The sequence below is a fragment of the Aplidium turbinatum genome, chromosome 4, assembly GCF_918807975.1.
Source record: "Aplidium turbinatum chromosome 4, kaAplTurb1.1, whole genome shotgun sequence".
Taxonomy (NCBI): domain Eukaryota; kingdom Metazoa; phylum Chordata; class Ascidiacea; order Aplousobranchia; family Polyclinidae; genus Aplidium; species Aplidium turbinatum.
Genome location: NC_137475.1, coordinates 3,501,824 through 3,646,002, shown reverse-complemented (window position 1 = coordinate 3,646,002; position 144,179 = coordinate 3,501,824). Strand labels below are relative to the sequence as shown.

At 37.6% G+C, this 144,179-nt stretch overlaps 5 protein-coding genes and 1 long non-coding RNA gene across 10 annotated transcripts; 3 read left to right on the top strand and 3 right to left on the bottom strand.

The window, feature by feature from the left end:
* The first annotated feature begins 3,388 nt into the window (after positions 1-3,388).
* On the top strand, positions 3,389-15,560 carry LOC145768713 (calnexin-like). Of its 3 annotated transcripts, XM_082580289.1 has the most exons (18): positions 3,389-3,550; positions 3,949-4,031; positions 4,768-4,902; positions 5,251-5,398; positions 6,074-6,142; positions 6,369-6,571; positions 6,771-6,881; positions 7,483-7,633; positions 8,858-9,052; positions 9,697-9,837; positions 10,215-10,280; positions 10,633-10,698; positions 10,929-10,979; positions 11,741-11,853; positions 12,406-12,472; positions 12,852-12,936; positions 13,695-13,797; positions 13,944-15,560. In XM_082580289.1, the coding sequence occupies exons 1-18, from the start codon at positions 3,476-3,478 to the stop codon at positions 13,981-13,983; spliced, it is 1,902 nt and encodes a 633-aa protein (XP_082436415.1). In that variant the 5' UTR covers positions 3,389-3,475; the 3' UTR covers positions 13,984-15,560. The 3 variants fall into 3 exon arrangements, with proteins under 3 accessions (XP_082436415.1, XP_082436416.1, XP_082436417.1); XM_082580290.1 differs by lacking the exon at positions 10,215-10,280; XM_082580291.1 differs by lacking the exons at positions 10,215-10,280; positions 10,633-10,698; positions 10,929-10,979.
* Positions 15,561-20,310: 4,750 nt separating this feature from the next.
* Positions 20,311-69,512, bottom strand: LOC145768385 (integrin alpha-1-like). Its single transcript, XM_082579868.1, has 30 exons — positions 69,313-69,512; positions 67,654-67,823; positions 67,376-67,507; positions 67,112-67,250; positions 65,691-65,847; positions 64,614-64,755; positions 63,729-63,862; positions 62,976-63,113; positions 61,329-61,458; positions 60,390-60,527; positions 56,758-56,919; positions 55,572-56,193; positions 54,909-55,002; positions 53,923-54,121; positions 52,661-52,828; positions 52,048-52,197; positions 51,516-51,743; positions 50,718-50,857; positions 50,483-50,608; positions 45,567-45,803; positions 45,016-45,189; positions 36,973-37,115; positions 36,401-36,542; positions 36,183-36,266; positions 35,931-36,105; positions 24,796-24,905; positions 24,336-24,443; positions 23,888-24,028; positions 23,179-23,372; positions 20,311-21,656 (listed from the first exon to the last, which is right to left on the bottom strand). The coding sequence occupies exons 1-29, from the start codon at positions 69,510-69,512 to the stop codon at positions 23,184-23,186; spliced, it is 4,872 nt and encodes a 1,623-aa protein (XP_082435994.1). The 3' UTR covers positions 20,311-21,656; positions 23,179-23,183.
* A 21,671-nt stretch (positions 69,513-91,183) lies between these two features.
* LOC145768489 (solute carrier family 67 member A2-like) lies at positions 91,184-96,848 on the top strand. Of its 3 annotated transcripts, none has more exons than XM_082579995.1 (7): positions 91,184-91,290; positions 92,493-92,624; positions 93,007-93,170; positions 93,960-94,290; positions 94,555-94,776; positions 95,642-95,800; positions 96,580-96,848. In XM_082579995.1, the coding sequence occupies exons 2-7, from the start codon at positions 92,523-92,525 to the stop codon at positions 96,778-96,780; spliced, it is 1,179 nt and encodes a 392-aa protein (XP_082436121.1). In that variant the 5' UTR covers positions 91,184-91,290; positions 92,493-92,522; the 3' UTR covers positions 96,781-96,848. The 3 variants fall into 3 exon arrangements, with proteins under 3 accessions (XP_082436121.1, XP_082436119.1, XP_082436120.1); XM_082579993.1 differs by lacking the exon at positions 91,184-91,290 and adding an exon at positions 91,625-91,853; XM_082579994.1 differs by lacking the exon at positions 91,184-91,290 and adding an exon at positions 91,638-91,853 and having other exon boundaries at positions 93,960-94,266.
* Positions 96,849-98,004: 1,156 nt separating this feature from the next.
* On the bottom strand, positions 98,005-103,820 carry LOC145768490 (uncharacterized). The gene is made up of 2 exons (XR_014288944.1): positions 98,766-103,820; positions 98,005-98,575 (listed from the first exon to the last, which is right to left on the bottom strand). It is a non-coding gene; the product is annotated as an uncharacterized LOC145768490 (long non-coding RNA).
* A 695-nt stretch (positions 103,821-104,515) lies between these two features.
* On the bottom strand, positions 104,516-120,037 carry LOC145768426 (beta-1,4-galactosyltransferase 4-like). The gene is made up of 8 exons (XM_082579915.1): positions 119,855-120,037; positions 112,887-113,291; positions 112,016-112,135; positions 110,720-110,836; positions 109,153-109,363; positions 106,741-106,891; positions 105,109-105,229; positions 104,516-104,798 (listed from the first exon to the last, which is right to left on the bottom strand). The coding sequence occupies exons 1-8, from the start codon at positions 120,014-120,016 to the stop codon at positions 104,733-104,735; spliced, it is 1,353 nt and encodes a 450-aa protein (XP_082436041.1). The 5' UTR covers positions 120,017-120,037; the 3' UTR covers positions 104,516-104,732.
* LOC145768427 (uncharacterized) lies at positions 117,439-124,021 on the top strand. Its single transcript, XM_082579916.1, has 2 exons — positions 117,439-117,450; positions 121,583-124,021. The coding sequence occupies exon 2, from the start codon at positions 122,200-122,202 to the stop codon at positions 123,073-123,075; it is 876 nt and encodes a 291-aa protein (XP_082436042.1). The 5' UTR covers positions 117,439-117,450; positions 121,583-122,199; the 3' UTR covers positions 123,076-124,021.
* The last annotated feature ends 20,158 nt before the right edge of the window (positions 124,022-144,179 follow it).

Here is a 144,179-nt window from a genome sequence, read left to right as displayed (position 1 = left end):
TTTTTGCAAACAATTTATTGAGCAGTCATTTTCTTTTCGAGAAACTTTGCGAGACGTGAAGTCATTGATGCAATCAATGAAGCAAAATTCAGTGACACTGTTGTAAGATTGCAGAAATTCTTTGAACTGCTTAATTTGATCAGAGGCAGATGCTTGGGCCATTACTGTGAATATTCCTGATAAATAGCAATCTAAAAATATCCATAAGTAAGTTTTAGGTGTGTAACTACGCCTAATTAAATAAAGACTACCGTATACGGCATTCAGTCAATGGTCAACATTACAGAAATTACTAAAGGTAAGCTTTAGCCTAATTATTGTCAGTCAACAACTGCTATAGTTTTGGCATTTTCTGCATGTTTTTAAGTTGTACTGGTACCACCATATATTATATATCTACCGTATAGGCTCAAATACAATTGGGGAAGGAGCAACCTGCCATAAAATATAGACTTAACAATACTACAGCTCAAGACAGAAACCACTCTGTTAGTGTCACTGAGTTGGTTCCACAGAAACACTTGTGACACAGTAAAACATCAAACGAGAAACGGCCATTTTGAATTCCATGATTGTTTTCCGATCCTTAATTTTTCAGTTTAGTCTCAGGGATATCTGGTATTAACATATGGAGTTAGCCGCTTCTACCTGTTTCTTAACTTTAGTTATGTTTGGCATGTATATATATATATCTTTTTTTACTGTGATGATAATAAAATAATAAAACTAAATTAATGACTAAGAGTGAGCTACTGCTACACTTTGTTTTTCATATATTTATCCTGCATTGCGGGAAAGCGGACTTGAGCGCTAAAGTCAGACAAACAATGAATGCCTGCCACGGTTTTCAACGGCGCTTACAAAACAATTAATGTTTCTACGAGGTGGACTCTTCAACACAGCACAAACTCAGACATTCCTTTGCGGAAGGCGGTGGAACCACGCAGAATCACTTCGCGACATGATATCACAAACACAACACCACATTATTATCATAAACACTAAACATACCTATTTCACACTATGTCTGTTACAATTGTGTTAACGTTTTAACTCCTTAAATTTGAGCTAAACTTGGTACCCATAGTTCCAATTTAGCCTAAATTTGGGCGGGCCTCTGTAGCGATCCATTATTTCAACATATAAGTTTTCCTGCCTTTTACTAAAGTTTCTGTAATTTTCCATGCAACTGCTCCCAAAGAAAATAGAAAAATGAGCGCACACAAAAAAATGGTTTGTTCATCCTTTGGCGAGAGCTCTATCAAATCGGACCAGCTCACATCAAACCAGCTCAGTTAGACCAGTTCAGCTCTCAGAAAAACATTAAATTGATTGTTTAATTAAAATATAATAACTCGTGATAATGTTTCATGATCCTGTAATTTCATTATTCTGTAATGTTTAAATTCAATTTGTGTTATAGACCTACAATATTATACGAACACCTTCTGATAACTTAAAATTATAATTCGAATAACAATAATTGTGTGGAAATTATTTCATGGAGTCAGATAGCCAAACTAGATAAATTAGATAGATAGAAATTTCATCAGGCAGTTAGACAGCCTTCATCTTAATTCAACTTATAAACAAACTATTCTCATACTTAAATAAACTAAATAAAATATAACCACACTATGCATCGGTGTACGCCTTCCGACGTACACCTGACCCACGCTGCAGCCGACGGCAATGTCTGTTTCCGGTTGTCTACTCATGACTTAAATTTGGTACTACCCATTACTCGAAATCGATCACTGGGTAGGGGCAATTATTGTAAAATTTCTTGCCCAGAGAAACAACAGCAAGTGCGGGTGGATGGAGTCAACTACTAACTAGTACTGTTTTATCAACGTATATTTTAAATTTTTGAGTTTTGCCATCTTTCCGTTTTGTTGGTGTCAAATTCGTAAGATTACTTTGTCGTTCTGTACATGTTTGCGCCAACAGCAGCCAGCAAAAAATAAAATCGATTGAAGATGCAGGCTCTCGACTGTGAGCGCCACTACCAACAGCTGCTTCAGAGCTGTCAATAAAAATTTCCTATTGGCAATTTAAATTTTTTTATCGCAACACCGCTTCAAAAGCGTTTTTTAATCGCTAAGGGTCGCTACAAAACTTTATTTACTCTGTGGTGAAAGTTTTGCCAAGTTTCAGGTGATCTTTGAAAGAAAGAAGAAGTTTCAATCTGGCAACTCTTCTGTTTGATTTAAGCAGTGTTGCCACGCAAAAGCCCTCAATGTTTCTGCAATAAATCATTCATTGCGGTAAGGTAAATGTACGATCTGCACAGCAGAATGCAGCTCATTCTAGTCCATTTATACATTTCACTTATGGTGTAATAAAGCTGCGATTGAAGTAGTACATTTCTAGTACATTTGACAACAGTTAATTTTTATTTTTCTGAAAAGGCATAGACCAGTCACTTTACAGAGCGTTTGTGTATATTTTCTTTTTACTTTTTAGATGGTGTGATGATTAATCCTTCCTTCTGTAGTTCTGTTTACACTGTTACAGTATCTTGACCACTACTTTTTTATTTTGGTTTAATTGTTGGGTTACTTATATCATGCTTATATTCTACGTAGGCCTAAACATAAAAAATAATTTGTCAGAGACTTTGAGAGAGGTTACCTTGATAAAAAAACGTTCATGAATTGCGAAGATATGGATGATTTCCTAAAACGCAGGTCTTGCAGTTCCACTTGCAGTTCCAGTCAGTCAGGTCACCATAGGCACAAAGTTTCGTGTGAACTATTGATCGAAGCAGAGAATTTTTTTATCCTTGCATTGACAATGACAACATATTTATAGAACAGACGCTGACAGATTCTTAATTTTCAAGTACTATTACATATGCGTTTGTAAATTTTGATTCGAAGTTTGGGTTGAGTAAGCGAAATTTTCTGCCTTTGCCATTTGTGTTCAAATATTTAAATTAAATATGTGCTGTAAAATTCTAGTGGAAGCAGCAAAAAAGAACAATTATTGCACTATCTCGTTCAACATTTGAAACAGCTTTGAATAAAAGCGCTTCCAAGCTGCGTTGAACTATAGAATTTTGGGAGCTGGTATACAAGTCCCCCCCCCCCCCCCTTGGTACGGTAACTCATGACAAAGAGGAATTTACCAAAGTATGTGGATTGAAGTGTGTGAACAGTAAAGCAAAGGTAAAGTAGTTTCACCCTATATGTTTGATCAAGTCAGACTGTCTTTGTCATGAGTTACCAGGGGGGGACTTGTATACCAGCTCCAAATTATGCGTGCAAACATTACCAATGCTCCGGCTCTGAGACTGCTTTCCAAAAAACAAGAAAAGCTAAAGTACCTATGCTTGCATAGCTAGGTATTCAATTTAGTGGTTTATGTTTGATCTTAACAGCTGATTTCTATTTCATAAAGTGGTGTATTTTTGTATACGGTACATGTAAATAAATTGCAGTCTATAAAAGTTAAGAGATTAATTTTTTATACGATGAAGACCGTAGTTTTTATCGTAGTTCTACTGTCTTCATGTTTCTATGCGTATGCCAATGACGAGGATGTCTCTGTGAGTACCGGTACCTGACTTAACCCTTTAACTTACTTTTACTAGACTATTTTCTGATAAAAGTAAATGCTAAAATTGATGACAAATGTCAAGTTATCAAACTATGTTTAAAATGCAGAGTAGAAGTTTTTTTTTAATAGCTTTGCTTTTATTGGTCTTGGTTTGTGTAGGCCTACCCGGTTTTGTACCGGTTCTGGTAGCCTATAAAAGTTATGGTTACTAAAGTGGTGGGACTTAGCTTCTGCAAACATTAAGTGTGTTTGCTGAGACACACTGCATGATCTGGAGCAGTGTGGAACTCTTTTGAACGTCCTTTTGAATGTTGCACAGACGTTTTCACAGCTCAACTATTCAGGCGACAAAACTATTTAAGAGCAAATCTTCTATTTTTCTTTTAGACTCCTCCGAGTTATTCAACTCCATTACCAAGTGGGGATGTATATATTGCTGAACCATTCGACTCCAATGATGCCCTTGATCGGTAAAACTACAGTTTTTCTATTCACTGATGAGTGATGATACATATAGTATTGTACAGTTATACAAAACACTGTTGTGAAGTTAAAATTTTAAAATGATTTTGAGATATTTTGAGAATTTGATAATAAACTTTCAACCTCACTTGTTTGAAACTTTGCAATATCAAAGTTACTTAAAGTGTTATTAATTTTTAAAACTCTGCTAATTAAAATTTTAATGCATTTTTTCTATGTTCTATTTCTATTAGTGTTATAAATTTAGTGCTTGTGATTCATCCAGCTTGTGTATTTTATCCAGATTTTATTATCAAACTATCATAGTGGAGGCTGAAGAGCATTAATGTTTTTTTGCAAAGTTTATAAATCCAAAACATTTAAAAATTTATTGGATTGATTTGGTGTATTTTTTTATCTGGTTAACAAAATTGTGATATGATTCTGATTAATTCAATGTCAGTTACATTTCTCACACTGCTATGCGCTTGACATGAAGATAAATCTTTAATTTACGAAGGAAATAATGAAATAATTTTAAGACATTTATAAAGACTATTAAAATGCACCATTATTTCTTGTTATATATATATATTTCTGTTAATGATGCTTTCCACCCAGTATGAAAAACTGTTGGAAAATAATACTTTTATGAGAAATACGTTTTCTGCAGAAGCTTATGCCCTCAATAACTTGTGCACGTACTGTGCAATTTATACACCAGCACTTTACTTTTCCTTTCAGATGGACACATTCCAAAGCGACCAAAGATGGAGTAGATTCTGATATTGCGAAATATAATGGCAAGTGGTCAATACAGTCATCTATAGAAGATGCATTGCTAGGAGATACTGGGCTGCTGCTCAAAGAAAAAGCAAAGTATGTTTGAAAGTATTTACTTTTTATTTTCCTATGACATAGCATCCTAGTTACTATTTTTCATGTGGTATATTGTGTAACCTGCTGTTGATGAGATCAATATGTTGAAAAATCGTTTTTAAATTGTTGTTCATTTAAAGCTTCATTTTTACTTCTTACATGCAAAATCCATTAGGCTAATATATTACATTTCAAGAAGTGAAAAAAAGTTGTGTATGTTCAATTTTTATGCTAGATGGATTAATTCAATTTATTTTAAAGCTATATGTTGCAGTATGTGGTGTCCTCTATGCCAATGTGGCAGGTGTGTCACAGCCACCGTATAACTGCTCGCATTTGATTGTTTAGACATCATGCCATCGCAGTTTCATTAGATCGTCCTTTTGTATTTGATGGTGCACCGTTTGTAATGCAATATGAGGTCAACTTTCAGTCAGGCTTAGAATGTGGGGGAGCCTATGTGAAGCTTCTCACTCAAATAGAGGATATGGATCTGGTACGTATGCAAAGTAGGGAGACTTTTTATCATTTCAAATATCAGCTTTAACAAAAATTTCTGTTGATTGATTAATTATAATAATTGATATATTAAGGTAATTAATCAAAACTTCAGAAATGTGTTTTCAACATTATAGAAGATAATAGGTTGCAATATTTGTTTTGCATGCGTTAGGGTCCTTTCACATATTTTACAATCTGAATCATGACCCTATGTTGTTGTTTTAATTGACCCCTTCATTATAGCCTAGGCCTATTGTACTTAATTTGTATGACACATCATATGACGGGATGCCATGAATACCATGATATATAATATTTGAATTAATACATAGCTCCATAGTTTGCAAATTTGTTGTTTTGAAAACATCAAAAAATATGTTAAGGTTTAAATTAGATGTAAAAAAAATTCTTTTGCAACCAATGTTTAAAATGTTAAGTTTATCGCATTACGTTGCTAAATTTTATAGTTTTGGTAACACATGAATGTACGGTAAGTGTGTTGCAAAGTAGTATTTTAATATATTCTTTGCTTTTGTCCTTGGTGATGTAATTTGCAATGCTATCATTTTTGTTTTGCTATTACATTGACTTATTAGACATACCCGGTCATGCTTTGGGCATTTTTTTTCTACATTTTAAATATATCATTGTTTGAAGTTTCTGTTTGCAGGAGACATTCCATGACAAGACACCTTACACCATCATGTTTGGGCCGGATAAATGTGGAGAGGATTACAAGGTAATCAACTACCATATAGGGAAGCATCAAAAGCATCTTTTGATTCGAAACTGTTTTTTGTACAAATCACTGTTCATATGGCTGCGTAGCCTGCGTTGCTTGCTAAATTTGAGCACAGTCTACCAAATGAAACTAGAAAGAATATATTTTATGTGTACAAACTCATAAGTTAAATATTCGTTCGGATACTTTTCTTCAGTAGTTTTTCCTAATCTTTTATTCTCAGCTTCATTTTATTTTTCGTCACAAAAATCCCAAAACCGGAGAATTCGAGGAAAAGCATGCCAAAAAACCGACCACCGACTTCAAGAGCTACTTCAGCGACAAGTCCTCTCACTTGTACACACTCGTGGTGTTGCCAGACAACTCCTTCACGATCTACATTGATCAAACTGTCATCAATTCAGGAAATCTTCTTCAAGATTTTAGGTTTATGTTCATTGGAAATTAGTTTTTGTTACACAATGATGTTAATCGGTTTGTTTCATGTCTTTTGGTGGAAAGATAAAAACCTGTGTATTATAGCGGACATCACTTCACTGTGTTGTGGCCTATATATTTTTAAAATAATTGCTATTGTTAGAAATGTGTATTTGAGGTTATCTTCCAAATATGGTCGTTTTTTCAGCCCTCCTGTCAATCCTCCTAAGGAAATAGTGGATAAGGAAGACAAGAAACCCGAGGATTGGGATGAAAGAGAGAAAATCCCGGATCCAACTGCATCCAAGCCTGAAGATTGGTGAGCTTGATTCATGACAATGTTTCTGTTGTCGTTTGCGGAGCCATCTTTTAGGTGCAGACGGTTAGGTGCCTGCCTAATAGGTGGGCACACCGAGGCGTCAGGATATTTAGGTGCGGTCCCCGGTCATGCAAAATGTACGATATTGGAAGAAGTGTGATTGACGTTTTTACTTTTAATATTTTCCAATTGCATAAAACTTTTCTTGAACATGAGAAGTTTACTCCGGGAAATTACTCGCACGATACTAACTGAACGATTAAATTACCTTCAGTGTTCTGCTTTGTTACAGTTTCTAATGTTAAGTCAATGAGTTAGTTCTAATATTAAGGCAATGAGGTTTACTCGAGACGTAAACTTTATCTTGGCAGGTTCCTGGTTGTGTTGTCACCATTAATACAAGTGGTCGATATGGACGGTTTGCGATTCTCCCCGCTGTTTTACACTGAATATGCAGAGCTTCATGCCCATTGTTTCTTCGTCACTTATGCAACGCTACTGCTGCATCGGTGTCATATTGAAGTTATTTGGGGTCATCCTCATAAAGATGATGAGAATGATGGTCTTTTAAGTCATCTTATTCCTATGTTTCCTGTGACAGGGATGAAAGTGCTCCGAAGAAAATTACCGATCCTGCTGCTGAGATACCTGATGACTGGTTGGAGGAGGAGCCACTCTACATCGACGATCCGGAGTCTTTTCGTCCAGAAGATTGGGATGATGAAATGGATGGAGAATGGGAAGCTCCTAAGGTTGGCATCTTCCAGCGTCGAAAATACATGCATATCCTTAATCGTCGATCATTTTCAGTCTGGCGGTCCAGTGTGGTGGGATGGCGCACCGGATAAGGCATTGGCTTTCCAATTATGCAAACCTGGTTTAACTCCCGGCTAAGTTGGTTGTTGACTGCTCAGTGCTCACCTCTAGTTAAAGTGTAATAAATTAGGTGGGCACAATTGCTGCAGGAAAGGCGGCCGAGAGAAAGGAACTGGCCACCCTACTCTCCTTAGTGCCGAAGGCTTAGTACAATGAGAAACTTATCTTCTCATACCCGACACTTGAATCAAGTATGGGACCCCCCTTTACCTTAATGCAGAGGGAAATTCTTCCTCTTTTCTTGTCTAGCCAGTCGATCGTGTGTTTTTGTATACCAATTGGTTGTTGCATATTTTTTATCAATCTAGCTGGCCAGTCATCTGCAGTGGAGTTTAAAGGTAAAAGTGGTCCCATACTTAATTCAAGTGTCGAGTATGAGAAGATAAGGCTCTCATTGTACTAAGCCATCGCCACTAAGAAGGGTAGGGCGGCCAGTTCCTTTCTCTCTGCCGCCTTTCCTTCAGCAATTGCGCCCACCCAATTTATTACACCCTGGGTAGAGGTGAGCGGTGTTTTCAACAACCAGCTTAGCCAGGAGTCGAACCAAGTTTGCATTATTGCAAAGCTAACGCCATATCCGCTGCGCTATCCCACCGGAGTGGCGCCTGCCTGCGAGTGTAGAAATGTCTCGCAAATCTGCACGTTAGAACACAGAAACCGATGATGATGAATCTCGGTTGTGTTTGTTTTCCCGGGGTACATAATCTAACTTGTTAATTTGTTAGTCCATCTGCTGTCCTGATATATTCTCTTGACGCATCTTTATTGCGAAAAACAATAGTGTAGTTTGCATTCGTTTACTAAAAACAATTTTTCAACAGCGTCCTTGATTACGTAACTCTGACGCTTAGGGTTTTACAAAAAGCGAAACCTTTTGTCGACATGTTTTGTACGACAGTAGCTTTATTTGGCTATACGAGAATTGTTGCTCCATCCCTCAAGATGTTGGGACACCGTCCGAGGTCAAGTTTACAGCAACTCCAGTGTCAAAGCATCTCGCAATTTAATCATTTCTCATGGAAGCAGGACTAGAATGATTTTCTAGAAAAGTTTATTCATTGCATTGTCTTTGTATTCCAACTAAGTCGTTATTGTCACAGGTTGACAACCCGAAATGCAAAGAAGTGTCCGGATGTGGGGCATGGGAGCCCCCTATGATTGACAACCCCGCGTTTAAGGGGAAATGGGTCACCCCACAAATTACTAACCCCAACTACAAGGGGATATGGAAGCCTCGTGTGGTTCCCAATCCAGACTACTTTGAGGACACAGAGCCATACAAGATGACGTCAATTGTGAGTGCGCAATGAACCGTGACATCATTTAAATTTTTTTAAAGTTTGTGTTTCGTATACGACTACGAGTAATTATCTTAGAAATTGTAATCTCAGATCTAGAGTCACGGTTTACTTTCTGTTAAAATTTAAAAAAAGTTTTGCTTCGACGTAATAAACACATTTTAATCCCGTTATGATAGCAAGGTAAGGTATTGGAAAACTGTGATATTATCGCACGTGAATACACGACACGGTGTAGTTTCAAACGACATGTACTCCAACCGAGTTGTAGTGATGACACTCATATAGTTTTACCTGCATGTTTTTATTTCTAGTTTTATTAACTATGTAAGTTTTATATTCACTGAACTTATCGTTTGAGTGCAAACAAATCAGTTTTCGTACCAAGTACTGACTGCGTCGGCAACACTTTGTGAAATAGTTGAAGATAAATACTTGGCTCTCCAATCTCCATCCAACATTTTAAAGCGTTTTCACCATAAATCTGGACAAGTAAAAAAAAATCATTTCTAACTAACAATAATATTTATAACTAAAATTGAAAACTATTATTTCTAATTTGTTATATAATCTTTGTTTTTGGATATTTTTGAGTGGTTTAATACACATCAGTTGTCATTCATACGATGTCATGTTGTCAGGGCGGTGTCGGTTTCGAGCTTTGGTCCATGAGCGAGAATATCCTCTTCGACAACGTCATCATAACCAGTGAGAAGAGTGTTGCTGACGACTATGCCGAGAAGACTTGGAAGATTAAGAAAACCTACCACGGCCGAAACGAGGTTTGGTGATAGCAGTTGTTCATGTTGACAAGGCTTGCTTGAGCCACCCAGACAACAAAATCCGTCATTTTTACATTGATTCAACGTCTGCAGGCGTGTTATGGCTTTGTTGTTTGGACAGTTCACTTTATGGCTTTGTCCTGTTCAAAGTTACTACTACTCCTGTTCAAAGTTGTCATCTATTGAGCAACAGTTGCTCCATTTTCAACGTTTCAATGTGTCTAGAAACGATCACTTTTGTTCCCTTTAACAGACTTTGCTGCAGTTGTTAGCATCATCATCAGTTTACATCGATGCAATATCGTATGTATGTAAGATTGTTTCGGTTATGTCAAAAATTGATTGATGACTATACTGATCAGTTTTGAAATCTTTAGAAAGCACGAAAATTGTCGAAAAAGCAAAAGACGAAAAGAAGTTTAGATGAGAAAAAAACAAAAAAGGTCACGCTTGAACGCGTTTAGTTTTGCAACGGAGTAGTTGGTGAAGGGTGTTTTGTTCATTGGTTTGAAAGGCTTTAATTAAGGACAGAGAAGTTGGAATGAACGGTGCTAATTATGTCCGAGTGCGCCTGAATGAGTGACGATATGATAATGCTTCGCCTTCCACAGAAAGAAGATGCTAACTTTTGACGATCGTATTCAATTTGGCTATATTCCCTTCATTGTTTGGTTCTGCCACCTGTAGTGTGCCGCTTGTCTGACATTCTATGTATTGTTTAGTGTTTACCTTTGTTCTCTGTGCTTCGTTTAAGGTTTCGATTGTTGTAACTTATCGGACTTGACATAATTTTAGAAGAGAAATGCAGCGAAAACTGAGAAGAAACAGAACAAGAAGAAAAAGAATCCAAAGAAGAACAAGGTTATTTTGAATTATCCTCTTCCGTTCTCATGACAATCCGTTTCGTAATAAAAAAATTAAAGTTATTTTAACTCAAACTAAACAGATCAAATCTTTCTTTGATGACAAGCTTCTCTTTATCACCGTTAGGTCTGTTACAGTGGTCTACTCATCTGTGTTGTATTGTCTTCTCCTTGAGGAGCTCACCTATCCACATTGACAAACTTGTTTATGCCAAAATATTCTTGTAGGCCAAAAACAAAGCGAGGAAAGGAAAAGGCAGCTCAAGACGAAAAACAAAGGTTGCCATCAGATCTGGTCTTTGTTTGAACTTAAATTCTTCAGGAGGCTTGTTATTAGTGGATTAGTATGAACGTGTTCTTGCACTCGGCTATGTGTGGTGTAGAGTTAGAGGCACACGAAGAGTAGATGGAGTTGGTTTTAGTTGTGACATGTTTGTAACCAATTCAATCACCAACATGACACAGTTCATCAGAAATGACTTTTGATTTAAGGTTTATTAAGAGTCAGCAATTGTAATTGCAACAGGAATAAGTTCGCCTAAGTAGTTTTATTTGCAGAGTTTACACGAAATGCTGTTTCAGTTGACGTTATTTTTCGACAAATTGACGTTGTATCAATAACAACAAAACCCTTCCCACATTCTAAACCAATTCAATCGTTGTTTTCTTACACAAAGTCTACGCTGCCCGCAAAACATTTGATGCATGCTGTGTAATGTGTAGCCTTGGTGTTGAAGCCAGTGCGACCGGCTGTCCAAACGTAGCTTGCAACTCTATCTAGTCAGAAGAGTGGGGTTTCGAGGTTGCTTGTTCAAGTTTTGAAACTTTTATGCTCTTCCAATATTCTTGTGAGGCAATGGTGGGTGGTAGATTTGTTTTCATTTCAAAGGGTGTTCTAAGTGTGACTGCTTATAAAGCTTTCAATGCACAATCACAGAAAGTTCTTAATAGTATTTGGATGCCATCTAGAATCTAGATGGTTTGATTTAAAATTTCAAGAAAGTTTTTTTTTTAAGAAACTAAACTTGTTTCCTTCCCAGCCCGGCCTCTTAACTGAGCTGTTCAAGACGATGGAGGAGAAGCCCTGGTTGTGGGTGGTTGTTGTTCTGGTGGTTGGACTTCCACTGGTGCTCATCTATTCTTTCTGTTGCGGGTAAGTTACTTCATTGCATCAGGGAACAACTATTCTACGTTGGCTCGTTAATAAATTACGTACAGCCCTCATTAATAAATTTAGGTCTTCTCGGCTCAGCGAGGTTCCCCAATTACAGTAGGATCGGGAAAGAAGGAAGTGTATTTGAAATATCATTTTAGTGGATTTGTTTGGAATAGCTTGAAATTCCTATCAGCAACATCCTGACCAACAGGATCTTGCTGTATATGAAAACAAACTATCACAGTCTATTTGGCTAGCAATCTGCACCAACCAATCTGCTATGCGTCTAACCGGATGCTTGGATAAAGTGCTCATATTAATTCTCTAATATTATATATCCTTCCCACTTGGAGGAAATAGATGCAGTAACAATGTACTCTGCTGCGTCTCTGCACGCTGCTCCTACAATCCCTGCTTTGTGAAGTGTTAGCATTTTGTGCATGTGTCCACAGCAACTCTTATTTGCTGTGGATACAGAGCAAAATGAAAGAACACATTATCACCAAATTGTAATTAAGTAATGGATTAGTATTGTTATTACTTTTCCAGAGGAACAAAGGAAGAGGACAGTAAGAAAACGGACGAGCCAACTCCGGAAGATGATCATGACTCTGAGGTATGTGTCCACCGACAACGTGTGGGGGTTTGTTGCCTTTTCACATCTAGGAAAAGGTATCAGCCACAAGTTATACCTTATGACGGTCCCGTACAACTTTCCTGCAAACGAGCATCTTTCAATTTCAGTTGATTTTGGTTAATGGCTCAAGTTTCCTTTCGCGTAAAGCCGAATCTTCTGCGTGTTTAGAGCATAAGTGATTGTCAGTGGCACGTCGATTGTCGACGGGGTGTGTGGAGAGGCGGAAGCTTGTGACGCACAAAACGTACGGAACAACGTGTGACGTTGTTCATACACTTGCAAGAAGAGGTTGCCATTGGCCCTTAGGACTAAGAGAATAACAAGTACATAAGGAGTTTCGTAAACTTGTTAATTTTAGGAGGAAAGCAAGGATGATGTAAAGGAAGATGACAATGAGGAACCTGATGGAGAAGAAGAGCCACAGGACGAGGAAGAAGAAACAGGTTTGTCCAATGAGAGTTTGATTGGTGAAGTATGGAAGTTTTTCCAATCACTAACATCAGCTTCTACTGTTTTGTTTTAAAATAGATTGAGTTTCGTTTTTAGCAACATGATCGTTAATTATTTCACAATGTAGATTAAACACTGTTTTTTTCAGCCTGATTCTGCGGGTTTGCTGTGGTAGTAGCGGCTTTTCTCGAGCTTTCGGAACACAGTTCCCCAGTCATCCGCAAGTGATGAAAATCTTTTCACGATCTAAACAATATGTAAATGATCAAAAATCATTGGCACATACCCATTGCCCAGGGAACTGTGTTCCGAAAGCTCGAGAAAAACCGCTACTACCACAGCGAACCCGCAGCATTGTGAAATAGATGTTGTGTTCAAAGTTACAAACCTGCTTGAAAAGCCAGCAAGAGAGGCGTGAGTTGACGGCCATAGATTAGGTTTATCAAGTTGTCACAGCTCTACATTATCATTGAATTTGAGGGTGTCCGACAAATTGTTCGTAAGCAATTGTTCGTAAGCAATTGTTCGTAAAGCAATTGTTCGTAAGCAATTGTTCGTAAAACAATTGTTCGTAAAATTAATTCTTCGTAAAACAATTCTTCCTAAAGCATTTTTTCGTGGATGCAGTTAAAATTTGATGTATACGAAGAAATGCTTTTAACGAAAAATTGCTTACGAACAATTTGCCTATCACCGAATTTGAGGCATGTGTTATTGTACTTGCTCAACCTACCATCACTTGTGCCACCAGATGGAGCTGCTGGAGACGGTAAGCCTTCGGTCACCAAGGCTGATCTGGAAGTGGATGACGATGATGTCATAGATGCTCTTGATGACGACAACAAAGTTGTCAAGTAAGTGGGTTGTGGCGTTTACAGGATGATACTTCAAAATAACCTTTTGTTGGCTTCTTGCAAGTGAACTGGTCTTGTGATCAGGACTGTGAAAGATTCAGTCTAGATTGTAGGTGACAGGATCAAATTCGTGCTTTATTTTTCAGGCAATCTCCACGAAAGCGCCGCGTTCGAAAACAGGAATAAAGCAGTTACCCTAGTGTCAAGATTAACAAGCTCTCCCGGTATCGGCTTAGTGTACTTGTCTTTTCAGCACCACTGTGTCACTTTGACTGACAATGACTTCTTCAGAAGTTATCACCATTGGTCGTACTTAATTTCGTGTGTTCACAGTGTTTGTTGTTTTGTTTGTTCATCTATTATGCAATGGCATAACATTTGCCGGAGGCAAACTGTTCAAACGATCTCACCGCTCTCCCCTATGTCTTCATGTAATGCCGCATGCTATTAGCAAAGAGGTTCTTATATTCAGCTTGTCAGGGAGCAACCCTCTCACCAAACTTGGGTATTGTACTCTGATAGTCAGTTACAGAAATTGCTTGTTCCAAAGCAAATGCTTCTTGACGGTGATAACTAAAGTTTGAGGACCCCAAGTTGAATATTAACAGGAGGCCACAGTGTTCTTGTTCTTGAAATCTTTTCCCGACAGGACACCTGTAGGTTTGATGTTTCGATCAAGCTCTTCCTGAGATTATTGGTCTGAAATGTGAACCACACATTGGCTGGTTAGTCATACCCAGACAGCAAATCAATCGTTTTAACGTTCGCAGACGTTGAATTAATGTAAAAGCCATTAATTTGCTTTCTCGGTGGTTGTTTAAATTTTGTTGGTCTCAAATGTGAACCACACATTTGTTGGTTACTTGTTCAAATTTTTTTATGCTATTTCATCGCAATTCGAAAACTGTTTTGTCGGGGTTCTGCCAATTATACTGCAATATGGTGCCGAGTGTGCTGCGAATATAAGTATCAAACGCTTTAGATTTAGTTGAAAATTGCTGCTTATAGTTAATTGTTGTACTGCGGAAGTAAAAAGACTCTGAACCACTGAGCATTGACCTACTGGTGACCTGGCTATGGAGTTCTTCAAGTTCTCTGATGCTTGCTTGCAACGTAGGCTACAGTATTTTGGTTGATGGGTAAAAATACTTTATGAACTTAATTGCACATTAAAAAGTACGAGGTGAATGCATCAACATGATTACTACGCTTAGCAAGGAGCTGATTTCAGGGAAATATTGATTTTACTCCACCTGGGAATGCTGGTTTTGTGGCTAAAACTCATCCTAACCCTAAATACGATTTTCATTGCTCGTTTGTTGAAGTTACATCGTTTGCTATTTAAGAATACCGTAGCGATTCTACCAGAAATGTTTGGCACGTGCAAAGTGAAGTGAAATTCAGCAATGTTTGATCAACCGTACTGAACGTTGACGCTTTATGATTTAAAGGGTGCTATTTTTGATCGCAGCATCTAAAAATTGATTATGGTCAAGAATGTTCTGGGTGTAGTTGAAGTAGGCCACTTTGGCACGTTCTCCAAAGAACACCAGAAAGTGCGTTCGACGTCAAATTATGGTTCTATGGTTTGTTACAAATCATCCTAAGACGCTTTTGTCTGTTCGAGCTTTGGTGGTGCAAATTTATTTGAAAAAGTTGCTAAACTTTGTCGTTCTCTTCAAAACAAAAACTTTGTTGCAAAATAAACTTGTGTTCATTTCGTTTCAAAAATAAAGGTTCTGGAAGATTAATTTCATTTTGAAGTCTCGTCTGAAGAATCAGGTTTCGGAATCAAAAGTAAGTAGCCTAAGCTGATTCCTGAAGTAGCCCACACAATTTAAAGTTTGCAGAATCAAACGATTCTCACTTCTTTTTTATTTCTGACCAGTGACCGTCATCATCAAGTTTCTTCCTCTCGTTGAGGGTTGGAAGCAGTGATGCCCCAAGTTATTTCTGACTATCGCAACAAAAAACAATGTATTTTTTTCAGCAGGCCAGAGCCCTAAAGCAGCGTAGCCAACAGTTCATTATTATGAGAGAAATCAAGGGCTAGAGTCGAAGGGTGCCATTCTGCAATCGAGGGCATGCTTCTCGCTTTCTGCAATCGAGGGCAAGTGTCTCGCCAACAGCACAGCCACATGCTCTTGAGCGGTGTTGAACCTGGCGTCCTATCGAACTAGGGCTCTCACTAATCGGCTATGCAGTCAAACATAAACGTTTATGAAAAAATAGAAGTGACAAAACGCGAACTGCTTGACGTGCGTGAGACCTAAGCGGGATAATCTGTTTTAATTTGACACGGTTGCATCACCTTGGCGCTTTCAGCTTCAAAGCAAGTCAAGCTGTAGGTCCAGCTGACCACTTTACACAGGTTGTCTGTGTATTGCCAACAGCAAGTATAAATTTAAAAAATAATAGGCCTTTCGTGCCGAAATTGTCTAAAGTTTGTCCGCTCCCGAGCTGTTCAGTTCACCAAACTTACATTTGGTTTGCACTCAAAGAAGTTTGGAAATCGCTGAATTACATGATTCATGAAGAGATTCTAAATATGACAAGGAAGGTAGGCTAATTTTTCTAGAATCAAGCCATTAGAAGAGCGAAACGTAGACCTATTTTAAAACAGTTTCTAGCTTATCAAAAAATAAAAAGCCCAAAATGTAGATACCAAACTCATGTTCAGCAAACAAACTTTTCGAAAACTATACTGTCTTCGTCTTCAGTGTTATTAGATTAACCAGGCGTTCCAACCATTTTGCTCCTAAGTTTCTAGCTTCCTACTAGTCTTTTTTAAATACCGCTGGAATATGTTTTGGCTATATATTTTTAAATGAGTGGCAAGTTTTTAAGGGCAATTTGGTTCTTCAAAATAGATCGAATGCTTCCATTGCAGGCTACAACAATCTATTTCTTCGAAATATTGGTTGGTGTTTGAATATTTACATTAAAGACAATAATGAACCTTTGCGTGAATCGTTCGTTCCAGTCGTTCGTATGGACAAATATCGCAGACGACGATCAGAAGATTAGCTTAATGTTAATAGTCAGCACCTGTTACAAAGACAATGAGACTGCTTACGAGCGCGATCGTGAAAGTGCGCGTCAATTTTCCGAGGTCAATTAATGTTGCACCCTTTGAATGGGAAAGCACTGCATGCAAGTGTCTTCAATTTGTAATGTTAAGAATGGTCGTCTATAGACTAATTCTTATCGCTCATTTTCGATCGATGGCGAACTGACATTCTCTAGTAGCCTACTTGCAGCTTATCCAACCACTATCAGCTTCATCGGTTAGGCATTTGTTTGTTGATAACTATTTGACTAACCCTGACATAGCGCATTGCATATTATGGACTTGTGTGTTTTGGTAGATGCCTCCCCAGTATCCATTTAATAAAAATTTATCTAATCTAGAAACAGTTAGATTAATCTTAACCCCAACATCTAGGCTACAGGTTCTTATTTTGAATTTCCAGGTGGTGTTGATTTTGCATCAAGCGCTTATAATTCTTTTATTACAAGTCGTACCATTGTCACCTTTTGACAAGATAGAAAATTTATCTAGGATTATAAAATTGTTATTTAAATTGCTTAAAAAACGTATGCTTTAAAACAGGGCTTCCCAAAGTGGGGGTCGCGACCCCTGAAGGGGTCGCGTAACGAACTTCGGGGGTCGCAGAAAGTATAAAAATTTTACACAAAGCACTGCATCTTAACACTTATGTGCAAGATGCTGTGAAAGTTATTAACTTTATTAAGAGTCGTGCACTAAATAGGCTACCCGTATTTTTTAAATTTATATAGTGAAATATGGAATAGGAGTAACCCTCTTTGCTGCATTGTAAACGTGGATTTCAAAACCAAAGCTTTAAAAAGTTATTAGTGTTAGGCTAAAAAATTCAGTCGTGATTTTTTCAACGAAAAAAAGTTTAGACTTTTTCCGCCGTTTTTTTAAAGACGTTTTCGGAAAGGATTTTTAAATCATGCTATTTGCCAGGTTTGCTTGAAAAAGGGGAACGAACTTAATTTGTCCTTTTAAAGAGAAAGCATCTATGTTTTTGCATTGATATTTAAAGTTGGAGTGTTCATCAAAAAATTAAACATCTACAGTAGAAACAAAAGATTAAAAATAATTTATCTGAATTATTCTCATTTACAGCAAAGTTTTTGGCTAACAATGGCGTGGAATCAAACGTTATTAAGCCTCTGGTTATTTATCGACACTTGTAAAGACTGTTGAAAGAGTTTAAATAGTATTTTATTCTAGAATCGGACAATACCAATTTAGATTGGATCCAAAACCATTTACAATGCAAACACAAAGTACCGAGCACATCTCTTTAAAATCTCAGGAAAAACTTCCAGATTTATCTTTTGACTCTTGAATTTTTACGGCTTGAATTTTCCATGTATATTGTGCATGTCAGTGTTTTCAACGTTGATGAAATACCGTTCCACCGCCTTGAGACCAGCGTTGACAAACATCGAGCGACTTGCTTTGTAGCAGAGAGCAGTCGCACCCATCACATTGAATAAATGTGTTTACTTTTTTTTTTTTTTGTCCAGCAGGCTACAAGTAGTAAAGTAGTAGGCTTCGAGTAGGCCTACGGATAGCTTGTTTTTAGTTTTCGTTTAAATTAAGCCTTTTCATAAATATTACAAATGTATATTTCGCATTGTTGATCCTTTTAAATGTAAAGGGGGTCGCGGAAAATTTTAGGAGATTAAAAGGGGTCGCAAGCAAAAAAGTTTGGGAAGCCCTGCTTTAAAACTGTGCGTGGCATATAAACTTCGGTAGCCACTTTAACAAGTCGAAATTCTGCCACTGAAATTGATTAGAATGCAACCGCCAACCAATCAGAACATGTTATAAGAGGCTACCGCAGGCCCGTAATTATACATTTTAGCTTGGGGGGGCTCAAAAGCTGTTTGCGAAGTAAAAGGCTATGCACACAACATTTGTAGTTGCAATGAGTCTAATTTGCGGTTTTTCGGTCAAAGGCACGGCACAGTAGCGTAGCCAGGAATTTTGAAAGGGGGGGTTTTGACGACCCAGCGGCGGGGGGTCTGGGGGACCTCCCCCAGACAATTTTGAAAAATACTTTGAATTTGGTGCATTCTGAGAGCATTTTCAACAAAAATGTGAGTATGAAAATTCCTGTAAAATGGTGCTGTCCGGTGGCATAGCAAAAGGATAAGATCATGTTTTCTTCGGCATTTTTCGGAAATAAAGCTAAGTCTCTATGTTTTCTTGTTGCTAATTCCTGGCTGAGATGTTTGAATGTTTGGTATTGGCAAAACTCGCTCTTTTAATGCAGTTTTGTATAAAATTAGGCAATTTTTTTTAGACTGAAAGCATCATTCTCAATATCGTGACGTCACACGCGTGCCAAAGGGGGGTTGTAACCCCCAAACCCCCCCTGGCTACGCCACTGGCACGGCATATGTTATAAAGTCACAAGGTGCTAGATAGCAGTAATTTCGAATGATTGGGATAATTCCAGCTAAAACATGGGTAATTCCAGCCAAAATGATTGCAGAATAGAATAGATGCAATATTTTTAACACACAACTTTGTCAGGAATGACCCTCGTGACTTTGTCTGGTACAGGTCTCCACCAAACAAATTAAATATAGAAAGTCTTGGGTCTGGGATTAGCCTACTTATTTGGAAAACCAAATGTAGCTTGCCTGGCAGAGTTTGCATTGATGAAGTCCCTTGATATATTGTTTACATTCAAGCTAGAGACTTTCTCTTTGTGTACATGCAACAGCAATAAATTGTACAATCTGTCATGAGACATAGATGTTCTTAAACAAGTTTTTAAACGCTTCATTGCTGAAAATGAACGCTCGCTGCAAGCATTAGTTGATGGTGCTAACAGAATCATTTTCACCAGTTTTTTTACTTCCCCCAACAGATTTGAAGAGCTTGAAGTTTTGCTAGTTTTTAGAAATGCCAATATGCCCGACAGTTTAGTATGCTCAATATCTCCTCCATTCTGCTCTTTAAACAAAGTGTGGAGCACCTTCAGTTGAGCCTCTAAATCATGTTTGTTTAACTCATCATAATAATCGTCACATCTTTTATTCCACCAATTTCCATGTTTTTGACAACACTCAATAAAAGTTCTTGACAGTTGGCTGAATAGGCCAAGTCTTTTTGCATGTACCTGCCCCTTAGTTCATTTACCATCTTGTCATAGGCCTCAAAATATAGTCTTTTAAAAAGCCTCAAAATATAGTCTATATAGGCCTCAAAATATAGTCTACAATATGTATCTCTTACTTTGAGCTTGGGGGGGCAATGCCCCCCCAAGCCCCCCCGGCAATTACGGGCCTGGGCTACCGTCCAATTGTGATCCTTCTCGCACTCATCCAGAGAGTTAATGCTTGTTTTGAACTTTATTTGGTAATTACAGAAGAAAAAGAGCAATAGCAGTAGTGAGAATCGAACCCGCGTCAATGAAATGACTACTTTCTATCCCTAACCCTAACCCCTAAGCCAACCAGCTGACAAAAAATCCATCACTTAATTTGCTTTCTATGATCTTCTTTTCGCCATTTTTTACGTCACTTGAGCCGTAGCTCATGATTGGTTGGTGGCTGCATTCTAGTCAATTTCAGTGGCAGAATTTCGACTTGTTAAAGTGGCTACCATAAACTTCGACAGTTAGTTTCTTGTGCTTCGGACAATGTCTCCAGTGCCCATCTGATGATAACGTGCATTCAAAACTAACAGCAGAAAAACGAGCAGAAGTCCTTTGCTACTTTTAACAACCAAGTAGCCTATTATAAATTTTTCGAATCGGCTTTGTCTCGATTATTGTGACAGCGTTCTGCAGCCACAGTAGGCTATGCCTTGTGTGAATTGTATTTCAATTTTGACACATTTTCAGGTTTGTGACCACAGCGGCAGTAGAAGGTAATTTACCAAACAAGGCGAAAAGCATGAGGCTGACTATAAATTATTAGAAAGTTCTGAATGATGACAACAACCTTTGCGAAATCTTAAAAAGTTTTTTTTTTTTTTTACCGTATTATATAAACACATTTAGGCAGCTGTAACCAAAATATTTTGTTAAATTGAGTGAAGTACAAACCGATTTCAGGCAAAGCAACCTCAACAACCGCAATCAAGAAATTGAAATATCTTCTGACAGGTGTCAAACCCACAACAATGCATGATATGAACGACTCGGTTACATGTCTTCTAATACAAACGAATGTATTTTGAAACCAGTCAGTTCAATCATAAACAGCTAAAAATCGATTTCGATCAGCTAGTAGCTAGATCACTTTTAGTTAAGCTTATTCAAATAGAATATTTGAATTAGCCTATTCTATGCTGCACAAATGAGACATTGCACAAATAGTTTGGCTGCGCAAATGAGAAAAACAACAGCTGGAGTTCTTCTACACCCACGTTGCTGAGCATTGCTGTAATTGCATGAAGAAGTACAAAGTATTGGCCAACGATCAAACGAGACTTGTGAAAGATAAATATCTTTGATCCTTCCACAAATCAAAAATAATTCACACGAGCACAAGAACGCTTCACCGGATGCAATAAAGCTTGTGCCATGTGGTGTGATTCTCTTTCAAAGCAATAACTTTGAATAAATCATCTCACTTTGAGTATTATTCAACGCTATACGAATTCAAGAGTTTATAGATTAACCTTCCCCTTGTGTTACCAGACACTGTATGAGGATTAGAATAACTAGCATTTTTCTTTGTTGCATTAGAACAACGGGGTTTGCTCGGACGAATGCTGGATGGATGGCGACAAGGTGAGATGTCAACGCCCCTCTGGGAGGGCTCTTCGAAAAAACGGGAAGACTTGCTACGGTATGTCGACTCTGTTGATGTAAAAATTAGGTTATTTGTATGTTATTAGCTTCGTGGAAATTGAATGACTAGACGTAGGCTACTTCAGCAATCGTATGAGTGGTAAGAGTCGCGACTTATGAAAGGAAAACGTAGCGAACCTAATTAGGGTAATCCTTAAAAGCCAAATCTTCGGGTAGCAATGTTTTCATTTTGACGTAATCTGACGGTTTGTACGTTTTTTCGAAGCTATTTTTGTTATATAAAATTCATTTAAAAATTATGTAGCCTATAGTAGTCTAATGATCATTACTACACGGACACGGAGAGTTGCAATAACACATCTGTGCTTGCTCCAACTAAAAGAGTTTTGGAACAAGCGGTGATTAGGTTGTTTCTGTCAGGTGGTTTTTGAAAGTGCAATATACTGTATAATACAAAGTTATCTGTAGTTTGCTGCACTTTCACAATGTTTTAATATGCAACGTTTTCGTCAGTTCTATGTTTGTTTCAGGTTATTTGTGATGCTTTTTTTGGTGATAGTTTAATTTCTGTTTTTTGGCAGTCGAGTGTAATGAGAATTGACAGCGATAGACACGTGTTTTGCCCATGAGGCTGTGCTCATTAGTATTCTTGCTACACTCGACTACCAAGAAACACATGTTGTTGCAATAGTCTTAGGCTAGTGGCTATCGTGGAGGTTACACCGGTATGGTTAGCGAAAGTGGTTTTATAGTGAATATTCAGGAATATCGTTCCTTCTGACTGAGCACTTCAGCTTTTGTTACATGTGTTTTAAAATGCTCTTTCATTTCCCATGTTGGTCGTGCATTGCATTTGTCAACCGAAGTAATTTACATTTCTTTTTTGATAGACTCGGGCCACTCCAACAACAATGCTGTTGAAGAAGTTGTTCATTCTCAACCACTCATGCTTATTGCTCTGATGACAATCGTGCTTTAATCACTTGTTTCGTCATACACAAACGAAACAATAGGCTAAGTGAAAGTTTTCAATAGTTTATTTATTTAGAATAAAAATACCACTTCGTCAACTTCACTTTATGAGCTACATTTGGGCCTTGATGATCGTAGCTCTTCTCTCTAAAACTTGAAAAAACTCATCTTTGACTCAAAAGCGATCCTAAGTTTAGTTGTGTATAGGCTACAGAACGAACGCATGGTGTGATTGCAGTTAAATCCTCACAAAAGAGCTTATAACAACTGAAGCAGGTCTATTTTAACCAACCTGTTGGTAAAATTTACAGTGTTTATAACTCATATCTAGAGATGTTCATAAACCACAGCTTTTGTGATAAAGCAAGATAGGCTACTCGCGTAACATCTGGAAGTCTTCGCGTATCACTAGTAGTAATAAGCTGACCACAGGTTGAGAACCACTGCCCTACTTTTACAGTTCCTATTTCTAGCCTGATATTTGCAAGGTGGCCCAAAAGGCCAAATTAAATGCCACTAAGCATAATGAGATGTAAAATAAGCCAATCTATGACTAGGTGTTTCGGGAGATAATCTGTGAGAAAGAAACCTTACTAACCGTTGTCATAAGACTGGTGGGGTAGTCTGATTACGTTGAAAAGTTGACAAATGAGGTTTTGGGGCATCAGCTTTCATTTCCTCATGGTTCAATGCGTCCGCTTTTTGTTGCTTTACAATGGTATATTTGTAGTTATTCGTCCACTGCAGTTCTTCTTGCATGTGTTCTTTATATTTACTTCTGAAGAATCCGAGCTGTGAAAATAAACGTAAGTATAGGCCTAAACCTGACTTTGAGAACATGAGCATAAAGTCAACTAAATGAACTTCAAATTACAAGTGAAATTAGGTCGCCACTTCAAAATTTTGAAAATTCTAATGTAAAAAAAAGTTCACATGTTGTAAATATTATTGTTATTGATAGGCTACGATTTGCATTCAACAATAATTAAATATAATATAACGATAATATAATATATGAATAATACTAATATACTATCATGTATGATATTAATGATTGATTAATTGTGGAACTCTAGGAGCCAAGAAAGCTTGAGATCACAACCCTGGAACTTTAGCATAAGGCTACTTATTGGATCATTGACCCAGTGCGGGTTATCGTGTTTGGCAGAGTATAATAAAATTTTCTTTTGTTAAAGTATTGTGGTCTTTAAAAAATATCCCATCCACTAAGTTTTTACTGAATGACTCGTAACGAGTTCATGCTGAGAATTACAACGTGCTTCAGTCTTTGTTTCTATTCAACTTACTTGAGCTAGTAGCAAAATGAGAAGCAGAAGAAAGATCACCCCACAAACGACTGATATTAATATCACCCACCAAGTTCCTTTCCGGTTTGTTTCGTCATCAATCGGAAATTGAAAGTTTCCATTGATTGCTTCAGTTTTGACCTAATAGGATTATTTTGTATATGTTTGCATTCTTTAACAATGATAAATGGCATTCGTGACCTCACCTGGCCTTCCGCATGATCAGGTGAGCTACAAGGCAGTATTTACAACCAAAAGTAGAGAATTTAAACGCCTTATAAAAATGACTTCGGTCCAAATAATAAGTAACAGATTACAGATCTCCAATAAATTGTAATAATTTAATGGTTGTACAATGACAAGAAACGTGTTTTTGATGCAATTTAACCCACCTACTTAGTAGGTCCTATTATATTCTCGCAATACACGTTGTACGGTATTTTGGTACCTGTGCAATTAACGAAAAGTTGTTTTCGCCTTTAGAATGTACCAGAAACGGTGAATTTTCAGTTGATACTTTGGCCTTCGAAACAAATGATACTTTCCAAACTTTCCCCTGTGGCACAGAATAGAAAAGAACTTTGTATATTCCTGGGTTGAAGTTGTAGACTAATCCAAACAAAGACTTTACTATTTCAATATGAAAATAAGTGAGGCGACAAGGACAGCCTCAAAGGAAGAGAGAAAAACTATCACATCAATTCTGAAAGGTTTGCTTATTTGTACCGGTAGTTAAAATCAAATACATTGTGGAAAAATACATTTTGTAAACAGAAATGTTTATTGACCAAAAGCTGTTGTTATTTTTGACTTTTACTATCAGTTAAAAATGTATTCTGTAGCAAATAAAGTTTGAACTAAGCTTGATAAACGTAAATTTTTAAATCACAATAAAATCGCCAACCGACCTTTAAAAAAGTTTCTTTCCACAACCTAAAGTCTAGTTCTATTGCCACGGTCTGGGATGGTCGCAAATTGTGGATATTGCAATCAAGATGTTGACAATTGATTTCTTCACCTTTTAGAAAACAATTGCAACATTGTAGACTATTATTACTTGGAAAAGTAAACAAAGATCATAGTTTACAGTAGTTATTGTAGCCTATACCAGTGTAACATTTATGAAGTTTTGATGCTAAAGTTCTAGTTGTGTACTTCAATTGATATACATTTCACAAGAGTTATTTATTTCACAACAATAGTTATGTATTTTAAAACAATAGTTGTTTATTTCATAACAATTGGAGCGTCCCTCAAGGCTGTTAAGAACACTGTACGCTACGTTGAGGAAGCTTGTTTAACCAAGTTTCTTGATCCTGTTCTAGCAGACTTGACATTATCACTAAATTGTCTTTATGCTTTGTTTACTGATCTGGGACTAAAAATAGATTTTCACACTTCTAAATTATTGAGCATAAAGTCGCAACCATCCGGATGACATATAACATTGCACTGAACTGAAGAAAACTAAAATGTGTTGCTTTTTATTAAAAAAAAAACTCTTTTTCCGCAGGTAACCTAAAGGCGCAAGCAAAATTTAAGCAAGGCGCGAGCACACAACAAATTATCTCTAGTGGCAACAAGCCGAATGACGAATCTTACGCAGCGCTTAAGGAAAATGAGCTTCCGATACAACAATAGGCTATAGTTGCACGACAATAATTTTTTATTTTACAACAAAATAGTTAATAATTTTAAAACAATAGTTATTAATTTCAGGACAATAGTTATTTAGTAAATGGTTTAATTTTTCCACACTGACCCTTACAATATCATTTACCAACACAACATTGTACAAGATTTGTTAAACAACGAGGTTTGTTATAGCTTTGCAATACAGTAGGCTATATTAAAAAAACATCTCAAAATCCTTCTTATGATTTTAGTATTTGTTATTGGTCACAGCGGTAAACCATAATCTCTTCGTGGGAAAATTGTAACATAAAGTTCCCGGATCCTTTCGTCTGTATGTACTGACCAAAAAATAAACACACTTTCGAAACGTCTATTCAAAGTGTATTCCAGTAAAATTAGCCCGCGGCTATCGAAATCGAGATGCAACGCGCACACCTCTAAAAACTGTCACTACAGAACAGATTACTTGAATAAAAGACGGAACTTTTGTCCAGCTAGCAAGCACTAAGCCAACAGTTAAATGTGCGACTAACTCTCAAGCAACCATTTCACGAATGACCAGAATAGATATCAATATCTCAAATTCACGTATGCAGTACTGTGACGCAATAATGAAATCAATTGTCACGCAATTCAAAACAGGTGTCCAAAGCTAGTAATCCAATGCAGCCTATTCATGTTTAAACAGGTTTCAAACTGAAACAGGTTTACACAGGTTTAAACAGGTTTGACACAAGTCCATGAACGATGGTGCAATTTTGGCACATTTTCTAGCAACTTCCATGACGTAATATTCAGTAGACTTGAACGGTTTTATATGACGTTTGATTTGTACAGAGATTGGCCGTAACATAGCGGCCCCTAGTTATGACAGTCTAACATGGCATAACTAAAAAAGAATTGAAGGACAATCGTGAGCCAATGAATAAAAACACATGATACACAAATTGTTTGAATCACTCACGTTTAAGTTAATAAGTAAATACAAAAGGGCATGCAAAGAATGAACAGCAATAAGAATACGCGACGATACATGAAATTGGTACCATAGGTACACACTAAAATGACGCTATATACAATGGTTGCGATAATAACCGACTGTTCCGGGCTCAGACAAGGGTCGGCCACCGCAGACAAAACCAGGCTCAAACCCTAACACTTAGGTGTTCTTTACGGGGGCGAGGCACGAAATATCCCTCAACACGTAGTCTACTTTCACTTTCCCCGTACTCTCATCATAGTTGCAGACGGCAACTTTGGCTCTACGAACCACAGGCTTCCCTTTCCTAATTTGTGGAACTACCTCATGCACCCTCCCAAGTTGATACTTCCCACGTTTACCAATGTCTTGGAGAGAACCTACCACTACAAGTTGACCAGGCTCCAAATTCTCGGCCATTTTCAGCCATTTTTTCCGGCCCTGAAGACCTGGCAAGTAAAAATCGATCCATTTGCTCCAAAACTGCTGAGAAAGTGACAAATTGAACCGATAATCCCTTCTTAGTTGATCACGATCATGTGGTTGCCCAACAGCACAGTATGGGTCTAAGTATGGGGTCAAAAGTGAGGCAGGGGTGATGACAGTAAAATCCCTAGGGTCGTCACTCAAAGGAACTAAAGGGCGTTCGTTCACGATCCGAACGGCACTGCTGGTGTACGTAAGCAGTTCAATAAAATTGGGCTTACGTATTGAAGAGTCCAAAATGTGAAAAAAGTACTTGGTCATATCGGCCAAGAAACCAAATCCACCAATCCGAAATCTGGCCAAGAGATCTGCCAGAGGGTTTAACAAATCAGGACCCAAAAACATTACATCATTAACACAAGTTCCTCGAAATTCAGACTTGCCATCGTAAACAATGCGCTTTTTTAATTGTGACGTCACAAAGTATGGTAAATACCATTCAAATCCCTTGACATTTCCTGCTTCACCAGTACGCTCAATATAGCCATTTGATTTAAGATCTTTCATGGTGTCAGTAAGGAAATCACGAAGTTCAGGTTGTTTTAAAGCCTTCTTCCTTAAAGCAGCAGCTCTATCTGACGCCAACACAAAATTGTTAGGTAAATCAATATCTTCCTTCAACGGTACAGGTATCTCAAATCGACTATCTTTCAACTCAATATTCGGTTCGACAAGTTCTCTAGCCAAAATATCATTGCGAGACAATTCACAGGTTTCATTTTGCAAAGTCAAATCCTGAATGACTTTATTCAGGTCTGCTATTTCCATATCGCGAGACTCAATTTTACGCTGAAAGCCAGAGATGACATCTGACTCTGAAGACGTCTGCACTCTGCACACTTTAGCAACGCTTTCATCTAAGGGTGACTTACCACCACAAGCCAACCAACCGAGAGGAGTGAGCAAAGCATGTGGTTCACTACGATTCTCACCAACACGCTCTTCTTTAGCACACATCAAATAAGCGTTGTCGTTTCCAATCAGTACATCTACAGTACTACAATCATTCAAATGAAACATATTCACGTCATGAAAATGACGGAAACTACTTAAATCCTGCTTATGTGGTAAAGTTTTAACCCTTTGCTTTTCAACGTTTTTTTGGAAGTTAACTGCTCAAGGGGGGGCCATTTTTGGATCAAATTCAATCAGCTGTTATGTGTTATCCGCTGGTGCTATTTCAACAGAAGTTGCACTGGTGTGAAAGCAAATCATTTGTCTATAAGTTTGAAAAGTCATTATTTTAAAATTTTATATGTTAAACTTGATATTTCAATTTTTGCAAAGGTACCCAAAAACGACAATTTTGATTTAACTTGCCGCTATTTAATTACCGTGCTAATCCGATTTCATGCAAACTTCTGAATAACAAAGAGCTCGATCGAACGCACGAAGTGTGTGTGCGGTGTGCCGAATCATTGCATTGATTAGAATTTACGACTTGCGAGCAAATCTTATTGTAAGCTACTCACTGATTCTAAAATAGTTACAATCAGAGTAACATTGTTACACGAATTTGAAAAAAAAACAAAACTGCGTTTGTTGTCTTACATTTTTATCCTAAACTAATGCATTCCGAAACTCATGGCTAGCTTCTAGTTTTATGGAACCAAATTTCTCATAAGTAACACCTTAGCCTGCTTGAATAGCTGTTTACATCTTCGTTTGTGTATTTTATGTCTACAATTGAGTTTGTAGTATGAATATTTTTAGTAGAGAGAAGACAATTGAACAAGTTGTTGAAATTATCTGAAATTTCTAAGTTCAAATTAGGTGCTTTTGAAATTGTGGATTTGTGTCAAGTCGCAACACAAATATCATGCAGGCCACATCACAAGTCATTTCGCTTACGGGTGTTTATAAACATAACTCATAAATTACATCCACAAAAAATACAGCATTTACATCAACAAAGCTAAGTTCGAAGCTCACTTTTTATTGAAGATTGTGTCAATCAATTTGAAATAACATTTTTAGTCCGCCAGCGTCGAAACAATGCAACAGCGAATTGAGGAACATGCGTAAACAAAGGAAATGTGAAATAACCCACAGTCAGCAAATCTACATAAATTTAACGTTTACAAATGTTGAATCAATGTAAAAGGACTGGATTGCTGACTGGGTCCTTATTGTTTGAAGCACAAAAAATACGCGTAAAAGCGACAACATCAGCAAGGCAGCGATTATGTTTCTGGCCAAAAAAAAAATTAACTTTTGACTTCAAAGATAAAAATGATTATAACAAAGCTTCAAAGTTTGTCGTAAAAAATATTGCAGAAATACAATAAACATAATCATTTTGTGCCAGATTGTGAGAAGACTTCTTAGATTCTTCCCAAACATTTGCATGATTGCAAATTATTTTCTATAACTTTATATTGCCAAAAAATGGCTTCTTTGTTGAAACAACGTGGCTACAATTCTATAAAAAATTCTTAGGCCTACTACATTGAAGTAATAAAATTTTTTTTGTGATTTTGCTGATGACGTTTTAGAATATCTGAGAAGTAAAAAATAATAATGATGAATTATTTTACAAAACCGTGGTTTGCAAGCGCTTTACAAAAACTTGTTGGGGGAACATTTACTATTAGACGTAAAATGTTTGTAAAAGAAAATTGTCGGTTTACGTATTTATAATGTTTATTGCGCTGTTATCGAATTATAAACTGCCTGTATTATCTACCTTTGTGGTTGCCGGCCAGCTTAGACCAGCATGCAAACTACGCGTTTTTGGTATTTGCATCGTGTTATGATTCTCGAAAATTTCCCACAAGGTCTTTATTTTCATCGTGATATTTTTGTGCCTTTTCTGTCCTGAACTTGAAGTCATTGTGAAGCACAATCCACATCGGTTTTTAGACTCAATCTTCATTGAAAATCTTTTGTGTGGTGCATCATTTCAAGTAGTGTCTTCCCCTAAGCTGTTACACAAACCGCCCAGAACCAGGTTGCTTATTATGTATCTTACAGCCGTTGAAAGCCCGTTATTGTATGTGTGGAATTATTACTGTAAATGTCTGACTAAATTCATGCCAAAGTCGAGCAAATTCTGCTTTCGGGATCCTTGCCGTTATTTACTGTATTTTTTGTTGATAAGTTTAGGCAGCATTTTTCCAAGATAAATGAAGATATCGGTATTGTTCGTCACTTAGATTTAGTTTCCTCAGCATTGTTTATTCATTCTTTGATCCACTAGTTTGTCTCACTTTTGGTATAATCGGATCGTTTATAAATGGCGGATCTTCACAATAGCCGGCCTCTTATACTGTACATTGGCGCAACGTATTCAGATGTTGAATCAATGATCAAGAAAGCTGATTTGTTTTTTGTCTAATTTGACGCCTAACTTTATGCCTTGTCTACATTACAAAATATTTTGTAATGTAGATGAGGCATTATCATCTTTATTTTGCGCTCTTTGAAACAACACACAGTGCACGGTGAAAGAAATGCAGAACATAAGAACAAGTAGGCGACATAAAGCAGGGAAGGGACGCCATCGAGTTAGCTGCTACATGTAAATGGAGCCTATCTCATAATTTTGAATGTATCTCACAATTACTGTTTGCAAAAACGCTATTTTTCCGGCTTCTCCCAAAAGCATTTGCAGTCATACATTTCCGCAATTGCAATGCTTGTCAATGAGAGTATTTCCATAGAACGTTTATTTCGAAACCAGGTTTTCGTGCCTTTACCCAAGATTTCTTATTGTAACGTTTTTTATTCGTCAATGAATATTATCTGTTTGAAACAACTGTTTTGAATAGTTTGTGGCCTACATAGCCTACTATTTTGATCGTGGATTGCTATTCTTCTTTGTAGAGCTGATAACGCAAAAAACGTTTGCTATTATTTTTTCTAATTAACAGCTTTGTGATCACTGGCTTTTCTTTTGTAGCACAAGAAATAACGCGCTTTGTATTATTGAGGTCAAACCAAACAAAGGAAAACAAGGGGACGTTTCTCTCTGCTCGCGCATATGGATTCACGAAGCAATTATGAGCTTTTGGCTTGTTATCGCAATGTAATCCATTTCACGCTTTGCTGGAAGTTAGCTAGAAATAGCAAAAATTCACCAAAATCTTGAATTTACAAAAAAAATACACAACTGTTAGCATCAAATTTAATATCATCAGATCCGCCTGGCAATTTTAGGAAAAGTCAAGAAAAGCCAAGTGCATGGCGTTACTGTGCTTCAAATAATCAAAGGAAATATGAGGGGGGGGGCCAAATCTGGCCTCCCTTTGAGGAGCAAAGTGTTAACATCGTCAGCCCAAGCTGGGTTAACCACCGAAGTTATATCACAAAACAGTTCATTCGTCTCTAACGACTGAATGTTGAGTTTAACAATGTTAGCACAAGTAGGTTTCTGACCAGCCAGAGTATCCATTTTAAACGACGCTTTGTCATACGGTTTAACGTTAAGTTCGCAGACCAAATCACTCGAAACAAAAGTCAACTGCGAACCAGGATCATGCTGACAATACACCAACTTCGATTTGCCAGTCATTGGATTCAAAACACGAGCAGCAGTAATGCGGTTAAAGGCTGCTTTAACATTTCCAATCTTAACATTACGCACAGGAACTCTGGCACCAGCATCATCTTTAACGACCGAATCCAGAGAATCACGTGACGTCACATAAAAATCATGCAGAAGAAAATAATGTTTCCTATCGTTGTTAGGGCCACACTTACGACAGTTGTTTGCATGAACGCAATCCCTAACCATATGCTGGCGCAAACAATTCAAGCATTTGCCAGCTTTCACAATGACATCTCTCCGATCTTTAGGTGTCAAGCGCAAAAATTCTTTACAATTAGACAAAAAATGATATTCAACTTGACCATGTGACGAACAATAAAAACATGCCGGTATGTCACTACGTCTGGCCACACCACCGCGCGGTGCGCCAACAGCAGTCGAGTACTGCGAACTCCCTGAAATCACATTATCATGGGGTTTTACCGACGTCTGCCTAACCGGACAAGAAGGCAATTTTCCTTTGCCAAACTTTTTAAAATGCTGCGACTCACCAGAATCGCCCAATAGCATAATGCTAAAATCAGTCGACTTGCGCGTTTCCTCCCGTACAACAAAACCGAACAAACTCTGAAAAGTAGGCTCATCAGTACCACCATACTGATCACCTAAAAAGTCAAGATAACGCTGCTTAGCGTCAAACGGGAGTCGCTTAGCCAAATCCAAAACAAAACGTCCTTCCAATTTGTCACGCTGACCATAAGCTTGCGCATAAAGCAGACACTGCGACAATTCATCTTTAAACTCTTTCAGATCACTGGAAGAGGTCGAAGTCAATTTGCTACCATAGCGATACTTTCTAATTTCTGGTTCGGCAAAAAGACCTCCACGAACTCCAAAACGCTGGGACAAGCGAGCTAACGACATTTCTATCCTGTCTTCTTCTGACAAGCCAGGAGTGTCGGAAACCAAATTAGCAATCGTTTGCGCAGCTGTTCTAACACAAGCTGCTTGTAACAAAGTTAAACGAGTTCCCTTAAAGGGCGAAGCTGCCATCAAGGCCGTAACACGATTTTTAAAGAAGATAAATGGCATATTATTACCATCGTAACCAATCAAGGCCGCCTTATCCAAAAACGTCCTACTATTTTGGTATTCAAAAAAGCAATCCTGTTGTTGAGAACTCGATTTAGCGGGAGAAGACAAACTATATCCCTTAAGGGGCTGAGAGGGCTCAGTCATATGCACAGCCCGATCACGATCCTCACACACGTTAAAATCAGGAGACACGATACGCCTCTCACAACCACCCAAATTACTTGTAGCTGGGCGATCAACAACTAGCGGCGCAGAAAACTTTGAAGGGGGCAAAGCATTACTGCTAATGGCGGCCCCGTGACCTGTACGCTCTGGGGGAGGAGTTCGGTTGTAATTTGCAGACCTTGGATCTACAGCCTTCGGAAGACCATTAGCCGCGGCCCCGAGACCTCCTGAAACAGCTGGAAAACATGTGGATTGTACAGGTCCACTTACAGATTGAACAGGCGTCTGGAAAAGGTTAGGTAAATTAAACTGCGATTGATGTTCACTTCTGTAATGCCTAGAAGAACCCTTCCTAGAGCTACGCCGGGAGCCCAACTCAGAACGATATTCAGCTAAAACTGCCTCTTTACGTTGTTCGGCCCTCAACTGAGCGTCTTTGAGTGCGAACTCAGCAGCTCTAGCTTCGGCTTTCGCGGCGGCCTCAGCTGCTCTCGCTTCGGCCTCAGCTCTTGCGGCAGCCTCTGCTCGTGCGGCCTCAGCAGCTCTCGCTTCGGCCTCAGCTCTCGCGGCAGCCTCTGCTTGTGCGGCCTCAGCTCTCGCGGCAGCCTCAGCTCGTATGGCCTCAGCTCTTGCGATGGCCTCAGCAGCTCTTGCTTCGGCCTCAGCTTGGATCTGGAGCTCCTCTTGTCTTAACTGTAGGTTAATTTGTGCAACTATCCGTGACAAGCTCTCAGACATCCTAGTGCTTACATTTGAGGCGCTATCCTCAGGATGTATGTCAGCATCCAACCTATCTGAGAACTCACTTTCTTTTTGTTCGAAGTTATTTTTTAACGAGTTAAATTCGGGATCTACCCTATCACGAAGTTCTGCCAAGATTGCAGAGTTAAAAATTTTACTCAAAAGAGCATGGAAATGCCGTAAATCCTCTTCCAAAGTAGAGAACTTAGATCTAAAAATTAACAGTTCCTGCTTATCACTCAAAGAACCTAGGGCTACAGAAAGTTCCCCAATTTGAGTCAAAATATCCCTTCTAAGATGCCGGGCCTCTCGAACTGACTTAGCCTTATCGTTAATGGGTCCCTCCCCAGAATGGCCTGCCCGACCGCAAAGAACATCATCAGGCTTAAACTCAGTCGAGTCGACGGCGGTCGAGTCCCTGTCGCCACCGAGTGTAGACATATTAAATGTTGGGGCTAAATTTTACAATTAAAAAATTAAGTTACACAAACACACAAAATTAAGTTATAAAACTTAACTGTAAAGACCGTAAAAAATACAAAAAAGAATTTAAATGCACGATACCGTAGCTGTACGAGTATGAAGTCCTAAAGTCCACAAAACTTGCTTGGATTCTTCCACTTGAATCTTCAAGCACAGATGGATTGCCTTTAATCTTCTTTCTTGCCAATGATTGTCAAGTTATTTTTCTTCAGTAACAAACTGAGAAGAAATGTCTTTACTTTTCTTTGCTTCTGTAAGAGTGTAGACTACCAACCAACAAATCTTCTTTATTATTCTTTGTGCTTCTAAGTTCCAACTGGCAACAGCGTCTTTTATTTTTTATGCTTTCAAGTGCTTCTTGGCCTACCAGCTAACAAATCGTCTTTTATTTTTTATGCTTTCAAGTGCTTCTTGGCCTACCAGCTAACAAATCGTCTTTTATTTTTTATGCTTTCAAGTGCTTCTTGGCCTACCAGCTAACAAATCGTCTTTTATTTTTTTATGCTTTCAAGTGCTTCTTGGCCTACCAGCTAACAAATCGTCTTTTATTTTTTATGGTCACAGCGGTAAACCATAATCTCTTCGTGGGAAAATTGTAACATAAAGTTCCCGGATCCTTTCGTCTGTATGTACTGACCAAAAAATAAACACACTTTCGAAACGTCTATTCAAAGTGTATTCCAGTAAAATTAGCCCGCGGCTATCGAAATCGAGATGCAACGCGCACACCTCTAAAAACTGTCACTACAGAACAGATTACTTAGATAAAAGACGGAACTTTTGTCCAGCTAGCAAGCACTAAGCCAACAGTTAAATGTGCGACTAACTCTCAAGCAACCATTTCACGAATGACCAGAATAGATATCAATATCTCAAATTCACGTATGCAGTACTGTGACGCAATAATGAAATCAATTGTCACGCAATTCAAAACAGGTGTCCAAAGCTAGTAATCCAATGCAGCCTATTCATGTTTAAACAGGTTTCAAACTGAAACAGGTTTAAACAGGTTTAAACAGGTTTGACACAAGTCCATGAACGATGGTGCAATTTTGGCACATTTTCTAGCAACTTCCATGACGTAATATTCAGTAGACTTGAACGGTTTTATATGACGTTTGATTTGTACAGAGATTGGCCGTAACAGTTATGTGTTGTTGCTTCTGTGCTAAATTCAGCAGTATAACTTAACTTCTTTTCTTTTATACATACAGGTACAGTTTATTTAATACAAATCTTATTTAGCCTACAGCAAAAGCTGTCACATACAAGCTCTGCGCTAATGAAAATTTAAAGGTCCATTTTAGATCGCATTTAAGGTCTAGATCGTACTAGGTTTGCATTATTCCAGGAATAAAATGCAGCAAGCAGATCCAAATCATGTTAATTGCAAAACTGACCGGAACAAGTTCTGCGTCGCCTAAAGTTTTATATTACAGCAGATAACAACCATCAGGCATAAAACTGAAATGAAAATAGGCTAAGCAGGATAACCATCTACCAACTGATGGAAATCTCATTTACATTTTTTTAGCTTTGCTCCTAATGATTGTTATCTCCTGTAACATACAACTTTAGGCAACGCAGAACTTGTCTGGTCAGTTTTTACTATGAATGTTTTGGTTCTGCTTGCTGCATTGAGCATTTTGTTTGCAAATGCTACATTTTATCCCTGGAGCAATACAGACCTTGAATACGTGTAATAAGTTATCCAAAATGGTGTTAAGCTCTATCTGTCGTCTTTAGCTATGAGACATCGTGCTGTTGCATTCAACATAGTTTACTATTTTGTTTAGGTTCTGTTCGGCTGTAAAGGATTTTAGTTCACTGTTTTTTTACTTTAGTTGCAAACTTGTGAGAAGATGGGTTGCTGAATTATGAAGACCAGAAGTGGCTATAGGATGACGAACGTAGACTTTTCAAGAGAAACAGGTTTTCACTTTTACCATACAAACCAATCTGGTACTCACTTGGTCTGTCGCAATTCATTGTGACGCTAACAAACATTTGTGACGTGTTCCTATCTGTCTTCATTTCATTCGGTTCAACGAGAGAACCAAAGGCTACGTCATCGCTGGTCTGACCACCCTCGATGGACGTACCATTGATAAGATTTGGTTCGATTAGTACACCAAGATTGTGGCACTGCAAGAGTATTACAAATATACGTGAAACACCACGTGCAGAAATTAAAACAAAACATACCGTACGCTGATTCTTACCACACAAGCTTCGACAGGGTGACACCTGACGTTGAGAAGACGAAGAACAGTATGTCCGCTAGAAATCACTTTTGGCCATTGTACCTGGTATAAATAAGAAAATTATAAAAATTGCAGTTTATATTCGTAAGTATACAACTTGCAGAAACAAAGAAATAACATTCAAGCAATACCACAAAGTAGATGCAATCACTCTGCAAAACTTCACTTGCGCTTACTTTTAAGGATGCATTTGGTATCTTCGACGGACCGTTGTTCACAAGGTAAAACATGTGGGTGGCGAGTGGTCCACTGTCTTCAGCAGTTATTTTACTTTTATTTTCACTTTTCAAGAAAGTTAATATGTCGTCTTTGGTTCCTCTGCAATTTGAAACATAAGTTTTATTTACGTCGATGCTTTTCGCAAATATGTAATTCATTCATTATCAACCTGCAGGCTGCTTGTAACTAACATTATCCCATGCAGTGGACTTTCTACAGGTCTACAGTATACAAAACTAATTTATGGGATAAAAAATCAGATTCAGAGATCGGTTATCATTTTCCATTAGAACAGTGTCATATAACTAAACGATTCAAGTATAATTGTGTATTGAAACTTAGCTTAATGACATCAGAACTAATTGTCAAGAAAGTAAACTTATGAATATAAAAAACTTTAAAAAGCTGAATAAAACACTTTTAAAATTGAAATTGAAAAAAGAATTAAACAATTTTTGACAGCTGGTCTATTAAAGTCAAATCAACAAAACAATCATCATCATCAATAACACGTATTTAGGCAACTTACCCATTAAGCCTCAACTCCGTTCTCATATTGACAGAGGTCCTTACTTTGCATTGACTCGTGCTAGGATTCAGTTCAATACTGCTACTTCGCGCTTGAAATGTAAAGTTCACATTCCCACCATCGAATGAATCTAGCATCCCAAGCTAAAGGCACATGCGCATGATCAGGTATGAAATAATTTAACTCTTTTAACAGTGCATATTTACCGAAGTTGGACATTATTATTTGAAACAGCCCAAGTTTTAGTGAGTGATGATGATGTTATGATATTATTGATCGTTTTGATCGTAATGACACAGATGGATAAAAAACATTGTTTTAAACAAAAGGAGTTTCTTCTTTTTGTGAGTGTGTAGAGAATTTGTGCGTGAAAACATCTCCAAAAAACGTATAACCATGACTGCTCCTTCCTCTGTAATAGATCGTAAAATATGAATCTAATCATTATCCTGCAAAGTGTAGGTTTTCAAAAAAGAGTTCTCTGGCTTTTAAGCCGTCGTGGAGATTTTGCACCTTTCCTTTGTTATTGACCTGTATAACGTAGTGTACTTTCTCTACCCACTACATAATTCCTTGGAGGAATTGTAGGAAGGAGGGATTGCAGGAAGGAGGGATTGTAGGATCGCATTGAGCCCCTACTCTCGTAACCAAAAATAAAAGCTGAAAATTGGACAATAAAAGCTACAAAGCGTTTAGAATTAAGTGTGTACAAAATTTCAGCTTTTCTCCCAACTCACTGAATCAAGTCATACGCAATCATGACCTTCTTTATATAGAGGCCTTGTACACGTGCGACTGGAGGCAATGACTGGAGGCGATTGATTAAATCTGACAGCTAGCAAAACTGTGATGTTATAAGCGACCTGCAATGTCTGTGTAGTCGCATAATGCGAGCTTGAAGTTGTGAATACACTTTCACATCATTATTAGTTTATTATGCTGTTTTAAAAGCCAACCGAACATGTAATATGTCGCTAGATGTTGTTCCAAACTAACAATGAAGTTTGGTGATTTAAAGAACAAGTTTAAGGTTTCAAAACAAACACACAAAAAGCTGTGATTTGGTCAAACTTGAGATTGCTGTTTCAGTATGAAAGTGACAAGGTACAGCGATTAAGTATAAAACCACATGAGATATAATGTTTAAGCAAACTCAGAAAGCGACACAGACAACCTAATTATTCAGAACAGAACTATCATCGGTCATCATATTAAACAGAACGGTCATCATATTAAACCTACAAATTGATACCGCTCGGTGGGTATCAAAATTACAAAGATAAATTACATACCAATACTTAACAAGAAAAATAGTTCGGCGCAGAGCATTGCAACATACAATGTGCTGTGGCACCGACAGGAGAGATTAAAGTGACAGTGTATAATATACAAAATGCAGAAACACCATTGACAACTTACACAAAAATATCTTACAAACACATTGGTTTGTTATTTGCTTATGCTCTAAATAAAGCTAAGTTAAGTAATAACAAAGGTTGCAACAGAAGCACCAAAACCATCATACCAACAAAAAGTAATGTTAAAAGAAGTCTAAGCAGAAAGTTTTAAAATCTTTAGTTTTGGCTCTTTTGAACATTTTGGTGAATACAAACTGCAGTGATTTTTTAAGAAAATGTTTGATAATATGCGACAGTGTTTCTTTTGAATATCTGCAAAACTATAATATTCTGCTACACTTGAAAACACATTACACAAGCTTTTTCTGCAAACAAAACTTGCAATTTCATGCAATAGAATGTATGAAAAAAATATCCATTGACAAACACTGTCCCCAGGTAAGTTTAAGCCACCTCTGTTTAGTTCATCGGTGAATTGGCCATACTGTTCCATGTACGTCATGCTGTCATTAAGAAAAGTGTCATTTCGAGTGACATATCCAGCAATATAAACAAGCCCCATTTTGACAGCATTTGTTAAACTATTTTCCATATTGTCTAGATTCAGAAACACATTCCATGTTTTCTCATCCGCGATGAGGTACTGACACTTTCGGCAAGAATGTGAAACAGTTGTGTCTAAATCACAAACACCACCTCCAATGTCAAACAACAACTTAGTTTTCCTTATATTAACTTTTTGTAACACTTGTTGCACATTGATGAAATACGTACCACCAGAACCTTGGCGTAATTTTGAAAAAGCTTTTTCAATGGGGTCACTGTTAAAATTCCCAAAAGCGACATAGTCATGTGAAGTGTTTAACAAATACTTTGCAAGATCAACCAGACCTCTGCAAGTTTGAATCAGCGCAGATGCTGTATCATTGGTAAATGACCTTTCTCTTTTACCTTTTTTTTTTGGTTTCATAGATTCAGCAAAATCAGCTAAATCCAGTAAAAAATGCAAACTTTCATCATCTGCTGTTTTAATGACAGATCTTGTCGGGTCTCTTGAGATTATATCTTGATTCAATCTTTTAACATTGACTATACTAAAAAACTTAATGAACTTTGATAAAAAAAACAACGTTCCTTCTGCAGAACCAACATCCGAATGAGATTTTAAAGCAGCATGTGTTTCATGGCAAAATACTCTCAAACAAAGACTCACATTTTGACGCTCAACAGGTTTTGGACTGACAGCAACATCATTAAGTTTTGAAAGCTTCACAAGATTTTCCTTCTCCTGTTCATGTAAGTTTTTCAAGTCACTCCATTTGGCAATCATTTCCTTGTCATTGCATGCAAATCTTAGTTCTTGTGATGCTTCCGTGAACCAGTTATTTCGTATAGATTTCATCAAATGCACATAGTCAAAGAGTAAGTGCATATTGTCTGTAGTACACCAAGGCTTTCCTGGAATAAGGTCAAATTTTTTGAAAAAACTTTGGTTGACTCGATTATTATCACAGATTACTGCAATAGGGAAGCCACCAGAACATCGAATATTTTCCAAAATTGCACAAGCTTCCTGGAATTGAAAATCCGCATCTAAGCAATATACAGGCAACATTTTGAGAAGAAATTTTTTTCCGCCAAACAGGCTACATAACATGAAACCTAAAGCTGTAGTCGCACAATGTTCTGGGTTATTAACAGCTTTTCCAAAAACACTGCCACCTTGATATGTCAAGGCAGGCTTCACATAAACTTCATCAATCAATAAAACCACATTCCTGTGACGAACATCTGTGCAGTTGTCAAAATACCGCTTTAAAAAGTCACAGTCTTCTAATTGATTTACTCTGCTAGACAATCTTGTAAGCAATGAAATACATGGAAGTTGGAAATCTTCTCGAAGACGACTATAGAGTGAACGAGACATTGAAAAATATTCAAAAGCTCTTGCTATCATTTCAGGTGAATATTTTCTTTCAACAATGGAAGTGCAAGACATGCTGGACATTTGCTGCAGTAAAATTTCTTGCTTGTTGCTTGTGGTGCTGTTGTTTAAAAAATGTATTGCTTCAATAAGATTTGACACTTTATCGAGGACACAAACACGATTGATAGACAAACTTTTTATGGTGTGCCTGATACCATAATGGTACCCTTCAAAGGACAAATCTTTTGAGACTTTAGATTAGGTGTTGCACGTTTTCTACTTAAACTCTGAACTTTGTATGCATAATTGGTCAGGGATTGTATAATTTAAAATGGATGAACTCAAACCGAAATCAACCTCATTTTTTTCAAGTTTATTGACAAGATCTTCAAATGATAAGATACGGTCTTTTTGCAAAAACGTCTCCATTTCATCACCAATAGTATTTCTGCTGCTTGGCATTGACTTTGTCGTTGTTCGAGGTTTGCTTGGGGGTGTCGGAACTTGGCTTTGAGGAACACAATGAAAAACTGTTGGGGGTTGTTTTGGTCGCTTTCGCCCATTAACAAAAACAGTTTCATAGTCTTTCGGCCAATGCCTTTCACATACTGAAGTGTGTTGTGAACGTGGTATGTTTTCACGTGGAATGCTCTTGATCCACCGATCTCTTTCTTCTTCATTTTTTGAAAGTCTAAACACAGTTTCTTTGTTTTCTTTGTCATAGTTTCCATTGCATCCAGTCACACAACATTTTCGAACCATATTAAATTACTTATTGATACAAAAGCACACTTTTTAAACTTGACTGTATTTAAAACATAATGGTAATGATGCATCTTGAAATAAAAACTTGCATAGCATTACAACCAGGGAGTCGAACCGAACCCGAACTGGATTTTTGTAAACCGGTTTTGGTGCGATTTTGTCTGAACCTTAACTGAACCGAAAATTTGAGTTAGCTTAAATCCTAACCGAACTAAAACCGGTTGAAACAAGTGGTTCACTCCAGCATTACGTCATTGTGGTAAGTGAAGTTGTACATAGCATGTTGTTATCTTGGAGGCCACATTTTACGGATGAATTATAGCCTATTCCGTGTTACATGTGGTATTATTCTAAATCTTGGTAGGCTACCAGTTTTGGATTTCAATAGTAGGCCTAGGCCTAATTTTATCGGACCCGAACCGGAACTTATAAAACCGGTGTTGAGACTATTTTTTCGAAACCGAACCGTACCCGAACCACAAATCATTGTTGCTGAACCGGAGCTAAACCGGAACTCTTAAGTTTCTTCGAACCCAAACCAGAACTGAACCAAATTTTGAAACAATCTTTAAACCAGAACCGGACCCAAACCGAAAAAATCAAACGGTTTGACTCCCTGATTACAACATCATGTAGCCTATGCATGATTGGATGTCGTTTAGCACATTTACCTAATTCTGGCTACATTTTATAAACTCTTTTATTACTATATCATGTCTGATTGTCTGCTATATCCAGGAATCTAATTCTGCAAGTTAGATATGGATCTTACTGTTACATTCAAATTTGTGTAGCCTAAGCTTTAAGTTGTTTCTAAATTTGACCAACTGATGTGCTTCATAGAAATAGAATTATTAAAATAGTCAGTTAAATTTCAACTACAAACTAGCTCAGACTTCTATTTTATGCTAAAAAAAAACAATCAACAAAGTCATAGCTTAATTTTTCTGAAGTATAGCTGTATTCAATCAACAACATAACTTTAAAGACTTAAACAGCATTTTCACAACAAATCAGCTAATTTTTAAACAGTCTAAGCCAGCAAGAGTACAACGTCCCACAGCATGATTGCTAACAAAACTTACAATCAATATTTCAACTCTGACTATAACGTCATAATAACAAGTAGTTCAACCATGCTGCGAAAAAAGTACAGTAACACAGCAGCAGCTGCGCAGCCAACTTAAACTCTTAAAATGATTCCAGACAAAAACTGCTGACTCAGCAAAAGTTTCGCCTCCAGTCAAAAAAAATGGCGCACGTGTACAAGGCCTCTACTGAAGATGGCTATGTACGCAATAAATAAAAATACCAGAAAAGATTGCAAGCATAGTTGAGGCAGGAAAAGGAGGGATTGTAGGATCGCATTGAGCCCCTACTCTCGTAACCAAAAAATCACTACATAATTCTTACAAAGTATAATTTTTTGCTATACATTGTATCATTTTCATGATAACTCTATTGCTGTTACAACGAATATATTTTTTCATCACTTTTATTTCTGAACCAAAAATCAATTCAACAAACTAACGCCAATATTTTTGTATCCAACAACCCATACCCAGTGGCGCCGGCAGGGGGGGGCAGGCGGGGCAGCTGCCCCCCCCCAATGTTTTGGGCATCATTTTTTTTTTTTTTTTTATTAATACATATTAATATTATTTTTTTAATATTTGGATCCCAACCTCAAGTAAGTCAACTCAAGTTGCAAGGGGGGGGGGGGGGGGGGCAGGTAAAAGCTCTCTCTTAAAAGAAAGTATGGAAAACCTTGATGACTAAATAGAAGCAAAGATATAGACTTTTTAAAGTTTTAACTAACGTCACACATTGATGTAGAAAAATATTGATACCTCACACTCCCATGACTTCTTCCGCGCGTATTTTAGCATTGGTTGCTTGCAGTGATTCTTTCACTTAAACAAAACGTTTTGTTTCAGCAGTTTTGAGTTGTTCGATTCTTAAGTTGTAAAGGAGACTCAATTTCTCCAATATTTATCATTTATGTTTCTTCTTTAATCTCAGCAGAGTATAAAACTTGTAAAAGTTTTTCATCCATACGACGTCATGAATGAAATTATATCTCAAATCGGCGTAATGACGTAACATCATCTAAACATTTTATCGAATAACAAATTCGATCGTCAAAAGTGGTTTGGTGGTGGTAAATATTACGTAATGAAAAAAATGTGATAAGGTTGGAAGACATTACGTCATGTATTTTCAATACAAATATGAAGTTTAAAATTTATTCTTTTGTTCATAGTCGTAATTCACCTTCAAAGCGGTACTACAAAGAACAATTATCGATAAGGGGGGCATCAAGAATATGTCGACATGACTTTTAAGGTTTACGTCAGCTCCGTAGATCAGTAAAATATAAGGTTCTCATTATCGTGATTGTAAGCCGCGGTTTTTCTCTAAAAAACAGATTCCCGGGAAGCTAAACATTTTTTCCAGCCCTGGTCGAAAACAAGAGAAATTAAATAATATACCACTGTCTTGCACCAGTGGCGTAGCCAAGGGAGGGAGTTCGGGGGTTTCAACCCTTCAAATTGAATTTACGGATGTTAATACATTGTTTACAAGAAAAGTTTTAGCCTATGATGTAATTTCTCGTCAAACTGTGCAAGGATGCAAGCCATCTGCAACTGCTGAGATCGCTTGTTCGATCTAGATTAACATCTAAACAACTATTCGTTATACAAAACTTGAATATATCAGAAATAACCTAAAGTAACTTCATTGTCTCAAAGCTTTTTGTTTGACACTCATCAAGATGTATGATCTCTATGACGTTACATTTTCCAACTTTGGGTTGACTTCAGAGCATAAAAGTTAGTGACTTACCGGAATAAGATCGTTTTTTGAATCAACCAAGAAGAAAATTGATAAATAATAAAACTGTAATAATCTCGCAAAAAAAAGCAATCAATCTATGTCTCTAAAACAAAGTTTGCCTAATTTTAAACCAAACTGTATTAAAAGAGCGAGTTTTGCCAATACCAAACATTCAAATATCTCAGTCTGAAATTAGCAACAAGAAAACATAGAGACTTAACTTTATTTCCGAGAAATGCCGAAGAAAACATGATCTTATCCTTTTGCTATGCCACCAGACAGCACCATTTTACAGAAATATTCATACCCACAATTTTGTTGAAAATGCTCTCAGAATGCACCAAACGGAAAGTAATTTTTCAAAATTTTCTGGGGGAGGCCCCCCAGACCCCCCGCCGCTAAGTGTCGCTTTCGGCGAACACGCCATCGGGCTTCGCCCGCCGGCTGTCAACACCCCCCTTTCAAAATTTTGGACTATGCTACTGTCTTGCACTGTCAATATTTTGCCCCCCCAATGTTGAAGGTCTGGCGGCGCCACTGCCCATACCATATTCAAAAGTGTTCTGTCATGAGCCTAAACATTTTGGATCAGCCATATCAGCCAACAAAATAAAAAAATATGTTACTTATTGATAGCTGTGTTGGCGATTTAGGTTCAATTCTTGTGCAACATCGTCACAGCTACAAACCAGAGTGATGTTTGGTGCACCATACAAAATTTAAAAAAATAACTGATTTGAAGATATTTTTACAAAGATTGATCGATTCATTAGTGACATCATCACCAATCACCATCCATTCTGGCGTGCGCCGACATCATTAACATAGTTTCTCCAAACATCCCTCTCCCTTATCAAATTCCACAGTTCATGTTTCTGTACTGCAGTATTTTGCTCTAAGAGATGAAGAAAGGTTTTTCCTGACTCCAGTCTACCCCCTTTCCTAATGCCGTAGTTTGATTCCCAAGGAAGAATATTGCTATACTTTTATTATTAGATACTTTTACAAAGGTTAATTCTTCTTCATCTTTCGTATGAGACAGGATTCCATTTGATGGCTTGTAAATGAGACATTCAAGAACAAAAGTAAAAGGATATTCAAGAGTAGCAGATAAAGGTTAATTGATTAGCTAGTATACACAACAGCTTAATGCACCTTTAGCTTCATTGCACATGTTTCTCCCTTCTTCATCACAGAATCTTTGTACAATAGTTTCAAATGATGTGTAGCAGGGTCATCATTGCTTGCGGTGTCATCCAAAACGGTTTCTTTTGCTGCTTCTTGTTTTACCCAGTTACTTTCAGTAACTCTTTCAAAGCATCTCTTTCCCTACAAGAAGTTAATCTTGTGACTTCGGCAGGTAAAGGCGACGATAGAAGAATTTAAATAATAATTTAACCACATATATTTTAAACATCAAATGCAGTTATTAGTTTCTAAAACCTTTTACAGGTCGGTTCACTCTTATTTGGGATCATCAGAAGGTACTTATGCAAATGTATTCTATTTGAATAAGAAAGGTCTGATGATCCCAAATACCGGTGAAACAGTCTGCCAAGGGTTTCAGAGACCAGTAACTGTATTTTGATGAATTCGCGCTGCTTGACTTTGTTGATTGCCTGACTTTGTAACCATTAATCAAGTAGCCTCAAACTCTATGTCGTCATAATCAATTCTAGTTAGAAGTATAAAAATAGAAAACTTACGTTTGAAAACATAGGGACAACTTGAATCAAATATAGAGCTGAAACAAAATGCAAGTCCAATTCCACATCATACGCAGCATCGATCTGATTGGTTAAATTGATGCTGATAGCTATTGTGCGGTCATAATTGATGACGATAGTAGACGATTGACCAAGCAAGTTGTCAGGTATGATGTCACAAGAAAGATTCAAGTCGGAGAAGCAAGTTAGGTTGTAGCAAGCTTTTGCAAAGCTGATCTGTAATGATAAATTCAAATTCGCTTCAATTTGCAGTACGCCCAGTGATTGAAGATTTAGATTAAGTGGACAGGAAGACAAGGAAGCTAATCTTCGTGACCACCTTCAGGCATGCTTTTAAGTGTCTTGCCAAAGACACAGTAAGTGTCGAACCGGCGCTCGTTCGAAAGTCGTTCCAGGGCTCTCACCACTCGGCAATGCAGCCGACGCGGTTTCAAGTAATTTAATGCTCATTAAATATTAGTCCAAATATTTTAAATATGTATCTTAGTGAATACAAAATATAATTCCAAGTTCTGTAAAATTTTAATTATAATTTTTAGCGTATTTGATCTAATCAGAACTATAGCCACTACGTATTTATACGCTTGACATCTCTTAGTAAAATTGTAAGAAAGCTTTATCCCAACTTGCCTCTGGCTATAAGATCTGAACCTCATTTTAAGGAAATCCTACAGGATGAAAAATTTGTCTTATAATTGATTTTTTAGCAGGTGGTAAATCTGTTGGTGGTTATATGAGTAAAGCTAACAAATGCTTGATTGTTTTAATCAGGAACCATGTCATGACCTGATTTTGTCATCACTTTGTCATGACCTTTACAAACATGATTTTGAAAATAAGGCGTTCCTGCCTAGTGTACGATTTACTGCACCGAGGAGACCTTAAAGTCGAAACAGTGACGTCCTGTCTGCAGTTATGATTTTGAAAATATGTACATGATTAAGCTTTTGTAGCGAATTTGTCTGGTTGAACTATAGGCATACAAAGTCAAGGAAGTTAATCAGATTTAACTACTTGGCTTCGTATGCCTTATGTACACAATTGTTAGTAAACGGCTTTGTGAAAGCAAGCTCTGAAGTTCAGGCATTAAAGCCACTTTCAATGGGAAACAAATTAGGGAGGTTTGGAAATATGTAAGCGTAAAAAATAAATTTAGTTTTCGCAATTTTATTAAACGACTTCTAAATGTCCCATAATCTGAATATTATGTAAGCACTTAATGATGATGATGATGGCGTATGAGCGATCTTTCCAGGCTAGATTGGAGGGCAGGAAATCTTCAGCCACTCAGCAGTCTCGTCGTCCAGGATTCTCAGACCATGCGCACCGTGTGGAGGCCGGTGGATTAGGCAGTGGTGGATGACATGGTCTGCGGTCTGTTCCGTGGCACCACACTCGCATTCTGATGAAGGAGCCAGGCCCCACTTGTGCATGTCCGAACGAAAGCGGCCGACGCCAGTTCGCAGGCGGTTAAGCCTGACCCACGCAAGCCTTGCGAGGGACATCCCTGGTGGACGGGGATCGACGTCGGGTATGAAGTCACGGAGCGTGGAGGTGTGATTTTGCCACTCCGTGTTCCACATGTGGTTCGTCCAGTGTGCCGCACTTAAACCAAGTTCTTCTGCATTCTTAAGGAGTTGTTGTGCGGCAGGCACAAAGGGGCGTCTTGATTTCAGCCGCTGCTTTATAGGTGGTGGTCTCTTGAATGTTGCATGGAGGAGATGGTCCGGGTCCAAAGCACGGCGAGCGAGAGAAATCGTGGCTCCTTTACGGCGTAGCTCAGCGGGTTGGATGCCTGCTAGGATGGGTAGGCAGTCCGTTGGAGTGGGACGCAGGCATCCAGTCACAGTACGCAGTGCGTCGTTGATGGCGGTATCAATCTGGTGGGTGTGAGAACTACGACACCAGACCGGCGCGCAGTACTCAGCGGTGGAATGAACAAGGGCTAGGGTAGCTGTACGAAGAGTTTTAGCACCAGCTCCCCAGCCGGAACCCACCAATCGCCTCAAAAGTGCGACGCGTGTAGATAGTTTTTTGCGCAGTGACTTCAAGTGCCGGCGGTACGTGAGTGACCTGTCCAGGGTTATGCCGAGGTATGTAAGTTCGGCACAGTAGGGCAGGCGTTCCCCATCAATCTTGATGTTTATCTCACGCTGTGCCTCCCGGTTGTTAAGGTGGAAGGCCGCCGACACTGTCTTTGACTTGCTGAGCTGTAGCTTCCATTTCTGGAGGTATGCTGATAGTGTTTGCATGTCTTGGCTGAGGTTCCTCTCCACTGACTGCCAGTTTCCCGCTGAGTGCAGGAGTGCCAGGTCGTCTGCGTATGCATATTTCCTGGAGATGGTGGGGGGCAAGTCGTAGGTGTATATGTTGAACAGGAGAGGAGCCAAGACTGAGCCCTGTGGGACGCCGTTTTTAAGTCGGCGTAGTCTGCTTCGACGACCGCTACCGGTTGTGAGGGTAAAACTGCGGTTTTGCACAAGTTCCATCATCATATGGACCATGTGTCTGTCAGGGAGCAGACGGAGTAACTTGCAGGTAAGGCCGCTATGCCATACGGTATCATAGGCAGCCGTGAGATCAACAAACACAGCGCCAGCCTTCTTCTTAGCCGAGAAGCTGTCCTCAATGTCTTGGGTCATAAGTGTGACCTGATCTACGGTTGATCGTCCGTGTCGGAAACCAGCTTGTTCACGGGGGAGCTGCGGATCTATTATTGGTTCGACACGGGCGTAGATGAGTCTCTCGAGGATCTTGAAGGGGATGCAGAGCAGTGAGATTGGACGGTAACTCTTCGGGTCCCCTGGGGGCTTCTTCGGCTTAGGGACTGCAACCACAAGGGCTCTTCTCCAGATTCTTGGAATTTTCAGGTGGCGCAAACAGCAGGAAAGGAAGTCTTTTAACCAGGACTTTAAGGAGGCAGCAGCATGGAGTATCAGCTCCGGGCATAGGTGGTCAGGGCCCGGGGCTTTACCTGGCTTTATGTGCTGGAGGGCGGCGGAAAATTCTTCCGGGGTGAACTCACCCGAGATGTTGTCCCCGTCTGGGGTTGTTACCCTCCAGAGGTCCGTCATTTCTTGCAAGACGGATCTATCTGATTCACGGTCTCTCGATTTGTATTTCCCGTTCTCCACAAGTTGTGAGGCGATGGAATTTGCTGAAACGGGACATTGTTGACGAGAGGCACGTGATCTGCCAGTTAGGTTGTTCAGTGTACTCCATGCTATGCGGCTGGAGTGCGTGAAGTCGATTGATTCAACGGCTTCTGTCCAGCGCTCCTTCCTCTTTAAGTCCAGCCTTGCCAGCAGAGCTGTGGCTGAGCTGTTGGTGTCATTGCCCTGGGGGGCGTGGAGGAAGTCGGAGTAGAGGCTTTCGCACTCCTTATCCCAGCACGGTATGTAGGTCTTTCGTCGGCCGCGGGAGATGGATTGTTTTGCCGCTGATGTTATTGCATCACAAAAGTCCTGGTAGGCTTCTTCCACGTTGTTGGTGTGAGGGGATGGGAGATACTGTGTGGCTTCATTGGTGAGGAGGCTATAGTACTCCCAGTTAGCCATTCTGAAGTTCCATCGATTAACAGGCTTGCTCGGGACAGGCATTATGAGCGTTGGAGCCGTGATAATCGAGGGTCGATGTTGGGACCTGGGGAACTTCTCTAGCACACGTCTGTCCGGTTGGCAATTATCGGGGTCATCACTTGCGAAAGCCAGATCGGGGTTTGTACCAGTGTTCCAGCGTCCGGAGAAGAAGCTTGCTGCACCCTTGGGATCGTGCAGTAGGGTGAGGTTGTTATTGGCTGACCATGAGGCCAGGCTTTCTCCGTCGGTGTTGGTGGTGTTGTAGCCCCAGTCAACGTGGTGGCAATTAAAATCGCCAGCATAGAGGCTGGGTTGGGGGAACACTGGGATGGCTGTTGGTGTTAAGCGTGAGGGTGGTGGCTTATAGACATTGATGATGTGATAGCCTGATATGTCTATGCATAACCACTCTATCTCCGATTGGGCACTGGACTGGTCTATTGGCGTCCAGCTCAGTTGCTCATGGACAAACGTGGCGAGGCCGTGTTTCCTGCTGATGGTTGCGCCTGCGAGTGTGAAGTTGGGTAATACCAACTTATCCACAGATGTGCAGTGGGTCTCCTGGAGGAGAATAACGAGAGCCTGATGTTTTGTGGCCAGATACTCGATGATGCTGAGCTTGCTGGCCGTAATGCCCTCGGTGTTCAGCTGCAGTACAGTGGGTCGTCGGTACTTTTCGACAGAGGAGCTGCCGCGCCCTGAGAAGGGCGTTTCCCTATCCACCCTGGGCTGAACCTGGGCCTGGTTTGCTCGAGTGTGACAAGCTTCGCTTCGCATATCTTTTTTCTTAAAGATATGGTACTGACGGGAGGGACCACGAGAAGGTGCTTGTTCTTCCCCCCCTTAAGCACTTAATAAAGGTTGTTTATAGACAGCTCTAAAGCTGTTGCGAAATGTGTTATTACTATTAGGAAACAGCATTAAATATGTCTAGTTTTAAATTATAAAATAATAAATTAATAGCTGCCAGAAATATCTTATAATTACAGTTAACTTAATACATTAATGTACAGTACATCAGCAGCCTAGACGGATGAGACAGTTACCACCAGAGGTTTACATCAGAAGCATCCGGCTGATGTAACCAAATAAACCGAGATAATAAGAAGAAAATTAAACAAATCTGCAATCTATGCACAATCCAAGGAAAATAATGTCTTAAAACACGCACTCAAAACAATGATTCATGAACTCGAAAGTGTGAATTGGGATGTGGTCGCTCCATACCGGAAACCAAAATGATGAAAAGCCATATGAAAATTACAGAATACAATAGATATTTTATTGGCATACTTTAAGTATCTATTTAGTTCTTACTATGGTCGACTTTGGCTTTGCGTCAAAGATGTCGAGAACTGCAGATTTTTCAGATGTTGGCATTGATTGAGATAATCCATATTTTATCTCAAAGACCATGGGAGTCAATTGAAAGCGTACAGGCGTCTAAATGATGAAAACAAACAACAACAAGATTGTTGTGCAAACAAATTATAAAGTCATAATGAATTAAGACTATTTGCATTTTAGAAACTTCTGTCACTATCCTACTTACTTTGATAGCGACGACGAAGTCTTTGCAGTAAAGTCTTGAATTAGACATCAGTTGTATCTCTCCTTTTGAGTCAACGATTTTCGCCCGAGTTTCACTTCCGTAAAGAAATTGCGTGTCAGAAAAAAGCTCGAACGCCAGAGCTGAAAAGAGATGTGTTAATGCTTGCAAACAACAACATCGCATCTCGTACACCGTTCATCGTAGGCTACAAGGCTATATACAGCTTTTTGTGAATACTCTCTGATTCTTCTAAATTAGTCAAATTTCAACTTCAAGCATGGCAGCACCAACCAATTATTCTACTGAAAATTCGTAGGCCTACTGTCAGATAATTTTCATGTTATTTTATTGAATTCCAAGTCAGTATGAACGTTCAATTCTGCTTTGATTCTGGAAGTCAATTCAAGGTTTAAAACAATTTTTAAACCAAACGAACTGTTAAGTCTCGCTAAGCAAAAATATACGTCGTTGTTTTACTGCAATTGTACAGTACTGACTGATACTCCCAAGGCTTAACTTTTTATTAACCGAGGGGACATTTAAGTCTGCCTGTAAAAGCTATGGCGTTGTTTTACTGCAATTGTACAGTAGCCTATTGATTGATACCCCCAAGGCTTAAACCTTTATTAACCGAGTGGGCATTTAAGTCTGCTGTGAAAAAGCTATGGTGTTGTTTTACTGCAATTGTACAGTACTGACTGATACTCTCAAGGCTTAACCCTTTATTAACAGTGGGGGCATTTAAGTTTGTTGTGTAAAAGCTATGAGGTTGTTTTACTGCAATTGTACAGCACTCACTGATATTCTTTGGAATACTTTTGCCCGAAGCACTGAAACAAGCAGTCAGTGTAGCACAAATCTTGCTTTCGTTTCCATTGCAAACCATAAATTGATCAATTGCGTTCATGTCTAGATTTGTGAAATTGAGGATGGAAGGAGTTGCGTAAAACTGAACAACAGTATGAATGACAGGACGAGAGAGCAATACCATCACTTTATCGCTACCTGGAGAGCCGATCGTCAAATCTAAAAAAATAAAACAAGATAAATTCAATCAATTGTGATGGGTTGTTTAACAACCGAATGTTGTTTTTATAAGCGAATTGGTTATACTTTCCGTGATATCAAAGCTTTGTAAATTGTAAGGTGTATAAACATGTAAAAGCACATTCTCTTTCTTTCATGTGATGCAATAATGACTAACTACGGCCTGCTTGCAAGCTCTAAAATTGGCATCTGATTGGCGAAACCTAGTTTCTGACATGGTTCACGTTTTCTATCTACACAAAAAGACAAAACCAAGTGAAATTATTAACAAACAAGATGTTACCATTGTAACCATTTGCGTCAATATCTTGACTGGCATCCAAGGAAAACCCAAAGTAACTCAATGATTCTTGTCTTTGAGATGCACTAATCACTTGAAAAGTTTGGTCTCCAATTCCAAAGTTGCGATTTCCATAATAAACATAAACAGACCCTACGAAACAACATTTGTTGATGTCATACTTTTTTAATTAAATTATGGAAACATCGTTAGAAAATAGCAGCAATATCGCTGGAAGAATATTTTTTTAACGTAAATAAATTCGGCATTTAGAATGGGTTTGGGTTAGGGCTATTAAATACAAAGAAATGACAGTTTCGGATTTTTAAACTAAATAGAAGAAAAACAAAAATAATAAACTGTTTTTTACTAGTTGTGCTCATTCTGTTGTCTTCTGAGAATTAAAATCGACGACAAGTTTTTAATTGTCATTAATATTACTTTCTTTGAAAGACTACTTTATTGTACAGATTGTATTTCAAAATAGTTCAAACCAATGGTTAAGTTACTGCTTATCAATGCTTAATGCAAATACCAATGCTTAAGTTACTAAAGGCTGCATTTATTCTATGTGCATTGATTTAATTACTCTCCATATTCAACCAAACGTTCTCACCACTTTTTGTAACACTATTCGTTGGTGCTCCTATTATTACGTCATCGTAACCGTCTTTGTTCAAGTCCCCAGGAGTGGCGAATGAGAACCCAAATCGCGAATCTACTTTGTTATTTCCAAACAAGATCACTTCTCTTCGATAAATCCTGTCAGAAGCTTCAACAAAATCTGCAATTTTTTTAAATAATGTATAAAAAAAGATTACGATTATAATCAAAATTGCTTTTCCTTCATCAGACTACACAAAGACTCAGCCAAATTTCAACTTAAACGAGGGTTAGGCAAGGAGACACCATCTCTACTAAGCTTTTCACAGCATGCTTAAAAGAAATTTTCAAAAATTTAAATTGGAAAGAAAAAGGTATCAAAGTAGATGGCGAATACCTATCCAATCTCAGGTTTGCTGATGACATCATTTTGATATCTTCAACACCCAATAAACTCCAAACAATGTTGACTGAACTCGACGAGACAGGCAAATGGGTCGGTCTCAAAATGAATTTGACTAAAACACAAGTTATGTTCAATCACCATGTCAAAGGAAACCAAAACATTACATTAGATGGAGCCAATCTCCAAAACGTAAACAAATACACATACCTTGGCCAAATAGTAACCACATCACCTGATAAAGAAGAAGAAATTAAAAGAAGAATTACACTTGGTTGGCAGGCATTTGGAAGAGCGAGCTCAATATTTAAAAGTAAATTACCAATCTCAATGAAAAGAAAAGTGTATAATCAATGCATTCTCCCAACAATGACATACGGAGCAGAAACATAGAACTTAACGAAAGCACTAACACTCAAACTACGCACTGCGCAAAGATCACATGAAATAATACTCTTAGGCATTACATGGAAAGACAGGAAACCAGCCAAATGGATACGACAACAAACAAAAATCAAAGATATCATTCAAACAATAAAAAGTTTAAAGTGGAATTGGGCAGGACATATCATGCGAACAACTGACAACATATGGACAAGAAGAGCTACTGACTGGATACCGCTTGACAATAAACGCAAAAGAGGGAAACAGAAAACAAGATGGCGAGACGAACTCTACCAATTCGACAAACACTGGGCACAAACGTGCAAAAACAGACAAAATTATAAAGATATGGGGAAGGCCTTCGTCCTGCAATGGAACAACAATGGCTGACAATGATGATGATGATGATGAAACATAAAGTTTTCAGACACCAAAAGTTGATATGTCTCGTTGTAGGTTGTGAGGTTCAGAATACATAAGTATTTTACCAGAAACGTAAATAAAAACTCTTCCTTCGTCTTGCTGCTTTCCCATCCACAAGGGAGCACCAACAATTAGTTCATCTAATCCATCTCCATTCAAGTCAGCAGCACATAAGCTGAAGCCGAAATAACTCCCCATTTGCTTGCTTTGAAATCTTGCTACCAGCCGAGGCTCTTTGTTGAGTTCTGCAATTTTTTCAACAAACTGTTGGGAATAATATTAAAATTAAAGGTAATTACTGTAATAAAAGCAATCTTTTAAATAGCAAGTTTCTCTTTAAAAGAATATCATCATAGGGTTCTGAAAATATGTAAAAACATGCTAAAATTACTGCAGTACAATATTACGGGGTTGCGTGTTTGTGCTACATATCCGTTTATCGTGCTGCATATGAAGTGATTTTTGCAAAGTAAACAGAACCAATTTGTTGCCACTTTAAACATCAAGAAACAAAATAGTGTTTATAAAACTGCACGTTACTTGGGTCATTTGCAAAGTATTTTGCAAATATTAGTAAGTTCGTTTCTTATCATTTTTTCTTGATTATTACAATTAAGGCTTTTTTTAATTTCACAATTTTTCTTTATCTGTTTATTTGTGTTTTTTCAGATACTTAAAGTGTCGCTTTCGTGGTGGTGAAGGATTCATTACGAAGTTATAGTCGTTAAATTTGGCTGGTTTTATTTAGGCCTACGTCATATGTTCGTCGTCGCCGTGTGAGCCTCTGGGGCTGAGGGTGTATCCTTTTACCACCCCAAATTCATCTGTTGAAACCTTCATTAGCTTTCAGTTGCTGTATCCTTGTAGGCTTATAACATAATTTTTCATAATGCTAAAAAGCCGGAACAAGAAATCAACTTAGCACAAAACAAGCTTAATATTATTAATAATGCGTTTTTTTAGTACCCTGGTTTTACCTTCAGCTCAGATACGAATAACAGTAGCCTACGACAGACAACATATAGATACCTTTTTCTCTGCTTTGTTTTACAATAAACACAGCCCCAAAACTGGAAGACCTGGGAGAACCAAAGGCCAGATCAACACGATTGTGACGCATAAACCTTCCTGTTGTGATGGAATACCTAAAACATGTGGAACAAATGAGAAGACCATAGAAGCAGTCCAAAACCTGATTTATATTGTAAAAAGATGCGAAAAAAGGAGGCTACTAGACAATCATTGCAGTCTTTGTTTAAAGTTGTGATATATTGTAAAGATATTTCATAACGTAAAATCTTAGTAGCTTTTGGAGATAAGCATAAGGTAACACTGCGTAAATCTAACAGAACGTAATTATACGGCAGAATAACGTAAATTCTTTGCAAGTCAATTTTTTCGGTGCTCTACAAAAGTCGACAAAAAATCTACTATATCTATTTTTATGTAGATTCTATTAGAATAAGCACCGTCTGATGATTTCCTGTATAGATGAAACAGGCTGTAGAGGTTATGAGAAAATAGTTACTGAATTGAATATAATTTGCTCTGCTTGTTTTTTTTTGCTTGGTATTGAGCACTTTTTGTAGTATTAATAGCATTTATTGTTTAAAAATGTATACTACATGCAGCTTGTGTGTAGGCCTATGCGTAATAACCTATACATAAAAGGAACATGCTTGCAAAACAAATGTGTCCTACTACTGTAACTTACCCAAAATAAGCATCTGTGTACAGCTTGACAACATCCTCATCTCGTGACAAGATAGAAATGGCTTCAGAAAAATATTTTTCTTTATGCCGAAAAGAAATTTGATCACTTTCATTTTTTAGTTTTTCAATGACTTCATCCAATTGCGTTGTAGTTCGTTTTGTACGATTAAAAGAAACTATTGGTTCAGACAAAACATTTGACTTTGTAACGATGCCACTAGTGGTAAAAATCGTTGAAAAATTACTTCCAGATTTGGTCATTGTCACAATACTTTCGTTTATGTGTCGATTAGTCTCGTTCTTTTTATCTTCATGCGTCACCTGGTTTGCAACGTCAATGGGTGAGGATGTGGGTACGGGTCTCACTGCATCAATTGTATAAGGATCATCTGGTACCGTGTGATTTCCATATATAGCAGAATCTCGAATTTCAACTTCAATGTGTAACAAGTTTTGAAATGTGGTCAGGTCACGTGAGAAAACTCCAGATATGTTTTTGTTGGGAAAGTATGAAATATAACCTCCTGACCAATAATCTAACCCAGGAGCTCCAATAATAGCAACGTCGTCGTCAAATGTGGCGCTCAAACCAGCTTGGCCCTGCTCTGATGTTGACGTTTGCCCTAAAATTGTATCCATGATCAGCTTGTTTTGCTGCACCGTGCCACAAACTCGTGAAACTAATACGTAAACATAGTGATCAAGAACATGACATAATTGTGTCTTCTGGTGTTATAAGATAACATGTTTTTTTTTTAAATACAAAGGCAAAAGCAGAACAATCACTTAAAGTAGCTTGTTTGTTTCTTTTTCTACTTAATCATCATGTTTACATGTTTTATTTATTTCAGCCAAGCAATGTTAAACACAACTCCTCAAGCAAAAACTTCACTTCGTCGATTTCGGTGACTGAGCTACGTTAGATGGTTCAAAGCCTCTACAAATATGCGAAGCTGCAAGGATTAATCTTTTAAATAAGTTATCCTCAGCACTAGGTTGAAAAGATTCTCAAACTCAATAAATCTAATTAAGCTTTTGTTTTCAATTCCAAATCTATCCAATTAAATCAGTAATCCTTATACAAGTGTTAGATTTGTTTAATTAACAGTATTTTTTCGAGTTGTTATCGTATTGACGATGATGATAGTTGTTTAGATACAGATTGATACTAATGATGATTACTAAACCTTTGCTTTCCAAACCGGTGATACTATCTTGCAAAGCTTTTTTAATTTCGCTCAGAGCGGAATAATCTTTTATGGTAAATAAGTATTTGCTCGGATCGCTGGATATTGCTTGAAGCTCAGCTTCATTTGCGTTGCCAACCCCAATTGCAAACATTGTAATTCCTGTAAAAAAGGTAGAATAAACAATTAAACATTGCAGAAAGTTTTAACTTGTCAAAAAAGCGGAATAATGATCACAGGAAGAAGTGATAACATAGCGCAGATTCTTTTACCAATGTTTTGGGAAATAATTTAACTTTTCGAATGGGTATGTATAAGGGGTCTATGGTTATTGGTTACGAGACGATGAGACAGACCGTTGTCCACAATTGGTTCACTGAAGTGTGCCTACTGTCTACTCTAGTTAATCACTTTCATTTTGTTATCTTCTTTTACTGCGCCGTACTGTTTCCAATATGAAATGTAGCACTTACATTTAGTCATCTATAAAAATGGGCATTTAAACAATTGTTTCAACTCTGGTTTGCGTCCCTATGTCGGGAGTTGTTACCTGCTTGAATTAGGCTGTATCATGACATGCCTGCAATGTTTACCCGCAATACGAAGAACATAGCTTTTTGTAACAAGACGAAAAACAAGCAATTAAAACGATTTAAAGTCTTGACAGGAAGCAATCAAAGATATAAATAACACATTGTCAATGACCGAACAACTGCTGTTTAGCAAACTACTATGACAGAACAATGACTCAGTCGAGATGATTATTATGCATTCAGCAGAGGTTGCAATCCAACTAAATTCATTCAAGAAATAAAAGAGCTTACTAGTAATCTTGCCAGCAACATCGAAAGCAGACTTCTGTTTTACAAATTTTGTTTGCAACAAAAGCCTATACTTTAGTCATCGTCTACCACAAACGTAAAAGCAAAGTCACCTTACGGGATACAAGAATGCTAGGGGAGATCTGTGATCAGTGGAACGATTTACCAGTATAGGACACTGCCATTTTTTTGAGCCGTAGAGAACGTACGTGATTGAAACTTTGCGCGTAGAACCGAGATACTGGCCCAATGTTGTTTAGCGTAGTTTGATGGCAAAATTTTTTGTAGTTCAAAAATGACATCAAAAGAGGTTTTTTCACTTGTTGATCTAAACAAGAGTGGTCAGATTTCTTTTGTATTTTTGGTTCAACAGCAAAGTTTTTTTTTTTCAAGTTTTGGACTGAGAAACAAAAATATTTCAAAATGGAGTTTAGGCACCAGTGGGACATTTTCTTCAAGGACCCGTGGGACAGTACAAACGTATACACAATTACACATACAACATATATAATACAATAGGATGGTGTAAACAAATTCTTTTTCTCAACAAAGTCATGGGTCATTGTTGAGTCAATCTATTAAATTGATTATTCCAACGTTTCTTTGATCTAAAGTGTTGAAACAATGCTTTGTAATACACAAACGCATGCATGAAAGCGATGTAAAATCTAGTTAGTACTGTATTTGCAACTTGTTTTTTTTTAATGCAATAAATGTATTTCTGAAGTGTCCCAATGCTCCCTTAGGTTAGGTACAAGTGAAACAGTTTAGTGCGGCATTTAAAACTTAAAAATAAGCATCAAAAAGTTATTTTTTTGTTGGAATGTTGTGAAGACGTGAGTAAAAGTGAAAGTTTATGACAAATATGGTTTGGTTCACATTGTTTGTAAATTATGTAGGTTTCAAAGAAAATTTCATTATTGTCCCATTGGTCCCTGACTCCCTTTACTTGTTTTCGTACATAGGATATGTTTGTGATAATAGTGATTATGCCAAATCCTTGCATTTAGCAAAGCATAGAGGTCTCGAGTACGCATTAACGCTCGCGTTTTGTTGCTTCTACTTATTCCTACACCCTTGCTTGCTCTGTTATGCAAAGTTGTATTTTTAGCTTTAATGGTCGACAACAAAACATGAAACTGAAACTGCGCTTCACGTCAAACACAAACATTGTTAGTCAGCACTTGCAGTGGAAATTTTGGTTAAAACCCGGAAGCGCCTATGTTGCAAATATGCAACAAAAAAGTTTGAAATATACATTGACTTGGAGCAGTGCCGGTCTTTGGGGTGTGCAAACCGTGCGATCGCACAGGGCCCGCAAATTAGGGGCCCGCAATTTACTCAGAAAATGCATTAATTTGCCATTCCCAATGGAAAAAATCAACAAGTGAATTCAACAAAGGAATTAGCAACAAGAAAACATAGAGACTCAATGGGTGCAACCTATTTCGTCCCCTGAACATTTCGCACCCTGAAAAGATCGAGAAAAATAAACAACAGAACCGAAGTCGCTGATCGGAGTTGCCGCAAACATTTCAAAATTTCTCTCGATCTTTTCAGGGGACGAAATAAGTTGAGATTTGATTTTGCTATTCCGATTTTAGGGTACGAAATCGGGGTACGAATTTTTCAGGGAACGAAATAGGTTGCATTCAGACTCAACATAGAAACATAACTTTATTTCCGAAAAATGCCAAAGAAAGCATGATCTTATCCTTTTGCTATGCCACCGGACAGCATCATTTTACAGTAATAGGCTATTCATAACCAAATTTTTGTTGAACATGCTCTCAGAATGCCCCAAATTTAAAGTAATGTTTCAAAATTTTGTGGGGAAGGCCCCCCAGACCCCCGACGCTGGGTGTCGCCTTCGGCGTTAACGTCGTCAGGCTTCGCCTGCCGATCGTCAAACCACTCCCCTCCCCTTTCAAAATACCTAGCTACGCTACTGAATTGGATAATTGTCATTGGGGCCCGCAAAGCATATTCCTCACAGGACCCGAAATACCCTAAGACTGGCACTGCTTGGAGAGAGTAGATTGAATATTTGTGGAGAAATTAAAACATTAACAATACTTTGAATTGACTCTCTATAGCCCAATGTTGCAAATTTGCAACAAGTTGTACAGGTACAGCTAGCCTAAATATTCTGTGTTGGTTGCACCACACCTTTTTGAAAAATATTTCAAAAATTTGACATTTTCTACTGGCAGTGCCGGTCTTTGGGGTGTGCAAACCGAGCAATCGCACAGGGCCCGCAAATTAGGGGGCCCGCAATTTACTCAGAAAATGCAGTAAAATGCAGTAATCCGAAAAATGCCAAAGAAAACATGATCTTAACCTTTTGCTATGCCACCGGACAGCACCATTTTACAGTATTATAATATTTATACACAAATTTTTGTTGAACATGCTCTCAGAATGTACCAAATTCAAATTAATTTTTCAAAAATTTCTAGGGCTAACCCCCTGACCCCCCCGCCCGCCGCTGGGTGTCGCCTTCGGCGAACACGCGTCAGGCTTCGCCCACCGGCTCAGGCTTTGCCGCTCAAAACCCCCTCCCCTTTCAAAATACCTAGCTACTCTACTGAATTGGATCATTGTCATTGGGGCCCGCAAAGCATATTCCTCACAGGACCCGAAATACCCTAAGACTGGCACTGCTACTGGGTTGCACTAGTTGATGGTGACACGATGCATATATTTTATGTGTAGCGTATATATAGTTTACTCTCAAAATAAATTTAACAAACAAAACTGACATAAAGTAACTATAGAAGTTTCTTTACTGAAAATGGAGATTTACACCACCTTTCTCTTTCGCTTTCTTTGAAGGATTTTTTACATCATCTTGAGATTTTCCATCCGTCAATACCACTGCGACGTGTTTAGCCTCAGGGCGCATCCCACGTTCAACGCTGAACATGTCTTCTCTTGCAACATCAATGGCTGAACCAGATAACGTTCAACGTTATCATTTGTTTTACTGTAGGCTATGTTGGATTGATTGTTCGCTTGAATCTTAATGTCCATGTTGACAAACAAAGTTTAATACTAGATGTAGCTGACTGTTAGCAGCATGATTGTTGTTTATTCTACAAGTGTACCAGTAGGCTATGTACAAACAAGCTCAGTTGCGCGTGACTTCGTGAACGAAGAAGCTTCAACATCAAGCGGCTCGGTTCGAGTCTCGGGGTGTGCGCTTGAGCAACGCATTTCAGGATTGCTCTGCATTCAGCGGCACCAAATGAATGAAATAATTTCACAATACACACGGCAGTCAATCAACACACAGCAGTCATAACTTATAATTGAATTGGATAGGCCTACAAATTTACGGTAGTTTGAGTTGTTATATTCCGTCACATGCCGACGTACGGCCAAGGTTGTGCACCTCTGTTTTAGACTTTGAATCACTGAGACAAAGGCCTGGTTGTCAATTAAATTTGGACAGCATGAGGGGACTATTTCTTGTTAAAACGTTTTGATAAGTTTAGTGCTGAATGCAATAAGTTGCTAAATAGATAGATGCCTTTGAAGTGCGGAATTTCTAGAGCCTATACAAGACGTTTTACCAGCACAGGAATGCTTTTCATTAATAGAAGACAAGTAACCCTAGGTCCAGGACTTGATGATTACGTTTAAAACGTAAAATTGGTCCAACCTACGTAGACTATATCAAAATAAGTTACCATCTATTAGTGTGCATACTAAATTCCATTTGCTTCTTTATAAGAAGTATTAGCCAACCTTTTCCTGTTTGGGTATTTCCACCTTTAAATTTCATCGCTTCTAGGGCTTTCCTCATATCTTCTATTTTATGGAATTCGTTCAGATAGAATGCCACACTGGTGGTATCGGTGTAAACTAGCACGCCAACCTGAACGCAAAAAGTATAGCAACACGGTTACGATTGATCAGTCGTGAAAAGTGATAGGATAAATTTTGGAAAGATAAATGTGATGGAAAGTGATAGGATAAATGATTTTTGGAAGGATACATGTTGAAACTAGATGTGGGCATTTGCTACTTTAAAAGTAGCGCGCTACCAGCTACTGCTACTTGGGTTAAAGTACCCGCTACCGCTACCCGCTACCAATTGATAAATCTAGCGCGCTACCCGCTACTCGGGCTAAAGTAGCGCGCGCTAACGCTACTTCTTCCTCTACATTTGTCTTAACTTAAATTGACACAGAAAGCACTTTGCGACGGCAAAATGACCTTGAAATCAGACGATATCATTCGCTTCACTGCCATTTCAACGTCGTTATAGAAAACACGTTCTATAGGTAAAATTTATTGTTATGCATCGTTCAAAATCACCAGTATTTCAAAATGAGAGGCGCTGTGTCTTGCCCGCATTGGTTTCAGCACGTCTTTTCCAATGAAGAAAAATCTTTCCACCGCAGCAATGGAAGGTATGGGGGTGTTGTATTTAATAAAGAGGCAATGCAAATTGTCACTAGGAAAGCTCAAGGGCTTGCTTCTGTCTGATAAAAAGGGTCTCCTTTCACGTTTCATGCGATGACACGAACAAACCAAAAAATGTCATTCCCGGAGTCGTGACTGCTGTTGGTGTCACTCTTGTCGGTATCAACGTGGCTTAATGCTTCCCTCGATGGTTGAATGGTTTCTGTTTGATTTTTTCAAGCATTGTTTGTATAACAGATCTCCAATAACGAGTCATTTTTTCCCTTTCCATTGGAAGTAGCGGAGAGCGGAAGAACGACTGAAAACATGTCTCGCTTCTCCGCTACCGCTACATTGAAAAACAACGCCGCTACTGCAGCCGCTACTCCATCATAACATAAATATAGCGGCTTTACCGCTACTGCTACCAAAAAAGTAACGAGGAAACAAAAGTAGCGCGCTACTGCCAACCTGTACCAATTGCACAAAAGTAATATTTTATGATAACATTATTCAAGAAAATGTTACATCGGTATTAATTCGTCGTCGTATCCAGGCTTACACCCGGTGGTTGAAGATTTAGATTAAGTGGACGGGAAGGCAAGAAAGCCAATCTTCGTGTTTACCTTCAGGTATCTTGCCATAGACACAGCTACATGCTCATGAGCGGTGTCGAACCGGCGCCCTTTCGATTGCCGTTCCAGCGCTCTCACCACTCGGCTAAGCAGCCGAAGAATTTTAACTGAGAATGAAATTGCACTTTTAGCACAATATTGCACGATATTTTTGATGCACTTTTTGTAACCAATAAGATTTTGTATTTTTGTGTTTTGGGCATTGCTAGCACATTGGGATATTTAGGTGTCCGCTTGCCTTTCACTTCTCTATTAAATCACATTAGGCCTACTTATAGCTATACAAATACTTGAAGCAAGCTTCTGCGCTCTTACAATGTCTGTGCTCATAAAATGAGATATATTTAATTACCTGAATATACGTGGAGCTGATTGGCAATGAACTGACAACATTTCTAAGCCATAGCTGGATATTTGAAAAATCAATATCGGAAACACTGTGACTCCCATCAATGAGAAATACCAAGTCTACTTGTCCAGTGCTGCACACCTGATGATAACGAAACACAACATGTCATGCTCAAGTCAGTGGTGATAAAAAGTTGTTTCTTAAAATTCATTTCACGTCAAATTTTTCAAAGATTTAAATGTACAAGTAAACTGCAGTTTGCTTATTAATATCACTACTTTAATTTTTTTGGCCATTTTCCAACTTTCAGTTTGGTTTGAGCCATTTTCCTAATCCATTTTGCCAAGATTGATGGAAAATATTAATTTGATAATAATTTATTAACTTTCATTACTTGTTATTCATCAATTATTTTAGAATTGATTAATTGATTTGCTCTTTATCCCCGTACTAGGAAAGCTTCTTCGAGAGGTTAATCTTGGCAGTTTCGCATGCTTGTAGAAGCTTTGCGCCACTGTCGCAGATTTGGTTACCGAGATTTACAAAGTGAAGTTTCTGCTTGCTGTTCAAGTGTTGTGCCGTGAAATATATTCTATCCACTGGGTGCCGCTGAATGGAGAGCAGCCCTGAAATGCCCAGCTCAAGTGCACACCCCGAGATCCGAACCAGGACCGTTTGATCTTGAGACGGGGGCGTTACCACTGAGCAAAGGGAGCGAACATTATTGTTTGCCAACATAAATAACGCAAAAATAACCTGTGTTCTGCAAGGAGTTAAAATTGACATTGTAGTGGACGAAAGATTTTTGTTGAATAAATAACAAGCCCCAGAAGAATGGATTTGGCCGTTACAATTATACTTCCAAGTGGGAGCACAAGTCAGCAATTCTCCTTTAAAACAGCAAGAACTTTGATATTACTCTATTGAGTTGATTCATAAAGTTATACAAATTTAATGTTATTCAAGTCTCTCTGATTAGTTTAAATGTGGTTTAATCTGCTTTTTTCAATCTATTTTAATAATCTTGTAATCATTGCTTGAACCGTTCGGGATTAAGGTAGCCTGTTTGGTTTTACACTTGAAATTGCTGATGTTTTATCAGACTACACTGAAAAGCAACTACTTTTTAGAATGGATCCAGACTATAGTCTCATTATCCGAAAAACGACCACCTTCTGTATCTTCAAATACAAACCAACCAAACCATAAAATAATGTCATATAAGCCAACCAATAAAAGACTTTTTATGTTCAAATAGTGTGTAGGTAGGCCATTGTTTCACACAGATCTACTTATTATTGTCATATCCAGGGTTACACCTGGTGATTAAAGATTTAGATTAAATGGACGGGAAGGCAAGGAAGCCAATCTTCGTGACCACCTTCAGATATGCATTCAAGTGTCTTGCCAAAGACACAGGAGCGGTGTCGAACCGGCGCCCTTTCGAACGTTGTTCCAGGGCTCTCACAACTCGGCTATGTAGCCGACAAGTTATGAGTACAAGTATAATAACCAGTAGATGATAATAATATACAGTAACTTATGCATTGAGATGATCGACTTTTTCTTTATACACTGTAATTATGTACGGAATATGCATTGCTCTTGTACTATAAGCTTTTAAGCTTAAATGCTTGTCACCGGTTTTTGAATTTCTTGTTATTGTTGCACCAACAGATTGAGTGGTGGTGTCGATATCTTCTGGGCATTGGCCTTTTAAAATTTTTACGTCATCAATGCCAATATCTCCGGTCCAGTGCTTTTTGAGCCCCTCAAATAAAATCTAGAAAATATGATGTGTTATTGTGAAATTAATTTATTCATTTTGATAGCTTAAATAAAAAAACGATTCAAATTTCAAATACGAAAGCTATAATAAAAAATACTACTTTTTATCTACAGCATGTCCGAAGGTGACTGCTTGATGTGAAGGTGACTGCTTGATGTGAAGGTCTACAATGTTGATTTTGCACCTTTCTGTCTCTATACGTTGTTGCTTGTATATTCATATTATTATAAATGATTTTTTATCGTGATCTTGTGATCTTGTGCATTATTGCAATAGGCTACGTTATTTACAGTACCGTATACATACACCTCTACTACCAATTGTACCATAGGATACACTGGCAGGGAAAATAGTCAAAGTTCGATGAATACGATAAGCAAACATACAAAAGGCTGCGTAGCCGAGTAGTGAGAACGTCCGCGCGACGTTCGAAAGGACGTGGGTTCGACACCGCTCCAGAGCACGCGGCTGTGTCTCGGCGAAAGACACTTAAAGGCAAGCCAAAAATAAGGGGAGCAGCTGACTCGAAGACTGTATGTCACTTCGCTGCTTCCTGTCGTCTGTTGTATCGCATCTGTGATCGCAGTGTAATGTATGTTATCGCTATGGGCGCAAATAAAAGCATGATTATGATTATTATGAAAGCATATAACGGGCATCAATACAATATTGCAGATAATCATAGTACATTGTGGCCTAAAGTAGGCTAGTTGTTGTTAAGCGAAAATAAAACGAAATTTAATGTGTTTTATTTTGAAATGAGTAGTCATAATAATATATTAAAGCAAAGTAAGTTTTGTTGCAGATAAAAGAGCTTGTTTACTCTCAAGATATACCAGAATGATGGTTGCAAAAAAATTTAGCACAGAATAGTTCTAACAGAATCCCAGAGAGAATTTATCACCCATCTACCAAACATTTTATTGGACCTGATAAGATTGCTCAGAAATCACAGTGACAAATCCTTCTATCCATCTATTCCCATGGTTTCCATTTTGATTCCATATCATCATCATGCCTGTGTCGTTGTTTATGACGTATACGTTCAGACTTTCCATCTTTTGACCGTACATATGATACCAAAATCTGGAAAATATAAATAGATAACAATTTCTTGTCGCTATTATTCAGTGGAAGCAAATGACAGTCAACCTTCGGATCGGAGACGACACGTGATGATGATGATTATTATCGGTAGAGCAACGTGACCATTTTTCCGTGTTTACATGTTCCAGCAAACTTTAGTTTACTTGCATTTAAAATCCCTGGGTGCGGTTCAACTGAGCCACCAAAATAAACGTAGTCGTATAACGTAGTCGTAAATAGTAGTTGTATAAACGTAAGTCGTAATAGTCGTATAAGTAACGTAAGTTGTATAGTCGTAAACGTAGTCTTATAACGTAAACGTAGTCGTATTACGTAAACGTAGTCGTATAACGTAAACGTAGTCGTATAACGTAAACGTAATCGTATAACGTAAACGTAGTCTTATAACGTAAACGTAGTCGTATCGTAACGTAGTCGTATTAACGTAGTCATCCAAAACCTCCATGTTTTGTGAAAATTCTATGCAGAAGACCTCAGTGTACAATTAAAACAACGCTATCGGGTGTAACCGCTTGTTTGGTGCTAAAACGTTTATAAATATTTGTTCACGAAATTATGGCCAAGTTATCTGTCTCCGTATTGTGACATAGATTGTCGCGCAATCGTGACGTCATCATTGCGATGCACTGTCACGCTTGAGCGACAATCTCTCGTCATTCTTTCTCTAATTTTCTAACTTGTGTTTTCCAAACGTGCTTCGTCTTTCTTTTACGATGTGTGAATCTTACGGACGGACGTAATAAGAGTGTGAAGTGACTATTCCACATCACAATTGAACCCGTCTCTTGTTAACAATATACCATCAATCTTCACTCAACACATGTGGAACTTGAGTCGAAAGTTAGGAAGAAGACAGGTTGGGTAACAGTTAATGCATAGCTGTTACCAGAAAGAACGAACAATATTATCTCCTGGCAGGTTAACCTTACAAAGAGACTATTAGTCCAAAAACAAATATCTAGTGATCTAACCAATTGTGAAAACTATCGCTACACTACATGAGAAACAAGATCGCCAAGTTGTCTAGTTTTGGCTTTGGATACGCTTTTGTGGCTCATTTTTTTTACATTCTAGGAGTTTTTGAAACCAGCTTATGATATGTTTAAAATATGCCACGGTCGCAACAAGTTGGTTAGATCAATTTATTAAAACGTCAAGAAAAAAAAACATCTTACAAAATGAGACTTTTGGAATTTGCCAGTTAGTGATCATAACTGAATTAAAATACAATTGAAAGGCATACCTAAGGCAATCTCCAACAGTTCCTCGCTGCGTTGGTGTGGCGATGATGGCAGACCGACCAGATAAGAGAACTTTTTCTTTTTCTGGGATTCGTGATGCTTCTATGAACATGTAGTATCCCGACACGTCGGATGTAGCGTCTGAAGTCACAATAGCATCAATTAGTGACGTAATAATCTTAGGGACGGAGAAATGTCTCTTCGAGTTACTTGCTCCAAATCCCACAGCTGGGTAGCAAAGCGATTCGATATTTAGAAATTCTTACTCTCAAAAGTGTGATCTCTGCTTGGTCCAGTGTTTTCAGAATCTGTTTCATCTTTTCCTCTAGTCCAATCAAACTCATCCGAAGATAGTTGTTCCAGAGAGCATGATTCAAAATCACAGGAAAATATGACTTCTGAAAGTCAATTCAAACATAATGACGTAACATCCCTTTTAAAAACAAACTTCCAGAGCAGTAGGCTACGACAAATAAACAAAGCAAAGTGGCGAAATCACAAACACCACGAAAAGTAGAATTACATGTATATCACATGATCTAACCTTCTTGCTTCTTTGTGTCAAGTTTGATCACTGAGCAACTTGAGTTTTCATTTTTGCTTTCTTCTTGCAATGGGCAAAGATACACTGCACCATCTTTTTGCCTACGAACTGTTTCGTTCGATTGAAGAGCTGATTTTTCCTCCAGCTTTTTCGGTGCTCCTACAATCAACCTAACAAGTGAGAAAATTAATGTCTACGCTTCTATTTGTGCAACGTACGCAAAGCTTCAGCAATCGATGCTCCATCAGTTCGATTGCCCTTTCCATGATTTCCAATTGTATATATGAATTCAAGATGAAGTCAGTTCCAACAATGGTGTTAAGATAAATTATTTTGGTCGTTTACTTTTGTTGTGGAATCTTGATAACCAAGCTTACGTATACCGATAAGGTAATATGCTTAAAACTCCATTCGGTAAAGATTTAATAAAAAAAACTATGGAAAAGTTGAAACCTAATTGCTGAACTTGGGCAGAAAATATTGATGGATGTAATTTGCATGTTTAGTGATGAAAAAATTGGCCTTTTATTCAGGTATCATGTAGGAATCTGAAAGGCATCGCAAAAGCACAAAAAGTGATTTATTTCTTTTTCACTCGCTTGAAATCTCGGTGCCCTTACCCCGCCATGTTGCAACTATCTAAAACACTAACTTCCATATTTCCGAAGCTTGAAAGAGTGAACGGGAAGCAATCGCAAGACCAATCTAATTCACAGTCCTTCCCAATACCAATCCACCTAGAGCAGAACTACCTCGGAAGGAATGCGTGAAGCTCAATCGCTTGCATGTTTTAATGGGGCTTCGACGACTCACCATCTTATGCATGCAGCATGTGCCGTTTATTTTCAGACTGTCTTTCACATTATCTACCCCTACCAATGCTAGGAGGAAATTAAATTGTTTTGTCACGCGAATTGTATTGTTTGTTCCATTTGGTGGACAAATAATAGCGATACGAGTGATGATGTGGTTTTGTTATCTGTTAACTTATTCCATGCCACAGTTACAAACTTACTTAAAAGTTCCATAACTTCTACAGTATTTTCTAAATTTTGCTTGTAGCTTCTAAATATATTGACCATTCGTCATTGGTAACAAAAAACTTCAGAAGAAGTTTAAAAGTTTGATAGCCAGCATGTTCAATAACATTTACTATCAGACGTTACGTTAAAATTATTAATATATTTATCATAACCAGTTTATTGCAATAAGCGAATATATTCTACCTATTGTATTGTCGCCAAATATAAGACACATGTCAGTTTGTTACTGCCGCCCTTCGCAAGATAGGATAGCCTGAACAGAAGTGTACTCTAAGAAAGGACTAAGGTAAGCATCTCCACGTCATCACCCCGGCCCTTTTAGTTTAGAAAGGTGCGCTTGCTATATCTTGCAAACGACTATAAAGAATATCATATGGATTTTAATCATTCCATGATTAAACTAATGGAAAGGAAATTGAATGGGGCTGTTCGCCAGGCATTTAGTTAGACAGGAAGTTGACATGATGATACTTCATCACCTTTGTAGACAACAGCTCAAAACATCTAATATAGGCTACTGCAAACTCGCTTATAGTTTGCTTTGACTTAGAGATAATACCGTGTGTTAAACAGTTTTGATTGGAAAAGTTTCACAAATAAAAGATAACTCTCTTACCATTTTCCTTGATCGTTTTCGTGAAATTTCACTGAAAATCCAAACTGACTTCCATTTTCAGGTCCGATAAATATTTTCCCGTATTTTATTTCTTGTATATTGAACGACAATGTGCAATGAATAAACAAAAAAACTATCAGTGCAGTATAGATGAAAAAACAAGAAGTGGTCACTTTTTTAGAAATTCTCTCTGCCTCCATATCTCCAATCTCAAAAATCCAGGCAGCCTTTCATGCATAAACATTGCCCAGACAGGTCACAAGTTTAAACATTGTTCTTTGAGAAGCAAAATGTAATAACTTTATAAAATAGAAACAATTGAACTAAAAAAAATTTTTTTTTGCTGTGAATGTCTTCATATTATTTTATTGACAAATTTAATCCCATATATGGTCATATGGTTGTAAAAATTAGTAGGCTAATAATAATTCAATCCGTTAGTCATTCCTAATTTCTATGCATAAATGTATTTATGCAAACAACATCAACCCCAAGCTAACAAACAGCACAAGAGACATATTCTTGAGTAGCACATGTTGTATATTGCCTATGTTGTATATTGCAGAGTAGTTTGAAGTAAAACTGGGAGCTCATCAAGGCTCAGTTTCCAGTCCTCTCTTATCTGTTGTTGTAGGCTAAAACGCAAAATAACAAAATAATATTAAGGATTGACAAAATGATACTTATATGAGATGAATTAGAATCTAGTAAAATATAATGCATTTTAGGGTAAGATCGAACGGGGTCTAGTTGGAAATGGAAGAGCGATGCCAAATAATGGAAAAGCATGGAGGAAGGGCTCGTTGGCCAGTGTCAGCGAAAACAAAATCCGAATTTTCCCTTTCAAGGACGAAATAACTTGATGGTTATAATGTGTTTTTAGTAACTTGGATAACTACTAAGAAACTACGATCGGCTGAGCTTTCAATATTATATTTTAAAGGTTTTGGAAGTTCAACAAACGGTTGTAGGCTACCATGTATAGACATGACGAGACCCTAATTTGGAAGCAACAGCCTATATTCAGAAGAAGATTCATAATCAACAAAAAAACAGTGACAATTCTTCTACCAGTGTCTATATGCACGAAGCGGCACAAGCACAACCCCATCTTATTGTCCTTTCCTGAGAACCCGAGACCTTAAAAACAATTTATCATTGGCACTTGTCGATAACTTTGTTCTTATTTTTGGTATCACGATGTCGAAATAGCATAAGATAACGTAAGCATGGTTAATAAAACCAAGCGCCTCATTCTGTATAACTTCCTTCCAAATTGCTGTGTGCAGTGACCATGTTAGTAGTATTAAAAAATCTACGTAGCAGTGAAAACATGACCTGTTGGCTTATAGAAGGCAATCAACTAAATTTGTTGTTGCTGTACGATTATTTTTGAATGTAGGTCTATTACGCTGGTGTCCATTTTATTGGTGTAGTAGATTAGTGTGCACTTAAATAGGTTATTAGCACGCACACGCAAGTAGGCCTAAATTAAATCATTATTAAAATACAAATTATCTAAAATACAACTTTGTGAATGTGTCTACTTACTTTGATACAAATAATCTCACTTTAGGCTTATTCATTGTACAGTACAGTAGGCTACAGTAGATATAGCTAAAATGCTAACAGCAACAAGTGACAATACGGAATTTCTGTCACACCTAAGCCGATAGTTAAGCGCAAACTATGCCATTTGCATTATGTATCTTGTTATATTCTATTTGCATAAGTTTTTGTTTGACGTTTATTTTCACCTGAAACCTTAGGTAGTGTAGCTATTCGATTGCAAACGCAAACACTAGAAATCTATTCAGGATGATCTTCCTCTACAGTGTTGCAAGTTGAAAACAAATAACCTTAGGTTACATAGTCGCTGAGCTTTGTTTTAAGAGCTACTGTGTTTGAGGACTTTTTGTTGTTTTTAAGAATTCGTTTTTACTTCCTTATCATTTCTACTTTTTTAACCCTATTTGGACCAAGCTATTTTTGGCAGCTAATGGCCTGACGTGTGGACTTATTCCATCCACACTTTCATTTTCTAATAACTTTTGATAAAAAAACGTTACGAGGTTGATTTTTTCGCAAAGTTTGAACAAAATTATTGACAAACTGGTTAAAATTTTAAGTGGACACACATACTCTACCAGTTTTTTTGTAAAAGTAGGTCTACCTGTAGTCAATTTTTTTAAATTTTTTTTGATGTCTCTGTCATAATTTCCTTGAAATCGCTAATCTCGTCTTAAAAGCACGCACGGTCCAGTCATACTTTTTTGACATGACCTACTTTCTTTCGAGAACTGCTAACGCAAAATCCAGCGGTGGAGTTAATTCCTCTTCAATTTCACGTTGATCAATGTTCGAGCACTTTTGCAAACAGTTTTGGGAGTAGGGTGTCAAAAACTGCTAAAAACTAAAAAAATAGTGTGTCACAAATATGTCATTTTACTACTAAACCAAAGATGAATAATTTTTATGATAAGTCATAAAACTTCAGCTAATTTGAGCCAGTAGCTTTTATGTAATCGATGAAAGTTTTAGGTATGGACGGAACCTGTCCACCCGTCAGTTCGAAAAGGGTTAACCTAAAAACTTGTTTTGTTCTCAAGCACGTTTTAATGTTTCTGTTTTGTCACTTCTACCTATTTCTAGACCTCTGCCTATGTTGACGTGTAGCCTATTGGTTTTTCTATGATGGTCAGAAGTAACCTAACAACTGAACTTCCCTGAAGCAACAATTGCAGTGTCTCTTGAAATCTTTATAGCCTACTCCACTCATAACTTTGTTTAGAGTTCGACGAGGCAACTTGCTGACACTGTCGTGTACTGAGGAGAAAAAAATACAGTAGGCTATGTCTTAAAAACGTCAACTCACCACAGTTATGTCCTACCTTCTACACTTGCATCCCAAGCATATCGTCATGCCAGCTCATGTTACGAAAGCCCAAAGCTAGACGTGAAAATGTTTGCGGATGTTTGTAAGGCTAAGGTTAGGATAGGCTATTTCCCTATTAATTTTCAACAAAACTTCTCATTCTTTTCATTCGGGTTTAGACTATAGGCTGCTGCTTAGCAAATTCAAAAATACAATTTAATCCCATTAGCTATTTTCGACTCTGTAAATTAGGAAAACTTTAGGCTAACCTATCTTTCATTTTTCTTTTTAAAATAATAGCCTATAGGCCTACTGTATCAATAGCCTATTTATCTTCTTAATCGTTAGAATTCAACTGCGGAGGACAAGATAAGCCCAGGTGAAGAACTCCTGGAACGTAGGCGACAATACAGTAAGTTGTGACTTTTAAGATTATGTAGCCTAGGCTACAATTATGTAGCTACTTCAAACCTTGACTTTTAATTTTTAAGTTGCCCACCATTCCTAGAAATAGTTTCTCTAATTTACTTCTTTTGCCACCAAAGGCAAGTCGGATTTGTATGGTAGGCTAGGCTACAGTTGCAAACAAATACACTTCTACCGTGCCAATGCAAGCCTTGAAATTGCTGGAAAACTAAAGTTTCTGGGGATTGGAGCTGTTGATTTCCTCAAAAGGCTATTATTACACTTCAATCTGTCTTTGCGCTGCGTCTTTACTTTGCGTACACCGGATGCAATCAAAAAGCTATTTTATCACTAGTTTATGAGTAGGCAAAGCAGAGAACCAGTAAAGTCAAAACTTTGACTTGTACCGATTCAGATTTCCCTTTTAATGATAAAGTCGTTGTCTGACTATAGTTCCCTTCAACCAAATCAAGCCTACAGCCAACACCAGCAGAGGTTCACAAGCTGTGTGTCCTGATGCCCTGTGCGTAGTTTAGAATTGTAGGCTACAAGGTGTCACACAAAGATTCGGTTTAATCAGTAAAAAAATCGTTGTTTACAAAAGAGCTAATTAAAGGTATCGAATTGTTGGTCACTCTTAAATATAAAAACATAAACAGTTAATTAACATAAACCTAGACTAGTGGCATTCGCAACGAGATTTTGTTTGTTTGTTTGTTTATCTTTATCCTGCATTGCGGGAAAGCGGACTTGAGCGCTATGCATCGGTGTACGCCTTCCGACGTACACCTGACCCACGCTGCAGCCGACAGCAATGTCTGTTTCCGGTTGTCTACTTTACTTATGACTTAAATTTGGTACTACCCATTACTCGAAATCGATCACTAGGTAGAGGCAATTATCGTAAAGTTTCTTGCCCAGAGAAACAACAGCAAGTGCGAGTGGCTGGAGTCGAACATGCAGGCTCTCGACTGCGAGCCCAACGCGCTAACCACTCGGCCACGGCTGCTGTATGTTGACTACAATAAAAAAAAAAGAGAAATTCTTCGTAAATATCGCAATATTTCTGTTAATTTTTGATAAAATTTACAGAAAATATTAAATTAGCATATGCCATAGGGGAAGTATGGGACCAATCGGACAAAAGTTAGTTTGTTTAACTTTTTTTTTTAATTTTTTGTTTAAGTCAGGGGTCACCAAACTTTTTTTTCTGAAGGCCGGATTGCTGCGACATTAAACAGCTGCCGGCCGGATGCAAATTGCGAAAAGATATACAACTATTTAGAATCTCCATTGACTTGAATTGAGCACAATAAACAACAAAGTCAGCGGTGGAATAGCAAAGTTGTGATGAAAATCGAAAGGCTGCTGGAAAGGTTATTCCCTGCTGTGATAGGCTACACTACAGGGCATCATGCTCTTGAAAAAACATTACATTTTTCCAAATTTGGCCTAGACTGTCCCCATTTGTGGTGGCCTAATGATAAAAACAGAACACCAACATGTAGGCTGCCTGGTGGAAAAATGTACAAATTCAACATAGCCTACAACAACGAACTAAGTTATAAGAACGAACAATTTTACAAAAAAGTCTCTGTAAAGCCAAAGACGTTTGCTAATGCCAAGGGAAGCACATGCACAGAAGTTATAACAGTGTCTGGCAGTTTTCCTATCACCGGTAGCTTATTATAGAAAAAGTATAATTGTAAAACAATTCTTATTTTAGTTTTAGAATCTATAATAATTTGTGGAACTTCAAATAATTTGTGATAGGCATAACCAACTAATATTGCAATTTGCCAGAATTAGTGAGATTTTTGAAATTATCGTTTTTCTTTCATAATATCATCAACATTATTTTGGCGTAGAGGTGCAGCACCCAACCATAAGAATAGCCTTCTAATAGTCAAGTTTGGTAACTTTGTTCCTTAACAGTTGTAGTGCAGCTGTTATTTCTGCAGCACGTGGCGGGCCAGATGAAATCAGTTTGCGGGTCGGTTCCGGCCCACGGGCCGTAGTTTGGTGACCCTTGGTCTAAATTAAAAACTTTTGATTGTGTCTTAGGCTACTTTTAGGCTATATTTATTGCCAGCTTACACTACCAGAAAAGAAACAACTACAGCATTTAAAAACATCGCCAAAGTGTCTGAATGGTCCCCCGGTGTCCGAATAGTCCCCAAGACATGGTAGGGACCATTCAGACATGACCATTGTTTGTAGTTTATTAGCTAAGTAGGCTATTGGACAACGGGCAACAATGTGGTGCTAACCCAGCCAGCAAGCCCGACTGGGCCCAGTAAACATTTAAGTGAGCACTTATAGACTTGTGGGCACACTATGTGGGTCATTTTTGGGTCACAATTGGGTTAACACAAGTCCAGTTTTCATGTTTGTTTAATTAATTGCCCCAAACCGAAATCCATCTCTTTATTTCAACTTTTCATGATTTTCTTTTAGTTTGAAAAAGAAAGTAGAAAATATGAGCTCTAATGTGGGTTGAGTTTGGGCAGCTCAGTTATAAAATCACCTAAACAAGGACGGTATTGAAAGTGGGTTGCCCAATGTTAAAAAAATGTTTTTACAAAACATAAATATTTTTATTGGGTGTATAAAAACAACAATGAGATCTCATGTGGGCTCAGGTTGAGCAGCACATTTGCACAACAACATTTTACAAAATTTAGTCTAAGTTGAATTTCCCACATAAGTTCAGAATATTAGTAATTTAAATTATAATGGCATCATAGATATTTTTACACATTTTCTTCTTTCATCAGCAACTACGAAGAAAAGCTACTTTTTTATCTCTGAACTCGAATTTTTGGCGTGAGGTTCAATAACACATCTTATCTGCCTGGGATCCGTAGATACTAAAAACATCAGTTCGACACCGCTTGGAAGCGTAAACTTTCAAACATTTTTAAACTAGGCTGCCCAATTGGGTAAGAACTTGAGCCTGCGGACAAATATAACTGGAACCCAATCAGTGAGCCCAGTTGGGGCCCAATATATTTCCCTTTTGGCACCCAGTTGTCATTGCTGGCATGCGAAACGGTCCTACAACCAGAGTTGTAGGCTACTTTATAGACGTTTTGGTGATTTTTATTTGTTGTCGGGAATAGAACAACCCCAAGAGAGCAGGAAATTCTAATAAATTCCAACGCATCAAGATTGCTCCGAATTTCAAACGTTCGTCATACCGTAGCCACTTTGTTGTCTTTTACTTGGTGATGGTTGTGGAAGAATGTTCATAGGCTATGACATCATCAGAGTTAATGGATGCTGCTGAGTAGTGGCAGCTAACTTTGGTGACCGTTTGGTCTTTCGCTGCCATCCTTGCTGTGCGAATTATTTTGGTTTATTTGCAAGCAGAAAAAATAAGTTAACTGAACCGAAAAAAAGCTTCATTAGAGGAACAAAAAAACAAAAGCCGCTTTGATCTTTTCATGAAGTTTCTTGAACTTCAATCACTTTCTTCGCCAGGGTTAGCACCGGAGATGCCAGAGACAAATTTCCAATAAACTTAGATCGCGTGTTCAAAATAAACCAGATAAGGCAAAGAAAACCCAGGTCCAGAAAAAATATAGTAAAGCGGTTAAAAGTACCTGCAATCTGCATGTGCTTTTAACACCACTTTATATCATTAAGCCACAGAAAGCTGCATATAGTAACACGTAACTTATGGTATATAGGCTAGGCTATAATTAGGCAGAGATGTACGACACGTAGACGCCGCAAATTCTACGCCGTAGACTTTTTGTTTGCGCTAACGCTTACGGCCACATTTTTTTGGATAGTTGTTGCTTGAGGCTACGCCGTAAAGTTTTCGCGTGTTTTTAGCGCATAGCGTCAACGCATACTTTTTAATGTATTTTTTTCGCTACAACACGCCAATACCTTATTCCAGCGCTGCAGTTGAAAGAATGTTTTCAATGGGCAAAGACATATTGAAATCAAAACGCAGCAAAATGTCAGATGAACACTTAATTTCAGATGCTTGTGTTTCTTCGTGAAAATTCAAAATAAAACTTGTTTGTTTCGAGTGGTTTATACCGTATGAATGTTTGACACCTATAAGGTGTCTTCTAAGTTTTATAACCGTGGGCTTAATAAGCAGGGACTACTGTAGGCCCACTACAATCGAAAGTATAAATTTTCTTGTACAAAATTGTACGAAACTCAGCACATCAAAGATTATATGATTGTATTTATTTTTTCCATACAAGTTATATTTATAGTAAGTTTAAACCGTTTTGCGACCCACTGTGAATGGTCTCGCGACCCAAATTTGGGTCGCGACCCACTATTTGCGGATCCCTGGCATAGACATCTTATTGGTAGGCACTTTAACGTATTACACTGCTCGAAAAGGTAACCGCAACCATGCGTGACCATCGAAAAATGTACACGCAAATCAGCTGACTTCAGTCATGTGACTCAACACGTGATTATCTACGGTCGTCTTTATCGAAAGATTTTGATACAAAGAACTAACTGAATGCATCCCCACAACCTGCGTGGCCGAATGGGTTAGGGCAAAGGAGTAGTAATTTCGATTGTCGGACAGTGTACTACGTAAAAGTGCCTAACATGACTATAGATTTAACAAGAAATTTATAATTTCTCGTGTTAGAAACAGGCAGGGGGGCAATGGTGCCCTTTTAACGTCATATAAGCTACTGCACATTTTTCAATACGATAGGTCTATGACAATTTCAGATATTAGTTTTTAACCTAATTACAATCTTTCATTTCTGCCTCAAGACTGATGTAGGCTAAGACTGACGAGATTGATGGTGCAAAACGGATTTCGTTAATCGTAGCCAGGGCCTCTGAGAGAAGTTTTCATCAAGGGTACAAAGAGTCATTCCGGGCCCCCTTCGTCTTGGGCAAAGCGCGTGATGTTTGCTTAGGCGTACCGCGTATTGAACATTTTACTGCAGAATTATACATCTGTGCGACCTAATAGTATCAGGCTGCAATAAAACTATTACTTAATTTTAATAGGCTATGCACAATAATATTAAATATGAAAGATAAATATGTCACTTACCTCATATGATATAGGCCTACCCTGCCCTGCTGCCAGATACGAAAAAACTGAGTATCATAAAATACAAGTTTATAGGAACAGAGAATGGGATTGGCCTATTCTAAATTAAATTCTATCTCTATGCATCTGAATAATGACAGTTCAGTTTATTTTTGTTTTGTTGGCGAAAAAGAAAAGAACAAAAATATACAAAAACACAATAAACACAAATAATTCGCACAACAAGGATGGCAGCGAAAGACCAAAAGGTCACCAAAGTCAGCTGCCACCCAAACATTTAAACAAAAGACCTAAAATTAAGAATATTAACACATATAGGCTAGCACAATACCAGCACTTTACATAATACATTAACAGTGGAGTAACACAGGGCAAAAAAAAATGTGCAGAGAAATAAGCAGATGATATGTTTCAGGAGTGATCATTGTACAAATTCTTTAATAAACATTTATATTTAAATTTAAAAGCATTATAACACTTTTCCTGTATTTCTTTTGGTATATATTTGATTCCATAGTTTCACTTCATTAAAACATGGCATCTTCTTACCAGAGTTTGATGTTGCAGAACACAAATGACCGGGCGCCACAATGCTCTGCACCTAAATATCCTGACGCCACAGTGTGCACGCCTATTTGACCGGCGCCTAATTGTCTGCACCTAAAAGACGTGGACCACATACAGCCAGTAGGCTACTATTGTACAAAGAGGATAATTTGTACAGTTTAACAACTACATAACCGTATAATGTGCTATTTGTAGAACTCTGATGTAATGGACCGACACTCTGGTCAGTTTTTTTTTCTCCAAGGCATTTGGATGTAACAGATGTCAGATTTCTGATACAGGAAAGGACAAAAAATGCTGCCCATCTGGGTTTTTTTTTCGGTCATTTATCGGTCATTGACCGATTTTTTAGCAAAATGTTCGAAAAAAATATAGTCAATTCGGTCAAAATGTCCGAAAAAATGTGACCACAAAATGTGAAAATGACCAAAAAATGTGAAAAAAGAAAATATATAACCAAAAATGACCGAAATAAATAAAAATGACCGAATTTTTTCAAGTCATTTTGGACAAATGACCGAAAAGTCTCAGCGAAAAAAAAAAACCCAGATGAGTGCCCATGAATAATAATGCTGCCCATGAATATGAATAGTCCATTATATCCAAATTCCGCTGAACATAAAAATTCACTATTTATATATAGTTATTAAACAATCAGTCCGTCATTTAACTTGAACATGCACAAAATTTTGCTGAGATTGAGAATGACCGTCCAAAAGCAAAAAAGCTCAAGTACTTTCAAAAGTTCACGCTTCAACAGGCTCAAGAGCATCAAATTAGTAGCTGTAGTATGGTATGATTGCAAGTTAGCCTACAATCAAAACTAAATATACTGTAATACTTGTACTACAATAACTTCATGATCGGTATTTAGTTACTAGTTAGCATAACAGCTTGTCTGGACTTTTCTTTCAAAAACTTTTATAACTTGGCCAAAATAAACTTTGTCAGGGTCTTCTTTAACTCTGAGCCAATGCTTGCATGTCAACTATATATATACCAAAAGCAGTATTTTGTACATCGCTGAGTTCATTTATTCAGCAAAACAGATTTTTCTTGCCTTTTTTTCTCCAAAAACTTTAATAACTTTATCAAAGTTAACTTGTCTGGCTAACTTTGATTCTATGCTGAGCCTTGCCAGATTGACTAAACGCTCTTCACCTGTTGTTGATCTTAAATAATTTTTGATCAGCTTTAGTTTACACAAACTTACCATCTTGCTTTGCGTTTTTAATTAGTGTTTTGTGTTGTGCAAATCATGTGAATTGTCACACACAATTTGTGTTTGCCAGTTGTTGATGGTGCTGTTGAAAGGTGTCGCTTGTACAGCTTTAATGTAAAATTTTCAAACTTAGTTATTTATCTTAGATGTAGCCTATAATTATTCCAAATGAGGACACTATGTGGTGTCGAAAACGTTGGATTTAGAAGTTTTTTTTTTTTTTTTGTGTTTAATATAATGTTAAATCCGTTAACGTTACTGAGTGTCATATGTATCTCGTACAACAAGTCAAGCTCTCTACCAATGCTCAAACACAACATCAGGTCAAAACATAATCAAATTAATCATCTGACCAATAACCTTTCTTCATTAACTTTTGCATTCACCAATTGCTTAGCAGAGGTGAATGAAGCCACTTTTTTTTTACTTTGGCTCCGCTTCAGCTCCGAAAGTATTGACCCTGGCTCCTGCTACAACTCTTAAATTCATTTTAAAGTAAAACAAGGGTGAAACTTCATTTTTCAAATAGTTTTTAAAAAACCCAAAAACACCCAGGCTTTAAAAAAAAAATCTGGCGAGTTAGGCAATCTCAACCTTGCTTATGCTACGCTATGCCCCCCCCCCCCCCCATGGACAGGAGAATAACTAACGTTTATGATATAATTTAGGGTGCTTTTAACAGAACCTTTTTAACGTAAAGCATTAAATCACCACTTTGGGCCCCTAATTTGCGCACAATCCACTTAGTTACCTTTCCGGGCCCTCTTGCTACATTACGCCCCCCCCCCCCCAGGACTAAATAATAACAACTTTTATGCTTGAATTTAGTCGTTTAGGATGGTTTTAACCAAACATTTTTGCGCGTAAACTATAAAATCACAATTCCGGGCCCCCCAACAATCACAGGTCTGGGCTCTCAAGGGTAGGGGAGACCGGGGAGGGTTGATACAATTTTCAGTAAATCTAAGATTTCTTATTCAATATTTGTACAAAGTTGCTGAAAATTTTATGTAATCTTGCCATATCACCAGTTGTTATAAATACAACTACAAAATTTAACAAAGTTATGTTTACAGGAAAATATTTGCATTAATATATCAATGAGTCAGTTGTAACAAGTCACCCCAGTATCGGGGTGACTTGTTACACAGATGGGGTGAAATGTTACAATTTCAAATAGGCTGTTCTATTAACTAATTTTTCTTACTAAAATACTTAAAACTGATGGAATACGTTGACACAACATTCTTGAATTTATTGAATATCCAAATTTAATAGAAAAAAATCATGAACAAACAAATAACATCATTATTGACAATGCATTGTCACCAGGATTGCAAACACATGGTCTCCATTCAACCATTCATGGTATTTGTATTTGGCCTCAATAAGGCACCCTTTATTAGTTTTTGGCATGTTTAGGCACAGATACAGCAACAACAGATATTAGTAGAACTTAAAAATGTAATCAACTATTCTAAATAATACAAAATTTGTTATTTGAGTACCAAATTAAGTACTTTTTCCAGTTGGGATGAGCAAGCATTACACTGTGTAACAACTCACCCCAATAGTACTTGGCTGAATAAGATCAACATATGTCAAACATGTGACACTCAGCTTTAAAATATTTATAATGAATCAAAGGTATTGCGCTTCAAGTCTGATTTAACTTTGAAGCCAGTTAAATATCACTCATAGTTTTGTAGCAATAACATTTTCTTTGACAAAGCAAAAATTTACTTTTCATACCCTAAAACAGTTTTTCATCAATAATTTTCTACTGCAGCCTTCAAAACGGCTGAAGCTTCGTTTGCACATGGAAACTCAAAACCTGAATAAAACAACTTAATTTCAGCGGTTGATGTGAACTAATTTAAAAGTTAAAAGGACTGTAACAACCCTCCCTTGTAACAGATCTCCCCGGTCTCCCCTACGCCGTACCCTCCGTACCCCCCTCTCATAGGCCCTGATCGTAGCACAAAGCATAGCATGTGTTCATTTTTTTTACAATGTTCTTAAAAAGGTAAATAGTGTCAACCTGGAATTCCATTGTGAGCATTTTCGTCTGCACAAGTTGTATTCTATGATTTCTACAGAATAAGAAATATTTTGAGTCTATTCATCAGAGAAGATTAAATCATGCACAGAAAATTAGGAGAAATGGATCCAAGTAATGCTAAAAAGCAATGTCAGCTGTGCAGGAACATGTCAGCTGTGCACCTTTGTAGACGAACAATGGCCCTGTTGGAACAGGAATCTCATTTGTTTTTGTATAATAGTTATATGCCATAATAACTACCCACGTAAGCATGTAGCCTATATTTGTATGGCATAGGCCTAATTACAGTGATGTACGCGCATACAAAAAATATTGACGCCGTTAGCGTAAACGCAAACGTTCGAAAAACCATACGCCGTATGCGTCAATGTAACTTGTAAAAAAAGTTGGCGGCGTCAGTGTCATAGGGCATACACTAGCGTAAACTCATTTTGTTTGCTAGCAGTGCTCACTACCATAACATCGACACTGCCATAAACAGCGTCCTGCACACACTTGTAACATGTAGCCTACCATGTTTTAACTAACAAATTTATATTTTAACATTTAACCGAAACTTATCAGAACTGCAAAATGCATTTCAACGCTGCAAATTCAAAACCTATATTCTGTTCTCACGGAATCTAGGTCACGCTTTCCCAGAAATGCCACTCTCACAGAATTTAGCTCACCACAATCGTATTTCTGAAGCGATATAATTGTGTAACTGGTTTCGCATAATAATTCTCACGATAGGCTATTACTGATAAAAAGACACCACATTATGAAATAAGCGGGGAATTGAAAAATGAAAACATTCAGAGACAGACTTGCAAAGCGAACAGACTGAACAACGGCAGAACTAAAACTCACAACTGGAGAATGTCGCTATTCTGACACCGGTTGAAATAAATTAAATTAGTTAGATATTTTTCAATTTCCCGAATTTGTAACTTTGATTTAAATAAAAAATGTTAAATTCTTTTTAATTCGTTTTGCTTTTTGTAGGAAGTCATACCCCTAGACTAGACAGCCAGAAGCCTTTTTTATTATCCTTTTAATTAGAGACTTAGAGTCTCTCAATATCCTCTTAATATCCTTTTTATAAACAAAATTACAGCTATCAGATAGCCCAAACCCTACGCTTGGGGATTAAGATAGTGAAAAACCCTACACACTGACCGGATGCCTGCGTCCCACACCATTGGACAATTTTCCCATTCTCGCTGGCATCCAACCCGCTGAGCTTCGTCGCGAAGAAGCCACTTTGTCTCTCGGCCGACGGGAACTGGAGCCTAACCATCTTCTCCACCACAAGATCTTCGTTCTTCCAAACGAGCACCCCGTCGGCTGAAATCAAGACACCCATTCGTGCCAGCCGCTCAACTTCTTATCAATGAAACTGATGAACAAGACATCTCAGCGGCTACTTGGGCGGACCATAAATGGAAGTCAATAGTACCACCAGACTCCACTCGTTCATCTCCAACGCCGACACATGCCCCATCGGCCTGACACTACAAAAACAGGTACGGGTGCGCCTCAATCGTCTTCGTACGGGCGTCGGGCTTTTCCGCTCAACCATGCACCAATCGGGAATGGCCTCTAGCTTCCTCCTCCTGTGAATGTGGGGCCGAGGAACAGACCGCAGACCACATCATCAATGACTGTACCATCTTCAAGCCACCTAACTGAGTGGAAGGTCTACGCGTCATGAATGATGAAACCAAAGACTGGCTGCTCTCTAGTAGCCTTATAATAATAGACCCTCGGCTCCAGAGGCTAACACGACGACGACGCGCACGGTTAATAGAATAATAGGTCCACCCACTTATTAAGCCAAATTTGGTCCATTCCGGAATTACTGAAGGTATAGGAGTGGTAGAAAATTGTCCCCCGCTTGATAAGCCCAAAATTTTCCGGTCCCGATGTGGGCGTGTAGCGATGTTGGTCCGAAGCCGGAACGACCGTATTGAAATTGATATATTAAATTGCAAAGGATTTTGCGCAAAATTATATGCTTCTGAAACGTTTGGGTCGCGAAGATTTCGAACGATTGTTTTTTTGGGTCGCGACAACAAGTAGGCTTATTTGCGGACCCCTGGTCTATGCTACCGTCATACTCAGACTTTATTGTTGCCAGATTTTTTTTTAAACTTTGTTCTTTTATCGCTTTTTTATATATTAATTTCACTAAAGTTGTGATTAAAATTGAAACGGTAACTTTCACGAAAATTGACCTGAAAAAAATCCTATATTTTCTGGAAACATTTTAAAGTGTAGCTATGTATAATGCGTAAAACAAGAAACAATATTTCGAAAAAATCACAAACAAACAAAACAACTTAGATTAAAGACCCGCCAAAATCCCTCTACAGTAGCCTACTGATAGAAAATCACCTATATGATTTTATGCCTGCTGACACATATAGTATAGTACCGTAGGCTACGCCTATGCACAATTAGTCTAAGTGTAAAACGTATTGACCTGGAATAAATTGCGACCTTAACAAATTAGGTATCGTTGGAAAGCTTAACTCCTCTAGATTAAGATTTTCACTCTCCTCCAATCAGGGACCCTTGGCAAAAAAAGTTATGGCCGTTTTTGAAGCAGCACCTTGCGCCGCTAGTGGCGAAACTGTATTTTTCCTTTTGCACAAGTTTTTAGGCACATTTTTAACTTTTTTCCCTATGTGTATAAGAAAGAGACAACTCACATTTGATAAAAGATTATTTATATTTAAATGACGTCACTCTGACGTCATCAAATTAAAATTGCTTACCTATTACTCTCAGCCCATTGATAATTGCAGATCCAATACATTTGTTCTAAAAAATCGTTTTTAGACATAACGGAGGTTCATATAATGATTCAAGGGGGCATTTTAACCCCAGGTCCGGTTTAATGACGAAACTAAACGCTACAAGTGGCTAGAGTATATTATGGGCATTATACAAAAAATGCAAAAATTTTTAAAACTTTACTTCAATAATTATGCCGTGGAGTGTTTTTGTTTTATTATCTTTATCCTGCATTGCGGGAAAGCGGACTTGAGCGCTATGCATCGGTGTACGCCTTCCGATGTACACCTGACCCACGCTGCAGCCGACGGCAAGGTCTGTTTCCGGTTGTCTACTCTACTTATGACTTAAATTTGGTACTACCCATTACTCGAAATCAATCACTGGGTAGAGGCAATTATCGTAAAGTTTCTTGCCCAGAGAAACAACAGCAAGTGCGGGTGGCTGGAGTTGAACATGCAGGCTCTCGACTGCGAGCCCAATGCGCTAACCACTCGGTCACTGCTGCCAGTGCCCAAGGCGTGTAACTATTGTTCTTGTCGACGGTGAAAATTCGACTCACACTGCTAGTGGATATGCCATGTCTGAGGAGTACAGCTCAACTATCCAGTGGAATCTTTCGGGTAGCTCAAATTTGGGCAATAGGCTACACAAATAATAATATTTATTTGCATCAGACAAAGCTGTCAATATACAAAACAAAAAAATAATACACAAACTGCAAATGCACAAATAACGAACAACAACAACGAAATAATACACAAACTGCAAATGCACAAAATCTCACTAAATAGGCTATCTAATGTTACAAGTTTACAGACAATGGTACGGTAGTGTTGCAAGTTAGAAGAACTGAAAGTATTCAGAACGATAAAAACAATCAGATGACATGGCAGCCATCAAAACTAGATATCAGCATGCATAGAATTATTATAATGAAGACGATAATTTGATATACGATGGCAATCGGACCTCATCAGGGAGGCAACAATAGAGTTTGTTTGTTTATCTTTATCCTGCATTGCGGGAAAGCGGACTTGAGCGCTATGCATCGGTGTACGCCTTCCGACATACACCTGACCCACGCTGCAGCCGATGGCAATGTTTGTTTCCGGTTGTCTACTCTACTTATGACTTAAATTTGGTACTACCCATTACTCGAAATCGATCACTGGGTAGAGGCAATTATCGTAAAGTTTCTTGCCCAGAGAAACAACAGCAAGTGCGGGTGGCTGGAGTCGAACATGCAGGCTCTCGAATGCGAGACAACGCGCTAACCACTCGGATACTTCGCATCTTCCAACAAAAGAAAAAACATATTTCCAAAGTAATGCATCAAATGTTATAATGTTGCACAGGACTTGATGTTTACGTACGCTATAATGTTTAGGCAAATTGTGTATAATTCTAAATGCATTATTGAAGGCAACACGCAGGCGACTGATGTTACGTTGATGATAATTTTCCCACAGATGACATGCATACACTGGAGTACAATATGAACGGAATAGAACATTTTTAATATCACTGGAGCACTTGTAAAATTTTGATTTTAATTTGTTGGCAGAACAGATCATTTATTGAAACATGATCAAACCGTCGCAATCCTCAGGGCAGTCTTCTTGTACACAACTGAGATTGCAACAAGTTTCCCCACGACACTCTCCACATGCTGTTACGCACTTTAAGCCATGTTTTCTGCAGCTGCAAGACATTGTACCACATTGATTTTTTGTTCCTTCTTTGCATTTGCATCGTACAACGTTCAATAGCCATTCTGGTGCCGGATCTAAATTGGCCTTTATTGGCATAACTGCACCTGCTGCGTCAGCTTTCCATCCCCATTGTGCGAGATCCAAGATTTCAGTGTCAAGATGCTTCCACTGACATACCTGAAGCAACAGTCTTATATCAACTTAGATAAATCAAGTCTTGCTGCCATAACATTTTTGATTTGTAGTAGCCTACACCACATGTTTATGCTAGTCATATTATAACGGAACTTGTTGTGCTATAACTTGCATCTTTTCCTTACCGCAGTTTAATAGCGCAATTTGCTGTAATATTTTGAAGTTACTGACAATAAACAATTCTTGAAAAATATCTTCAAGTGGTATAATCTATAGAGCAAAGACGCTTTTATACTAAATGATTACGGGTATTGTGTTACAATACCATTAGGCTACGCACTATTATTTCACCTGCAAATGTATTCTGAAGGAATGAAAACGAATTGCAGCTTCGGTGGGTGGCAATCTTTCAGGATGAACAGTGGAAGCTGTTGCAACCATCTGCATGTACTTGACGTACGATAGTTGGCCAAGTGAATCGGCAGGTTTTGCACTAAAGCTTGATGGATCAACAAAATATAGCATTACTATCGGTGAATCTCATTCAGACTGGTAGGCTACTCAGCAACATTTTCATTTCTTCTTATTTAATTAACTGTGCAGTGTGCACCAATACAGTCCCAGTAACTAACCTTTTCAATAACAAATCTCTTCCAGCATCAGCTATTTGCTCACGTGTAGAATCTAATCTCCCAAATACAGTACATCAGCAGATTGTTGAAATTCTTCCTTCTTCAGGTAATTGAACATCTTTAGCTTTCCTAAGCAACAAGACAGATGACATAATTAATCATTGTCACCAAATAATGTGTGGATACACTCCATCCATTGGCATTCCAAATAAAAGTATAGGTCTGCGCGTCATGGATGATGAAACCAAAAGACTGGCTGCTCTCTAGCAGCCTTTCAGTGTAGTCCGGGAACATCGTGAATTTGGGGTGGTAAAAGGATAGACCCTCGGCCCCAGAAGCTCAGCTCAGACGACGACGACGAATATCATATTAGAATATCGGCCACCCCCACTAGTGGGGAACAAACCGACGATGGATTATGATGATGATGATGAATAATATTGAGTGGATTTGGTAATGACTGCCATCTGAATTCTTGCATATCTTTTAAAAGCTGATCAGAAAATGGTAAAAATGTACTTTCAGACAAGCATGGTAAGCAGTTCAGAAATATATAAAACACTGTAACAAACACTATATATATATAAAACACTAAAAGCAAGATTAAAATGTACTGCTACCAAAGCTGATTAATTATATTGGTACCTTGTTGATATATTGCAGAAGTTGTATCACATCCACTCCAAGCATGAGCAAACAGCAAGTAATTTTTGACACACCTCATGCACCTTACAACTACTTTCGCTCTCTTCTTTTTCTTTTAGATATTGATAAAGATGGCTGTCACCAATGTTTTGTGCATAGCTGATTAATGTCTTCAGTCCACCTCGTTTCACTTCTTGTAGCTTTGATAAATTATGAGATTGGCATTTGATGCATAAACTTTCATTATAAAAAGCTTGATTCTGATTTTCCATTATTCAATTGTCTCCATAACATCTGAAAACTGGTCTATCAATTCTAACTGTTTAATAAACTAAGCTATACCACTTAGAAATCATTACCGGTATTTCATAAAAATCTTTAAAGCTGTAAAGAGAAAACTAACATCAGACAGGAAAAAAATGGCCACACAGAACATTTCCTCTTTCAAACTTAATCTATATCTGAATACGTTATAGCCTTTACAGGTGGTCTCAGAAATAACAAGAACCATAGCTCCTACTGGTAGGCTGGCCTCCTTATTTAACTGATAGTGTGTGCAATTACCAGAAAACGTATTGTTGCATGGATATCACTAGAAGCTACCAGGTCTCAATAAACACCCTTCCTTTGTCAGTTTGTGCACCAGTGCACTGATAACAGTGGCCTACTACTACTACTACCATACTGCATTCATTGGTACAAATACTTCACACCTGCATGCAATGCCATTTAAAATCCAAGATGTTAAATGAAAGAGAACTCAACTAAAAGAACAACAGAAAATTCAAAAATTTAACATAAGCTAGAGATGATAAGACATGCTGCATGTAAAAAACATTTAGACCTGTTTCCTTTAACTTTCATCATAGCCCAGCATACCGTACTGTATACACTGTTATAGGCCTAGTGCACCTGTGTAATGTGTATCGCCTGCTGCCCGGTACCCTATCTAACGTTTTGACTTCTGTTGCAGACCAAATTAAATGAATAACCTGACATAACTTACGGTACCGATAATGATGTTCTTGCAAACAGTTCCCAAAACAAATTAAACTACGGTAGGCTTGCCTGGTACGGTACTCAGTTCTGTGATATTTAGGCAAGTACTGCAGCCAGTGCAGAGTGGTAGATCAAGAATCTTTGCTGTCCCAAACCTACTCAGTACTGGCTAGTTACTTACAAACCTCATGGCTATTTTTTTTTCTTTTTGCGCAACGCTCAGAGTTCAAGATGGATACCACTACATGGCTAATAGGCTGGTCAGTGGTCACCTGAGCAACTTCGAGTCGACTGCCAGAATTTTACACGGCTTGCTGTTTCTGCTGAAAACATAGCTAGATTAGCTGCGCCACTAGCGGCGCAAGGTGTTGCTTAAAAAACGGCCACAACTTTTTTTGCCAAGGGTCCCTGGTTGGAGGAGAGTGATAATCCTAAACTAGAGGAATTAAGCTTTACAACGATACCAAATTTGTTAAGGTCGCAATTTATTCCAGGCGGCCCTATATTTTCGCATTTTACGCTCAGACTAAATAGCCAATGTAATGTACGATATTCCCATAGACATATGTCTATGGATATTCCATAATGGTGAAGAACTCATAAGGGGTTTCCCCGTATGAAAAAGCGACAGTAAATCGCGGTAGCCACTTTAACAAGTCGAAATTCTGCCACTGAAATTGACTAGAATGCAGCAGCCAACCAATCATGAGCTACGGCTCAAGTGACGTAAAAAATGGCGAAAAGAAGATCATAGAAAGCAAATTAAGTGATGGATTTTTTGTCAGCTGGTTGGCTTAGGGGTTAGGGTTAGGGATAGAAAGTAGTCATTTCATTGACGCGGGTTCGATTCTCACTACTGCTATTGCTCTTTTTCTTCTGTAATTACCAAATAAAGTTCAAAACAAGCATTAACTCTCTGGATGAGTGCGAGAAGGATCACAATTGGACGGTAGCCTCTTATAACATGTTCTGATTGGTTGGCGGTTGCATTCTAATCAATTTCAGTGGCAGAATTTCGACTTGTTAAAGTGGCTACCGTAAATCGCAGAAAAGCAGAATGCAGGTTCGCACTCGCAGTGTCACTGTCAGGGTGGCACTGGCACTTGACTTGTAAACTGTGTCCGTATGCTTGTTTCATTTCAAACACTGTGTGTATGTTTATTTTAATGTCAATTTTGTTTTTTTGATTGATAAACAATTGATTGAATCTCCTGTTGGATAACACAAGCTACAAAGAAAACAAGAAGCTAAAGCAATAATAATCATGCTTTGTTGTGTACCTATTGCGATAACATACAGCACACGGCGATCACAGATGCGATACTACGAGTGCAACCTAATTCGTACCATGAACAATGCGTACCGTCAGTTTGTACCTTGAAAAGATCGAGAGAAAAAATTAAAAAAGGCAGTGGCTATTTGACCGGCGCCGGTCTTTGAATCTGAAACACTATTTGACCGGTCATGACGTCACTCTATTGGCACTTCTTTCTTTTTCTCTTTCAAAGCAAAAGACGAGAAGAGTAGGTATATAAGTTGTAAATTCGACGATTATCTTCAACTGATTGGATGGCGCGGGGGTTACGTCTCTGGTTGGTGTTCCAGAGGGAATGAGTTCGATTCTTCGCGGAATCGTTTTTTTTTTAATTTTTAACTAAATTTTGATCCGAAGTGTGACTCAATCGTTAGGCTGCTGCATTTTTGTAGTCAATTTTTATTTTCGGAAGCCTACAGCCCAATTTTTTATGTCTTTTCAACTATGAGTAATAAAATCAGAGTTTTTTAATTTTCTTGAATTTGAGAATTTCTCTGGATAATTTTCCGTTCGTCATAAGAGGATGTGACCGTGTTTTCCGAACGACGCATTACATTTTTGCGATGTGACCGTGTTTGCCGAACGACGCATTACATTTTTGCGTCGTTCGGCTAACACGGTCACATTTTCTTATGACGAACGGAAAATTATCCGGAGAATTTACCAAATTCAAGAAAATTAAAAAACTCTGACTTTATTACTCATAGTTGAAAAGACATAAAAAATTGGGCTGTAGGCTTCCGAAAATAAAAATTGACTACAAAAATGCAGCAGCCTAACGATTGAGTCACTTCGGATCAAAATTTAGTTAAAAATTAAAAAAAAACGATTCCGCGAAGAATCGAACTCATTCCCTCTGGAACACCAACCAGAGACGTAACCCCCGCGCCATCCAATCAGTTGAAGATAATCGTCGAATTTACAACTTATATACCTACTCTTCTCGTCTTTTGCTTTGAAAGAGAAAAAGAAAGAAGTGCCAATAGAGTGACGTCATGACCGGTCAAATAGTGTTTCAGATTCAAAGACCGGCGCCGGTCAAATAGCCACTGCCATTAAAAAAAGCCGAAGTCGCTGATCGCAGTTTCCGCAAACACTTTAAAAGGGTTAGGGTATCGGTTAGGTGTCGATATCCGCAAACAAACAAACTGAAAAGATCAAGAGAAAAAAATAGAACATGATTGCAGTTTCCGTTTTTCCGCAGTTTCCGCAAACATTTATATAAAAATTTCTGGTAATGCAAACATTTTAAAATTTCCGATAATGATTCTGAAAGTTTGCCGAAGTCTCTGATTGCAGTTTCCGCAAACGTTTTGAAAGGGTTAGGGTTGATCGAAGTTTCTGCAAATATTTAAAAAGGGTTAGGGTGTTCCCGTAAACAAATAAACTGACAAGATCGAGAGAAAAAATAAAACTAAGCCAAAGTCGCTGATCGCAGTTTCCGCAAATATTTTAAAATTTCTGGTAATGATCCTAGGAGTTTTTGTTTGTTTGCGGAAAATTTGAAAATGTTTGCAGAAACTGCAATCAGCGAATTCGGCTTTTTTAATTTTTTCTCTTGATCTTTTCAAGGTACGGTATGAACTGACGGTACGAATTAGGTTGCATCCAATATCATACTACAGGAAGCAGCGAAGGGACATATTAGTCTTCGAGTCAGTTGTTTCCCTTATTTTGAAAAGTTTAATTATCTGAAGCAATCTGTAATAATAATGATGCCTTTTTAAGTCCTTCATATATTATAATATATATTGACTGATATTCAAATAAATAAGCTCATCTAGTTTTCACTATTCCTTAACAAGGGACTGGTGCTTATTTGGAAGGGAGTTTTAGGCTTGGTTGAAATCAGTGGTAGAGCGTGACCAACTTTTTGGGTGTTTAGTTTTTTTGGAAAAAAATGATACTTTTCTTGTGTTAACAACCTGGCAAAGTTCTGTGATTTAGTGGAAAACTTAGGAATTGAAAGTTTTAACATTTTTAAATTATGTTGTGATTGACCAGCTTCCTTGTTTGATAACAATTTCAACTGATGGCTAGATTAGAAGCAACTTAAATGTTAAAACAGTAGTATCAATTTTGTCAAACTCTTTGTTACAATGATAAACCACTGGTTATATTTAGTCGGGTTTTTGGTGAGTATTAAAGTATATCATAAATAAATTACATATAAAGCTTTAAGCTAAGAATGACAACAGAAACGTGAATAAAGCACAAATGTTTGAAACCTTAGATTGTTTTATTTAAAACTTCTTTATTTCTTTAGACCCGGACAACTTTTCACTGCTGGCCTTGTTCTGAAAATGTTTTCTGGCACTTTATGTTTTTTGAAACTTTTTTTGTTTTGTTTGTTTTTCGTATCCAGTCTTCTGCCCGGTAGTTGAAGATTTAGATTAAGTGAACGGGAAGGCAAGAAAGCCAATGTTTGTAACCACCTTGTCCTTCAGGCATGCCTTTAAGTGTCTTGCCAAAGACACAGTCACATACTCTCGAGCGGTGTCGAACCGGCGCTCTTTCGAACATCGTTCCATTGTTCTCACTACTGGGCAATGCAGCCGACTTCTTGTTTTGATTGTCATAAATATCTTTTGATGGTATATATATCAGACAAAGGATTATATTTTTTGTGAAATGGCTTGAGTTGATATTTTGGATGTTTGACCTATGCATGTGATATCTGAATTGGTAAATTTTGAAAACAAAGAAGACATAATACTTAAAACCAAGCTAGCTGGAAAGAAGGATGCCACATAATAACAACTTTATCATTTTAGGACTTGCTTGGAGTTAGTGCAGTTGTGCCAATGATTCCACAATATTTAAAGGACATAGGAATATCTCCAAGTGCCATTGGTTTATATGGTTCATTGTATGGAGGAATTCAATTGTTTTCTTGTCCAGTTGTGGTGTGTATTTTATAATTTCTGTTACATGGTTGGCCGTGGAAGGTCATACAAAAACAACTGAATAATATATATTTAATTATTCTTTGCAATAACTAAGATGTTTCATGCAATTCCATGACAAAATAAGCAGCTTGCAAAGCAAAATACAGTTCTGGAGTAGATTTTGAGTGTAGTAGCCTATTTAAATGAATAAAAAATGACAGTTGAAATGATGCTATTTATTACCTAGGCTACTGTTATTTTAAAGAATACTGTATTATACTTGATAATTTCTGAACAAAGCAGTGAAATTTTAATAATTTTTCACAAAGCAGTTCATTTGGATACTATTTCTTGAGGTTGAAATGAGGTCAGTTTTTCCTTCATTAGACTAATTTTTTAGGGTCATATGACAGATCGATATGGAAGATTGCATGTACTGTTCATTTGTATTTTGATTTCATCTTTTGCATATGCAGCAAGTTCTGTTGTTATTAATGATCTTCTGATATTGGCACTATTGCGATGTCTGTTGGGAATATTCAAACATTCACAGGATTTATGCAGGTAAGGGTAAAGGGGGGTCCCATACTTGATTCAAGTGTCGAGTATGAGAAGATAAGGTTCTCATTATACTAAGCCTTCGGCACTAAGGAGAGTAGGGTGGCCGGTTCCTTTCTCTCGGCCGCCTTTACTTCAGCAACTACGCCCACCCAATTTATTACACCCTGGGTAGAGGTGAGCGGTGTTTTCAACAACCAGCTGAAGCCGAGAGTCGAAGTTTGCATAATTGGAAAGCCAACGCCTTATCCGTTGCGCCATCCCACCGTTGATGTTTTTCAGACTCTTCTGATGACCTGTTTGGGGTGAAACAGGCTGTTAAGAATTCAGATAGTAATATTTTAACTATATTTGATTTATGTATAATTGTATATATATAATGTTGTAAAGTCTGCAGTAAATAATCCTGCAACATAATGCTGAAATGATGACTAACATTTACTGAAAGTCGTTTTCAATCAAATATAGTTATTTGTCTCTAAACCCTTGACTGCCTGTTTAACCCTAAAGGAGGATCATTAGAAGATCCTTATTCAAATAGAATGTATTTGACTACCTTCTCATAGCAGTTGTCACCATGACTTTAACAATTGGAAAACTTCGCTCTGTCAGTCTCTGTAACCGGTCCTTCATCAAGAGCCTCTACAAGTATGCGAAACTACCAGGAATAACCTATCAAGGCTTTGTCAGTCCGATGATAAATATTCAAAACCAAACAACCATATCAAAGCCTGATTTGTTTTGTAAGAGATGTGGAAAGCTTAGTACGGTAACATATGTTTTTAATTTCTTTAGAAGCTCACTTGCTGAAACATCCAATTTTGAGGAAAAAACAAAGTGCATTGGCCAGTATAATGCTATTTCATCTGTTGGTTTTATTGCTGGTCCGATACTATCAGGATATGCAGCTGAAAAACTGGGACTAGCAAACGCTGTAACAAAGTGCTTGTTACTTTGCTCATCACTATTTTTGGCCAATGCATTGATCGTTCGTTTCATCGCACAGTATAAAGCGAGTACTACAGCTACACCCACACCTACTGTTAACATTGCCTGGAAAAATCGGTCAATCTTTGCATCAACAAAAGAAGTTGACTGGAAGGTGGAGAAGAATTTTATTTTCTTGGTTAGCCTAGTTTGCCATTGTTTCGTCAGCTACTCAAACAGATTATTTGTAGATTAATTCATGTTTTGCATGTTGAAGCTATTTTTGTGCGCACTTTGGCATTCTTGCATCATTCAAATTATAGTTGCAGACTTCAAATGAAATTTTTGTTTTTATTCTTAAAAATTATGATGTAGCTTCGCTCCACTACACCTGTAGCGGTGTGCAAGGGCTAACACGTCAGAATAATTGAATTGTTTTTATCACATGGCTTTCTCTGGCAAGGTACATGGCTATGCATTTCTTTCAAGATTTCTGTTGGCTTTTGCTGTGATGATCTATCGTTCTTCCTTCGTGCTTGGTCTGAAAAATTCTTATCCCTGGATGTCATCATCAGAGCTAGGATACCTGCTCTCCTACAATGCTCTGATTGGTTTCATTATTGGCCTGGGAACGAGTTGGGCGTTTTCTCATCGTTATTATGCTCAGGATGAAGAAAAGCTACAAGTATGTTACCTTGTGTTTGTTTTAAGTACTGTTTAGTGTTTATGTCTAAAAGCACTGTATATTCAACAAGATCTCCCGACGATTATGTAAAAAAATGAAATATGCTGTTAGTGTTAGAGGTTTCAGGTTGGTATTCATCAGTGATATCCAGCGATGAAAACTTAAGTTAGTGCTCAAACTATTAATACAAGGACATGTTTCTGAGAGGAAAATTTGAAGTTCAGCCAGCATTTGGCAATACGCTCGATACCGAAGTTGTTAGTTGGCAATGTGGTAGGCCTTGCTTAGCTTAGTTAGAGGGGGGCATGGCTGGAGCAATTTAGTGCTTGTTCTAAGAATACTTCATCGAAAACACAAGGCGCTAAAATACCGTGTAAGTTATTGAAATAATTGACCCAATACTGTAATAGAAAATTTAAGTTGCAGTAACTTTATAATTTTGTTACTAGCCCTATAGCCGCGAAATTCTCCAATTTTTGTTATTATTCACTACAACTACTTAGAGCGATTTTCAACCTGTTAATCTTTCCCTTTGTAGGGACCTGTGATGTATATTTATTGTTTTTAAGCTTGTGCAAAATCTTTTTCTCCCATAATATTTACGTTCCTAAAAATACTCAAGTGTTGTGAACAAAAGTAAATGATAAATCGTTTTCCACCTAATAACTCAACCGCAGCTTTTACCAGGATTCTGTTCAAAAGCGATGTTCACAACACGTGAGTTTTTTAAGGAACGTAAATATTATGGGAGAAAAACATTTTGCACAAAGTTGAAAACAATAAATATTCATCACGGGTGCCTACACCTTCATGAAAGGTTGAACTTGTTTTGTCAGCTTTCTTTCCTTGGCTGTTTTTCTTTCAGCTCCACGCTGCTGCCTTTATCTCTGTTGGTTTATTGCTGGTTTCTCTTGCAAGGAGCATTCCCGTGTTAATGTTTGGACTGGCTGTTCTTGTGGTCGGCACTTCAGCTTCAAGAGCTTGCAGTGTCACCCTCACAATTAAACGATCCACCACAGGAGAGGTACGTAAAATTGTTGTACTCCATCAACTTAAGGATGGTAGAAGTAAGGGATTGCTCATTCAAAAGTAGGGTGGACAACTGGAGGGTCATAATCTTATGACAAAATTTGATGAAATTACAGCTTGAGGTCTACTGCTATATGTCGCATACTCAGGTGCAGTTTACATGACCTGTCCACGTTTGTACAAAGTGTGTATCGCTAAAATAAATGTAGGAAATATGTGATATCATGTTTATTAATAGTATTCAAGTCGTGATAATGCAGGGGTAGACTTCACGCAACAGCGGTGGTAACGGTAGTTAGCCTCACACTGCTTCAGTAAGGTTTTGCAGATTTTCTAGCACCCAAAATTTCAACCAATAATTTACCTAAAAGCAAAGAAAACGTTGTGCACTTCTGCTAATTTTTGAACTTTTTAGAACTCTCCAGCTGTCTATTTTGCAAGAAAAATCAGTAGAGTGAGTCGTCCCGGTATTCCACTGTCCCTACATCAACCATTTTAAAGCATAGGCTTATGTCACCAAGTTGTAGATAGGTTTTATAAAACTAATCAAAAACAATTTGTTCAAGGGAGCTATTTGCAGAAACGTGGAAGGACCGAACTTTTTTAACACGTGCTTGAGACCGAAATAAGTCATCAACACCTACAGTACTGCAACATATCGTATTTTTTCCGGTGTTGTGGGCAACAATTACTTTCATGAAATATTCTAGATCCGTCCTCATGAATATTACGTCCACAATGCTTGTGTTTCAAATTTAATTTCTTCACTCGCAGATGGGGAAGCTACTAGGATTAAATGCCTCGATAATATCCATAGCTCGGTCAGCCGCGCCGTTTGTGACTGGGCTGGCACAGGAATACTCCTACTCCGTGCCTCCTTACATTGCGCTACTCGCATCTCTGATTGGAGGTTGGCTATTTTACTGGCGGGTCTATTCTGTTCCTCATCCATCAAGTATGGACAAGGCCAAATAAATTACTTTTAATTTGTCATCAAACAGTGTTTAATTTTTTGTATTTTAAAATAAAAGGATAATAAGTTTTCACTGCAGTGCAGAAGCCATCGTGGTGAGCGTTGAAATCAGTTTTCAAACATTTTTGGGAGCATCGTGAGGCAAGGTTGGTTTTTGAATCTTTATTCTCGGACTGACAAAGCCTTGGAAGGTTATTCCTGGCAGTTTCGCATACTTGTAGAGGCTCTTGACGCAGGGCCGGTTACCGAGATTGACACAGTGAAGTTTTCCGATTGTTGAGGGAATTATTCCATCCATTGCGCTTGAGCAACGCACGTTAAGGACTGCTCTCCATTCAGCGGCATCTAACGGATGGAATAGTTTCCCGGCAACAACACTTCAACAATCGGAAACTTCAATCTCGATGACCGGGCCTGCGTCAGTGATTCAAAGCCTCTACAACAGGGCTTCGCGATTCGTTTATCACCCCACACCCCATGGAATTGACGAAGCCCATCTCGCACCCCCTGTTTTGAAGCGGAGTGGTTCTGGGAAAAAATTCAAAATGCGTACGAAAACAACGCAGAAAAGCAGCTCACCGGCCTTTATATGCCTAACGAATAGGAAAATTTTTGTTATCAGCAACTTGTCGGGTGGAATTTTGTTGTGCATTGTGCTGTATAGGCCAACATACAATGCTCTGAGAGATAATCACCACCTCCCTCGTTAAACAAAATCCATCTCTATATACGTATAGCTTTTCTTCCTCGGTGGATTCTCGCACCCCCAGCAACAGCTACTCGCACCCCCAGGGGGTGCGAGCACCCCCAATCGGGAAGCCCTGCTCTACAAGTATGCGAAACTGCCAGGATTAAGCTCTGCAAGAAGCTTTTCCAGTCCGAGGATAAAGATTCAATCAATCAATTAAGTGCCGCTGAATGGAAAGTAATCTTGAAATGCGTTGCGCACACCCCCAGAGTCGAACCAGCGCCGTGTGATCTTAAGCCGGGTGCGTAACCACTAAGCTAACGGGGCGGACTGTATATTACTTGTAGATGCCCGGCAGGGCTCATAAGAATGTCGGTAATGCAAGTATGCAGTTGTAATGTAAGGTTTTGTTCGACCGACATTCCTGTGAAAACAATTCCCATTTCGTTTACAATGTCGGTGTCGAATAGCAAACGCAGCTTCCTTCTCACTGCTATATGAATTGACCTGACCTGTGTGTAGATCACAGACTCATCTCTCAGTTGAAGATTTAATGAACTGACAAAGTTTGATAACCAATATATAGTTGCAAAGCAAGCACAATCGACTGGAAAATGTTTAAGGGGGCAGTTCTACTTAGAATCGCATTTTTCGTACTTGTCATAAATATTTACTTTGTTACGCTGGGGGAATCCATTGAGGGTTTATACCATTTTGAATTTGTACATAAAATCAACCGATTGTCTCCATTGCAGCCCTAAAAACTCGAAAATGGCTAGTAGGGTATCTTAGCCGTAAATTGATAGAGGGGTTTCTTTTAACTCTTATTTTTTTTAATATAAAAAAATTCATAATTGCTATGCATCGAGAGCAAATTTGACTTCAGGATTTGGTAATAAAATATTTATATATTACTTTGAGTATTGACACAAAACTCAATCATTAGGCTATGTCCGTAAGGACCTACTGTACATCTGTTAAAATTTTTAGCCAATTCTGACAAGTAGTTTTCTAAAAGAAACATTTTTAGTGCACAAAAACATGATTTTGAGTAAATCGCATTTGAAAAATAGAATTAGGTAAATTTATGCCTTTGACTTTAAATGTGACTTTTTTTCTTCTATGTTTATTCACAACAACTTTGTATTCTCAATAAACTTGGTTAACCTTTTGAAAAGGTGGCGCTATTTAGCTTATTCATTATTAGATTTTGTAAGGGAAAATACAAAACATCTTGCAACATTCTCACAAAAATGCAAATTTTTATTCACATTTTAAACTGAGGTGCGTTCAGAAAACCTTCCGTTTGAAGCCTAATGAGGGTAAATACGTAAAAACTGACTGCATATTCGGAATCTACGATAAATGTCCAATATGTATATCAATAAAATAAACAAAATTTGAATTTTTTTTTTAAGTAGAACTGCCCCCTTCAGCGTTAAAATTTTGCAACATTTAATTCTCACCATGCACAGGCCGTGGTCGTCGCTACAATAATAGCATTTGGACTGAAAGCCAAGCGCTGCCGAACAAGTCGAGGTTCAAACAGGATTGCCCAAATTTTGCATTTAAAAAAAAAGTGTTTGGTAAGCTATTTTGAAATTGATTGAGTTTCGCTTTTAGCAGCATGATCGTTGCTTATACTTCACAGTGTAGATTCTAACGATCTTAACGATAACGAGCAGCCTCAAGCTAAACCAAAGAGCCAAATGAAAGAACCACTCACTGACTTCAACACCATTCGTCATAGCACATGACTACTGACTAGGGAAATGTGTTCCGAAAGCTCGTGTAATTCGATACTGCCACAACTAACTCGCAGCATCAGGCTTAAACAGACCGTTAGAATCTACATTGTGAAGTAAGCTATTTTGAGTTTGGTATTTTGACGTACTCAATATTTTGGCGTTTTTAGCATTTAAATAGTTTAAGAAACTGTTACGTTAATTCGCGGCAGCTTAAATTTGGCATTAAAAACGCTAATACGGCAACCCTGTTTTAGCATTATCTTGCACGGCAACGTTGGACTTCCAGTCCAACGCACATGCAACATGCCAGCAGAGGTGGGCAGTTTTTTTGTTTGTTAGAGTAACCAGTCGCATTCCCGCTACTTTCCAATTTAAAATGCAAAAAATGACTCGTTTGGAGATGTTTCATTGAAACAAAGTGTGAAAATATCAAGGCAGAAATCATTCAACTATTGCAGGAAACATCAAGCCATGTTGATACCGACAAGAGTGACACAAAGACCAGTTACCAATCCGAGGAGGAATTTTTTGGTGTGTTGGTGCCATGGTGTGAAACGTCGGTACGGAATGACTTTTCCAGTGCCGATGTATAACGTATCTTTATGAAATACAACACCCTCATTCTTCCCAGTGCTGCGGTGGGGAGATTTTTCTCTTGTAAACGACGTGGTGAAGTCAAAGCGGGTAGAACTCAGCGACTCGCACTTTTAAACGCTCGTGTTTTTGAAAGATGCTTAACAATAAATTTCACCAACAACATGTTTTTAGAACGACTTTGAAATGTCAGAGCAAACGAATATTATTCGATTTCAAAGTCATTATGACGGCACAAAGTGCTTCATGAGTCAGTTTAAGTTGAGACAGAAGTAGCGGTAGGCCTACGCGCTACTTTAGCCCGAATAGCGGTATCGCGTTATTTTTAAAGTAGCGGATGCCCACCTCTTGCATATCTACAAGGAAAAAAACTCAATATGCAAATGAAACATTTAAATGTGGCCGCAATGTTTCTGAAGATGTAACATAAAAACAGTGTTCAGTTGTACAGTTTACACGAAAAAGTAAAATAATAATAATAATAATCACGTTGTTTTCAAAAGATCTCAACACAAACTGCACGAACTGGTAGAAAACGTAACGTCTGAACCTCGAATTAGCTTCTGCAAAACATTTCAAATGAACAAAATTAATTTCCTTCAAGCACGTCACCACGGTAAGACAACACTCGCTTACCACAAAGTCACTACAGTGGATGATCCGACCACTAGCCCAGTGCTCCGCAACCGGTGTGCCGCGAGGCGATGCTAGGTGTGCCGCGGGATAACTATCATCAGAACATACTTTTTGAAAAGAAAGGAGTTTTGTGTTTTAAAAATTCGCGCTTTACCACTGCAAGACAACTCAAACTCCAGCTAGACTTCCCACTGTGTATTTATGATGTTTTTATGACTCACAATTAAAGTTTTCGCAATGGGAAGGCTGCCTTAGTTCTGAAAAAGGCTGATTAACGTGGTTAGTGTGTTTTTAGAAGTCAGGCTAGGTCATTTCGAATTGTCAGTCAGCAGTGTTTAATAAAAATTTTCGTATTTGTTGTATTTTTCTAGCTTCGCTTTATTGTGAGCTAATAAGCTAATTCATTTGCAGTCCTTAAGAAAATCCTTGAAAACTAAAATTAACTAAAAATCTAATGGATAAGTTCTTGAAAAGATCAATAGAACCAGATAGCATACCTAGTACAAGCCATGTTGCAAAAAGACCGAAGGTTTTGCTGCATGGGTAAAACGTCAAAATCCAGCCATTCAACTTACGCATTGCTGCTTACACAGGGAAGCCTTGATGATCAAACATTTGCCAACGGAGCTGACAGAAACAATGAACGACTGTATCCAAATTGTTAACTTTATTAAAGCAAGAGCTTTGAATTCAAGAATTTTTTCATTGCTATGCGAAGAAATGGGATCAGAACATCAATCACTGCTATTTTACACTTCTGTGCGTTGGCTTTCCCGGGGAAAAGTTCTCGCAAGACTTTTCGAACTACGGCATGAAATAAGTCAATTCTTATTAAATCAGAACAACCATGATTTGTATAAACATCTTGAAGATGATCATTGGATTGCCAAACTTGCATACATGGCCGACATATTTGAACACTTGAATGAACTCAATATCAAAATGCAAGGCAAAGGTGAAAACATACTGACATGTTCTGACAAGATAAGAGGATTTAAAGAGAAAATAGTACTCTGGAAAAACGAGTTAAAAAGGGGATCACTGAAAATGTTTCCCAGAAGCAACCTAAATAGTATTGATAAAGAATTGGTGTTTGATTTGGCCAAAGAGCACTTAACTTTGTTGCATGAGAAATATGACCATTACTTTTTCACAATTAACACGGAACAATACGATTGGATCCGAAATCCTTTTGCGGCTAATGCCGAAATATCAACGCAAGACTTGACTTTGCCTGTTAGAGAAAACTTTCTTGAACTACGAAATGATAGAACTTTGAGATTAAAATTCAGCGATGTTCCACTTGATGAGTTTTGGATTTCAATTGAAGAAGAATATAAGCAAATTTCGCAGGCTGCTATTAAAATTCTGCTCCAGTTTTGCACCACTTATTTGTGTGAACAAAGTTTTTCTACTTTGGTATTGATCAAAAACGATAAAAGATCCTGCTTAAAAGAAATTGATGGTGAACTTCGAGTTGCTCTTTCAAATATTGAGCCGAACATACAGCGACTGTGCTCATTGAAACAAGCGCAAATATCTCATTAATAAATTAAGCTATAGTTTTTTTTACATTTTGAGTATGTGTCGGCCAAATTGTGCCGCAGAACTTTAAAGAGTTTTTAAGTGTGCCGTGAGTAAATAAAGGTTGCGGAGCACTGCACTAGCCTATCGGACCACCACAGTGTTGGCTATCAACAACAATATGTCTAAGATAAAGCAAACTGGAAAATCAGCTTTCTTTTGCATGAATGAAGGACTGGGAAATAAACGACCAATTTGAACAAGCAACAAGCCATACAGAGCTTGTGAGAACCCGAGACCGCACCAATGCTAGAAATATTCAGAGCAACAAAAGGGCCAAATAAAACCAATGTTTGTTAATGTTTCAAGTTGATGAATCTTCAAACACCACCCGTTTTAATTGAACTCTCGAGATTGAAAAGGTTATTTGTCATAAAACACATTAATTTAATCCAGGTGTGATGGGTCGTATACAAATTAGCATTAGCGTGAAGACAGTCTTTGGGTACCTCTCAACGTCAATGCTTAATGGTAAATAAGGTATAGGTCCCGTACTGTGTCATTTAATAATAGATACATACATAGTTACACATTTTATAACGTACCGCATGTATAACAAGTCAAGTAGCGTCACATGAAGTTATCACCCTGCACCAATAACAAGAAACAGATTGACGCGACTTTGTGTTTTAACAAACCCAGTTATGCCACCGCTAATCTTACGAAATCGGAGCAATTTAGAAATTACATTAATTTTACGAAAAGAATCGCAACATCAAACCACTCAACCTAAATCGCGAATTACAAGCAGCCTCATGATTATTATTGCTACTACGGAAGAAAACCAACCATGTGATTTTTGAAACACAGTGACGTGTTTATGCACCAACAACGCGTGTTCGAAACCACAATCTGATGTGACTCTTTTGGTATTTTGAAACATTTTACTTCTAATTACGGTAATAAACTTGAACGCCATCACATAGAAGGGTAAAAGAATGCGGTTGTTTTTAAAATATAAACTTGCGGCGAATACGAAAAGACGTTGGTTACATAAGGGGAAGCTCAGTAAGAAACAGCTCTCAGTAGAAAACAACCACAAAAAACATAACACATGAAACAAAACACACAATGGTTTTCAATGACGAAACAGCACGAAGAAATGTTAGTACGGTACGTAACAAATGTATGTAAGATGAAAAAAGGTGGTGATAAGTCAAATACGGTCGTCTTGAAATTCTGTAAAATCAAACATCATACAGTGTTCCTATTGGATGATGGATGGTGACTGGTAAGTGTATGGCCCAGTGGTTTTCGCTATTCAGTCTTACGAATGGGTGCTTGGAATTCGGGCAGACAGAAAGGCAAGGAACAACATCCATGTACGTCTTCAAGCATGCATCAAAGACACAGCCATGTAAAGTATTGAACCAACAACCTTTTATCCATTCTGTCACCACTAAGTCGATACTAGTTGAAATACTGATTACTGAAGCATAACCATTAACCACCTTATAATTCAACGCTAACAACATAGCTCTCCTATATCTTTGAACCAAAACTCCGGATTTACTTGAATTCCTTTTCTTGCCCATGCCATTTCATTTTAATGGGGCAATATCTCGTAGTTCAAACAAGAGCCACGAGATGTTTATGCTGGAATCAGTTCCATGTTTTATCTCCAGGAGTTAAACAACATATATCTAAAAGTCATCTGAGCCAATAATAACCCAGTTAAATGGTGAATTTTGGCACATTAAGGCCACCCTTGGGCACATTTTTTGTGAAATATAAATTTAAACAACACAACCTATAACTTATAAGATCCAGACAAGAACAAAAAAATCAATCAACAAACTCTATACATTCAATAATAAATACCTATAATGACGTCATATTGTCGTATGTTGCACCATTGCGACAGAGTAGGACAACAAGCAGTAGGCAACTAAGACATAGTTCACCGGACACTCATGCTTTTATGTGCAACGGAGAAAATAACAAACAGCAACAAAAATTCAAAATTACAAATATTCTTTTCGTTAAAGTACATTATTGAAAACCTAAATATTACGAAAAGTTTATGTAGCCGCAAGATAAAGTAGTATAGCATCGAAGTTGAACCTCCTCATAAAATAAATAATTATTTCAACGTGACATCAATTGACATTATCAACAACTCATGAAAGTGAGACGATAGTGCATGGTAGTGTATCGGGCAGGGGTTCTCAAAGTATAGGTGGCGGCAGAAAATTGGGTGGCCAGCCTTTTTTCCTGTGGGTCGCCAACTAAGCCCAGGAAAAGGGTCGTGTTTGCCACAAGACTTTTTCAGGCTCGATAGCAAGGGTAAGGAAACACTTGTTGAGCTAATTTTTGATTTTGAGACTCTGGAACAGAATCTCGTGATAGCAACAATCCTGCAGAAGTACCTTAGCCTATCTGTGCTATTGAAACGGGCTTGTTACGATTTATCTACGGATTTTTATTGAGCATTGTGTTTAGGACAAATCCAAACCCACTTTTTGTCTTTGAAAGTGTTGCCTGAAATAATTCGTCCAGGGTCACATACTGCATTCTAAAGCAAACAATGAACCCGACAAACAAGTTTGAGAACCCCTGGTATCATGTAACTACAGACACAGCACCTGGATTGCGGTTCATAAGCGTTTTTGGTTGCACCTCTACATAACTACTGGTAAGCGATACGCTTGACCATTCAAGCGAACCAATTTCCTGTCCGTCAAGTACGTTGATTCGTCATTTCCTATGAGGGACCGAACAGTTTGACCGTAACGTTGGTGTACGTGGTATGAACCTCTTTCACAACAACCTAAAATATAAACATCAAGTATTGAACCGCACGAAATAACAAATGTAAAACAGACACCGCAATATCACTGGTATCATCATCATCAGCCGGTCATGCCACTGCTGGCAGATGGCCTCCACTTATGTTTCCACACCATTCTGTCTTTTGCTGTTCTCATCCAGGTGGTCTTCTAGTTCTTCTTGCATATCTTGGTGTCTATTCTGTGGTTATCTTGGCCCATCTGTTGTCGCTTGGAATTAAACCTAAGAGTAAAGAGACACCCTTGCACAAACCCATATCCTAAATCAGCCACTGCCAGCTTTAACCTTACCTTGTACTTGAGGCTGTTGATTCCATCCCTACGCATGGTGAAGCCAGTTTGCTTAATCAGAGAAAACCTGTGTGGGTTTGCCTCGTTGCCCGGCTCCCTATCGTGTGAGATCATCCGATACCTGAAGGGACGGATGAGTAGACATCAATAAATGTTGCAAATAAACTGTTCAACGTATCACTACGAAACTATTCATAATAATAAAACTAACGCAAAAAAAGTTAAGCGCTAATGTGTTTCTTGGTGAAGTAACTATCTGGCGCATATTTAATATATTTAAAGACTGTTTCACCCTGCAAGGGAGATCATCAGAAGGTTCTGCAAAATATACATATAAAAGCAATAAATCGGTAATACCTGAAAGGACATTAAATATCATAACATTAACATAATCTGCAAACTCAGAAATACAAAGGGATACCACATTGAATACCACATAAGCCTCAGTTAAGACACATTTCTAACATGACGTCACAGATTTGCTTGGTTTCCATTTGGACGTCTTCATTGAGGCTTTTTTTCAGATCTTACCGATTTATTGCTTTTGCATATTGTTCAAGACCTTCTGATGATATCCCTTTTAGGGTGAAACAGGCTGTAGAGGTTTCAGAAAGTAATAACTGTATTTGATGTAATTTGCTCTGCTTGGCTTTTTAGCTTGGTATTGAGCACTTTTTGTAGCATTTATTGTTTATGTATTTAAAGAGATCAATTCATGATGTGTAATGCATAAAGTAGTTTTAGCACCGTGGTGTGAAATTTCTTGGTCTGCATTTTGTTGGGTTTTTTGTCTGGATTGTGGAGTCGGAAGGATTTTGGCATGTTCGGAGTCATTAAAAAAGCAGACTCCGATTTGGTGCAAAAAAATGAGCAATAAAAATTTATAAGCCAATGAGAATTGATTTAAATCAATTCTTAAAATCATTCTTGGAAACCATCATCTCAAAACTTCAATACAACTCTCACTTTCACTTTACTACACTGAAGAGATCGGAAGATCGAAGCATTGGCCACTGTCCGTAGTTAACTTTTAACAATGTATTTTTAGACATTATCTTTAAATAAAAATAAAGTTAAAAGTCATGTAATTTTCACTTTGTGTGGAGCTACATGGACTTTAGAGGCTACTGTTATTTTTTTATTCTCGTGTTGATTTATGCATATCAGTTTGTATTCTCTGTGGATCCTTCTTTCGTATCATGGGCCAACCATATAGATGTTGGCCGGTACACCCCTTTATTTTTTTGAAAAATAAAATTTTTGTTTGCATTTTTTTCAAAATATTTTTTCTTGTTCCCTATATTGCGCTCTTAAATATTACCAAAAAATGGAAGTGTTTGTTCTTGTCAGTTTTTGTGAAAGTCGCCGTTTCAATTTCGATCGCAACTGAAGTGAAATTAAATTAAAAATAAATGAAAAAGGATAAAAAAAATCTGGAAAAACTGAAACCCTAGTCAGCTAGTTATGAATCGAGGAGTCGGAGTCGTATAATTTTCGCCAGAAACCACAACATTGCTATTTATGCATAATCGCTGCGAAGCGCTGTTTCTTTTTAACACAGCCGATCCAAATTCACTAAGCATTGAAAATACGCAAACACATTTCTTTTTAAAAGCAGAGGATTCAACTTACTTTGATATATCAGCAGGGTATCTGGAGATGCTCATGTACTTTAGCTTGATTCTATTGTACATGTCATCGTCCTCTCCTCCCCAGCCCCAGAAGGAATTGGAATAACCATTCACTTTCGTGAACTGCTCTTTTGTTAGCTCAGTCACTCCCCCTATAGACAAACAACAAAGTTGGCAAATAAATTTCCTTCAACAGAACATTGTATCCAAAGTACGTAAGTAGAAAACACAGTGGCCCTGTTTATATAAGGTCTTTAATGTGACCCAATAAAGCACCTAAAATAGAAACAAACCCCTTCCAACCCCTTCCGTTGACACCCCAAGATAGCAACAGCAAATAAAATCAAAAAGACAAAAATCTAGTAAAAGCGCATTTCTGGAAGCAGTTGTTTTGCAAAGTCAATGCTACATGAGTTTAATTATGGGCAGTAGGGTGCCACAGGCGCCCTCATGTGGTCGAAATCACCTGAACTTTTTTTCTGGTGTGACATTTCACATATTAAGGCACTTTGCAAAGTTTGATTGAGATTGGACAAAAATTGGATGTGCAGATTGAAAACGAAAGTCTAAACTAAATTGTTGGTGTCTAAATTGAAAGTGAGCTGCCCAACTCTAGGCTTTCATAAGTTATAGACATGTAGACCAACGATACCACCAAACAACTGATCATGTATATATTTTAAAACCCTTTTTGATTTTACCACCTTTTTAGTTCATTGGCGTGCATCACATGCTGCAACTGGTGGTATGATTTTCGTACCGGTAATTTGAAAGAAAATCAAGTATCAACGTTAGCAATCTCTTTTTATGTTTTAGTAGTTATGATTGGAAAGGTGCTGGATCAGGGGTGGGCAAAAGATAGAAATTTTGTATATTACATGAAAGATGTACAAAACGTTTCTCAATTATTTGTTGAAATACAACTCACATCAAGATCACACGTTACCAGACGCACTTTAAGCGAATTAACATAATCAGAAAAACTGTCGCAATCGTCGTTCCTCTCTGTACTAAGAGTCTTGCCAAGACTAAAACGAAAGTCTCGCGATACGACAGGCCGAAGTCAGAAATTTCCATTGTGACGTAATCGGCTGTTTTGACACTAAAGCCATGTAAGATGGCTGAGTACACAAATGACACGATATATATTGCTGCACATCACTAAAGAACACAATGTGGCTGGGGGTACAACTACAAACTACTACAATGCGATAAAAAGACTACAGTATATATAATTTATCTTTATCAAGATGAAATATACGAATAAAAAGTTTAATATAAAGTCATTGTAGTAAATTAAAATTTTCAAGCAACTTTATTATTTTTATTTTATATAAATGCTTCAGGCTTTCGCGTGACGCACACAAGATTGTCTCGGGCCGCATGCGGACCGCGGCCGTAGTTTACCCACCTTTGAGCTGGATAGTGCATACCAACCATACGTCACAGTTTGTATTTGTCAGTACGCTTTAAATCAACATTCAGTAGGATTGATGTAGCCTAAACTTACAAAAACTTTCGCATCACCCGTTTTTTTGGTGAAGTTAAGTACACATTCACAAAAGGCTCGCTTTCCAGAAGCAAGTACTGTAGAACGCATGGCGGTTCCACAAGTTATGAAAGGATCGATAAACGCACTGTTGACACAATACTTCTACTGAGGAAATGTCATTTTTAACTACCTGTACAAGGGCTTAACGCCGTCACAACGCACGTTCCAGCCAAGACAATACTAAAATACACCTGTTGAGCTTCATAAATACAGCTCGACAAACAAAATCCCGTTTCTAAAAGCAAAAATGGCTATCTTGTGATATGCCTTGCTTGGCAGTTAAAGTCACCAGTCAGTCACGCTAGGAACCTATAGATCTAAAGTCGAGCTTAGATAGGGAACGTTGTGACTTATTCCTTTATATTAATCTTGAAGTGTGTACTGGTGTCGTTTCTGATGTTTTCTGTTTTTAATCAAAATATAAAATCAATAGCTTGACAGGTCACAACCAACATTGTTGGTCTAACAGTCAACTTAACCGTTCGATTCGTTCATTTGCGTGTAAAGACACAAATCCATTAGCAAAGTAAATATTTTGAAATTCTGTTTGGAATGCAAAGCCAATAAGAAGAATATTTTTCCTGATTAGTTCTAAGAAGCATGGGCTCTATCCAAGGGGGGTGATCACTGATCACCCCCACTCATTGGAGTCAAGTTGAAATAACTATGACGATTTTAGCTTACTGTCCAAAAATCCCCCCCCCCCGAATTCTAAAAGTTGATGGAGCCCCTGCTAAGAAGCATAGTTGTATCAACGACTTTAAGTAACATCTGGCCAGACAAACAGTCGTTTTTACATGGAATTTCTAACTAGGAAACAACACATACTGTTGTCTATGTAATTTTTCAACCTAGCCTCACCGAATATACTTGGATATGGAAGCTCATAGTTAAATTTATCAACTCCCACGGAGAGATGACGCGGATGTGATGGACAGCTGTAAACTGCGAAATCATTCTCCAGAATAAGATCAACATCGTGGAATACAAAGCAATCAAAGGAATGATCTTTTATTGACTCTGAGTAACCTACGTTCATCAGCTTGGCTCGGTTGAACTTTCCAGTTCCAAACTACAAGAAAACAATAAATGTGTTACGGGTTTTTAAAACCGCAAAGCAGCGCATTCATATCGCAGAAAAGAAACGGATCATTGAGGGAATACATATTATGACAAAAAAATCGAATAGTTGTAGAAATTTGCAACTATTGATGCAAGCCCGGTCATCAACAATGCCAAGTACCAGCTTCTAACATTTAGCATCAGGAATATTTTTGATATTATGCAATGAAGCCTCTAGTTGTCCAATCAACACGAGTTTTTATTTAAATCTGTGACGCTTCAATTAAATGTTTAAACAACTTGTAATTTCCTAAGCGGCCACTTTATGGCTCACCGCCGAAAACCTGCAAGACCCATGATGCGGAACCGAAGATACGCAACGCAATATTGTGGGTAAAGTGAAATTTTCGTTCCGTTGCATAGCATGTAGATTGTAAAGAAGGTGGTGCTTTGGTGCCCACAACAAGAAATACACCACAGCTACTTGATCTTTTTGAGACAATTTCAACACAGAAGAACCGTTAACTTATTATTATACAAAGTGATGGAAGGAATGCACACTTTGGGGTGCAATTCAAGCACAGTGTTATGTTCTAGTTTAGTGTAAGGAGGTTCAGATTAATCGATACGTGCAAATAAGCTTTCGTTTGTGAGCCGAACTGCGTTGAGAAAATTTGAGCTAAATTCAAAGAAACTGAGGTAAGGCACGACTATGAATCTAAAGTAAAGGCACCCAGGATAAACCGCGAGGCTGGTAATGTGATACACAAACCGACACATTTCTCATACACAATAGTGCTACTCAGTCAGCAAATCAGTGTCCTACTTTATATTGACACGACTTCTGCAGACGTCGAATCAATGTAAAAAATGAATTGAGTTGCTGACCGGTTAGTGTACAATCATTCAAACGCCATTCCTGTGGGAATCGTGGTGACATCCTATTTTATGAGGGCGGCTTCCTGGACTGAAACAAAGCTTTAACATTTTTTTTAACAACCAATGCGGGGTTGAAAGTCAAAACACTGCACAGATATTCTCGCAGTTTCGCATACTTGTTGAGGGTGTAAACTGCTGACGCAGGCCCTGTTACCGAAGTTGACAGTTCAAAGTTGTTATTTAAGTTGTTTCTGTAAATTCTTCCATCAAGCAGGTAATGCTGAATAAAGAACTGTCCTTACAGTGCGTTTCTCAAGCGCACTCGCAGAGATTACAACAACCACAGTATAACTTTTACATACTTTTAATAAACTTTATTACTTATCCTGTATTACTCTATTGCAATTTCATGACTGATTGACCAAAACCGTTCTTATCATCATATTCCATTATTATAATATTAGTGATTTAAACTAAAAACACTTGCCTGATTAATGATGTATATCCTATACTCTAGCTGCTGCCGCTGCAGCGTGGGGTGCATGTACTGGAGAAAGTAACGTAGATGCTCTCCGCGGTCTCGGAAGGGAATGATGATGGCAACCTACAGGTCAAACCGTTGGATTAGATCTCGGAATAACAATCAGCATTCGACCGCACAATCGCATCTCGAGGAAAAAACTTAGTCGAAAAAGTTTGTTCGAGCTAAAGTTACCATCCAACTTTTTGTGTTTGTTTGTTTATCCAGGTTTACGACTGGTGTGATTAAAGATTAGGATTAAGTGGACAGGAAGGCAAGGAAGCCAATCTTTGTGACGACTTTCAGGTCCTTAAGTGTCTTGCCAGACACAGACCTGTCGAACAGGCGCCCTTTCGAACGTCGAGCCACGTCGTTTCCATTCGAAATGTCGAAGATAGCTCTTTGACGATACTATTTTTTTTTCTAAATTTAAACCTACATTTCAAAAACAGCAATACATGGTTTGGTTTTGAATCGGCCACGTTTTGAATCCTTATTCTCGGACATAATAACCTACATAACGGACAAGATTAACCTAAACAATAGGTTGGTGATCATAGTAGACTGTAGAGTTGTATTTCACTGGTTGGCCGGTTACTGATTTCCACACGAAACAAACATACCAGGACAAACTGCTGACTCCACAGCAAAGAACCGATCTAACAAAATCCCCTTTCTTGACAGACATGCGTTGAATAGAATTTCTTTGTTGTTTTTACGAAACAGTGGGAGTGGAACCACATAAAAGTGTCTCGAACTCAACCAAGCACACACAAAAGTGTTGTCAGCAGAACGCCCGTCAGCTTTCTGTTCGATTTTTCTGTTCAATCAAAACTTATCTTTTCTACTGGCAATGCCTGGTTGAACAGCCATGTAGACATGCTTTCCTGTACATGAAAGAATGCCCTACCCCCCAACTTATTTCATGTGAAAAGCTCCATTGCTAGCCCTTCAAGCATAACAACCCAACAGAAGAAGTGGGTTGGCCATGCAATCCTCACACATATGAATCAATAACTTGATATATATCCGGTTTGCATATCAACCAAACTCAAGTCAAACGTTGATTAGTTTTCATCTTACCAAAACGAGAAAACTAATTGCAAACATATTTACCGACCATTTATTAATTATATTTTGTACTGTATGTACAGATATTTTTCAAACAAGGCATAGGTTTATGGCTTGTAACATTTGAACCCACCCCGAGTAGTGAGTTGTTCAGTCATAATAGTATTAACAACTGTACAACAGATCACCAACCTTCCAAAGGGCTTTGCAGAAGGGCGGAGAGAAGTGACCTCCATTAGACACCAAAGGATTGTCTTCAGCTATTTGTTTTAAGGTATATGGATCATTAGCAAACGAAATATCAAGCTGCCCCTAAATAAACATGCAGGATATTAGGAAATGAGAACACACATGTCACAACAAGACAATTTAGTGTGGGTTGTTTCTGTTTAAATGCACGTCATTCAATCAGTGTGGGAGTATTCCAAGACACCGATTCGGAGATATCTCAATTCAGAGACAGCCTTTATCGGAGACGACAAATTCAGTGCTTTCCTGGAATTCCAGCGACGGCTTCCGTTTATTGAATTTGTAGGGATCATTTAGGTAGGAAGTTTTTGTGTTTACCTTCCCATAACCACGCAAACAAAACGTTTTTTTTTTGTTGCGACATTAGTTGATTAATCTCTACTATATTATAAGCTAATTCCTTTTATAACAGATGCTGCTGTGATATTTTAGAAACATCTCCATACAATCAATTGTATTTTAATTGACAGCGCGTTAATCATGAAACGCTGTTTGACAACTGTTATTTTTTTCGCTGAAACTTTACGGTCATTTGTTCGAAATCTCCGAAAAAGGTTGTCTCCGAATCGAGATTTCCGAAACGGGCTATTTCATAATTCAATTACCTCTATTCTATTTGTGACAAATAACAAATATATAGTAATAATGAAGCATTATTACCTGATTCACATTAGACAAAAACATTGTAAAAATATTTATTATTACTTGCTCAAACACTGACGGTAAAGTACTCCGTTTTATAGCGAGTTGCATTCATACAATAGGCTAGAAAGCGTTGTTTTAGCTGATGCCAAAGCAAGTAAGGAAACAATACCTGTAGCCCAGATGGCTTTGATGAACAACTTGGCAAATCAACGTTTTGGTCGTTTACTGGATGCTGACCTTGAACATCATCGCTATCGTCAATAGTTTTAACTTCTATTTCAGCTGTTTCTGTTTCGTTATCATTGATTTCAGTTTCTTCCACCTCAAGATCACTATTTACAGTTTTTTCAGCCACAATTGCAGTTGTCTGATTAGACAACACATGGATCTGCACAGTAGTCTTTTCACTAGAAAGTTTACCGACATCTTTTAAGTTCTCAATTGATCTATTTGTTCTCACAGCACAATCTGGGCCTCCACATTGTGTAGAACTATTACCAAGAAATCTTGAACTCCGTATAAAACCTTTGTTGATGGGTACAAATTCTCTTGCGCTTTTCCAATAATGTGATACCTATGACAACAATAATGTTTTAAATTAATTTCTTGCATTCTTTCAGTGACTGCAGACAAAACTGTCACAAGATGTTAAAATAAAGAAAATTGAAGAAATTAAACATTATGTGATACCGTAGTCTAGTCTACAGTCACTGGAAGAACGCAAGAAACAAAGTTATAAAGCCTGGTGAACAGTCTCATTCTGTATTTAATAATGTTTTCATTTGGCATTGCAAAAAAATAAAAAATAATGTCTGATTGTTCAAATAAAAGTAGCCTACTGTATTAAATAAGAGTTTCTTTCAAATTCAGTTAAGTTTTAACTGTGAGATGCAATCAAAAGTGCATTTGCAAACAACTAAGCAGTAAGCATTTTCCCTTCAAAGCAGATACTAATTAAACAGGTCAAAATAAACACCTACTGGTATGGAGATTCGTTTAAAATCAGTCAGTTCAACACTCACACTGTAAAGTTAAAAAAACAACAAAACATTACAGTGAATATTCAAATTTTTACTTATTCTAATTTTTACTATTTTACTTTTTTTTATTCAAATTTTTACCACAAACAATGTCAATACAGTCAAATAGTGGAAAAACTGTTTTGGAGTGGTCCATTATTGGGAATACCCACATTCCCACAGCTCATGGAGTGAGTAGCAAAAGTAATACAATATTTGATAGAACTATTCCCACAGTCACAAATCATTAAAAGACCTCTAAGCTCCTTCATTTTTCCGGCAACCAAGCACGGCCTACCAGAACTTCTTTCCAGCAGCCAAATTTTTGGGCCCGACAGCTAAAATAAAAAAATCCATTAATTTATATCGTGTTTTTGCGTTCACTCAAGAACAACTCAAACAAGGCCCCGAAACATATTTGTAGTTGAATTTAAATTCACTGCTTCCCATGTATGTGAGATAGGGTGCGTCATCTGCCCCCAAAAATTTAAAAAATGATTGAAAACAACATTTTTTTTTTGTGGGTGAGGCTTGACTAAAAAAGCAAAATTCCAAAGAATTTGGTCAAGGTTTAGGTGCTCCACATCCCAATTGCCCGTATCCCATTGTTAGCTTGACAATAGGGTGGGTTGAAAAAAAAACTTTTTTTAAATTAAAAGAAAGGGGGTCTAGACCCCAGACAAATTGGCAAAAAACAACAAAAAAACTGGTTTCAGGGAGTTGCACCACCTATTGGCCGTGCTACCCCTCATTTTATGGGGGAATACCCCCAAAATTCTCAAATTGGATGTAACTTTGGAACTGCTGGTGCTAGGAACATGAGTTTGGTATCAAATGATGCAGAATCATAATGTTTCTATCTGCTCTAAGAAGACTGTTTGCCTTAATTTCACTAGAAAAAAAGTTATAACAAAAAAATTACAAATACACAACAAGTCACCGTAATTTATTGTAGACAACTTTAAAGCATCAAAAACCAAGACTTTGATGGCTCATTATGGCGTCGTAAATTTGGCACTTTAAAGCGGTCATTCCCATGCAGAAAGAAGGCCACATGTCGCATCAGCAATCAACTTTCCAGCATTATCACTACTATGCCTTGGGATTGTGGCTACACCAAGCAACTTTATTCCACCTTCCCCTGAAACTAAAACTGGGAGTCGATCATCAACATCGTATTTAGAAAGCAAAGAAGTCATTAGCTTTCCATCCCAATGCAAGTTCCCTATGCTTGGAGGAACCCATGATTTTTGAATGTTTTCAGCTATCTTGTCAATGCATTCAACACGTCGTCGTCGTTTGTATGAAGCAGAAAGTTTGTGGTCAGCCGAATGGAAGGACTTGGAGCCAACTTTTCGTCAAGTCATCTAGTGTACGGAGGCCTGTTATTCCATTGGGAGGGGAATAGATGGGACACCCAAAGATGATGTGGTTAGCTGTTTGCTCCGTCGCACCGCACTGACAAGCAGCAGAGTCCCTTATGCCCCAGCGGCCAGCGTGTCAAGCAAGCATTGAAGCGGCCAACTCCCGTTCTTATTCGGTTCAGTGTCACCCACTCCCTTCTCTGAAGCTCAGAACCAAGTGGGAGTGAAGAGGCAGGAGAGACATCGAATAGAACGAGGCGAAACTTTATTTTTCAATTGTTGGACAGTGCTCAATTTCTCGGACCAGGCATCTGACGTGCTGAAATCAGCGAGCTGGAGTTTTGCAGCATGCCTTACAAAAGGGCGCCGTGATGGTAGGCGTTGTACGATTGGGACATTGAGAGTAGATACGCAATCGTGTAGTATGTGGTTCGGATCAGCACAGGCTTTATTTACCAACAAAGACACCATCGCTTCTCTGCGTACATTAGCGGGTAGGATACCTGTCAACACGATATCGGTATGATTGTGATGCACTTAAACTAAATTTACCAACATCTCCTTTACAACTACTTATCAATTATTTCACAACAGAGGAAAGCTCTGTAGGGGTGATATCACTCCGTACTGCAGAAGAAACTAACTCCTGAGATTTCAGCACATTGTGAGGAATGAAAACCCATTCACCTGTTTTTGTTAAACGGCGATGCTTTCTTTGGAAAGGTCCAGGTAAAAGTTCATCATCTTCTTCATAATTTGCTTCATTAAAAAATTCTTCTTGCCCACTCTTGTCACTTTCCACTGCTTTTCTGTTTGTTTCTGCATTAACTCGTTTCTGCGCCTCTTTGCATCTGCCTTGTATATTTTTCCCTGTTGTGGCAAGTTTCTTGTCAATGCCAGCCATCACTGCAATTCTATCAGTTTGCATTGATATCAAAAATTGCCTGTCTTCATTGTCCTTTATAATATCAAATACATGCTTGGGCCAAAATGGCATTGATTCTTTCAAACTTACTTTATAGTTGTCAATTCTTTCTTTAGACTTTCCCGAATCTCGCCTTTTACTGGTATTTTCATTAATGTCTGCATATTCTAATAAAGTTTAACTATATCCTGTGCCATCAAATTACTTTTCTTCGTTGGTATTCTTGCGCGATTGTAAATTGGAGTGATTTCTTCTGCAACAGTAAGTGCTCCAGCATGATATAAGGATTTTTTAGTGTTGTCTGCTTCCACAAGTTTTTCTTTTCTACAAATAAAAGAAAGAAGAACTTCTTTTCTGGTGGGCAGCTTGCTTCTTTTGACATGAAGATCATCTTCTGACGGCACTGTGCCTAAAAGAAAAAACCTAGGATCTTTGAAATGTGACATTGTAAGACTGCACTACTTGATATGGCTTGACAATCTGCTAGCTTCTAACTGAGCTGCTGAAGTCTGATGTTGCTTTTATAGGCTAGCTAATTTAGTAGTGCCGCTTCAGTTAAGAGTTTACTGTTGTAGTATTAACCTTTTTTATCACCACAGTGTCCAAAATTAACTTAGTTTGTCCAAAATCCAGCTGTGCTCCTGTAGGATTAACCTACTTCACCATGCCCTTCCTTTTTGTAGCTTTGAGAAAATTAAATTTGTGCAGTATCAAACTGTGCTCTCCTAGGATTAATTTGACTTGGCCTAGATGCTATTATTATGCCATTCCTTCCTCAACACTGTGTTGTCATGGAACACAAGAATCCCAGTTCTTAAACCAAATAATATTATAATAAGCTGCTAATACGGTACTCAGATACTATTATACTGTGTTCACTATGTTATGAATATGTCACAAAATGCAGGCCTAATCCATAGATCTGAAAAAAAAGGTATTTATGGAGCATGGGGGTCAAATTCCTGTATTTTTAACTGCAATGTGGAGGGCCTAAACATTAATATTTTTTGCTGAAACTTCATCTTATTGCTATTCAATTGAAACCTCACCACTGAAAAAAAATAATACAAAAAATATGAACATTGGGGCACATGACGCACCCTAATGTGAGATAGTCCTAGAGTTTATAGATCCTTGCTCAGACTTTTTGTAAAAGTTTATCTGCGATATTTCTTGTCAGCGTTTCTGAGAGACTTTGACTTGTTTATAAAAAGACTGTTGCAAATGGGGGGTCTGTTACTATTCGGCTATTTCCCTATTCGGCTACAGTCCGATTCGGCTAGTTCCCTATTCGGCTACAGTTTTAAATTGTATTTTGTATTTTATTCCACAATCATAGCCGCTGACTTTTCAAAAAACTTTAGAGGGCGAGAAAAGTGATGACGCTATTTTACTCAAGTAGTCTTTGATTAAGCTTAGTGTCTTGTTTATATTGACAGCTAGGTCGCAAACCGAATTTATTAGAACCGCTGCTTGAAATGATTAGTTTTACGCATGCAGTACGCCTAGTCGTAAAAATGTTGATATTGTTAGCTCATAATTAGAACAGTTGGAAAACAAGCCAATTCATTTCCTTTTCGTGCGAGTGAATAACAATAACAACGATCAAGACAATGAAGTTATCGAAATAAAACGCAAAAAATCATGATTTCAAGCCTGCAGAGAGGAAACCCGCTATCGGTTTTATGGGTCTGACTACTATTCAGTGAGTCCGATTCAGTGAGTTCCTAACCTCTAACCCCTAACCCTAAAACGGCAATGATAATTAGGCTACGGTACCCGATAATTTAAAAAAAAATTGAAAAAAATCTCCCGTTAAGGGATTGGACTCACCGAAACGGGCCATTCCGTGGGTTATTAACCTCGAATCGCACATTTTGCTAATTACTTACCTTCAAAGCGTTATCAACGGCAAAGTGTTTTGTCTTCTGTTTTTATCAAAAGTCTTTATAGTCTTTTATCGAATACCGTATATATATACTCGAGATGTTTGCAAGTGAATTTCACCTCAAAAAGACAGGTTCAACCTATACACGGGACAAGCTATTGTCTCCAGCTTGGAAGTTTTCAAAATGAACGCATTTTTACTGCCACAAAATCATTGTTGACGTAGATTACAGAGTTTGAAACGGCGTCGAAAAGTAAAAGTTTTGAATACGTTTATTTCCAGTGATTCAAACTTAAATTTCAAATTTAATGATTTCTTGTCAATTCTAAACTTTATGCACTTGTTGAGCAATATGCAAAGCTAACGAGCAGATAACAGCAGTGGCCGAGTGGTTAGTGCGTTGGGCTTGCAGTCGAGAGCCTGCATGTTCGACCCCAGCCACCCGCACTTGCTGTTGTTTCTCTGGGCAAGAAACTTTACAATAATTGCCTCTACCTAGTGATCGATTTCGAGTAATGGGTAGTACCAAATTTAAGTCATAAGTAAAGTAGACAACCGGAAACAGACATTGCCGTCGGCTGCAGCGTGGGTCAGGTGTATGTCGGAAGGCGTACACCGATGCATAGCGCTCAAGTCCACTTTCCCGCAATGCAGGATAAAGATAAAACAAACAAACAAACAATATCTGCAACCAAGAAGACCATTAAACACCTTTTCTTTTATTGGTTTTCAATTTAATTCTCACACATTGCGAACAAAACAGTGCGTTCTGTTGAGTCATAATTGATCTCACAGCTGAAAGACCTCGCCGAAAATAGCGCGTCTAATTTAGCTGGTTTACTTAATATTGCAGTGAATAGTTACGTGAGTATTCCAGCAGCGTAAGGTACTCTTTCATCTACTTTGAAATTTCCATACCAAATGAGAAAGCCATGCGATCAGCTGCTGTTTTGCGAGCAAGAGCAACAGAGGCTATTTTTCGCTTTCGGCACTCTTTAAGTTCGTTTATATGATCTAAATCTCTTTCGCAAAGTGTTTTTCTTTGAAACACCACTTGTAATAACCATTTTTGTTGCCCTGGTTAGTGGTTAGGTCTAAACCCCACTCATCTAAAGCTTCGATAATTTCAACTATAAAAGAAACGATATTGTGGAATAAAATACAACATTTTCTAAATAAACAGAAGGGTCGTTGGATTTGGAATTTTGTAATAGTTGAGGATTCTAATATATTTTAAGTTTGCATACAGATGGTGACGTAGGACACATGTCAATTTTATGTGAGCAAACATTTCAATTTAATAGTTCAAACGTTTTGCGATAAATCTCATTTCAATTTATTTTTCTTTGTTAGAATGCAAAAGAAACGATATCATGGAATAAAATACAATTCAAAACTATAGCCGAATCGGACTAGCCGAAACGGGCCATTCCGGCAAATGGGAGTGAAGAGAAATATGTTTCAAATATCAATGGAGTAGAAAAATGCTGGCTTGTGAAAATCGGCAACTAAACAACAAACATGGCCTACTGGCGCGGTAGTCTCTCTCTGAAGATATCTAACAGCTTCTTGGCTGAGAGGCCTGCATTAGGCCAACGGGGGCTTAGAGGCCTGCATTAGGTTACTAGATAAAGTTTATATATTATATATGTTAGTAATGCTAAATAGGGAGCTGAACTTAACTTTGAAGCTTTTCTGCATATGATGCAGCAGGCATTAAATTTCAACCCATCGGTTTAGCAGTGGGCATAAATTCTACTAAACTGGTTATTCAAGTATATATATATAGCCCTATATTGACAAGGTTTTAAGGTGATGTCTAAATTACTTAACGGTGGATGACTCGAACCATAGCTCCAGAATATTATCAATTGTCTTTAACAAAGAAAGCTAATGAAAATAAACCCATCCAATGAATAACATAGCCTAACCAATACATACCTCAGACGTATACAAAAAATATAGAATTGGAGCTTGGATACAAAAGAGAAAAATCAGTGCAAATATCTTTTTCTTCACAGCACTTTCAAAAACATTCAAGCAAGATTGTTCATTTGAATGTGTTTTTACTAAAGTAGATGAATCAAGTGCAACTGGTTGCATCTTGGTATTGACAATAATCAGATAAAGTCCATTTTATTTAGCACAATGCAAAATATTTTTATGTGGTTACACAAATACAGCCACTATGTTTCACTGGCTGTTACTAAGACATAAACATACTAGAAACAAGAATATTAAGCACCTGTTTGAAAAATAATGTATATATTTATTAAAACAATGAAAACTATTAATACTACAAAAAGTGCTCAATGCCAAGCAAAAAGGCAAAGCAGAGCGAATTAAATCAAATGTAGTTATTACTATCTGAAGCCTATTTGAATTTATTCTATTTGAATAAGACCTTCTGATGATCCGTTAGGTGAAACAATTTGTAAAGGCTTCAGATAGTAATAACTACATTTGATTTATATATTTATTATATATATAGTTATGGTATCAAAAACCTTTAAAGAATTATACAACCCTGAAACTACCAGTAAATCATTAATAACTAGAACGACTACAAAAACAGGGTCATTTCATTATAATAGGAACATTGGCTGGCCCCATCTAACTTTTTTATTGACTTAAAACATGCAGGCCTCAAAACAACTTTTTTTTCCGGCGGCCAAACGTGTCCGACTGAAGCAAGCTGTTCGGCAGCCAATCACAAGCACATGGCGGCCATCGGAGCTTCGACACGCATCAACGTACAGTCTTCAAAATTAGCACATTTTTACTTCGGCAGAAACGTTGCCGAGGCCAAACGACAAAAGTTGAAATTGCCTCGGCAATTGCTGTAAACGTTTATTACAAAACAATTGTATATACTAAAACATGTAAAACGAGAAGCGAAAAATATACTATTACTAGAGTAGTCTATCACGACCGCACTGTTTGATTTGTTTTGATGTAATAATACCAAAAGTAGCGATAAAGCGAGTAACAAGATACGCATTACGCACGTCCCACGCTGTTACAGTAATTCACGTTAAATAAATCATGGGGAGAAAAGTAAGTTAATTTTAGGTTGATTCAACGTTCGAGTCAGCACAAATCTATTTGTATAATTGTTCGGCATGTTATATTGCATAACAACAATGCCCAATAAGAAATTTACATTTGTTTTACATTAATTTGACATCTAACAACGTTGAATGGTCCATTCACGCATTGCCGACGCTAATTTCGAAGACTGAATATATCCCATCAATAAAGTATATTGTGATGTCACTTGCATCCTGCTTATGTCCGACATCACCGTTGGGCGATTCACCGTCCTGCTGGGTCAATCAATAATAACAATTCAAGCATAGACACTTAGACAGTAGGGTGGGTCGGTTTCTCCATTTATCATATAAATTTGAACATAGGCTGTGCCACTTTACCTTCTAAACATTTCCTCAAAGTTTGAAATGGTTTTGTGCACAGCAACCCATTACCCCAATGACATTTTGTTCCTATAGCAGGGTTGCCAGATTGTGCGAAAAGTTGCGAAAAATTGTGTCATTTTACCTCATCCTTTCGCCCAATCTGGCAACCCTTCGCAGTGAGCGAACTTCTAATAGTTGTGGAAACCATATCACAAGTGATTAGGCTAACTTGGTCAATGTAATAATTAATAAGGCTTAGTGTCCGAACAGCAATATCTGAATATGCAGTGCAAATGCAAACTGCTACACACAGTACAGCAGTTGGTCATTTAGGTCAGTTAGACATTTAGGCCTAGGCCTACCGTATTTTAATAGCGATATAATTATTTGGTTGATTGATATGCGATTGGATTTTAATCTCACTTATCTTGATAGTGTTATTGTAATGGCAACACAAAGTGGTACTGAACGCCTCTTTGGCTTTGCTGCCGAACTGCCTGGCCACCAACTACCTACTAATGGCGATATTCTACGTTACTGTGAATTTGTAAAACTTAAACATCGGACGGAGCCAAACTGGAACCATGAAGAACTGTCGAATCGAGAAATGCAAAAATTGAAGCAGGTGAAGTTATTGCAAAATACGATTTTGTCACAGTTGCAGTGCTTTTAACTGAGCGTTGTCATCAAAAAGTCATCGAGGAGTGGCGCAAAGCACAACGATTAAAGTGCGATAAAGCCAAAAAGTGCTTTCCTACAAAACTGTAATCCGCCAAAATTAATTGGGGCAAGCTCTTTGATGTTGCAAATGACAAGAATTTAAACTGTTTAGAGAAAGATTTCGTGGATGATCAACGCAGCAGTAGAAAAATGTTCATAGGAAAGTTAGATAAACAAGAGGTCCACAAACGTAAAAAGCACATCAAACGAAAGCTGCAGGAGCAGCAGCGTGAAACAAAAGAAAAAACGAGAAAGAGAGGCAAAAAAACTGTCTGCCAATTACCTAGCTCAAGTGAAACCGACTCTCCATCTGATTCATCCGATAATGATCCGAGTTTCATGGAGAGTGTCTCAACAAGTAGTGCCTACAATACCATCCCAATCCCTTGTGTTGCGAGGGAAGCCGATCGAAAGATGGTTTCTGACCAAACAGTTGCTGCTATTGCCACTGCTACTTTGCAGGATGTGTTGGGAAAAGACTTCTCCACAGACATTATTATTGACCCACGGAAAGTGAGACGTAGCCGAGTCAAGAGGCGTACTGCATTGAAACCAACCCAACATGTTGTCAATAATTTGACATCACTGTATTTCGATGGGAGAAAGGATGAATCATATGTCTTTGATGACTACCAACACAGGAGAAAAATGAAAGAAGACCATTACGTTTTGCTAACACAACCTGGTGACATCTACATCTCTCATGTCACAACACCAAGTGGTCGTTCAGTTGACATTTTAAAATGTATAATCGACGAGAATATGAACATGGATGGAGTTCGAATAATTGGTTGTGACGGGACAGCAGTGAACACTGGGAGTCGTAATGGAATAATTGCTAGAATAGAAGATCATATCCAGCATGAAGTTCAGTGGAATATATGTATGCTGCACATCAATGAGTTACCATTGCGGCATCTATTTGGATTATTTGGAAAGACATCTGGTCCAGAAACATTTATTGGTGAAATTGTCGATATTCTGCGGTCAACCTTAGCCTACAACCTTGGAGATAGCATTGTTTGATAAAATTGAAACTCTCCATTTGCCAAAATTGGACAATTCAAAGGACCTAAGCACAGACCAGATGTACCTTTTGGAAATCTGCCATGCAATCAGTTCTGGGGAATGCCCTAACACACTCTTACACAAAGATCCTGGGAAATATAATCATTCACATTGGCTCACAGGAGCAAATCAAATGAGCCGCTACTATGTTAGTCAAACCCATCCATCAGAAGCTGTTAAGACATTGACACGATTCATTGTAACTGTATATGGGCCAGTATGGTTTGCCGCTAAGATGGCCACAGATATCAGCGATGCTCCAGCAGTACTTTTCCTTATGATACAACTCAGTCGTGGACTTGAACCAGTAGAAGTGCAGTCTGTCATCGACAAATCGATCAAGCAAAATTGCTATGCAGCTCACCCCGAAAACTTGCTATATGCCATGTTTCATGACAATAGACCTGCAATTCGTGAGCTAGCTGGTGGGCGAATTCTGAAAGCACGAAGGATTTCATCTACAATAATGCAAACATTCCATCGCCCTGCTGATCAACTTAACCTTAATGCAACGGATTATATTGATATGATCGACTGGACACAGATTGACATTACTGAACCACCATTATTAGCATCTAAGAGTGAAAATGAACTTTGGGATGCAATAAAGTCAGTCCCAGTCAAGTCGTCGTACACACCACAGACTCAAGCCGTTGAAAGAATGATTCGTGTAGTCGCTGAGGTCAGCCTCAAAACTGTCGGAAAGGAGAAAAGGAACTCTATGATTCATTCTATCTTAGATGCAAGGAAGCAGCGGCCTATATTTGAATCAAAGAAAGACTATGTTGTTTAGTTTAACATCCAGATGTGGTTTGAACTTATAAAATTTTAATTGTGCTTCGTTTTCACAGTAGCCTACCTATTGAATATAATTTGCCGTGAAGTGGAAAATTGTATTTTTCCATACCACCTGGGGTAAGTGGTTAGGAGCACACTATCACATTGAAATTTTAACACTTTATTTAGTATGGCAAGCCTCACCTAAATACCAATTTATGCGACAATCCGACGATTTTGTGTGAAAATCGACCCACCCTATTAGACAGTGTGTTGTATTATGATTTATCGGGTGCTTTGGTTGCTTTCTAATCCTTTGTGATTATAAGTGGCAAAGTACTTTATTCACAATGCAGTTTGCGTACAAATTTTTCGGAACTTCATAGCGGACAAATGCGGCCGACGGAAAGGCGAGACCCGGCGGACAAAATGTTGGTTTTTTTGTAGTTTTATCTCGGCCATGGCCGCAATGGCCGCCTTCAGTTTCAAGGCCTGACATGCTTCTCAATTTTCTGAGAAGAATGGTGCAAAATTGATGAAAATCAGATAAGCGGCTCTTGAGTTATATTATAAGTGAAACAACCCTTGACCACTAGGTGGCTTCATAGATAAGAAGCAATAGAAAAACGGCAATATCTCAAAAACCGCTCAACATATTTGGATAATTTTTAACTCTAGCCCCATGTTTTCTGAGGTGGGCTATCTGTTTATGAACACTAACACAAGTTTTGGCTACTACTTTTGAAGATAAAAAGAAATTGACCTCTTGTCATTACTCACAAATAAAACCATGACGGAAAACTTCAAAACAAAAAAAATTTAATTGGGCAGAGGAAAGATTGACGAAAAATTTGACAAAAACAGAAAAGTGCTAAAGTCTCAAAGTCCTGTAAACTAGATCAAATTGACACTGTCTGCTTTGTAAAGCGCTGAGGAGCAACGCATTCTGCGATGGATACAGCGCTATGTAAAAACTAACATATAAATTGGATGGATTAAGTGCAACCAAATTTATTTTAAACATGTCTATTGTCTATGACAGCACAAGTGTGATAAAGGAAAACAAACATGACATCACAGGCTATTGAACTCTTTAGGAAAAATAAAAAACATTAAAACGTTTCCACTTTTCACTGCATTTAAATGTGATTTGGGACAAAAAGTTGAGACTTTAGCACTAAACTGTTTTTTCCAAACTTATCATCAATCTTTTCTCTACCTAATTAATTTTTTTTTTTAAGTTACGCATCATGGTTTTATTGATGCGTAACGGCAAGAGGTCAATTTCTTTTTATTTCAAAAAGTACCGTAGTGGCAAAAACTTGTTTTATTGTTCATAGATAGATAGCCCCGGAATGGCCCGTTTCGGCGAGTCCAATTTGGCTAGTCCGATTCGGCGAGCGCCATATTCGGCAAGAGCCCTTTTCGGCGAGTTCCCTATTCGGCGATTTTTTCAATTTTTTTTTTAAATTATTGGGTACCGTAACCTAATTATCATTGCTGTTTTAGGGTTAGGGGTAAGATGTTAGGTTGAGGTTAAGGTTGGAGGTTAGGTGTTGGGGTCTTATTTTAACGTTTAGCGTCGTTAAGACGATGTAAAAGCGGCAATGATAGTTAGGCTATGGCAGGCCACGAAATTCGTTTTTGTTGACGGCGGACAAACAAGTCCGGTCTGAGCAGCTATCTCGGCAGACAAACTAAGTCTCACGGCGGACACACCAGTTTTAGCGTCGATCGTCACGCTTAATCACTTTATCTTGATAATTCTTCTTGATTTGAGAACTATATAGCTACCTGGATTTTTTTTGCTGAGACTTTTCGGTCATTTGTCCGAAATGGCTTGAAAAAATTTGGTCAATTTTATTTATTTCGGTCATTTTTAGTCATTTTTGGTCATTTATAGTAAATTGACTATATATAACTTTTTTTGGACATTTTGACCGAATTGACTATATTTTTTTCAGACATTTTGCTAAAAAATTGGTCAATGACCGATAAATGACCGAAAAAAAAAACCAGATAGCTATGGTTTAGAAGGCTTTTTTAAATTTCAGCGCAGTCACTGACTCTGAAAAGCTTTCATCAGACCACCGACGTGAGCTTGAAGAGTCAAAGCACCGCGCAGCTGCTTTACGCCGAAAAACCAGAGGTGGGCAGTAGCGCGCTACTTTTGTAGCGCCGCTACTAGCGGCGCTACTATTTTGTTAAAAGTAGCGGTAGCGGCGCTATTTTTTTTTCCAAAGTAGCGGTAGCGGGAGAGGCGCTGCTTTTTTTCAGTCGCATTCCCGCTACCCGCTACTTTTTAATTTAAATTGAAAAAAATGCTTGTTTTTTTGCAATACTGGCGTGGTCAAGCAGCTATCATCGGTTTGGTTGCAAAGTTTCGGTCTTTTCTAGCTGACGTCAACTTCTTCGTCGAATATCTCCGTGTGATGAAACCTATCTGCCAGGCTTTAGACATTCTCCAGGGCGAGTCCAAGGCGTATTACGGAGTCTTGCTTCCAACCATCACAATTTGCGGGAAGAAGTTGACTAAGATCAGTGATCTTGTGACCTGTGAGGAGTTAAAATGGAAAGTCCTTGAAGGGGTGAAGAAACAATTCAACAAGTGCTTCAACGACATGAAATCCGTTATGGCATCATGTCTTTATTCCTCCTTAAGACGTCGTGGCTACAATTTCTGCAGTACCTTTCCACGGATGATGCTGACGCACTGCGAGAAAAAGTCAAGACAGGTGTAATTCGATTGTTGCGGGAGACATCAAGCCAGGTTGATACCGAGAAGAGTGACACCAACACCAGTCACGACTCCGAGGACGTATTTTTTGGAGTGTTTGCACCATCCCGTGAAACGTCGGTGCAGAAGGAAGTAGCAATTGTGGACGCCTTTTTTTTTCAGACAAGAGCAAGTCCTTGAGTTTTTCGAAGACCGAGTTAAAACATCTGTTTATTAAATACAACACTCCCATTCCTTCCAGTGCTGTGGTGGAGAGACTTTTCTCCGTTCGAAAAGATGCGCTCATTTTGACTTAGTGACTCATTTTGAAATGCTCGTATTTTTGAAAGATGCGTAACAATAAATTTCCCTTAGAATGTGTTTTCCATAATGACGTTAAAATGACAGCATAAACAAATGATAACATTCGTTTTCAAAGTCATTTTGCGTCACTAGGGACTTGAGTGTTTCCTAGTGTCATTTTAGACAAAAGTAGCGGAAGAAGTAGCGGTAGCGCGCGCTACTTTGGCCCGAGTAGCGGGTAGAGCGCTACTTTTGTAAATTGGTAGCGGGTAGCGTGCGCTACTTTGGCCCAAGTAGCGGTAGCGCGCTACTTTAAAAGTAGCGGGTGCCCACCTCTGCACATAACTAATTAACTTCCACCGAACAAGGTCGTGTGGCTTCTTGCATCACAATGCTCTGGACACGAGTTGAAAAACTTCTACGCTAACGCTACTATTTTCTGTTGTGCAAAGTTTTACTAGTTTTTTTTTTGGTTATTTTTGCAAGTCATATGAGCGAAAGTGAATTTTTTCTGGGCCTGACAACCCCTGAAAATGATCGACAACCCCTGAAAATGTTTGACAATGCCTGAAAATGTTCTATAATGACTAACAAACCTGTCAACCACTGATAATGATCGACAATGCCTAGAAATCCTATAGACAATGCCTGGAAATTATCGACAATGCCTGAAAGTAACTGCTCTACAATGCCTGACAACCCCTGAAAATGTTCGACAATGCCTGAAAATGTTCGACAATGCCTGAAAATGTTCTATAATGCCTAACAAACCCGTCAACCACTGATAATGATCGACAACCCCTGAAAATGTTTGATAATGCCTGAAAATGTTCTATAATGACTAACAAACTTGTCAACCACTGATAATGATCGACAATGCCTGGAAATCCTAGACAATGCCTGGAAATTATCGACAATGCCTGAAAGTAGCTGCTCTACAATGCCTGACAACCCCTGAAAATGTTCGACAATGCCTGAAAATGTTCTATAATGCCTAACAAACCTGTCAACCACTGATAATGATCAACAATGCCTGGAAATTCCCAACAATGCCTGAAAGTAGCTGCTCTACAATGCATGACAACCCCTGAAAATGCTTGACAACCCCTGAAAATGTTCGACAATGCCTGAAAATGTTCTATAATGCCTAACAAACCCGTCAACCACTGATAATGATCGACAATGCCTGGAAATCCTAGACAATGCCTGGAAATTCCCAACAATGCCTGAAAGTAGCTACGGTACCGTACTATATAATACAATGCCTGACAACCCCTGAAAATGCTCGACAACCACTGAAAATGTTCGACAATGCCTGAAAATGTTCTATAATGCCTAACAAACCCCTCAACCACTGATAATGATCGACAATGCCTGGAAATCCTAGACAATGCCTGGAAATTCCCAACAATGCCTGAAAGTAGCTACGGTACCGTACTATATAATACAATGCCTGACAACCCCTGAAAATGCTCGACAACCCCTAGAAATGCTCGACATCCCCTAGAAGTGCTCCACAACCTCCCAAAAAGCCGACAATGCCTGACAATGCCCGACAATGCCTACAATGCCTGACAATGGGTATTTAGAGGTAGGCTACAGGTACTCCCATCGGTTCTTAGCAAATAATTCACCTTTGTTACGCTGATTCAATGTCACCAATCGTTGAAGCAACGTAAAAATCGAAAGTTTTCCTGCTTGAATGGAAGTTAAGGGATACAGTATTAACATTTTCTAGATGCGCGCCAGAATGCACAGGAAATTATATATCCGCAACAATTATTCGTGCTATGCAATGACGATTTCCACCGCTATTTCTCAGCGGACAAATATGACCGATCTAGATGGTACTTCCGGCGGACATCACCTGCTGTGACAGCGGACATGACCGCCGTGAATTTCGAGGCCTGCTACGGTAGGCCTACCCAATAATTTAAAAAAAAATTAAAATAATCGCCGAATAGGGAACTCGCCGAAAAGGGCTCTCACCGAATAGGGCGCTCGCCGAATCGGTCTAGCCAAATTGCACTCGCCGAATAGTATGGTACCGTAACAGACACAGATAGCCCACCCCAGAAAAAAGCTAAAAATTATCCAAATATGTGAGCGGTTTATGAGATATTGCCATTTTTCTATTGCTCCTTATCTATGAAGCCACCTAGAGGCTAAGGTTATTTCTCTTATAACTCGTGAACCAGGGAATGGGATGGAATGGAAGACGTTTTTTCCATCTTCCATCCTGAGATTTTCTTCCATTCCATCTTAGAAATTTTCCATTCCATCTCAGAAATCTCTTCCATCTTCACATTTTGTGATCTCCGCGTTGAAACTTGCATAGCTTTCCAGATTAGGGTTTCCAAAGGGAAAAAAACTGATCTGTGTTTCCAATTTAAATTTGAAGTTTCATAACTGATTTTCTTGAAGTGTTGACAGTTTACGTTTACAAAAGTTTATTTTATTGAAAGTTTACGCGGCAAGCGGCACGGCTTTGTTATTTCAACCTTCCACGCGGCGCGGCACGCGGCGAAAAAGTCAAAAGCGGTCGCGTACGCAACTCGGCTTGCATCACTAATAAGCAACACCCCAGGTTACAACCAGGGCCTCCGAGAGAATTCATGACTGGTCGGGAAACAATACTAAAAGTGGGCGCTAAAAAACATTTTTCAGCAAAAATACAAGTAACGTATTTGTATCATGCCTTGCATCATGCATCTTAAGCCGAACTTGGCTACTTTCCTCATTGTGAAATTAAATTCCTTTAAAGTTTTGATTTTAAACAGCGTACGGTATATATTTATATGAAAAAAATTCTTTCAATATGAAAATCAACAAAAATCACTCGACTACACTTGCAGCAAAATTGCCATTGTTGCTCAATATTTTCTCGTGAAAGAATTGCAGTGAAGTTATATGATGTTCACAGAGATGGGCGTGATCTTGATCTTGAAGATCACAAGTGATCTTGAAGATCAAGATCGCGATCTTGATCTTGATCTTCAAGATCACTTTTTTTTTGGTGATCTTGATCTAAGATCACTTTTTTTTGTGTGATCTTGATCTTGAAGAACAATAAGATCAAGATCACTTTAAAATTAAAGTTTACTTCCTAGATAGAGGCATTTTTTTAAAACTCGTACTGTACAAAGTAGTTAATGGCGACTACCTGTAGCGCACCCAGCATGGGGCTAAGGGGGCTGAAGCCCCCCCCAAACCCACCACCAAAAATGAATTTTTTGTATGTTCCCCATTTATACCTTTTTCTTACAGGTTAGATATAAATAAGACACAACAATACAACAGAGCTGAGCATTATAACAATATATTTTACATATTTACAAATAGTTTTAACAGTCGAACGTTTTCGGTTTAACTTAAGCCCTCATCAAAAATCTGAAAATATGTATAAAAATGCAATAAATTTTCAACTTCTTGAAGGTAAAATTACATTGGGAAAAGGCAACTACATAAAATAGCTACAAAAAAATTTGCACCACAGGGAACGTGATACATCAAGTAAATGTTGAAGAGAATGGACGCGCCTCCAGCAAATGATTGTTTGTTTAAATTTGGTTGTAGCGTTTGATTAATAGTGCTTCCTACCATAACAGAGAATTTTGGTGTCAAATTGGGATTTGCTTTTGCATAAAATTTTAAATGATTCAGCAGAGAATTTTCGACCAGTGCAAAAAGAACACTCCATGATATGGTCTTTGATGACACTTTTCTTTAACTCCCTAAAGTTCAGATGCTCCCGTACTCTCGTGGTCAAATGTCTGGAGGACATACCGATGTAGGCTACCGTACGTCAATGCCGAATCACACGGGCCTGTAAAACTGTATACGACATTTGAGCAGAGAGACGAAGGCGTCTGGGACTTTAGTTGAAAATACGAACTAAATTTGAATGTTTTGTAAGTAGGAAAAACGTCCACATCAAATTTACTGTTTACAAAATTAGTATTTTGTTTCAAACTTTTTTCGTACTTATTGTTGTTTTTGCACTTATTTGTGTTGGCAAACGGAAAGCTAATTCTATTTTGTCATACATGACAAAAAAAATTGAGATCTATAGAAGATTGCGAGAATGGACGTAGGGATGAGGATGCTGATGGTGCTATTAGCATGGACAGGCGCGGATTTATGGAGGGGGTCCAAGGCCCCCCCCCCGAAATTTTGTAAGGAATTGTTGAAATTGTATGTTTCCGCATCAAATGGTTTGATATGCTTCTAAACAGCTGATCTTAGTCCCACGGCGGACTTAACTAATCCCGGGGAGGGGAGGGGGGATAATTTTTTGTTATTAATATGGTTGAAACTATCCATCGATCAGACTCCGTAATTTTCTTTGACACAACTTCAAATACATTTTAATGGCAACATTTGCTGAAGCTGGCTCAGCTGACTGAGCTACCAACGTTGAACCAAATGACGTCAGTGGAAACAATCTGAAACCTTGAATGGCTGTTTTACAGTTTTTAGTCTTCATTATAATTTCAATCAATTACCGTATATGCCTGCACACATACAAATATCCAATTGATCATGGACACTGTATACAGGGTTTTAAACCAGATTTCAAGTTTACTTTGCATGCTTAGCAATTTTTATTCAAGCAAAATTTATTTTTAAAACATTCACAATTGATGAAAATAGCTGTTTTAATGTCTATTTTATAGCATATCGTATATGTGGTAGTATCATTGTTCATATCTGTTTTATCTTTTTCTTTCTTTTTAATTGATTTTTAAATTTTCTGCCCCCTCCCCTCCCGAAAAAAACTCCTAGATCCGCGACTGAGCATGGGGTTCACTAGGCCAACTTCTATTCTGATTGAGAGAACGCATTTTGATGTATCGGCAACCGGTGGATTGTAAGTGCTTTTAAATACCGTATTAATCAAAGGGAAGGGTATTGACCTATTGTCACTGTCACTATTGTCGCAAATCACTCGGCCTGCATTTCTAAATTAGCCCCCCCCCTAAATTTTTTTCTGGGTGCGCTACTGGCGACTACTAACATTAAGCCACTGCTAATATGGTATGTGTCGAACAAAAGACGATTTAAAATCTCCATCTAATCTGGTCAGTGTTGCCATTTCAAAATTGAAAAAGTTTTCGGTGTTGGTCATAATAAAGAAGTCAACTTCCGTGTACTTTATGTTGACGTATAATAAAAAATGATTTAACTTTGTTCACAATTTCCATGTGTCAATTTTAAAGAAATGTTTGCTTTCTTTGACCCAATTTTAGATGTTTCAAAAGTCTAGAATGGCAGTTCTAAAAAATCTGGACTCTAGCCGACTTTGGTCATGTAAAGTGGTTTATTGCAGCAAAACCAGACCAAGACTTGTTTAGGGTCTGAGTATGGATCGGTTTGTTTGACCGCAAACCTCTGGAACTTTTTTGATAGCAGACAACAGTATCAAGATTGCCAGATGGGTAAATGGTGCAATAAACATTGGTGCGAATAAAAACTTCCACATAAACCAGACAAAAATTTGGTAAAAAATGATGCAGTTCAAGCTTTATTATTATTTATTTATTATAAATAAAAGCATAAACCTAATTGCCCTTTTCAGTAGGTTTACTACTGTAATCAGTGTTGGGCGCGATAACTCATTTTTCAGTTAAGCGATAACGATAATCGATAAACGAAAAACGCCTAAAGCGATAACGATAAACGATAAATCAAAAAAAAGTTAAGCGATAACGATAAGCGATAAATTATCGCCGATAATGTCCGATAACGATAATTTTTTTTCTTGATTAGCGCTGCTCCATCCCATGCAGCACGAACTGTTTTCATCAACATGACGAAAAATCGAACATAATATAGGCTACTGTAAAGGTACAAAACTTTTTGTAAGTTATGCATGAATAGAATCGCAACAGCGGCAGTAGGTATTGAATCTTTAACCTCTTGATCCAGAATCAAACCACTGAGGTAACCGCCTTGCTTATAATTATACCTTCAGATACCAGTTGGATGCTTTTATCAATTGAGTTACACTGCCGCTTACGTGCAGTCGGAAAAATAATTAAATCAAATGAAAATACCATATAAAATTCCAAACTTTGTATTTTGCTTTCTGCTTAAAGGAGCTGTTTACAGCAAAGTCAGCAATAATTGAAAAAATTCCAAAAAACGCAAAATGCTTGAAAATTTATCAATAATCTTAAACGTTATTGGTAGTAAAAATGTGCATACGGTACTGTGAAATCCATCAAGCTTGTCAAATTAGTCGTGTTTGTTTAAAAACAATAACATAATTATCGTAATTTACTGATAACTTCAGATAATTTTTTTTGTTTTCTTTGTAAACACCTTCATTAAAGCAATGGCAGAACGCTGAGTTGTTGAGATAAGAATTACAATATAGGCACTGTATTAGTGGGAATAAAAATATTTGATTGAGGTAGGCTTGGTCGCATAGGTAAATGAGAAAGGTTATACTGTATTTAGCATAATTTTACCACGCAACTCGATGCGCCTATTGTCATGCAAAAACTACTACAAGATGCAAAAATGTGATGTCGGTCTGCATGTCAAATGCTTCAAGCAATATTATATGCTGCAATGACTTGTTTCAGTGATATTGTGTTACTTTGCTAATTTTCATCTTCATATTTTTTGAACTTTCATTTCAATAAAATGCTCGATGACAATAATGACATGACAAGACATGATAAAGACATTTCCCATTTATCACTTTGAGCGATAAGTAAAATGTAATAACGCTTAAGCATTACGCACAAGAAACTTGTGAAATTTGATAACGGATTTGCCTAGCGTCATATATATAGGACGGTTTTTTTCTCAAAAAGTACAAACACAATTAAGAAAAAAATAATTCTGATACGTTCTAATACGAAAAATTTTTTAAGTACTTTCACTTTCGGCACAAATGGGTTAACTTTATAAGTTAAATGGCACTTACGAATTTGGTTATTATTTTTGGATTAAAGTTATATCGCCAAGCTAGAAAAAAATCGATCTTATAGTCTGTAACCGATGTTGTGTTGTTATTGTGTGTGAATTTTGTCTTTTAAACAGTTTGTGACGTAACCGCACGTCTCAAGGCAAGTTCTTGCAATTTTAGTTAATCTACTCATCTAAAGATTTAATGCGCTTAAAACAGTAAGTTTCATGTTTTGACGAGAGGGATTTTATTTTTTTACGACAATTACTAAAAACTAATACTTTCAACGAAAAAAAAAAACACAAGAGTAAAATAGTTGATCGTGAGGTGGCGCGAAAGACCATGTTTCCGATGTAAAAGCGGCCTCGTATTGCGATACTTTCACAAACCATTTGCCAATTTCTTTCGCTTCGCTTCAAAGGAATCTGTACTGTCTGTGCGCTTACATTTTAATTGTAAAATTCACTCGCTATTGCCGATTGCAACAAAACAACAAGAGACTTGTTGCATGCATTTCATTGCATTGCAATTTGCAACTCTAAAAATTATTGTGTTGTCAGGGCCGTCGCTGCAGGGGGCGTGCCCTCTCCCTTGACAACGACCTGTGCACATACACTTCAGGCACTGAAGAAGAACTGGTTTTAAGTTTAGTTTCATTAACTAGGTGGCTAGTAAAAATATTACTTTTCATGGTCTTTCCACTTGTGCGTTGATCCGAAATAAAATTTATCGGCGATTAATTATCGGCGATAATCAAACATTGCCTTTGGCGATAACGATAAACGATAACTGAAAAAATAATTGAGCGATAACGATAAGCGATAAGAATTTATCGCCGATAATTATCGCCGATAAATTATCGCCGATAATGCCCATCACTGACTGTAATTAACCTCGGCCTTGGGTGTGACGTTGCGATTCTACGTAGCCTAAACTACGTCAACAATTGATAGGCCTAATAGCAACAGTCACTGACTCATTACAATTCTTAGGCCAGCGATCGAGTAGTTAACAGTAAAAGTTAGCAATACCAACTATACACCTTTACCCAGGTTGCTTATACAATAGTAACTATTTTTTGCAACATCATTGATCAAAAACTTCATTTTTTTTCAAGTACACAAAAAGTGATCTTGACGGTGATCTTGATCTTCAAGATCACGATCTTGATCTTGATCTTCAAGATCACTTAGTTTGGTGATCTTGATCTTGATTTTCAAGATCACCTATTCTTGGTGATCTTGATCTTGATCTTCAAGATCACCAATACTGGTGATCTTGCCCATCTCTGGATGTTCACATGCGCATCTCATACATGGTGCCTTTGGCTATATGGCCGTTAAAAGGATAATTTAGGTCCCGTACCAAAACGATTCTCTATCCCGAAGTAAAGACACTTCCAAGAAAAATGCACCATATCCAAAGAATGCTGTAGTTTGTGCAAACTCTCTGGTGTTTGGGCAGTGTGGGCGTATTTGCTGATGAATTCTTGTCTGTTTGTTGTGTGGAATCCTGAAAGAATCGCTTTGGGTCGGTGATAACGTCTCCTCCTTTGACAAGTCTGCGTCACTGCATCTGCGTTGGCTCCAGTCATGTTATGAATCGATATTGTTGTAAGTGGTAATTTTAGTATAACTTACAGTAGATAGAGGAAGAGTTGTAAACACACAGACACAGTGCGGGCAATGCAAATAGCTCAAAAAGCATTCAATCCATTTCAAACCTTTTGCAGTGCAAAGTTACGGATCACAGCTACAAATAATAAAGATTTTGAAAGGTCTAATTTGATGCACAACATGCATAAACTGTTCACTCGGTTTTGAGTCGTGGTGGAGCGTAAACAATTCTTACAAATTTCTGTGTGCTAAAACCACGTGTTCAACTTGCAACCGTTGGAGGTAGCCTACTGGTTTAGCCTACGTAACAAATTTTCAGAGCAACAAAAATATTTGGAAAAGTGTTTCGAAAGTTGCAATCAATGATTTCCTTGAGCAGATTTCATGAGCCTGAGGTGATGCGTTCCTGTTTGCAGCTCAAGTTTTCTAGGTCGCTTTCTTTCAAAAGTAGCCTACAAACTTATCCAAAATGTCATTGTTGTAGGCTACAACTTGTTTAAATTTGTTCCACATGCTTGCAACTACACATCCGACATACAATGATATTTCCATAGGACTTCAAACTTATCGATATCTTTGAGTTTGTTGACACATTTGTGAATAAACTAACAACAGCTAGCGAATCCTTTGCAACATAGCGTAGGCTACAGTAGAATAAATTTCGTTTGTAACATTGAGCTGGTGAAGCGGAGTTGTTGGAGCGTTCCGTCCCCAGAAAAATAAAATATTTTTATTAAATTCATAGTTCCCATAACAACTTAAGCTTATGAGTAGTCAACTTTTCCAGCTTTCTGTAACTTCGATTACATCTTCCTTTAACTTCATTAAATCGATCAGCTTATTGTCCATTCGTCGTCGTCGTGTGGGCCTCCTCTGGGGCGGAAAAACACTGCACAGCTCTTTATCTCTGCATAAATAGGTTAGTATAGAGTGAAGATCGCTTAGGACTGTGATCTACCTAATGCAGAGAAGCACAGGTTTGAAACTGCTCAGGTAGGCTGCTTGGAAATGGGATAACTTTCTTTAGAATTTCCTATCTGGCTTGGCTGCAATTGAAAATGACATAAGCTTATAGTCGATCAATTAGACTACCGGTACTCAAAACTGATATAATATTTGGCATGCCACTACTACATCCCAGCTGGCGATGCCTGTCGTTTTTGCATTAATGCAACGTTTGCAAACGTTGGATCAGTGTGAAGGTGACGAGTTTAGCTGACTTAGGTATAAAATTATCGCTTTATCAAAGCAACTTTTATCAAAGCACGCTTGATATCAGTAGTTGGTTATGCGTTCTAGAAGCCCCGAATGTACAGACGGTGGGTACCGCCAGGTACAGACGGGTATTGCCATAGGTAGGGTACAGACGGAAGTGGTACAGACGGTCGTTACCGGGTACAGACGGCGTCGTTACATCTCACTGCCACAAAGTGGCGTGACATCACTCTATGAAAGTATTTTTTTTTAAATTTGATAAATAATAATTGTTTATGAAATGTGTACCTTTCTTATTTTTCGAATCTGTTAAGAGTGATATTAATGAAACCGTTTTGTTCTACACAGCTGTTGGTGGTAAAAACTCTCATAACCCAGTAGGTCTAAAGTCCACTAAACAGAGATTTGTCTATCATAAGCAGTTTTGTTGTGGATGCACGAACTCAGCCTGCTTCCTGAAGTAGACTTTTATAAACTAGCCTAGCAAGCAGCTGGTACAATGCACTCTTAGCCAGTTAACATTATCCAATTTTTCTAAAGTATTGAGAGTGAGAGCTTGTAAATGATGTGATTTTAACTATTTTTCATCTTCGCTTCGAAGTACTGCCATAATTATTATTCCAATACAAGTCCTAAACACACCTAAAGCATATACTTGAAGATCATAAAGGTTTATTAACGTTATTTATATTTCTTGCTCAACAAACATAAAATATCAACCTCACAAAATATTAGCTAATTTAGTGTTGCTGATTTAAACTGCAGATCTTTTGGTTCTAGGCATATAGAGCATCACGATTTAAATACCATAAACGAATGTTTGTTTTTCTTCTCGTACAATACGTAGTGGGAGCTGATCGCGTTTAAGTTAGCAAACTGTCTGTATGTATATGTTTTGTATATGTTCTGTATGTGTCTGTATGTTTTGTTAATTTTTTATCGGTTTGGTTGCAGCCATGTTTTTTCGCTAAGCTGTTTGCTTGCAGGAGTGGAGTTTTCACTATTGAATCTGATGGATAGGTCTATTGGTTCGATTCCAGGTCTTTCCGAATACTGTGTTGCATTCTTATGGGGAGTGGATCTTTCTAGTTTCATAACTGGTCATTGATTGGTGGGATCTTTTGGTTCTAGGCATATAGAGCATCACGATTTAAATGCCATAAACAAATGTTTGTTTTTATTCTCGTACCATACGTAGTGGGAGCTGATCGCGTTTAAGTTAGCAAACTGTCTGTATGTATATGTTTTGTATATGTTCTGTATGTGTCTGTATGTTTTGTTAATTTTTTATAGGTTTGGTTGCAGCCATGTTTTTTCGTGAAGCTGTTTGCTTGCAGGAGTGGAGTTTTCACTATTGATTCTGGTAAGTAGGTCTACTGGTTCGATTCCAGGTCTTTCCGAATACTGTGTTTTATTCTTATGGGCAGTAGATCTTTCGAGTTTTATAACTTGTCATTGATTGGTGGGATCTTTTGGTAATTTTATTGGTATATGAGGTTTCACTGTTGTTTGGAATGTTTAGGTTGAATGAAGATTTCGTTGTACTTTGATGAGTTTTTGATCAGTGGAATGGTTTTAGTTCATTGTAAGGCAAAACCCATAACTTGACTGAAAAAACTTAATAAATACTGCATTTAATCATCTTGAACACTAATGAATACTGTATTTAATCATCTTGAACAGTAATAAATACTGCATTTAATCATCTTGAACACTAATAAATATTGCAATGTATCATCTTTTCGGTTTATGTTGGTTTCAGTAAACCTTTATTTCACCAGGTCTTCGTTTCGCTGTAACAGCGGCTTCAGCTAAAACTTTATGGTAAGGTTTGATAAATGTAACTAGCCTGGAAAATTATTTTTGTTGATATATAATATCGCTTAAAGATTGTAAGAATAATGCCTTGGTCAAAACAACATAACTTTAGGCTTATCATGCAGGAATAAATTTTACACTTTTATTTTAGATGATGCTAATACCAGCTAAACAATCAACATTTCTTTTAAACAACGAGAACACCCAAATGAACAGCTATAGAACAAATTGTTGCAACATATACTTCTACAATCTGAGGACTGGAAAAAAATCAACAAACCTAGCGCAATCTACATCACAAATTGTTACCTTAAGACAAGCATAAAAAAATACAAACTCCAGCAGAATGAGAGCACAAATTTTGCAACACGTAATGACACCTGCTGATAAAAACACACAAACAAATATCCAAACACAGATTTTAACGTTACAAATTTTGCAACACGTAGTGACACCTGCTGATAAAAACATACAAACAAATCTCCAAACACAGATTTTAACGTTACAAATTATGCAACAGAAACTTGTGATATTTTGTTATAGTTTTTTAAGCTTGTAAAAATAAAATTGCAATTTGTTGAAAATATTTTTTAAGTTTGTAAAAGAAAACTTAAGTTTGTCACTTAACATAATTTTTCATGTGTATGTTTTCATGTGTTAAACTTTCAGATTATAATTTGTTAAAACTATTTTTTTATGTTCATTTTGTAAGTTATGGAACTTATAAGTTTGTAGTTTGTTAAAACTATTTTTTAAGTTGTAAATTATGGAACATAAAGTTTGCACCTCGTTAGTTAATGTTTTTTTTTTAATTTATCAATCATACAAACTGAAAGTTTGTAGCTTGTTAAAAATATTTTTGGTTGTTGGTTTGTGCAATTAAAAGTTTGTGATTTGTTAAAACTATTTTTCAGTTTAATAAAAGTTGAGTTTGTGATTAATTTTTGTGTTTATGTTATTAGAATAAAACTTTTAGTTTACGATTTGTCAAAACTACTTTTTAGTTTGTAAAACAAAACTTAACTATTTTTTTTTATTTAAAATAATTTTTCATGTTTATGTTATTAGAATAAAACTTTTAGTTTACGATTTGTAAAAACTACTTTCTAGTTTGTAAAACAAAACTTAACTATTTTTTTATTTAAAATAATTTTTCGTGTGTATCTTATTAGAATAAAACTTTATGATTTATTAAAATTATTTTTTTTTTTTAGTTTTGTAAGTTGCAGAACTAACATTTTTAATTTCTTATTTTTTTTCGTGCTAATGTTTTAAAAAAGTTTTAGTTTACAGTTTGTTGAAATAATTTTGTTTTCAGTTTTAAATTATGGAACTTAAAAGTTTGTAGTTTGTTAAAAGTATTTTTTAGTTGTTGGTTTTTGCAATGAAAAGTTTATGATTTATTAAAATTATTTTTTTTCAGTTTTGTAAGTTACAGAACTAACATTTTTAATTTCTTAAAATAATGTTGTTGTTTTTTTCGTGTTAATGTTTTAAAAAGTTTTAGTGTACAGTTTGTTGAAATAATTTTTTTTTTTATTTCTCTCAAGAATAATACATCCGCTTATTTATTCTTTTCTTTTTAAGATGAAGTATTTCCAGCAACCATAAGCTTACTCCCAGCAGCAACCTTAAGCGTATTTCCAGCAACTTAAAGCACACTTATGATTTGCAAACTCTTAAATTGTTTTTATAATCTTAATCTAAAAATCATAAAACACTTTGGATGGGTCTCATGAGACTTTTAAATGACAACACTGTTTACTTAGGGTTTCACCTCCATTCGGTTCTGAAGGTTTTGTTGTTGAGCTGTTGGATCCGTGATCGATCCCACGCTTACATTTGTAAAACGGATTAGTGTCTTGTTTATACTATGGTCACAAGTATTTTTTTTTCACATTTTCAACCCCTGTTATTTTTGTTAAACACACGCATGGTTTACTTTGTAGATGATAAAATTTTATACTAGTAGCCTAGTTTTATGAAGCATATTACTTTAAGTGATTTATATTTTCTACCTGCTACAACTACAATTTAATTTCACATTCATTCTTAGCGATTTAGAGATTACTTATGTATATTCTTCCTATTCCATAAGTACAATTCATCTGTAAAGATAATAATTACCTATAACTAACTGTTTTGAAATAACAACACATTATTTTTGAATCGTGGTAAGTTGTATTGCATAAATCAGTCTTAATGCTGTTTTATTAAAAACGTCTTTGGTAGGCTTCATATGCGTTGCATTTTACAAACTCCAGAACCACTCCACAAGATTGTTTAAGAAACAGAAGAAGTCACGGAGTTGCATTGTTTTGATGAAATCCTTTGACGGGTAAAAATTTTGTAGTATTGACGTAAATTTACCATTCAAGGGTTGGTAGTTTATAAGTTTATAACACAAGATTCACTTTAGTTATAACTTAAGATTCACTTTAGTTTCCTTGTTGACTTGCATAAGTAACTAATCAATGTTGTTTTATGAACTTTCATGACAGGTTGCTGTTTCGTTAGGGTTCTTCAGTTTTATAACGCTCAGTGCTTAAACTGTTTTGTAATTATATCTTACCTAATATGTAACCTCTAACAAATATACCAAACTATTTTATCACATTGAAAGATGTTTTTCTAGTAACCCATTGTTTTATACGTTCTATATGCCTCTAACTTTATGTAATGATTTTTCCACATCTACTTATAACCTAATTTCAGTGAGGTAGGTACATTTAAGCCAACAACTTTCTATGAGTATCAATCCACAACTAAATTTTTTCACTTCAATTCATTGCTGGGTGAAAGCACACAAGCAGATCTCGGAAACAAAAGATTATTTTATACCAGTCCTAATGCATTGTCTTGTATTACATCCAAACTTCAAAATTTATCTGTTACACTGATTGATTTGTATAAAAACGAACCCATAGTTCCTTAATTCCTATCAAATTCGTCTAACGAAGTGGATCTTACAACTTAATCGCTTCCCTTAATTGGATGACACCCTTTAATAAACTGCTAGCATCTCCTGTTTGAAAAGCTTAGGCACCTGCTATAGCACATAATTTCATGATCACGAGTTTTCACAGTTGAATTATGACTTTAAACGTCTTTGTTTTATCATAGTCAAAACATTTTTTAAATGAAATTGCAATAAACTGTTTTATGTTGTTTAAAACAGACGTAATATAACAATTTTTAGTTTGGTCATGCGTACTGAACACTAAGTTAAGGTGTTGATCTTAAGAACCAATGAACTAAAGTCCGCGTGGGATCGAAATCCCACATCTAGTATTTCGATTTTTGGGTTAATGTTTAGCACTTAATTCTGTTTGTTTTGTTTCTTAACCTCACGTCAGTTGCTTGTACACACGGTTGTGGTTTTTCTTAATCACAACAAGATTCACTTTTTCACATAAAAAACATAGACATCTAAAAATTTGCCAATAAGTCCCTTTTGTTTGCTCAGATTCCGACATAAATAGATGAAAAATCGCTTTACCTTTGATCTATTTTACTATTTTCTGACAAACAATCAGGTTTTAGCAACACTTTTGCAACAACTTATTAGGTTTTTACGTGTTTTCTAGCTACAATCTACTTATCACGAGTTTACTTATAATAAAAACGGTGGATAAAAATAAAGAAACTCAAGTTAGAATGATGTAACCTTCGTGATTTGCGATAATTTTGTGCCTACAAAATGTCAATTTTGAAACTGAATCAAAGTTAAACACATATAACGAATAACATTTTACTTGTTTGTATACAGAAATACCAAAAGTATTAATTATTTCCAACCATATAACGCCATCTATTCGTTTAGAATCGACATAACCCATTTTTTTAAAACAAGTCTGAACATGATTTATATGAAATTAGCGGTTTATTTTAAATCGATTACAATATCATTTCAAATTGATTTTGTGGCAAAAATGTTTATTTATTTACATCACGTAAAAGTACGATTTTTTTTTTCATTGTGATATTGTTTGGTAAATTTTTGTTAATATCCCCGCCTCTTGTATAACTTTAAGTGTTTTACAAGATCTAAACAAAAATCAAGCAGTCTGATGCATTTCATGGTAACTTTTGAACAGGTCTAAACCGGTTTTGATGAAAATATGCTTGAAAACTCATGATGATGCTTTATTAAATGATCCACGTTTATCACCACAAGCCAAACCAGTTGCAATAATTTTGTTTCACAACATCAAAAAACTTTGTGTTTGTAGATTTTAACAATTGTTTGGTCTGTAATCGACTTTACCGGTTTGTTTACCATCAACTTACGTTTAAACATAAAAAAAAAATACTTGAACGTTCTACTTGGATACATAGTAGCCTACCATAGCATTTACGCGTGATGATTACTTTTAACAACTGCAAACCAATGACGCCAATTTATTCAACAGACCCATTAAGCAAAGATTTGTTTATCATTATCCGCAACTATTTCTATTGTCTTTACACCATTGAATCAGCTCCTCAGACTTTCTTTTGTCGTATGTTGTGTAATGTTTATTTCTTAAAAATATGTTATTTGAACAATTTTCCGCTTTTATACTTATCCTCATCTCAAACAGATTGCTTGTGAAGACCGTATATTTTAATAGTTTCCATATTTTAGTAAAGATTTCCATGTTTCATTTAACTCTTTTATCTTACCCCTACATCTAAACTTATTGTTTAGTTCCTCTTGAACTGTCTTTTGGTCACATGTTCCTGGTGCTTTATCTTTATTACCTTATCTCACTTAGAATACACTGGTTTGTGGTTAGTCTATGTAATACCGACATATACACTTGGTACTAATTATTACTTCCAGACAGTAGATTCATCCTCTTTATCTTCAATTAATCTTACAGTACAACGGCTTTAATCTCTTCCAAACTCCTCTTCTTTAGTCTTTCTCTGATCTTATTGGCTCAAAACGTAATAAGTTTACCAACTAGTCTTTCTGTTTTTACATATTCATGGTATTTTACCGCCACTCGTGTGTTTTTCAGATATAAATCCAAAGGTAGGCTAAAGCTTTAATTTTTTGTAACATTTTCAAAATAACGTCAAACGATTTTTTAAGACATGTACAAAATATCATAAAATTGTGTTTGAACCTAGAAACAAATAGAAAAAAAAATGTATATCTACGTAATACTTTTCACTAAACACAGATGCAAAATTGTTAAATCACTCAGTTTTGATGATCACTGTCTGTTACACAACAACAATCTATCTTTTGCTTGAGTAAACGTTTTTTTCTTTTCTTTTAGATAAGTCACAATATCTGTACACACCTTTCCACAGTGATTGTCTACCAAAGTGGTGCTCCTTCCACAACACTTGTTCGAAATGTTTGTGGTGACGTACTTGTATTTAATATGATTGTGATATGCTAACTGTAAGCTATCAAACAAAATCTAAGACACTGTAAAATATATACCAAAGAGTATTTGCAGAAAAACATATTATAACTAGATTATCCTATAAAATTATACCTCTCTATTATATTTTTTATTATATATATATATATATCATATTATACTTATTAAAAATTATATAGAATATGTTAAAGTAGTTTTCTATTATAGTATATTCTAGTTTTTCTTGACAAATGCTCTTTGGTATATATTTTACAGTGTCTTAGATTTTGTTTGATAGCTTACAGTTAGCATATCACAATCATATTAAATACAAGTAC

Excerpts from the sequence above, each read along its gene's own strand:
- LOC145768385 (XM_082579868.1), bottom strand. The coding sequence starts at position 69,512 with ATGGAGGCAGAGAGAATTTCTAAAAAAGTGACCACTTCTTGTTTTTTC. Across the intron at positions 54,122-54,908 it reads GTTTTGGGGCTGTGTTTATT|TTTGTTGAAAAAATTGCAGA; the intron begins GTAAAACAAAGC and ends TATTCCCAACAG. Across the intron at positions 23,373-23,887 it reads TCATTTTGCTACTAGCTCAA|CTCGGATTCTTCAGAAGTAA; the intron begins GTAAGTTGAATA and ends TTATTTTCACAG.
- LOC145768426 (XM_082579915.1), bottom strand. The coding sequence starts at position 120,016 with ATGCAACCAGTTGCACTTGATTCATCTACTTTAGTAAAAACACATTCA. Across the intron at positions 112,136-112,886 it reads CAAAGCCATCTGGGCTACAG|GGGCAGCTTGATATTTCGTT; the intron begins GTATTGTTTCCT and ends ATGTTTATTTAG. Across the intron at positions 106,892-109,152 it reads TCCATATCCAAGTATATTCG|GGGGAGTGACTGAGCTAACA; the intron begins GTGAGGCTAGGT and ends GTTTGTCTATAG.
- LOC145768489 (XM_082579993.1), top strand. The coding sequence starts at position 91,818 with ATGATAAACCACTGGTTATATTTAGTCGGGTTTTTG. Across the intron at positions 91,854-92,492 it reads TATATTTAGTCGGGTTTTTG|GACTTGCTTGGAGTTAGTGC; the intron begins GTGAGTATTAAA and ends TTATCATTTTAG. Across the intron at positions 93,171-93,959 it reads CATTCACAGGATTTATGCAG|AAGCTCACTTGCTGAAACAT; the intron begins GTAAGGGTAAAG and ends TAATTTCTTTAG.
- LOC145768427 (XM_082579916.1), top strand. The coding sequence starts at position 122,200 with ATGTTCATAGGAAAGTTAGATAAACAAGAGGTCCACAAACGTAAAAAG.
- LOC145768713 (XM_082580289.1), top strand. The coding sequence starts at position 3,476 with ATGAAGACCGTAGTTTTTATCGTAGTTCTACTGTCTTCATGTTTCTAT. Across the intron at positions 4,032-4,767 it reads TCCAATGATGCCCTTGATCG|ATGGACACATTCCAAAGCGA; the intron begins GTAAAACTACAG and ends TTTTCCTTTCAG. Across the intron at positions 7,634-8,857 it reads GAGAATGGGAAGCTCCTAAG|GTTGACAACCCGAAATGCAA; the intron begins GTTGGCATCTTC and ends TTATTGTCACAG.